Here is a 144,179-nt window from a genome sequence, read left to right as displayed (position 1 = left end):
CCTTTATTTCACCGGCTAACAGTATCCTCCTCTTACGGGGTCGGCCTGGAGGGCGTCTGGTTGCAGGGAAAAGATTTCCACCGCACTTAACCAACCATCGTCATGATGTTCTCTATCTAAACCTGTGTCACATATCGGGAAAATAACATCTCTATACGCTGTAAGACGGTCCAAACTGTAGACCTCAGATACAAGAGATTCGACACTTATCATTTCTTTGATATCTGTGGCAATCGCATGTGAGCAAGGTATCATTAGCGTCTAGAAGGAGAAACAACTGCAACACTTTTTGGACAGGTTGACATGGAAAGACGCACCATTCCTGTCCTTCAGTTCGAACTCTAAAGTGTTGATGGCGTTAACTTGAAACCAACCACTTTGTTCGAAATTGGCCTCCACTACCTCAACCACCCGTGGGGTTATCTTGCAACTGCGATGCTTCACAACATCTCGACGGTCTGCAAACCAATTCATTATCTTCGACCTAATATACTCGATCAGTGGCAATATAGGGTACGCCCTTGCTTCTCGGAGAACAGCATTCCATGACTCAGCTATATTGCTAGTCATAATGCTGTACCGATTTCCCGAAAAATGAGCTCTTGTCCAATGCTCTAACCCAATACGGAGTAGATAGTCTGCACAATCTTGATTAATCATTTTAATTTCATTTAACATTGTATAATACTCTTCAAAAGTATAAGCCCTTGCAGCCTTTCCCACTAAGTAACTCGGATGCTTGTTCTCGAAATACGTCCGTATGATGCGTTTAAGATGCAAAACACATGCACAATGTTTAGCATCTGGGTATACCTACACAAAAGGTTTTTTTACACCGTTAGGTTTGAGTATATACAATATTGAGCATAACCATTCAATTTTGTTACAAACCTTAGAGATTCCATGGTAAATTGAAGAGTGCATGTTAGATATAACTGGGAAAACATTTTGATAAACCACTCCCATACGCTATCATTTTCACCATCAACGATGCCGATCGCGAGGGGAAAAACCTGTTAATTACCATCTTGTGCTGACGCCGTCAATAAGCACCCCGCATATTTACTGCTCAAATGTATTCCATCGATTATGACGACAGGACGCATATGTTGATATCCAGAAATTGAAGCACCCATGGCGACAAACATATATTTAAATCTATGACCAACCCCATCATCATAGACAGTATGCAATTCGGTAACCGTTCCTAGATTGGCAATAACAAGTCTATTAAGATAATCTGGAAGCATTCTGTACGATGCGCCAGATGAACCTTTTGCATGTTCTTGAGCAACTTCTCTGAACCGCCATACTTTCCAATAAGATATGCTTACTTTGTAATCACCTCGCATGACTTGGGCGATCTCGTTTGGTCGTGGCTCATTACCATTTCCAACGAAACGGGACTTTATCATTTCTCCGATGACATTATGGGTTGATGTTGTTCGTAACCTGCAGGTCAAGACGGGACTTTCTCATTTTGTACAATGACATTAGAATATTACATTCAAATGACTTATTAGTTACCGTATCATATTACCGTATTGAAAATCGTATTATTTTCCAAAGTTTAATACATAATGAAAGCAGAGGCAAGCTATCAGTTAAGCAAATATTAGTATTTAACAATCCGAACTTTTAAGTTACGTTTTGATTTGTGTTTATGATGTTTGTTATTACATGCGCGTTCATCCACCGAACAAGTATGTTCCAAATACAGCCTTCGTATTTTATACTTTTCAACGTTCTTTATTTTGATGGTATAAACCCTTCAATTGCAAGAACGACTCATACACGTAAGGACCATTCCATCTGGTGAAGATCGTGCATTTCTAAACCTGAATTTATTTTCCAATGCGTATATTGCCATATGTTGTTTGAAAGCTACCCTACTCTTAAACACATTTCCTTCGTATAGATCATCATTTTTGTTGCGGATGTTGCCTACAATTGTTTAGTTGTTTCGGTTGATTAGTATGGGAAGATAATTTTAGAAGCATAAACATATTTTACATTGCTATTTTACTTTACATTATCGTCGCATACATAGCATATTAAGCATCCTTGGGTTGGAGATACACAAAAAGAAACATGCCGTTCCTTATCTTACACAAAATATCACGGCATTATTTATTTGAGTTGATATTTTAAAAGAGGGGACCTAACCCACCAGTAACATCTTCTGCTTCAGAAGAAGAGTCGGATATGTAGACCACAGTCTCAGCTGGATTTATGGTTTGTCCGTTTCCAATTCCAAGGGTGAGATCAAGACTTGGTTCAGTGACGGTGGCAGTAACAATTGTAGTTCCAATGACGGGGAGTTGAGGAGTAACCGGATTTGCTTCTGTCTCCACCACGTTAGAGGTTCGTCCTATACCATCATAAGAGCATTATGTATAGTATGATACGTACAATTTGGTTCATGTTTATGTTAATAAAGTTGCCAAAAAATTTACAGTTGCCAATTGGAGCATCATTGTTTGACTGTCATGTAGTAACCATCGGCATTAGAACAGCTGGATTCAAAGTTATGATGTTGTCATTATCGTTGATGCCATCAGATGAACCAGTGTGTGATGCATCGTCGTCATCCTGAATAACAATGACATGTGGCGGTGGTTCTGCAGAGATTCTCCTATTAGGGCCAATTGGAAGGCTTGTTACACCATGAAGGGGAGGTTGTGGAGGGTTAACGTAAACTTCGTAGCTGACATCTTCATTCAACAAACCATTCCAATAGGCTTCTTCCTCATCCATGTCTTCAAACGTAGGGGGAACGCGTGGATAATCTCCGTTAGTTTGATGGCCACCATTGGTTGGGAGGTTAATGTTTGACGGTTCTTGAGAATTAGGAAATGCTTTCTCTAACTCATCATGATTCATCGGCTCGCCATATAAGACTGCACATCAACATATAGTTAGTTAACCCATAACCGAAAAATATAGTATTAATAGAGAAGACTTATATCGTCTACATTATCTTATACTATGCTCCCTAAAAATTTATTCCAACGACATGAACCTAATCCATATACTAAGTCCGAAAGCTTAAATTTGAGCAATAACAGTGTCAAGTCATTTGTAACCATTATTAACTATTTTTCGAAAACAACAATATTTTACTGGATTCAGAACATCATCCTATCTGGTTGAAAATATTTTTTTAATTATATACCTTCATCTTCATATGGGTCGAAATTGGATGGATCTTCAGGATAAATGGTGACACCTTGGCCCATGTCAATACGTCATCGACGGTTAATCGAGGAAACTAATCTCCATCATCACCGGTGTTAGCATACACCATTTCTATTTCGAGAGCAACACGGAAGCCAATGAGAAGTTGTGGTTCATTGAACATAACTTCCAACATGTGCTTGCTACAAACTATTGGATGTCCACCAACCAACTCTATGCCATGAATAACAATAACAAAACGTTTAGATCAGCATAATGGTTGCAAAATTAATATATGAAATTATATAGTAAACAAGAAGTGAACCTTTTATATCCTCCCGATGTTGCTCCTCCGTAACACCTTCTTAGAGAAAGTTCTTCTCGCCGACGGTGAAAGGGTAGCGACGTTGGAATTGATATTTTGCAACATGTTCAGGACCACTAGTCACATACAGAAAGGCCTCTGTCATGTAGTCTCTCACGCTAGTCATTGTTTCCACATCTTTGTCACACAACAGAGTGGTGGGAGGCGTCTGTGGACCGTCAGGAAGTAGCATCCACTCAAGTAGTTGATAAGTCAAAACCACCGGCATCAGAATGCCAAGATTCGTTGTTATGCGTATCCGCTCTATGAGTCATTCGAAACAGTCAGTCCTGTTGATTATCAATGATTCACGTTGATAATCGGGAATTTCTTCGAAACTCCAGTCGCTGTTATCAGCTTTCGTCCACAGCCCTTGCACGAGCCAGAATAATCGGCCCATCTGCAATAACAGTAAATAATTTTCACTATTAGGGTTTGAAAACCATATCATATCCATGAACAAAACCTAAATGTATCTTCTGATAACCGCAAACTGAAATAAATGCCATAACGAGGGAATTATATAGGAAAGAGAGAGATGATAACCTCTCAGGTTATTTCCCCAACTGATTTCTGAAACCTAGAAGACCAATCTGGATTTTCTTGGGTTGTCTTCTTGCCAATCTTTGTAGCTGGGACTATCAACTTATAGCAGAAAGCTGAAGAGTTAACCCGAGTTACTTCAACTCATATCCAGTTAACGCAAGCATTTAATGCTGCCACCTAGCTAGTTTAGGTCTCATGATTCCCTATTGTTAGTCCGAAAATATCTCTGACATCTTTAGGTTTATTAGTTAATTTAATCGTAGGTTCACACGGGTAAAAAAGGATTTAAACCGATAACTTATCGAACTTAACAGTCGGTTATTTCTTAACCGGTCTGGTTCCCTGTGTCGCTATCAAAACTGACGTGTTTGTTTCTTCTCCATATTTTTTCAGTATCGCCCAATGATGTGGACCTTTGAGAGCCACATGTTTCCTTTTTAAATTCGATTAGCTGAGATCTTCACATTCATTTTGATCTGTTCTATCTCAAATTCAATGTCGTCAAGTGAGATTTCGTCTTACGCTTCAATAGTTGCTAACTCAAACAAGGAAGCTCCATTGTGTCACTGTTCACAATGGACGCACAAGTGCATTTCCTGGTCCGATGACAACCCAGGCAGACGCTATTTCAATTGCGAGGACCATGGGTTTGTAGTTTGGTATGATAAGGCACCGCCTTGTCTGTGGCAAAAGCAAAGTCTTATTGAATCTCGTGACAAGATCAGGCGCCAAACCCATGAAATCAAGGCTTTGCATGATGCAATTGGTCATATCAGTGCTGAGTTATCTTCCCTACAACTGATTTGTTGAAGGCGATCGAAGATCTAGTGAAAAGCCAAAATGTTGAGTCTGAGAAGAGATATCATCGTTTTGTTGTTTCTACCTGGAGAGGTTTCGTTGTCGCAGCGGCAGTGATCGTTTACATGCTTAAAAATTAAGATATTAGCTCATGCTTGTTGTTGTTATGGTTATGTTGTTCTAATCTTTATTTTGTTACGACAGTGTGTTCTAAGCCGAGCTTTATGATCTATGATGCTTTCGTATTATGTATTCCCTGCTTTTATTATAAATCAACTATTTTGTTATGTTGAATAATGTATTCGCAGTCACATAAGTCCGCTGCATTTCTCCTTCGGTTTCTGCTTTCAAAATTTCTGAAATCCGGGTTAATACCTAATTGCAATGGTTTAAAGTAAACCAGTTACATTTCTCTCTGTGCTATATCTCAAGATAACCACGTAACAGTGTACAGACGACATATTAGTTTAACAGCTGAGATTGGCAACTATGGGCGATTTCACGCGCGAGGATGACGAGTGTCGAGCAACAGTGTAAACTGCAAGTGGGAAACTAAATAAGACAAAACGTCTCTTTCCAGTCTGAACCTGGCAGGTGTATGTCGAAGATATGTCTATTATAGATTTGTGTAGGCCCTGCTTCCTATATACTCTGCATCGATATAGAGGGGGAGAAGTTGGTAAATTCCCTTTGCCTCATATATCCGATTACCTAAATAAGAAAGTTTTTGTATTGTTACCTAAATAACTTTGTATTCATGGTTTTCTACCCAGATAACTCTAGTTTATATAAGTTTAATAAAGTATTGTATTGTTTTTTAATATTCACAGTAAATTTTATTTTTGCCTTTTCTTAAAATTTCATAATATTTGATAATATTTAATAAAATTATCTCTAAAACACGCATTTTAATTGTATGATATATATATCATATATATTAATAATATAATAAAACTGATATGAAAGATAAATTTATAAAATTTAATGATCATAAAAGGTGAAATCAACCATTTTTCTTATTATAAAAATGTATTCCAAAAATAGAATATAAAAATAAAACTTTTATAAATTAATACTCTATAAATTAATAAAATACTATAGTAAGAGTAATGTGACATAAATATATACTATTTTCTATATTTTTAAACTAGTTAGTTGAAATCTAATACTTAAAGAAAAATAGCTACAAAATATAACAAATTTGATTGGTAAAAAACGATTGATGACAAAAATAGTTTAATCATTATATATGTATAAATGAGTCATATTAAAATGGTGAAATATGCTTGAAATAATTCTTAATTAGTTTATTTTGACTAAAAATATATTTAGCACAAGAATTTTAATCAATGTATTATGAAAATTTTAAGAACAAATATGTTATACCATATACATCATCTAGAATTAAATAATATATTACTTGTAAATGTAACTTTCTAGAGACTTTTAACTAAAAGGAGAAAATCAAATAAAAATTTATATTTATACATTTTTGAAATTTAACATTTTGTATTAATCATATTTTAGCATGCATATACTATTCAGTGTATGATCAATAAAAAATATAAAAAAAATTGGGGAAATATATATTAATTTTAACTGAAATAATATATATTATAGTTTTAAAATATGTTGTAAATATAATACTCTTACCTATTGATTAACATATTCTCAAATAATAAATAAATTAGGTGTTGTACCCGCATATACGGGTATAACCATCTTAAAATATTTAGACATACATTATTTATTCGAAATCAACACATATTTCAATTATATTGCCTCCAACTATATGTTAGGTGAAATCTCCTAAAAATCTTCATCAATGACGTTAATTTTATCACCAATTTCTTTTTGTCACATGTAAGTATATCATTTGTAGAAACATCTTTTACTCATAATGAAAGTATATGATAAAATATATATTTTGTCTAAACATTTTTACACTAAAAATGATAATGATTATTATTAACAACTACAATTGGTTAATAATTCTATTTTATTTATATTAACTTGATAAATATATATAAATATATATATATATATGCATATATATATATATCCATTTTTATTAATTTTGGATAATAAGATATTAATTAATATTTTAGATAATGATAATAAATAGTTAAATTTTCTTTTACTTGATTATTATTTATGCAAGTTACCTTTTATTTTTAAGTGATTTTTATTATTGTATATAAATAAATATAGTTATTTAATTATTAAATATAATAAATAAAGATAATATATATACTTTTATTTGTGAAATAATTTTTTGCATTCGTGCTCTCACGTTAATAGTTAGATCGTTTATACCCTTAATGAATAAAATACATAAATTAGTCATAAAATAAAACTAAATTTTAACTATTTATTATATAAATGATTTAAATTAACAATTATAAGAAGTATCCAAAATCTAAAATATATTTTAAAATAAAAAGAAAAAGAAAATATATACCGTGTTGTTGTCAGAAATTTAAATATTTAAACAAAACGAAAAAATACATATCTAAATATTAATCAAGTAAAATTATTAATTTTATAATTGAAAAGAGAATATTGAGTGATTTTTAAGTTTTATTTCTATATCATGTATATAGTATACAAAGAAATTTCAAAGTTTGTAATACATAAGAATTATCGAATGAAAACATAAATAATAAGTGATAACCTGCACCTTGTGCGGGATGAATTTATAAAAACAGCTATATTTGGTGATTATAAATTCTACTATACATTTTTCTGCATTCTAATAATAGTTAACAAATAAATACATGCCGAATAATAACCATTTATATCTATCTAGTTCGGAATGAACGTTGTATATACAATATACAAATTATTTTATTTTACGTTCTTTTACATTATGTAATAACAAATTATAAATATATTTTGAATAATTGAGAAAGATTAATTATTAAGTATATAATTAAATTTGTGCAAGCACATAAATCAGACAAATCACTTTTATTTATTTACTATCATTTTATGGTAAGTAAATCTAAATAATCACCTTTATCTATTTTGTATATAATTTAATTTAAATGATACTAACATAGATATATAGTATATTTTAATATGGTTATATATTAAATGAGACTTCATAATCATACGTTTTATGATCATTCATATCTTTTTATAACAAAATTTTTAAATCATTGATAACAAATTTTTCAATGTGGGACTTTTAATAAGTTTATAATTTATCAATTTTCTTGAAAATTCATTGCAAATTTTGATATAAAAATATTTTTTTATTTTTGTTATAATAAGAAAGTTAAACCATTGATCCTAAAATTTTTGACATAAGAATTTTAACACTTTAAGTAGTTTATAGTCATTTTAAAAAAAAAATATAACCTATTCAAAAAAAATCTAAATTTATATTTTATATTTAATTTGATTATTTAATTTATCAAATATTTGTTATTAAAATAATTAATTATTATACAAAATAATAATGGAGGAGACACAAATTGTTATAAAATCTTTATTATTAAAATCATTAATTGTCATATATTTATATATTAGTCATATTTGGTAATTATGTACTTTTTATTTAAGGAAATAAAGGAATTTTACACTTTTAATTAATTATATGATTAGTTTAATGAAAAGTATAATATATATTTAGATAGACCAATATATTTTTCTAAGAATTCTGAAAATTATTATGGTGATGACACGTGGTTACACTCAAATGTTATAATGCTCTTCAATTAATATATAAGGGACTATAGTCTTGTAATTAGTAATACACTTATTATTACGTATTTTTAAAATTTAAACACCTAGTCTATACTAATAAAAATAACTATTTGAGGCTCCCGGAAGTGTCTACATCGGCATAAAATCATTCTTCCAAAAGAAGCTACATGTCTCATTAAATCAAGAAAATTATAATAAGTAAATATAAAATATAAGAAATGGTAATATTACATTAAAGAAAAAACCAAGAAAAATATAATAAGTAAATTTACAATATAAAAAATATTGATACATTAAACATAATATCTAAAATAATGTATAGTTTTGTATTTTTATTATTTTCAAATATCAACCCAAATAATATTACAGTTTTATATGAAGAGACGGCTTATTTCCTTCTCAGAATCATGGTAATAAAATCATTTTCCTAGCAATAGTGGGCTTATACTTCCCATTATATCACAGGGAACTTACGTTACATGGAATCGTCGGTTAAGCTACGATTCTCGCTCTGGAATCGGAAGCGGAAACAGAAGCGTCTGGAATCGTCCAGAATCGTGATTCCTAAAAAGAGGAGTTTGGAATCGATGTGGAAACGCACGGTTCAAAGTTGGAATCGTGTTGTTTATAGATCGGAAACGCTTATTTCATCGCCGGTGGTTTTACAGTGAAAATGATGAAGAAGTCTTTGTTTTGTTTTGTTCCCGTAAGTTTTCTATAACTTGGTCCAAATTGTTTTCAAATTATAAGCCCACTTTGATATAATATATACATTACGACTTGATAATATGAAGATTATGTTTTTTTTTTGTTAAAATACAATAAGCTCAAACGTACAACCGAAAGAAAATTTCAAATTGATCAACCTAAGTTTCTTATCTATAGTTTTATCTTTGTCAAATCACTTGTTCAGATTCAGTTATACTGTATACTAGATTGAGACCCGTGCTTAGCACGGGATAAATTTACGTTAAAATCACAATAAAAGATGATTTCATTTTCATATGTAATTTGCATAGTTAAAATTAAAGATTACATGTAGATGAATTAGATAATGTAAAATACATGTTCAAAAAAAATTATGTTCAAAAAAAATTATGTTCAAAAAAATGTAAAATACAAAGAACATAAATAATCAAAAGATAAATCTTATGATTGGTATGGACCAAAAATGGGTTAGGTGTATATTTGATGGGCTCTAAACATGTTCAATAAAGACATTTGATATGTAAACACTATTATATTGAAGCGAATGTACAGTACGTGGAGAATATTGACTTCTCCCTCTGTTACGCCTAATAAAACTGCAACAGTCGATAATGATAATTTTTACTTGATGCACACACAAAGTTTAACATTAAAAGACTTTCCTATTTGACATGATTTCATATTTTCAAAAGTTTCAATATATAACTTTTGAAAGGATCAAATCTTTTCGTAAAATTCACTCACCATAAATATTTATACGTTAAACAAATCAATTATGAGTGATTGTCTTCATCTTCCTTTTAACTTTTTGGTACATCAAGTTTTTATTTTTCCTTTAGCGGTGAATACAGTAAAACTTAGACAATTGCATAATATAATCCCTTACATTTCTTACATAGACGGTAAATACATTGCCACATAACTAACATAATTTCACAATATTTGTCTCGTATTGGTTTCGTTTTTAATAAATCTAAACAGTCTCCAAATTCATATTGATGTAACTCATTGAACATGTAGTATACTGTAGTATACGTATGCTCTGTTTTGGCTTTTGGTACATATATAAACACCAAGCTTGCTTGAGTGTAGTTCGTAAGAATCTGTAACATGAGTGTATCCTTAAGGCAATCTTGACTGAAATACAATGGAGATGAACCAGACTGTGAATAACCCGTTAGTGTTACTCCAAATGCCAAAATAGAAACGGAACTGAAATTACAACATATCCTCTGTTATGATATCCTGAACAGCAAGATTGCTTACCAGTAGTCCATACGAATCTGTCAATTACCGTATCCATGTATACATTAAGATGCAACTTGGAAGAAATAATAGAGCATAAAGGAACATTTGAAAATTTGGGTTTTATAAGAATCCTACGTAACTTTTAAAAAGAGATGTCATATGTGTATGCATTTTATCAATCAAAATATAATATAAGCTTACTAATGGCATTTGTTGTAATTTCTCTAGTAATTGATGGTCCATTAAAAATGAAAGCTGAGAAAGTCTATAGTGTTGACACATCAGCCAAAATGGCAAACTTGTGATTTAAGTACTAAACAAAGGTTATTTTTAAAAAATGCTTCTCTATTAATAAGAAAGGGAAGGGATTGAATCCATGGGAAGGTTACATAGTTAAAGAAAGCAAAATAAATATTTTAATTTTTTAAAGATTTGTTAGTTTAGATAGTGTTTTTAGCATTTTGTTTCATGATATATATGTTAATATATATATTTTTTGGTGACACTATATATATATATAAATATATATTATATGCTTCCTATTCGTTTCCGCTTCCTAATTTTATACAAAAATTCGCTTCCACGCTTCTAAACATTTCCGCTATCCGCTCCCGTTTCCATGTAACATAGCAGGGAACACGAGCAAATAGTGATGGCATCAATAAGTCAATCATGTAGGAACCTTATTTTACTACCATAGGACAGCTGATATTTGTAAAGAATAATAAGAACATAAATTAAAATTACAATGCCGAAATATAAGAATAAAAAAGAATTGCAGAGTCGAGATGGTTAATCTCTTTCCTTAAATCTTTAAACGTCCGTAGTGTGACGGTTTCATAGCGCTCAGATTCTCAGGATACAACTGCAGCATTGTTTCTGTTTACCATCACCGCAAAACAGAATCTATCGAACCTAATTTTGTGTTGTACTCTCAGACTCAAAATAAAAAAAAATACTAGCATAACTATTATGAGTGGGAGAATTGTTTCTTGATTGTATGAATCTGTGTTCTTTTCTATAATGCTAGCAAGCCCTTTTATAAAAAAAATAATGAGAAGCACAAGTTTCATTTTTCAACACAAAAAATGAAACCTCCATGGTGCACTTATGGAGTTTTTAATTTTTGTTAATTATTATGTGAATTTTTTCCACATTTTGACCAAAAAATTAAAGAGAAAAATTATTATTGTTTGACCAATTCAAACTAAATAATATACTTTTAAATGGATTTTTTTTATATTTTATCAATATAAAAGATCAACATATATTTGGTTTATAAGATTAAGTTAATGAGCATGAAGTCTAACTAACAAATAAAAAAACTCAAATCCAAGATCAAATATCCAATGTATGTATTTGCTATTTTATACAAGTTTTTTCAAATCACACACATTAGACTTCCATTTCTCATTCAAATAAAACTTCATTTTTGACATATGAATACACTATTCACAATGTTCAAAAAATATTTCAACAATCCTCCACATGAATAGAAATGACTCTAGACACTAGACCACTCGACATACTTGACCTCCTAGACAAGACTCAACTAAGGACTTTCGAGAGTACAAACGAGAAATTCACTGCATGATGAGTTGGTAGCAATTTTTCAGCCTTGAACCAGTCATTGTTATTAGCTATCGGATTTACTCGGCCAGGAGGTGGCCATGATGTCTTGAACCTCCCGGGCTTTGATGTAAACCTAGACAATAGCTATAACACAGCTTCATTCTCTCACATAACTAGGTTCTCTATTGTGTTCATTTTGGCCGTGAACAGTCCTAGTTAATCATGAGTGCACTTGGAGAATATAGCATTTCCTTCATTCTCCTAGAAACGGCTCCATTTCACACTCACAATGTGATTTGCCATTAGTTTTGTTTAGAGGAGTATCATGTACTACTCCATTCATATCTCAAAACAATGGACACAAATCATTAAAAGCTAATGCGTATCCTCTATTTCTTACATGTAGAAATGTTTAATCATCATAGGAACTGGGTATAGACCGAAGTCTTACAGTGCTTTGGGCAGATTTAGTTTGACTTAGTTGTCTCCTTGAACCTATTTCTTGGGATCTCCAGTCAGTAGGTAGAGTTACCGCCAAACTTCATCTTAATTTACAGGCTACCCATTCATTTAGATGATATAACAACTTGATCTCATGACACACCTTTAATAAAATGATCCTAGGTTGTCATCACGGTGAACATAATCTCATGAGATTAGTCGAGATCAATTGTCCAATGATTTTTGTCTTTTTTTTTGAAGATACAATTAACCATTATACACAAAATTCAGTGTATGACACTAATTTTTTTTTCTTTTGAAAAATCATATTGTGATAATGATCACTAAGTTGATTTGGCCTCTTGCCAACAACTTTATATGGTAAGCAAAGCTTTCCCCACATTTTTTGAGATAGCTCAAAAACATGCATATTTAATTTTACCATCACATAAGAGTTTAGAAAGTTAATCTACAACTCCTTTAGATTTAAATAAATAAAAAGCAATTTTTCGAAAATGATTATAATTTTCTTATAAAATGTATTTCAATCTTAGAAATTCACATTTTACATACAATTATTTTTCGTAATTCTCTCAAGTTGATTAATAAATCTAACTTGTATGTTTTGGATTTTTCCAAACACATACTTTGTTTTTTAACAAATATACATATCATTACAAGATATTATTTGTGCCATCAAAACCACCATTCTATATGATTATTCTCAACTATATTGAGTTTAGAAACTACAATACACATATTAATTTCAGTCAATATTGGTCTGAAATTTTGTATTTTCTTTTTCATGTAATCAAAATAATCGAGGTCATCGATTTTCTGTCATTAGTCCTATGCATATAGCACTAGGCACTAACATAACAATCTGATAAACATCAGAATTTGGTACAATCAGACGTGGCAGACCACTACCAAAATAAATTTGGTGCGTCTACTCACTAGACTTGTAACCAATAATACTTATGTGTTAATACAATATAGACATTTCAATAAACATAAAAATTCCAGTCTATATAACACACGAGATTGTAAGTGGCAGGCTATTCTCAAATTGAGATGTCGACTCACCATACATACCCGTTCTCTCAAATGTTCAACATATACATATGTTCAGTTTAACCGTTACGTACAAGCGATTGCATGCAGTCAATCTAAATTAATATTAACCAGCTCATATAAAATTAATAAATTAACTATGCAGTTAATAAAAATGACTAAACAACCAAAAAAACCGACCATATGAACCAGAACCTTGAAATCAGTAAAGCAAGTCAAAGCATTAACATGCACTATGACTAGTAACGTTTTCTTAATCACCTTCAAGAGGTAGTATTATTTTTGCAAAAAAGGAATGCATTTTTTTTTCAGAAAACATTTTTACGAGTTGAAAACAGTATAAACTAAACCGATGCTTTAAACAAGTCAAACCAAAATCAAATACTTAAACCGACATACTTGTTTTTTTTTTTTTTTAATTTTATTAAGTTCTGCAATTTAATAAAATCAAATTAAAACACTCAACAAACCCATAGTATGATTCGGATCAGAGCAGTCAACAACTAGCGGTCCATGATCATAACTCTCTCTCCTTCTGAATACCTGTATTTTCGTAGTACTTCTAACAAATATCAGAATGAGTAAGAGGAGTTGATTTTAAAGTATTTTAACTCAGAAACAATTCTAAAAAATAGAGAATAATCTGATGGAATCGAATGATTTTCCATCATAACTATTTCTTCAATTCTGATCCAGCACCTTTTTGTTGATATTGATGGATTTGTTCTTAAAAAAAAACTTTTAACAAATATCAGTATTGTTAGTGCAAAAGCATAACCAATATTTAAAGATTTAAGAATGTAGGAACCTTATTTTATTACCATAGAACAACTGATATTTGTAAAGAATAATAAGAACATAAATTAAATACACCAAAAACATACAAACTTTATAGACAACAAGGACAACCAAGAGGAGATTGTGGCTGTTGAGAAATGCTTTATGATGCAGCCTGCCAGAAATCCACTCCATCAAATCGCAAAGGAAGCATATGTGTTGTATAATGGTTCCAAGACAAATGTCGACTATTTAACTGAAACAACAATCATCACACCCCGAAACGAAACAGTCGAGGAGATAAATAAGTATATGTTATCTCAAACCCTTGGATAATCTAAAGAATATTTTAGCTACGACAGCATAGCAAATGCATATACAATCAGGCTTCACTATTAAACAATGTATCCCCCAGAGTACTTGAACTGCTTAGAATTTCAAGGCTTGCCCAAACATAAGCTTGTCTTAAAAGTAGGCATCCCAGTTATGCCGCTGAAAAACATCAACCAAAAAGAAGGTCTATGCAATGGGACAAGAGTAATCGTGACTTATATAACAGAATGAATTATCAAAGGTGAAATAGTCACATGTACACATGTTGGTAAAACGGTTTCACTCCCAGGATAATTTCCAATAAGAGTATGCTATGCAATGACCGTAAACAAAAGCTAAAGACAAAGCTTGAAATCAGTTTTTCTATATTTGCCTAAACCAATTTTCATTCATGGCCAGCTATATGTTTCTCTCTCAAGAGTAACATCACCTGAAGGTTTAAACATTTTCAAGAAGAAAAAGACTCAGCGACTAGACTGAATAACATTGTGTATTAAGAAATCTTCAACAACATCCCCCAATAGTAAGGTTCGCAAATCATAAACAAATCTATTTATATATATATATATATATATATATATATATATACATAAAAACATTATATATGTCTATTCACTATACATGTTCTTAAATATGACGAGTAAAGAGGAAAATCACACAGACATACATCTACATGTAATAGTTTAAAAAATACAAGCACTTGAATACATATTTTCTTCATATTCGAGAAGAGACTTTGTTATTCAAAAAACAAGGCATGATTCACTCACAAACTTACTATTTACTCCCAAATAATACAAGGAACATAAGACCACACAACTGGATGATCGTGGCGGAACACATAACTCGGCATATTTAGATTTCTGAATGATATATGAACACCTCTGTTTTACGGATATATTACAAATGAATTGGAATTTCAGAAAACTTCATATTTTTAAAATTATAATTATAATTATGAAAAATGTATTACATATAAAAAAATTAAATATCAAATTTATTTGAAAAATAAGTATCGACAGTGTCAGTGGGTGCAAGGGCTCCAGCTCGATGGTCTCGGCGTAGGGTGAAGCACAACAAAAGTGTAGGTGTAAGGTGTGATGGTGGAGTGAACGGCAACATCGTGAAGGAGTAGTGAAGGTTATGGTGTGAGGAGGTGCTAGGTGGTTGTTAAGGAGTGGCGGCTGCGGCGGTAAAAAATAACTGCGGTGGTCGAGATAGTGTTGACCGTTCAAGAATTTGAAGTGGTGATGAATTTTTAAAAATATCTAAAAGAAACATACAGAAAGAGAGGAAATAATGAAGAAAAGATGAGAAAAAGAAAATGAAACAATGATGAAAATTAATAGGAAGAAAAGAAATGATCTTTTAGTTGAAGGAGATATGTGAAAGATAAAGAATGAGTAAAAGCAATATAAGGATAATAAAAAATATATATACATATCAAATAAAGTATGGGAATTCGGCCAAAAAAAACCTCAACTTTACACGAATTGCCAAAACAAACATGAACTTTGGGGCTGGCCAAAAAAACACCAAACTTTCATTGACTTTAGAATTAATTAACAATGTTTTCGCTGACTTGCCAATTTAGCACGCCGTCAACAAATTTAACAGAAATATTTGACGTCGTTTATTGTTGACGTTAAGTGAAACGATGTCGTTTTCAAATGAGATGAAACGACGTCGTTTTACACGATTTAAAATTTAAAATACGTAAACCCCTGGATTCGAACCCAGGTTGGTTGGTCAAATGAGAAGGTATTTTACCACTGGGCAACTGGCACTTTCAATGTACTTACTAACATGTTTACTTTTATTTGGTACATATTAAATATAAAAAATTCTCTAAAAACTTAATAAGATCTTTAAAATTCCAAAAAAATTAAAAAATAAAGAAGATTTTTATAAAATTATTTTAGAAATTAAAATTAATAATAAAATTTTATTTTTCTTTTTAAAAAATAAAAACTCTTCCAAAATTTTCTAAAAACTTAAAAAGATCTTTAAAATTCCAAAAAATTGAAAAAATAAAGAAATTTTTTATAAAATTAATTTTGAAATTAAAATAGAAAATAAAATTTTATTTTTTCTTTTCAAAAAAATAAAAAATCTTCCAAAATTTTCAATTTTTTAATACATTTGCTAAAAGTTGAAATTAATTATACACACATAAAAAGTTGATAATTCTAACTTTAATTTTTTGCATTTTATTATAATTTTTAAAAATTTGGATTTTTAAAAAAAAAATGAAAATTCTGGATTTTTTTTGATTTTTTAAAGAAAAACAAATATTTAATTTTAATTCAAAATTAATTTTATGAAATTTTTGGAAGATTTTTTTTTTAATAAAAATAATTTTTTTTTTTAAAGAAAAATAAAATTTTATTTTCAATTTTAATTTCAAAATTTATGTTATAAAAAATTTCTTTATTTTTTCAATTTTTTGGAATTTAAAGTTCGTTTTAATTTTTTAGAAAATTTTGGAAGAATTTTTATTTTTTAAAAAGAAAAATAAAATTTATTTTCAATTTTCATTTCAAAATTAATTTTATAAAAATCTTCTTTATTTTTTTAATTTTTTGGAATTTTAAAGATCTTATTAAGTTTTTAGAGAATTTTTTATATTTAATATGTAGCAAATAAAAATAAACATGTTAGTAAGTACATTAAAAGTGCCAGTAGCCTAGTGGTAAAATACCTTCCCGTTTGACCAACAACCTGGGTTCGAATCCAGGGGTTTACATATTTTTAATTTCAAATCGTGTAAAACGACGTTGTTTCATCTCATTTGAAAACGACGTCGTGCTAAATTGGCAAGTCAGCGAAAACATTGTTAATGAATTCTAAAGTCAATGAAAGTTTGGTGTTTTTTTGGCCAGCCCCAAAGTTCATGTTTGTTTTGACAATTCGTGTAAAGTTGAGGTTTTTTTTGGCCGAATTCTCAATAAAATATTAATTCTATACATATTTCTCGAGGCATGCAACAAATGTAGACACCATAAAGATTAAAAATTCAAACATCACAAAAAAATGCTTACATCAACATTAACCTAAAAAAATATCAAAACTCTCTATTACGCATACCATAAATATAAATTACTCATGTATTCATATAATTAACTCTTAGTTATTCATTAAAGGGCTAATTTGCCTAATAGCCATATATGGTGTGTAAATTAGGTAACTAGCATTGATTTTGACATAATTTAATGTCAGACGTTTATACCACTTCCCAACCGGTTTTACCCCTTCCCTTAACAAGTTTTCAGTCAACATGTGTGATAAGAGATGACGTTTCAAGTTGCGAGAGTAAGAACATATGATTAAGAGTAGATCTCTAATATTCCATATAAAAGAAAGAAGAATCATCCACATTATACATTAATTGACCATATATATATGCAACGATTATTCTATTCCATATCATCAAAGTATTATATGATTATGATCTCACCCAAAACCTCTAATACTAAACATTATCCATCTCCTACCCATAAATTAATACTGAACCTAAATCCCAACTTCAACCCAAATCCACCCCAACCCCTAAATACTAAACTTTAAATTTTAATCAATAAATCATAAACCCAAATATAAACCATAAATCAAATAATAAACTCAAAACCAAAATAAAATGGACCAAAAATAAATAACATAGTACATATTGGTTAAATTATTAAATATCAATGATTGCATGGGATAAGTTAATGCTGACCCCAATCAAACTCCCTCACGTTCTAAATACTAAGCCCTAAACTCTGATCACTAAACCCTCATCCAAAACACTAAACCCAAATATAAACCCTTAATCGAAATAGAATGTAAAAAAATAAATAACATAGAACATATTGGTGGAACTCAAATGGAATAGAACACAATAACAAAAAACTGTTCATCTTCTTCCACATGCGACATGAATACTAAACTCTAAACTTTAATCACTAAACCCTCATCCAAATATAAACCCTAAACCCAAATATAAACCTTAAACCCAAATATAAACCATAAACCCAAATAGAATGTAAAAAAATAAATAACATAGAACATATTGGTGGAACTCAAATGGAATAGAACACAATAACAAAATATTGTTCATCTTCTTCCACACTCGACATGAATTTACTTCAAATTCATATACATACATGTGTTTGCCGTCCTCGTGACTGTTGCTTTTAGAATCCGAGAAGCCTCTTCTTTTCGTCACTGATTAAACCTCTTAAACCGGCCTTCTCCTCCACGAAACTTCTCCGGGAACACAGACCGTAACGTCTTCATCGTTCAAATCTGCAGAAGAATCTATTCACTTTTCCAAATATTAGCAATGAGAAATATATCGAGTGAAAGTGTGTGAGCAACAAATGGCCACGTTTTATTTTGCATAGTCAATAATTGCAGTTTAAATTATTTGTCTCTTTGCAGGTTGTACCGGTTGTTTTCAAGGGTAAAATAGCATTATTACATAAAATGGATTGGATGTATCGAAAAGTTAGGTCAAATAGTCAAATAGTCATCTAGTAAATTATGTTTTTTTTTTTTTTTTTTGCGTTATACACCCCAATTTCCCTTCATTAAATGCAGAATGACTCTAAATACTCTAGAAAAAAACATAACAAACCACCAAAGCAAAATAATACGGGCACACACACCAAAACAAAACTTTGAACTACGAACAACTCAATTAGGTAAAAAGCACACAAAATATCTGAACAAACATAAATCAGAGTAACGACAACCAAACAAACAGAATTTAGATTTTACGAATAACAACCTAACAAATACACATACTACAACAAAACCTGATTAAAGTGGAATACTATACATCACTTTAATCACTCAACCTTCTCGTGATTAGAGCAAATTTGCAGGAGATTGGACGACCTCTTCTACGTCTTTTACGCTCTTTAATTTAATAATTTGGGATCTTCTTCTTCCTATTCTTGTTCCTGGACAAACCGAATCCCGAAGTCCAAAATTCAAATAACAAAATAGTAATGCTGCAAACTAAAAGAAACTCAGTCAAAAAACATAAGAGAAAACAATTATATTTATCTATGACAATAGAATCCCTCTTTTATCTCCATAGCCACTAAAAAATAACAGGATATAAGGTTCAATATGAACAAAACCTGAAAGAATCACATCAGATAACAGAAGCAATAGGAAGTCAGCCAATATGATATAAACTAAACTAAAATCTAAACAGATGGGAGATGAATATGGTTTATATTAAAACGAACCTTAGCCTTTCAGATAACCTAAATAAGAAAATATTTAGACGATGGAGAAGTTTCAAAACTGATGTGAGCAAAAATATAATAATTGGTTAAATATATATTATAAGCTAGCAACATTATTGAACATATGTGTTTAAAATTTCTTGAACGTGTTAGTTCATATGTTATATATTATGTTGTTAATATGAAATTCCTTTTAAATTATAGATGAATTATATATAACTATTTATTAGATAACATAGACTTTAACTGCTCTAACTTTTAACGTGAGAACTCGAATGCGAAAAATCACTTCTCAAATAATAGTATAGATATAGATTGACAATTTTTTTAAAAGTTACAAATACAAATTAATCAATCTATACTCTTGTTTGCGAAGTAATTTTTCGCAACAGAGCTCTCACGTTAAAAATTAGACCGGTTAAAGTCTCTACAACCCTTTATAAGATAATTCTTATATATTGTGTTGTTATCTTGAAATAATATTGGAGGGTTTCATGTTTACCACTTTCATGATACTATCATTCATCTTTATCACCAATAAATGGACATTTTTAAAAATATCTTCTTCATTAAGTGGCAAAAGACTCTTATACCCATGTTTTCTATATATACAATAAATAATTATTTAAATAAAAATAATAAAAATAATTCATTTTTATATTTCCGAATTATACTTTTTAGAATTTTTTTCTTTCAAAATTTCTTTTTAAAAATCGAAAATTATGTTTGAAACTATTTTTAAATTTTTTTAAAAAAGTTTCATATTCCAAAAAATTTTTAAGTATTTATTTATATACTTATTAGAATCCTAAATTTCATATTCCAAAAACCTTATCTCACCTCTCAACTCTTAACCCTAAGTCTAGATTAGTTAACCCTAGAGGTAGAAATATCTTTTACCCTTTATTAAAAGTGAGGGTAAAAGTGGTTAGTATAAACATGAAAAGTGGTACTATGAATGTGGTATTTGTGGCAATTTTCAATAATATTTTCTGTTATAAAGTTTAAAAAATTAAGATATAAAACAATTAATAATTAAATATTAATCAAAAAATGTTTTATAAATATATTTTCAAAAATTATTTCTAATATGTGAATGTTTTTATAATTAAAAGACAATAATAAGTATATATATTTTAATAAAAAACTTTATCATATATAAATAATTTAATGTTAGATTAACTTTTTGAAGACATAAGTAATTATTTATCGGGCTGATTTTGACTTAACAAAACATAAAATAATAAATATTCATAAGAATAAGGGCAAAATACCTAATTTGAGATTAAATCACTAAAATTAAAGGTAAAGGTATAAAACATATTAAAAATTATTGTAAAAACCAAGAACCTATATTTTATTTATTTATAGTTCCACATAACGTGCATATTATTTTCTGTTAGTATATTTTTAATATCTAAAGTGGAATAGGAGTACTCACAGTAGACAAAATTTCTAGGATAACCTTTTTAAGTTTTTGTCACAAAAATAATCTTTAATGAGGAAAATAACCAAAATAGTTTTATTTAAGGATAAAAATACATTTATATCATAGGGTTAACTAATATAGACTTAGGGATTAGAGTTACGGGATGGGGTTTTGAAAATAGTATTTCAAATTTAAAAAAATAAAAAATATATATTAAAATTTTCAAAATAAAAAAAAAGTTATTTTAATCATTTTCCTTATTGATGGCTAATTTTGTGACAAAAACTTTAAAAACATCTATGACTATTTGAGAGAATTGTCCAACAGTATAATACTTCAGTTTGTAATACATCACAAATTAGCCCATTCTATATCATCAAAACTCCAAATTGTTTCACTAATTTTTTGTTGGGAAGTTTAATATGGGCCGAGTGTAATGTAGAGAAATAAAGCCTAACTGAATTCAAATCATTAACTCAAACAATGGGAAGGAGAAGGGATTGCCGGAGTTGGAAGAGACGGCGGCAGATCAGATGCCTTCGATCAGGTGGAATGATGGAGATGAGAGAACACATTGTACGTGAGAGTGGATTTATATCGAGAAGGCTAAGATCATGCGCGAGAAGGTCAAACAATGCTATCGCATGAAGGCGTTAAGCACTACCAAAATTGTCGCCATCTTGTCAAGAAGTATCTCGACGCTACTCTGGGCGTCGTATGGGGCAAAGATCACCGTCTTTTTTCTCTTCATAGTAAGCTTTTTTCATGACGTTCTTTGTCGGGTGAATGAACTATATATGTAACAACTAACACATAGTGTAACCAAAGTTGACAAAAGGCAAGGATGGCTGAGTTGGTCTAAGGCGCCAGCTGAACAGGTGCTGGTCCGAAAGGGCATGGTTCAAACCCCATTCTTGACAATACATTTTAGTGTTTTTCTTTTAATCTTCTTACCACCTTTTATTACAGACACTTTTCACTTTTTTTTTTGTTTTTTATCCACCTTTAATTATAAACTAGTAATAATTAGGTTGAATTCTTCTGTAAACCAGGTCCCAAGCCAGAGGCTGTTGTCAAAGTTATGGTTTGTATCGCTGTTAGCAGTTAATCAAATAGCTTATTGATGTCAATCTGCTTGGCATCAGAGAGAGTCAGAGAGCTTAAACTTTATTCTGAATTTTCATATTGGTGATTTAAGAGATGGGACATGTTTAAACATGAAGTGATAGATCATGTTGTGACTCGGTTGTAGAACCTACTGGGGACAGACGGTTGATTTACAGATACCAATCTGCTTTGCAGTCGTGTCCTTTTCTACTTTGCAACAAGAGTTAAACCTAGTCACGGATTATCATTGATGAGGTAAAGAGATGGGACATGTTTTGGACTGGATTGGGTATATAAGCATTTAGGTTTTGATTAATGAGATAGAAAACTAAATTTTCACTGCTTATACGTAGATTCTCTCAGTTCAATTTCTATTTTTTTGTTTCTCTAAGTTCATTTTTAATTTGGATATTGATGATGTTATTTGGTTTTAAAAGGTTTCTTCTTGCTCCAATGGAATAAGGTGAGTTGACTGACAGCTTTGAAGCTAATGGCTCCTAGAAGGTCATTAGATGAACTAGGTGCTGAGACCCCGCGCAAGCGCGGGGCTGGTTACTTTAGTTATCAGTGGGGTGGTATGATTTACGGGATGTTGGTGTTGTTTAGGATTTGTGCAAATTAAAGAATAAAATTTATCGGAAGTAAGACAACAAAATTGATCTTAGCTTTTGACGATTAACTCAAGTTAGAGACATCTCCCAAAACAGAAGGAAAATTCAAAAAGTATAATTAAGGTAAAATATAGAGAATGTAAAAAGGGCCTAAACATGAAACAGTGAGCGTGGAACAACGGAAAGAGAAAGAGAAGAAGATGAAGAAGCTTACGTCATGTATATGAAATTAAAAAGACAGATATTGTGACAGCGCAACACCAACTTATTTGGGGGTCCATATCAAGTTATCAACTCTGTATATATCCGTTGTTTGAATAAATACTCAAAGTTTCAAACTACTTGCATTACAAAATTATTTTGTTTTTTCAAAATACACATTATTTGCTAGTACTTGTTAGGGAGCTCAAGGACCGTAGTAGCATATATTAAAGCTACACTAATCTTCATCGCTAAGATCACACATTGTCTACATCCTCAACGTTAGGATATTCTAAGTAACACTTCTCCTCGTCTTCCTCGTCACGGGTTCCATCTTCATCTTGTAAACTCCAAGTAACCAACTTCCAAAACGCAGCACTCCACTTCTCTTCCCTCTTCAAGCTTAGCGGTGGTCTTTGATAAAATTCAGCCGTTGGATTGAAACAGAGCTCTTATATTGGCTTTGTGGTTCATAAGAGTTTCAAGAATGGTGAAACTGGAAGCATCGTGGCGAGTGGCTCCCCTTCTAAGGAGATCTGCCCCCTGTGTGAAATAGTTTAACAAAACATAAAGATTAAAATAGTTTAACAAAATATAAACGACGGTTGACGTTTTTACATTATTAAAAAGTAATTGTGGTTTTAAAATGTTTGGGCTCAAATTATGTTGAGCTCTATGTCTAAAACATGACTTGAACTTAAAAACTGAAAAAAAAAAAAACGTTAGGTTATCTTTCTTTTTTTGTTTCTCCGTCGTCGGGACAGCATCACCTGTGGGATCCCTGGCATGATTAGAGCTTAAGTTTGTGAGATTGGGGAGCGATAATAGTGTGATGCGTTATTGAAGAGGAGTTTACTTACATCAGTTAGGCTTCGTCCGCATCATTCCATTGTCGTTGGTCCTCGGGTGCTTCGTCGTCGTTGGAATCTGTAAAAGAAAAGGTTTTAATTTGTTAAGTAAGATGTCTTTTATTTCTTTTAGATTCGGTTGCTAAAAACATAATTCATTCAGTTTTTCTGTTTTGTTTGGAGATTGCAGGGATGAAACCGTAGATCACAGAATCCTGTTCATCGAGGAGGAGAATGGTGATGCCCATAAACTCTCCATTCTTGTTAATGTTCCTGGAATCCTAGAATCGGATGAGCCGACCAACAATGGACTGAGTGGACCTTCCAAAGCGGAGAGAGTTGAGGGTGGAGTAGGGAACGGCGGCTGAAGCGGCTGGAGCAGCTGGATAAGTCATTTTCGTGACGGATGTGAGAAAGTAAAGCGATCGGAAAACTGAGAAAGAAAAGTTCGAGACAAGATGAAGCTTTTACCTCGAGCGATTCTATATATATGAGAGCTCTGAAGGTGTTAGAGGAGAAACTAAGCGTTTGGTAGGCACAAAACGTGCGTAGAGCCTTAAAGATCGACAATAATAGCTGATTTCCGAAAGGGGAATCGCAAGCGACGAAGGAGATGGTGAAGATGGCGGCTTCCCTAATCTTCTTAGCTTTGTCCGTATCACCACTTTGGGCAGATACAAAGTCTAATAAACAGAAAATCAATAAGCCCAAAGCCCACTTTTTGTCGAAGTCCATTCGTTACCCATCAATTAAAAAAAAAGAGGTGGAATCCATAATGTTATATTAGTTTCCAACCTTTATAATATATATTAGTTTCGACCATCAATGTACAAAGTATCCTTTAGTGCAATGGTATAGTTGTGGGTGTTTATATCTCAATAACCCGGGTTCGAGCCACATATTTGACATTTTTTCACACTTTTAAAAAATGGGACCCACAGACCGTATTAGTTTCCAACCTTTATAATATATATTAGTTTCGACCATCAATGTACAAAGTATCCTTTAGTGCAATGGTATAGTTGTGGGTGTTTATATCTCAATAACCCGGGTTCGAGCCACATATTTGACATTTTTTCACACTTTTAAAAAGTGGGACCCACAGACCGCTGATGTGTCGCCTCAGGAGGAGAGAAACTCCCTCATTATATAATAGATTGTTCTTTATTTTCATAAGTCATCTTTAATTACTAATCTCGGACCAACTTCTTCGAATTACTTAAGTTATGCCTCATTATCAAATAAATTTCATGTTTTTTTCTGTTGTACATTTGAGTCCATGTGTTCTCCAAAATAATGATTCTCAAAGTACCTTTTAGTAAGCACTAAGCAGTATCTTCTTTTTCTTACTTTGATTTATGTGACATGATACTGTGACCTGTACTTACTACACAAAAGAGTCAATTACTTGCACAAAGAGTAATTGTAATAATTAGTCCACAAAACATCTTTTGTATTGCCTTCAATCGAAAAGCTTTAAAACAAGTCATTAGAGTTTTTCTCCTTATTCTCTTACTTAAGCTTTAAAACAATTCATTAAAACTTCCTCAATATCTTAGTAGTACAAAAACTTTGATGATATATGTTATCATATGTTAAATGGTGATAAAGACCTGTACAGGACCACAGACAATGAGTCAGAAAACAAAAGACAAACAAACAAAAAGATAAAACTTAAAGAATGGGTAAGAATAAAGAACCCATAAAACACCCAAGAACATAATCCAAGTCTGACCAATAAGATCGCACATATGTGGATCAACTTCGGCATGTGAAGCCAAGTCATCAGTACAGTGTCTTTTCCCTTCGTACAACCCAACAAAAATAGGTATGGCCACACACTTCAATAATACACCAAGTCTTTTACCTCCTCAATCACACTAGCTTTAACCATAACCCCTCTATATATTAACTACTTTCAAGATTAACCTACTCAGTATAAGTAAGTTAATTAAGTATCAAAAATATTCTGTATTAGAACAAGACCTAAGAAAGCCATGTCTCTTTTACTGACATAAGTAAGTACAAAGATGTAGTTAAGCTAAAAGTCATGTCTCCATACTCACATAAGAAAAAAACTGTCAAAAAGGAAAAATCTTTCCTAAAGGAGATGTCTTCGTCTATTCCCAGCGAAAAATATTATTATATAAACTTAAGAAGACTCCTTTGTCAGTGCCCATTATTCTTCATGCTTCTTAGCCTTTGTCTTCATCACTGTCCCCTTTTTCTTGCTTTTAAGATCTTTTTGTTGTTCGGTCTTGACAAGTCACACGAATATAAGTATGAAACAGCTACTGTGTGTGTTTTCACTCTATAAAGCGTAGCGCATTTTTTTGTCAAGTCTCTACTTCTGATCTGATTTCTTCTCTTAACTCTTTGTCACGTCTTGCGCAAAAGTTATGATTCCAGAGCGTCAAGAAGATGTCAAGCGGCCACGAGACTGTGAACTGTGTCTCAACAAACACGCGGTTTGGTATTGTGCATCCGATGATGCTTTCTTGTGCCATGTTTGTGATGAATCAGTGCATCGTGCAAACCAAGTGGCGACAAAACACGACAGAGTTTGCCTTAAAACAAATGAGATATCTAATGGCGTGCTTCAAGGAACGGCACGAAAGCCGGTTTGGCACAGCTGGTTCAGAAGAAAACCAAGAACACCTAGAGTCCGTTGCGAGAGAAAGCCACAAGGGAAGGTAGATGATGAGAGAAGAAGAGAAGGCCCTCATGTTCCCGAGATTGGAGGCGAAACCAATGAAGAAGATGAGAATCTAACTTCTCTTGTGCCAGAGTTTCAGGGATTTATAGAGATGGAATTCTTCTTGAGCAACCATGATGGTTCTGAAGAAACAATGAGACAATTCAACGTTGACCATGAAACTGATGAAATGGAAGATCTATGTTACATTGAAGAAGAAGGTAAAACCAATGGAGATGAAGCATGTCATGAACAATCTTTGACGAGCTGCAAGAATGAGTACGACATTAATCCCACCCTGGTTACAACAACGACAGAAGAAAATGCAAAGCAGAGGAACTTGTTACTTAGACTTAACTACGAAAGTGTTATAGCGGCATGGGATAAACAAGAATCCCCAACAACAGCAACATGGAACCAAAATGAGTTTAGCAACACAAGTAACTTCCAGCTAGTTCCTCCAGTAAGCTTTTTCTAATCTCATTTTTCTTGTTATGAGAAAAAATGTTATCATAGTTTCAAAATATCAAATCCACCCCCAAAACTACAAAATGAACATATAAATATTTTGATGGCAGGGGATAGAGGAGGAGAAAGTAAGCAACAGAAGTGAGAGAGAAGCAAGAGTATGGAGGTACAGAGATAAACGCAAGAATCGTTTGTTTGAGAAGAAGATAAGGTACGAAGTTAGAAAGGTTAACGCAGACAAAAGGCCGAGGATAAAAGGTCGATTTGTCCGGAGATCTTTAACCAACGACTTCTAGGAATGGATTCTCAGATTCTTCTTTGACCGAGTTCTTGTCACATAATATCAAAGTAGAATAAACAAGAATTCGGATACTAACGAATTCTAGTCACACATATTATCAAAGTAAAATAAACAAGTAACTAGATTCTGACCCGCGCGGCTGCGCGAAATTATTTTTGTTTGGTTCCGGTTTACTTATGAATTTTGATTTTCGGTTCAATAAATATAGTAATAGTTTGGCAATTTATGAATTTGGGTTTGGTTAGGATTTTGTTATTGGTTTGGTTCAAATAATAATGTTATAATTGTAGGTTGGTTTAATTTAAGTATATTGGTTACGATATAAAATTGGATGGAGTATCTATATTCTAAAAAAAAAAATCACTCTTAATAATTTAAGCATCTATATCAATAACATTTTATCACTTTTAAATTATTACATTAAGCTTTGAAACACAGATTATGTTTCATTTATGTTATTTCATTTAAAAAAATATATTGATTCATCTAATCTACTAAAAAATGTTTGGTTATTAGAATTTGTGCTGTAATATATATGCTATGTTGAAAACCAATTTTATTTGTTTGTTTATATTAAATTTATTAGCTATGTTATTTAATGTTATTTTTATGTTGTGTATTTATAAAACAAATTTTAACTTAAATTATTAGATAGTATATTTTATTATTTGAAATTATGTTTTGTAAATATTTTAAATATTTGGTAATTTTTACTTCCTTTATATTAGGAATATCTACATGATATATTGATATAGTATTTGAAACTTTTTAATTAAAACAGGATATTTTAATTTAATATTAGTTCCAGGAACTGCTAGCTTATTAACTGTATTGCTAATATTATGGAATATTTTAAATTTAAACGTGTGACATATGATTAGGAATAGATTGTATTGTTGACCAAATAATATTGAATGTTTTAATTATTTCTAATGATGTGTGAATAGGTCCAAATTTAAATGATAATTTTTTAAGTAGATAAAAAATAGGACCTTAAATTAATAGAATAGATTATCTTCTAATTTTCGAGAATTATTTGACAAGAAAGGATTCAAAGGTAAATTTTAACTAGTAAAAGGATTTCTTGTAGGCAAAATTAAACACATTTTCAAGGGATATATTTTCATCTCATTTTTAGCCAAGAATGACTAATGCAATAATAAACTGATAATAGGCCTGGTCGTTTAATAAACGCCTGCTACAGCGGCAGCGGTTCAAAATAAAATCTCTGATCACGGCAAATACATCACAGTCGCGGCAAAAAAGATTTTTTTTTTTTCAGTCGCTACAGCCAATAATAACCGGCAGATGCAACACTAGAAATAACAGCAGCAGCAACTCCGATTTCCTGTCTCTAATCGATCTTTGGCGACTGACGCGACGGCTGACATAATGTAAAATTACTTCCGTCGTAACTTTATTTATTGTCACTGACGTCAGTTGCTGCTGCTTTAAAACGAACATGCCTAATATCGCCAATATACTCAGAATATCATATATATTATAAATACTAGGTGGCTCTCATGTACATATATAATATTTACAAAATATATAAACGATCATAATTGTTTGATATTTCATTTTCAATTTTATAATTTTTAATTCATTTTAATGTAATTTATTTTTATAAAGTTAAAGAAGATATTTTATATATATATATATATGTATAATTTGTATAAAGTTAAAGAATACATTTTATATATATGCAATTAGATCATACTTGTTTCATGATTCTAAATAGGCTAAAATCAGATTAATGTTTTACCTTTCATTTAGTTTGATTTGGTATTTTGATTTATAATGTATTTTCGTTAGATTATGTATAGTTTGCTATATGTTAATTTCGAAAACATAGTGAACATAACTGGGAATATTTTAAAATTTCCTGTACGTATATAAATATTAAAATATAACTAAATAGTAATAGATTATTAATATATGGTTTTCACTTATTCATTAGTTTTGAGTTATTTGTAATTTATATGCATGAAAGTATATACAAATATTCTAAATAATAATATGTTACTAATTTAACTAGACCTCTGTTTTTAGTATAAGAATTTGGATCCATTCAGTTACTCATTACTTGGGATATTTTAATTTAAGATATATTCATTTGAAATGAACCATAACTATTTTTGTTCTAGTTTAACTATAAACTAATTATTTTGTCATTTTGTTTGGTTCTTGTTTGTAGATTTGAAAATATCTCTCTCTTTTTTTTTTAATTTCTTACAATTTGATAAATGCTATTTTGTAAAAAAAAAATTCTTGAAAAGTTATATTGGATATCTGCAAGAAAATCTCAGTTGTATGGTACACTTTTTGATTTAGGGTTTCAAGACATATCTTTAAGATTAATCATCTGCCTGATATAATATTCTTCATCAAATCCAACCCTCATAGATGCTCCAACTTAATGGAAATACTGCATAAGTATGAGTCAGCCTAATGACAAATAATCAATGCTTCAACTATATATTTCTTAGCCAAAACACCTGCTGAGGTGAGAGCTCGGGTAAATATTCATCTTGGAATTGAGAAAGAAGGAGATGTATGTAAATATCTATGTTTACCTGAACATTTTGACAGAAAGAAGAAAGACTTGTTTGCATATACAGTGGATAGAATAAAGCAAAGATCCATCAATTGGTATATGGCATGGAAGGCTAATATGTTGCAATCTTTGTCATGTTTTCAACTACATGTATGTCTGTGCAAGAAAATACAGTCAATACTTACTAGTTTCTGGTGAAACTCAAAAGAAGGAACTAAAAAGATTTGATGGGTCTCTTGGGACCCTCTTACCAAACCCAAGATCTTAGGAGGTTTGTGATTTTGTGACATCCAGATTTTCAACCATGCCCTCGTGGCAAAGATTGTGCGGAGGTTAACTACAAGCTCTAATTGCTTACTTTCCTGCATCTTTTTAGAGAAATATTGCCACAGTCCCTCTTTTCTTAACATCTCCATAACCTCCTTTCTCACATGGATGGAAAGACATATTCCTAGGACAAGAAATCATACTCAGCCATCTAGGAAAGCCATCGGAAATGGCAAATCTAAGAATGTCTAGACGGACACTTGGATTCTCCCAACCACCAATCTCAAACCTATTGGACCAATTCAAATCAAAGATCATGACATTATAGTCTCAGAAATTTTATCAAGAGAAACCAGAGAGTGGAGTTCACCTCGTATAAATAAACTGTTCCCGATACTGCCGGCCCAACACATTCTTCTGAGCATTTGTCGCAGTTTGTTAGGATCAGAGGAAGTTATAACATCCCGGTTTATGAAAAGGTTTAAAAAGATTTATTTGGCTACCTATGTCACTAAAACTCTAGAGTTTAGCATGCTTGAGCCGAGATGTGATTCGCGGTATCGTGCAAGTGAGGCCAAAAAATGGGGAAACGTCACGTGATGATTGCAGGGTTAGTAAACAAGATTTGAACCTTCGAAAAACTAACGCACCGTCTGTCGCACATAATGTGTCCCACGGCCGAGTGAGCGGGTGTGGGAGGCTCATTAGCCGTGGGCGATCGGAGCTTTAGAAATTGTATCAGAACCAAACCCAACCGAATGTGGAGTCCTGTGAGGGCTCACACTAACATGGGTAACAATCTTGAAGTGCAACGAAGACATTGCATTCTTTGAGAGGGGGTGAATTGTAACATCCTAGTTTGTGGAAAAGTTTAAAGAATTGATTTGGGTACCTATGGCACCAAAGTGCATTTATCTTTTTCCAGCACACATTCATTTAGAACTCCATAGTTAAGCATGCTTGAGCTAGAGTAGTAGAAAAATAGGTGAACTATCGGGCAGTGAATCGCGATATCGTAAAAGTAATACCAAAACACGGGGAAATGTCATGTGGTGATTTCAAGGTTAGTAAACAAGACGTTTGAGCCTTCAAAACATTAACACACCACCCGTCGCACGGAATGTGGCCCACATGCCGAATGAACGGGTGTGGAAGGATCATCAGCCATGGATGGTCAGGGCTTTACAAAAGTATTTATATGGGTTCTGCAGAAATCATTCAAAATCTTATTACTACTCCCTCAACTTAGAAAAGACCCGACCAATGAGCTCACTCTCGGGAATGAAACCCACCAATGACCTCACTCTCGGGAATGCAACCCTTAGATTGGAAGAAACTATTCGGTCTCCTATCTCATGTCTAAGATAAATTATTCCAATGGAAAGTGACACAAGATTCTCTACCCACTGGTGATAGTCTACACATAGAGGTATTCTCTCACTAATACGAACGATTGCAGATGTGGTGCACATGAAGCTCTGCTAGATCTCCTTGTTCAGTGTGCCTTTGCACAAGAGGTTTGGAACCTAGGTCAGTGGTCTTCACCGTTCCTTTTGAACCAGTGTCTCTCCTTCAGACTTCACTTCTAGCATCGCTCAGTCACATCGACTTGACACAGCTTAGTCTGTCCACCAATATCTTTTAGTAGATATACTGGGCCATTTAGTGTGCTCATAACCAACTTCTTCTCCAAGAAGAGCCTCTTCCCCTCGGTACATCTTCCCCAAAGAAGAACATGCAGCTAGAGAGTGGGAAAGGGTCCAACTCAATCAATCACAGCCTGTCATGCGATCAATTCCATCCCCACCATCTCAACATGATCCTTCGATCTCCATCATAGGCAACATGGATTCGGCCTGAAAGCGAATTCTTCTTCAGCAGGCATTCGATGGATCTTCTCTAATACCCATTCATCTGAGATAAATTGAGGTTCCATCTACCAGTTGCATGCATCGTCTCCCCCTCGGCGGAGGCTCTCGCGGTTAGATGTGCCTTACTGCATGAACTGTCTCTCAACCTCACATGTAGCTGGTGCCAATCATATTCTCAAGTGCTCGTTTGTGTTATCAACCAGAACCAAGGATCATCGGAACCTTTTGGAGTTCTCTTGTATATCTTCTATTTAGTTTCATCCTTCTCGACTTATCGGGTTTTGTGTATTCCTAGATCTCTTAACGAGCCTGCAGATCAATTAGCAAGGCTTTCCTCTGTAATAAGACTATTTTTTGGATTATTCTTCTTGAACCCTATCTAATTAAGAGAAATTGCAACTTATAACCTCTAAAATACTATAATGAGTAAATGGCCATAGCAACTTAAATGATATGATATGTAATATAGTATATAGAAAATGGACATCATATATGTCGCATCAGAAGATTGTACTAAACAAAATATGAGTAATTGAGAAGAAACTGAAGCAACGAAGGCTCAAACAATGGTGATGGTAGGCGGAGAGCGGCGGGGGTTTCGTTTATGTCGATCGCGTGAAGGTCAGTGGTGGATTCATTTATGTCGTTTGCATCCCACAATGATCAATACATGAGGCTGATTATCAAACTGTTCATCTAGTTTGACTGATACTGGAATGTGAACATTTAGAGAACATGAACACTTACATTATGATGTACTATTCTATTTTATTAGGAAAACATTTTTTTTTTGTTCACAATATTAGGAAAACATAGAATGAAAAATTAATTATGTTTCTTCTCTTTTGAATTTTTTTTTGGGTTCTATTCTATTAGCTAAACATTCTAATGGTTAACAATTTGACGATTCATCAAGCTACAATGAAGATGTGATCCCGAATTTAGGAAATATGGACAATGATTTGCATGAAGTATGTTTTATTCAGTTTGGGAAACATATACTATAAATGAATCTATATTCTCTCTCTCTCTCTCTCTCTCTCTCTCTCTCTCTCTCTCTCTATCTCTCTCTCTAGTATAATATTTTACATTGTATTGATAAGCTCACGCACGGGAAAAGAGAAAGCTGTCCACTTTTATACCGGATGATCACACATATCAATATATAGCTATTTTTTTTAATTTTTTTTATTCATGTACATTTCACTAACTCGTCCTATAATTAATAAAAACATTTTTGTTTCAAAAAATAAAGGTCAAATTAAAAGTTAACTCCAAGTATATTAAAAACTTATTCAATCAAGTAATTTAATGTTTTGGCAAAAACATTTGAATTGACTAACGTAAGAGCATCTCCAAAAAGACTCTATATTTTGAAGTTTGTTAAACTCTATATTTGAAGTTTCAAGGTGTTCTTCTCCAAAAACAAAAGTTCAAACTGAACTTCAAAATTATTTATATTTTACACTATGGTATTTATATTTGTCAAAACTTCAAACTGAACTTCGGACTATTCGTGTTTTTGTAATATTTAAATTTGTGTAATAATTATATCTTTATGTATATTTTAAAAAAGTTCTTTTTATTAAGTTTCTTTTGTAATACTCTTGCTGTCTAATTCTATTTTATTTATTTAATTTTATGTGTCAAAATTGAATTTATAAAAACATATTTGAAATATTTATGATGTATAAATTTTTTAAGAAATAAAACGATAAACGAAAAATACTTAATAATAATAAGTGATGTGTAATTAATTGTAAGGATCAAATTGCAAATAAAAAGATAAAAATTCAAATTTAAAGTTTTGAGTAGTGATATTTAAAGTTTCACTTCTCAAAACTCTAAATTTGAACTTTTTAATTTTCATTTTGGAGAAGAAAAAACTCTATATTTGAATTTATAGAACTTTTTTGAGATGCTATATAAATATCAGTGAATCATTTAAAACGGTTTCAGACTACAAATCAATAAAAAACATAGCAAAATGACAACTCTTAAAGACTTAAACACTCACCACTCCGCTACTATTTAAACATATACAGCTTTATTCTCAACGGAAAGTTAAAAAAAAAAACTTTCTTAAAGTTTTGTTAAAGTCAACTACATATTTTATTATTTTAAGTTGAAGAAATGAACACATTTTCAATTCATATCTGATAGATAAACTCGTTTATATAATACTTAGTTACAAAAGAATATCCAGAACTGAATTATCACACATATCAATATATAACTATACTCTTATTTTTTTCTACTATGTACATTTCACTACTTCATCCTCTAATTAATGAAAGTATTTGTGTTTCAATGAAATATCAAATTAGAAATCTACTCTAAGTAGATTAAAACTTATTCAGATAACTAATTTACTGTTTTGGCCAAAAATATTTTGAATTGACTGACGTAAATGCGATAAATATCTGTGAAACATTTAAAACGATTTTAGACTACAAAATAGAAAAAGCATAGCAAAATGACAACTCTTCAAGACTTAAACACTCACCTCTCCACTAATATTTAAACATAACCCAGTTTTTTACAGCTCTATTCTCAACGGAAAGTTTAAAAAAAAAAAAAAATTCAATCTAGTAACAACTTTTTTGTCGTCAATGGTAAAGACAACTACTATGTACATTTCACTAATTCACCCTCTAGTTAATGAAAACATTTGTGTTTCAAAAAGAAAGGTCAAATTAGAAGTTAATTCCAAGTAGATTAAAAACTTATCCAAATAAGTAATTTAATGTTTTGGTGAAAAACATATGAATTGATTGACGTAAATTAAATGTGAAAAGTATAAGTGACACCTTTAAATTGGTTTCAGACTACATATCAAGAAAAAACATAGCATAATGACAATTCTTAAAGACTTAAACACTTACCTGTCCACTTTTATTTAAACATAACTCAATATGTTTACAACTTTATTCTCAACTGAAAGTTAAAAAAAAAAAACTTTATTCTTAATGATTTATTAAAAATTTCAATCTAGTAAAAACTTTTTTGTCGACAACGTTAAAGGCAACTACATATTTTTATTTTAAGTTATTAAAGCGATGAACACATTTTCAGTTGATATCTGATAGATAACCTCTTTTTATAATACTTTGTTACAAAAATATATCCATCAGAACCGAATTATCACACATCAATATATAAATAACTATACTCTTAATTTTTCTCTACTATGAATATTTCAATATATAAATAACTATACTTTTGGCTCGATCTAGTTCTAGATTCAGCTCTTCATCGATTTGCGTGTCTCTTCAAGTTTGTCATTAAATCTCTTCTTTTGTTTCTGTCGAGCTAGTAGTAGAGAATTTCACAGCTCGGGCCTCGGGTTATCTAGTGAAATGAGTTTGCTGTATCGTCCTCTTCTTTAGGGAGATTCATGGCATTACTTGTGGTATCTTGGTGGGGTTCCTAAGTTCTTCTTGTGCATCTTGCATCGTACTTGTCCTCTAAGTCATTCTCTTCTTCTAAAACATTTATTACTTATATTTTAATTTAAAACATTAGGAAAGAAAATCCTTTATTTACCATTTTTATTGGTTACCAAGTGTCATTAGGATTTAACAATTTCAATAACAAATAGATTAACATAAGACCACATCATGGGAAGAAATATGCATTCATATACTTTCATACACATAATATTTCTAATAACTAGGAGAAGATGAACCTTGTGCAGAACTTCATGGAAGAAGAAGCTAGAGTCTGGTATCAGTTCTCAGCCCAACAAAGAATTTGAATTTTGGATTTTGGCGCATTGTATGTGAGAACAAGTTTAAGCTAAGATTTGTGGTGAGTTTTTTTGGAGAAGCAGATATTGAAGTGGCTCACACAAGATTCACAACACTACCACCGTGGTTGCTATGCAGTTTACAACAAATTCACTACCAGTGGAGGAAGCAAAGAAAAATCAAATCCCAGCACGTCAAGTACAGACATCATAAACTTGAACAGTAACAAAGTGTTATGCAACACTAGGTAAGTCACTGCAAAAGCAGGACTTCCGAGTAATGCAGAAACGTATAGGTGTCGTTGTGAAATACTCTGTTAAGCACAAATGGAAGTCTAAGTCACAGCAAAACCTGTTGGCATTTTATAGACATGATGTCAATCTTGTTCTGCAGCAAAATCCTTTTCCAGTGATGCGTGGCTTGAGGACTTTTGTGTGGTTGTTGGCCGTGATAGCAAACCTTCAGCATTTGGACTCAATTTTTATAGCTCAAGCTTGGGGATACGCTTGGTCATGCTCTGGTCGAAGGAGGAAGTGAGATAATGATGACGTAGAGTTTGAGAGAGGCAAAGACTCTGATTGGAATGAAGGGTTTGCTGTTAAAAGAAGCTGAAGCTTTAAATATTATCTATCGTTCTCTTTCATGGTTTATGCATTTAGAACTGGAGATTAGTGTGAGATCTTGAGGCGGGTCTCTCATGGGAGATTCGTATTGAGAAGTTGATCGGATAATCTGATATCTTTTTGAGACTACTCTGGTTGTAGTTGTATCTTTGATCAGTAATACGAGATTAGAGCCTTTGGAGAATACGTTGAGGTTGAGTATATAGGGCTGTTCGTTTGGTTGCCGCAGGTACCGACGGCAGCGGCAGCATCAACATTCTGCGTCAACTCTTGTTCGTTTCGTTGACGCAGGAAACTGTGTCTGACGCCGCGTCCGAACGCCGCGTCCTGCGGCTGACACCGATAAAATCTGCGGTCGCGATATAATATACGGCAGCGTCAGCGGTAGCGTCAACGAAACGAACAATAACTGTCCTCATTGACGCTGCCGCTGACGCTGTCGCTGACGCCGAACCTGCGGCAACCAAACGAATAGGGCTATAGGTATCAATCTTAACAGTGCAAGACACGTCATGAAGAAAGCTATACAATAGTGGTGACTTAATTTAACTTCGCAGGGTCGTTATAAAAAGTAAAAATTGTAAATCAATTTAGCCAAAGGCTCAAAGTACATAATTGAATTAGATACAGATCAAAACATGAGTAATCTTTTCTTTCCTATGTTACAACATTACACCTACTACATACACTATATATCAAACACTCGCTTGGTGTCGGGATGTAATAAGAATTATGGATGTTCCTCAACCTTGAAAGAAAGGTACATTGAAAATCAGAATCACGAGGCCGAACGCAGTCTGATCTCATCCATCCGATTCTCCGCTTTACATTGTCGTACACGATCAGGTGTCCACGCATCGACACGTCTACAGAAAACAAAAACAAAAGATATTTCAATGTTCGATTATTACGAGATTCAGATTCATATAACCTATGTCTTTTGATTTTACCTCCAAGAATAATGGTGGATCCATCATGAACACTGCTTCCATCTAATATCCCAAGACATACGTTTCCTTTGTTCTGCATCAAAAGTGTGTACGAAACTCAAATAAACAAAAGCCAAATCATAATCGTGAGAGCATTAACTAAAACGCTTACGCTTATGATCAAGTAATCCTCTGGCTGAAGCACAAGTTTTCTTGATATGATCCACCATTTGCTCCCTATTTGCAGAGTTATTGGTCTAAAGAACCGTTTAACATCCGACAAGGAACTGCATATCAAAACACCAACAGTTAACCTTAAAAGATATGAAATTGGATATTTTTTCTTAAAATAAGTTCTGAAAACTACCTGATCAGGAAGTCAGCTCGCCAACAGATAGGCAGTGTTTTGTCTGATTCGTCAAGTGTTAGTCCCAACCCAGAAACTTCTTTAAGCTTTTCACCAACGAACACAATAACAAAATCATTGACCAGAAGAAGAGTTTAATCTAAAAAGTGTTTATTGGTTTCATAATGTGATAGCTTACTGATTTAACCAGGTGGGAGTAAGCCTTGTTAGGAAAGTATGTATAAGAGCTTCCTGTGTCAAATAAGACTTTGCCTACTCTACCGTCTGAGCTAAGCATACCATTCCCGTAGCTCACTTTTGAAACTTGCATCTGATAAACTTCCCTGAAAGCTTGCAAATATTGATTGTTTGACTATGTGAATGATTGAAAACTTTTGGGAATTATACTTACAAGTGAGAATGGTGAAGCATAGGGACCCATGTGAATCCATGCGAGGGAACCAAATCACTTCCCATGATGATATACCCTTCACCGTTTAGATCAGAGGGAAGGCAGTGGCCAATCACATTGCTGATGATACCTCGGCTTGCAAGTTGAGAAGGCAAGCTAATTTGAGCTCTGCTTAGACCGAGGATCCCGTCTGTTTTAACCAGAGTGTTTAACAGCAGCCCTTGCTGATCATATCCACACCTTAAAGTTCCAGTCACAAAAATGATATTTCCGTAAGAAAGTCACAAATAGTTTTAGAAAAAAAAGGGGAGTAAATGGTTACCCGAAAACAATATCCAAGTCGGCAACAGAGCCGTTGTGGAGATTGATATGAAACTCATCTTTGGTGAGAACTCCAAGGGAAGAGCTAAGATCAGCATAGTCAATCTCGTAGTCACATTGCTCACAATCCTCACAATGTTGTGTCATTTGATTCTTTTGAACTTCTACACATAAGGACTCCGCGGATCTCACTAACATACCTTTTCTTGGTGTATACAGTTGATTTGCTCCCTAAATACCCACCAAATCCAGAATGTTCATCGGCACTTTCGCACAAATCTTTTTTAAACAATGAATCTTTCTTTACCTTAGCGCAACTCCTACAAGGAGCGTCACACTGGACCCAAGTCAAGTCACTTCCAGTATCGATGTCAAGATAGAAGTTGTGTTTTCCAACAAGAATCCGTGTGAAGTAGAGCCTGCAATAAAATAAAATTAAAATAAAAAGAAAAAAGCTTTCAGTTACTTGGGCTGTAAGTAACAAAACAACATTTTACATTTCAATACAATACAATGAATGCTGTATTACCCATTAGGATAGACATCTCCAGCAACGGGAAGAATCGTAGTGGAGGAGTCAAAAGAAGCATCGTTGACTTTCACAAGGATTCCACTTTTTACTACATCCACAACTTCCGCTAACTTCCGGTCAGGGATCGCGCGGGCACCCAGTTTGTGGTACACGGGGAAGACAAACGACGACGTTTCGCGGCGATTGGCATCATCGTCACGATCCCTCTCATCATCATAAACCCTAAACATCTGAAGGGTGTTGGGGAAAACAGAGGCGTAGAAAGCAACCGCGAGAAGCGAAATAGCGATAAGGCTCAGCACTAGCCTCGGCGAGCCCGTGGAGAGATCCGAGAGCCAGAATCCGGGATCCGAGTTTTGGTGAAGTGGGCCGGGTTGAAAAGTCGGGTTTGGGGTTTCGGGTGGGTCAGTGAGGGTGAAGGCGGAGATAGTTTTGCCTTGGGAAGGATCATCGGAAGGTGGGAGAGTGATTATGACTACGGCATGGGCTCGCTGGTCGTCACGTTGTGGCTCCATTCTCCGATCGAAATCACTCAAATTGATTTTAGGGAGATTTCGATCGAGAATTGAGTAGGAGGGATGTGGTCAAGAGTCAAGAGGCGTTGTCAACAAGCCTATGCGAAGTTGCGAGGAAGGAGAGAGAGAGAGGTCTGCTGTTTTTTACTAATATTTGAAAATTATTAAATCCTATTTGATCTTCTTTTCCTTTTGTCAACACTTAAACCATATTTGAAAGATACCAATTACGTCAAAAAATATTGGTATAATTTACTTTAAGATTTGGAGAAAATTGAGTTCTTTTTAATCTTATAAATTACAGATTTAACAGACTATACTCTCCCTCATTTTATATATAATTAAGAACGTTTTAATAAATATATATTCATTTAAACAAAATATAAGTATTTAACTGGGCCTCGTGGTCTGGTGGTAAAGAAACCTCGGATGAGGTGTCCGCCATCACGAGTTCGAGCCTCCGCCACAGCGGATTTAACATGGTTTCCGTTTGGCCTCCAGGACCTTCCTCGCCAGTTCCGGTTGGACGCGGTGGGATAGTCGGACTAAGTGAGAGGTCCGGATACCTGGATTATCAAAAAAAAAAATATAAGTATTTTATGATAAAACAATATGTTAATTTTTGTAAATAAACATGTTTGGTCACAATCCTCATCGAGTTTGTCCCTGCAACCGTCAAGAGAGCAAAATATTTAAGAGTTCGTTTCACCTTCTCCGGTGTCCGGCAAGCTTTGTCGGCGCCGTGAGAGGATCTATAGAGTCGCCTAGTAGGTTTATTAAGTTAAGATGAGGTTCTTCGGTAGCTGAGATTCCTGAGATGGTGTCTGAGAATGTCTTTGTATTTTGGTTCGTTTGGGATACTTGAACAGATCTGAGACTATTTTCTAGTAAGCAGTGCTGGAATATGTCGGCATTGATGTGGGACATTACTTCTTTCATCGGATCTGTTGAAATGGGTTCTAAGTGATTCTTGGATGGTTAATTGATCGGGTCATATTTCCTCCATATCCTTGTTATTTTGTTGAATGGTCTCTCAGTCTTTGTTGGCTGTTTAGTTCTTTCACCTTGTGTTGCCATGTTTTCAATTCTCTAGATTAGCGAATTCAGTTCTTTGTTTTTGCTCTGTCTACATTCTTGTTGGACCTTTTTGTTTCACATCTCCTTCCTCCTTTGTTATTCATGGGTAAGCTTTTATGAGCATCATGTTTTGCAAAGGGTTTGGGTTTATAGCTTGATTTTGTAGTTATGGTTGTTAGGGAAATCCTACTAGACTTTGTCTCACCCAACAGCAATCACTTGCTAGTTATGATACACCTTGTTAGGTTTACCCATACACCTAACTTCCCTACTCTTTGAGTGTTAAACCTTTGGATCTTTGTGATGAACAACAGAGACTTAAAGATACACGATTTTTAACCCAGTTTCCTTGCGGTACCTCTGGGGTGGGATCCTTCTCCCACGACTTCCACTATCAAGCAAAGTTTACAAGTTCCTCTCACTTCTAACAAGCTTGAGAATGACAAAGGAGATTACAAAAGGAGAGATACCAACGCACTCTAAGAACACAAAGACTTGAACTTTGTTTCTTCTCTTGTCTATGGTAGCTTCTCACTCTCTGACTACTTCTCTCTTGTCTCATTTTTGCCCTTTGCTCAGCCTGCAGTTCCTCCTTGGCTGCCTTTGAACCTTTTGCTTGTCTCCCTCTTGAGACCTTGTGGAATTTCCCCCTTTGTTGTCTCTTTTTCTCTAGATCTTGTAGAGCTTCTCTATTTTTTATTTTTTCTTGATTAGGAGGCACAAATTAGGTTAAGGAGTTTATATATGGTCTTCCAAAACCCTTACACGAAATGGGTTTTAGCCACTAAAACCCAAACATAACTTGGAATGAGGCATCCACAGAAACGCATCCACGGAACTGCATCTGTTTCCAATTTCACATAACCAAACCCATCCATGAAATTGCATCCATGGAAATAGCATCCATGACCAAATGCACATTTCCAACAGTGGTGATGTCTCCTTGCAGCTTTTGGTTCTTTAGCTCTCTCTCATTTCCTTTGGTTGTGGAATCTGCATCCGGTTGACTGTTGATCATGTTATGCATTCAATGGTTCCGCTTTGGTATTTGAAGTGTGTCATTGCGAAGTTGTTCTAATTCTCTCTAATAATTGTCGGTTTGTTCATGGGGCTTTTGTTTTAGCCTAGTGGTTTGGAGCTCTTCAGTTAGCTCTTATCAAGCAACATTTTGTGATTCAAGGACGGCATCTCTTGTGCTCGTCATTATGGTTGTGTTACTAGGTTCCGGCCGATATATGTGTTCACAAAATAGGCTTATTTGTTCTTTAGCTTCTATGGGGGAAGTGATTTTCGGTAAGAAAGTCTTGAGCATTGGTGAAAGTTAGTTTTTAATTTCTATGGTTTAGTATTGTTGTATTTGCTTCATGTGTTGTTCGGCTTGTGGCTACGAGTTTATCCGGTTTATGTCTATGATGTGTTTTGGATAATTGTGTTGTGTTGAACATCCCATTTAAGTTTGTGATGGAATGATTTGATAAAAGATAATAAAAGTACGGTTCATCTTCAAACATGTATCATATCCTAAATATGATGAAATACGATGAAATGAGGCAGTTATTTTGTAAATTCAATTAAAAGTACATACATGTAAAATTCTGATATTTATTGAAAACATGTATCCCACTAACATTTTACTTCTGCGAATAAAAGTACTATCGTATTGAAAATTGCCAAAATTAATTTAATTGTAGTTACATTTTTTTTTGTTGAGAAAGTAGTTACAAACTTACATATTTCTTGCAGAAAAGAGAGAATCAATTCATTCAAAGGTATTGAATTGTTGCAAAAAAAAAAAAGCAATTGAATTTGTATATGATGTTATTACTTAAGGTCAAAAAATAATACTCCCTCCGTTTTTCAGTATAAGTCGTTTTAGAACTATGCACACAGATTAAGAAAGCATTAATTTTTTATATTTTTTAAACAAAACCATCACTAATTATTTACGTAACCACAAATCAACCAATAATAAAATAGAATGTATATTTTATTGGTCATATAACATTAAGTGTTAATAAATTTTACATAGAAAACCGAAAACGTCATATAATTTGGAACATAAAAATTTCTTTAAAATGACTTATATAAAAAACGTAGCGAGTATAAAATATAAAAAAAATAATATTATTATTTTTGGAATAAAAAATACAAAATAGGTTCACGTCCCAGTGATATGTTTCAGAAATTATAGCAAAAAGTTCACATCGCAGCATAAGATCAGTTCATGCCCAATTGCCCACCTACGAAAAGTCAAAAACGAAGCCTAGCTAAATCAATGGTTATGAATAAATAAATGACTAATAGATACAAAGAAGAAAAAAACATAAAGAAATAGAAATTATCTTATTAATTAAATCATATTCTGCAAAAATTGATGTAAGTCAACGCATCATCCGTTGACCCATGGGAGGAGCCATTATGTCTTGTTTCTGCCTTTGCACATTCCCAATCCATCCTATATAAACCAATATACTACCAAGTCAAACATTGACAAACAAACAAAATGTATTCAAGAGTTTGTGAGGAACAGTGTCGTCTTAGGTCTGGGCCATTGTCGGGTTTCGTAAGTGAATCAAGCGAAGACATATTGCGAGTACTGGGTTTCGAGATTCATTTAATCTCAGTCTGAAATGAGTCTGAGCTGGAAAACGCGAGTTTGTTACAAGTTTGGATCCCACATTCAGTTACAAAACGCGTGAGTCATCATCGTCTCTTGACGAAAATCAAAACAAGCGAGAGACAAGGAGTTTTACACAGAGAGAGAAAGGAGAGACTACGAATAAGCTGGAAGAGAGTGCTAGTCTAAGAACAGTTTAATAGTTTAATTCAAATTAAAATTGAATTAAATAATTCAAAATATTAAGATATTATTATTTTTTTTTGTTTTTTTTTAAAGTTCTGAACGATGGTCACCCTTTGTCCCTTTCTATAAACAAAATTTTAATTCCAAGTTTTTTTTACTTTACAAAAAGGAAAATAAAACGAAGAAATGTGAAAACTATATTCTCAAACCCTAATTTGTTCTTTTTTCTTTACAAATGGGTCAACCAAATCAAAGTCCGAGTCTGAGGATAAACAATAACTTCAACCCAACCACCGGTTTACGAAAAGCAAATGGTTGAAACCGATCAGAAATACCCCAGCAATGGTGGAATGGTTAACCAACCAAGCGTAGTACCCACTATGGGTATACCGGCTTAGTATATAAATCCCAGTGGAATGGGTAACCAACCTTATGTTGCACAAATTGCCCTGCGGTGATTATTAACCAACCAATATCAAACTGGACTTCAGGGCTTTGTGATTGCATGAACGATGTCGAAAATGGTTAGAAACTATTTTTTTTTAATTATTCATTTTGTTGCGTTTTTTACATAATGATTTTGATCTCTTTAATTGTTGTGTATTTTGGATCAGCAATCATTCTATGCAGCTTTCCGTTCGTTACATTCGGGCAGATCGCATAAGTTACCGATGAAGGCACAACAAGTAAGTATATATATACAAATGTAAATCGATTTATCATGCATATACGTAGATTATGATTGTTAAGACTCGAGATTAAGGAATAAAAAACAAGTTATTACTAATCACATATATTTGCGATGGCGGTTCACGTTAATGATCTTATTATAATATATATACCTTGTGTTTATGTAGGTTGTGTAGGTTGTGTAATGAGTAGAATGCTGTACGTATTGATATGTTGTCAGTTTTGGACACCGTGTGTTTACTCATGCACATTCCGGGCCAAGATCCGAAGTAAATTTGGGTTACCAGATGCTCCAGCTCCAGATTGGATAACCCATTGTTTCTGTGAGTATTGTGCACTTTGCCAAGAATATCGTGAGCTCAAGAACCGTGGCCTTGATCCTTCCATTGGTAAATTGTCAACCGTCTATGAGTTTCAGTCCCAAATAATCTATCAATCAACACTGTTAAGGTATCGATCCAAGTCTTAGGTCGTAGACTCAACTTAGATTACTGCTTGATCAAGTTGACTAATCGATCTCGATCTTGACAAGTGAAACGCGAAACTAAAACAGATCAACACACAGGTTTTTCACGCGGTGTTCACCGCACCTCCCCGACGTGTAGAAGCTGCTATACTCACGGAGCTAGCTCAGCTAGCAACTCACTTATATAATCGTTGTGATTACAAGTGATTGATATCTAGATCCTGATATCGTTTGTTCTTCTTTCAGCTGTTACAAGCGTATACACAAGGAATTAACCGGAGAGGATTACATCAGCGACTACGACGGAGATGACAGTCTTTCAACCTTTGATTCCTCCGATGAAGACAAAGGCTCATAGCTTTAACCAGAGAATGCTTGGGGACTTCAAGAGCTGCGATCAACTGCTGAATCTTTTCTCTTCTTAGTCTAGCACTCTCTTCCAGCTTCTTCGTAATCTCTCATTTCTCTCTCTGTGCAAAACTCCATTTCTCTCGCTTGCTCTGTTTTCGTCAGGAAGACGATGATGACTCACGCGTTTTGTAACTGAATGTGGGATCCAATCTTGTAACAAACTTGCACCTTCCAGCTCAGGCTCATTTCGGGCTGAGACTAAATAAATCTCAAGGCCCACTACTCTCAATATGCCTTTGCTTGATTTACTTACGAACCCAACAACGGCCCAGACCTAAGACGACAGCGTTCCTCACAAATCTCCACCTTGTCGATTAGGTCATTCAAACCCAATTCTTTCCACCGAACACTGTTCATCCCCTGAAACGTCAAACCATGTCGGAATCTCCTCGGAACAGTCGTACCGGCTCAAACAGCTACTGCGAATAAAATGACACTCCATTTCTGATTCCCCAAGAACCTATCAGAAGTCCTAACCCTTTTTCTTTAACTCTCACTCTTCCACCCGACTTCAAACTTCGTGAGACGCCTCCAGCACCTCCACAAGTCGAACCAGAAGAACAAACAGCTCTAATTCAGTCAGAACCAACTGAAGCTCCACCTCAAAGACAAACCAACCTTGAATACTGTAAGTTTTCTTCCTTACACAACTCGAATCTCCCTTTAGAACAAGAACTGATTAACTCGTTTCCTTTCTTTCAGTTAACGAGCATCTGAACATCTTTGGAGAGACTCCAGTAACTCTTGCCTAAGTGATTTCAGCTATTCTTTGTTAGTTAAACTCGTTGTTTGACCAAGAACAAATTACTAACAAAATCTGTTTTTTTGTTGAAACATGTACTCCTTCCTTATAAGACGACCAAACAACATTATCACCTCGGAGTACTTCGACACATGATCAGACGGTGACCCTCAGTGTTACGAGGCACTTCTCGAACGCGCTTCCAGGTAAACACTTGGTCAACATATCTGCTGGGTTTAGAGTATTGTGAATCTTTAGGATCTTAACCAACCCGAAATTAATAATGTCTCTGATGAAATGAATCTTGTTAGCAATGTGCTTAGTCCGGTCATGATGTACTGAGTTTTTAGCTAGGCAAATAACACTTTGTGAATCACAATGCAGCTTAAAATACTTTGTATTGAATCCCAACTCACTTTAAAACTCTCTCAACCATAACCCTTCCTTTGTAGCCTCTGACAAAGCAATGTACTCAGCCTCTGTTGTTGATAACGCAACAACATGCTGCAGTGATGATCTCCAGCTAACGGTGTTACCACCCACTTGAAAAACATATCCAGTTACTGATATTCGTTTATCGAGATCAGTTGAGTAGTCTAAATCACTGAAACCTTCGATCTCAAAATGTCCTGATTTTGAGAAGTTTAAACAGACCTCTGTAGCTCCATGTAGATATCTCAATAGCCACATAACTGCTCCCCAGTGCTCACGACTTGGCTTTGATTTAAATCTGCTCACCAAACCAACTACAAAGGCCAACTCTGGTATTGATCTTACCATCGCGTACATCAAGCTTCCAACCGCATTCGCATACAAAACATCATCCATAAGCTTCGCCTCTGTAAGCCACTTTTATCAGTCAAACTCTTCAGCTTGAATTGACAGTTTGTAGGGGTTACGACTGGCTTACAGAATTCCATACCACACGTTCTCAAAATCTGTTTCACATACTTTTTGAGTCAGTTTCAGCTCTCCCTTCTTTCAATCTCTGATGATATTCATTCCAAGTATTCTAGCCGTTAGTCCAAGATCCTTCATTTCAAACTCAGACTTCAAATCTTCTTTAAGTCTAGATTTATTTCTTACTCCTTGTTGCTATGAGCATGTCATCAACATAAAGAAGATATAGACATTGTATCCTGATCTGTTCTTCTTTGAATATACACACGGGTCCTTCACACACCTCGTAAAACCAATAGCCTTCATAAAAGAATTGAACCTCAAGTTCCATTGTCAGGGTGATTGTTTCAACCCATATAGCAATTTTTTTCGGAAGACACACCTTGCCTTCATCTCCTTTCTTGATGAAACTCTCTGGTTGTTCCATATAGATAGTCTCATCTAAGTTCACGTGAAGAAACGCCGTTTTCACATCCATTTGTTCCAACTCAGCATCAAAGTTGACAACATACGACATAATGATCCGAATGGAAACATGCTTTAGGACTGGTGAAAATATTTCATTGAAGTCAACACCTTCAACCTGAGTATAACCTTTACCCACAAGACGTGTGTTGTATCTAGGATCTTCCACTCTTGGTATACCTTTTATACTTATAAATCTATTTGCAACCAATGATTCTTTGTCTCAGAGGTCTCTCAACAACGTCCCATGTATCATTCTTGTCAAGCGAGTCCTACTCTTCACCCATAGAAGCATTCCACTTTTACTAGTTCTTACTCTTTCTAGCTTATGCATAACTCTGAGGTTCATTTACCTCAATATCCGCAGCACTGGTTAAAGCATATGCAACAAAGTCTCCACTTTCAAAGGTAGCTGAGGTTTAATCTGCCTCCTCGCCCGATCTCTTGCCAGAAGATAATCATTCAATGAAGCTTTGGTGTTCTCAGGCTCTTGTTCTGTCTCTTCTCCCTCGTCTTCAGAATCTGAGTTTCTTTCTTTGTTCAAAGATGATCCACCTTCACCAGTGTTTCCTGTTCCTGAAGTCGTTCCAATTTCAAAAGAAGAACCTCCTCTAGTAGGACCTTGAATTAGATCAGCCTTGAATGTCACTCACTTTGTTTTAGGAGAAACATCAACTTCTTTTCCCTTGTACTTTATGTACAGACTGTCTTCATTGAACACCACATTCCTACTTATTGTAGTCTTTACATCCTTTGGTAACCAGACTCAATAACCAGACTCGATAGCCTTTTATTCCTTGTGGATAACCCATAAAGATACCTTTTATAGCTCTAGGACTTATCTTGTCTTGAACCGTGCGCACGTAAGCAACACAACCAAATCTTCTAAGATGACTGAACTCCACCTTCACACTAGACCAGACTTCTTCTGGAATCTTAAACGCGAAGTAAGCGTTTGGAGTTTTGTTAATCAGATAGATGACCGTAGAAGCAGCTTCAGCCCAAAACTTCTTTTCCAAACCAGATCATCCAACATACATCGAATCTTATCAGCAATGGTTCTGTTCATCCTTTCTGCAACTATGTTATGCTGTGGAGTATAAGTACAAGTCTTGTGTCTTTTGATTCCAGCTTCTTTACACATCTTGTCCATAAAGTTGTTACAAAACTCGAGCCCATTATCTGTTCTAAGACACTTAACCTTCTTTCCGGTTTCCACTCTGATATGTTCTCGTAAGCCTCATTCTTAGATCGTAGAAACCTGATCAAAACTCCCTTTGAGAAGTCATCAATCAGCATGAGAAAATACTTACAACATGGAAAGATTTCTTCATTAGACATAGAATCCCACAGATCACTATGATCATAGCCAAGAATCTCTTTAGTCACATGTTTAGCACTAGGAAACGACAACTTATGAGCTTACCAAGAACACACTTCACAGAAATCCAAAGTATGTACCTCCTCGTTCAGATAACCATTCTTCACCAGAACATTCATGTTCTTCAAGCTCATATGACCAAGTCATGAGTGCCAATGGTTTGTGAGATTCACATCAGCTCTAGACAAATTAGCTTCGGCTTTAACTACAGATCCTTGTAAGTAATACAAGCCGTCTTTATAATCTCCTGAAAACACCTTCTTGCCATCTTTGAAGAAAGTAACCTTGTAGTCTTCACAAGTGTACTTACAACCATTCTTCTCCATTTTACCATACGAAATCAAGTTTCTCCCCATTGAAGGCATGTACCTTACACCAGTCAGCACCACAGTAGACTGATCGGGATTTACAATCTTCAGTTTACCAATTCTTTTCACCTTGCTGATAGTATTGTTTCCCATTAGTACTTTACCTCTTTCAAACTCTTCTAGATCAAATAGAACTTCTTTGTCCGGGGTGATGTGGAAGGTGCATCCTGAATCAAAAATCCATTCTTCTTTTGTATCTTGCATGCTCACTGTTAAGATCATTGGAAATTCTTTTTCTTAGAGCCACATTTGCGGAGTTTGAAGATCTTTGTTCCTTTCGTTCAGAACAGTCACGTTTGAAATGACCTTCCTTCCACACACCCAACACTCTCTAGCTTTAGCTTGAGACTTTCCTCTTGACTTTGAACGAAAGCCTTTACTCTTTGATCTATACTTTCCTTGATTTTAACATCTCTTGTCTGTCCTTCCCCTTGAGACCACAAAACCTTCAGCATTAGACTTAGGACGCTTTCCTAAGCCTTTCTCCCTGAGCTATGCTTCCTTTGCATAAGCTAAGGTTGTCACTTCTTTGACAGTTAGTGTCTCCTTGCCATTTCCATACTTCAGAGTATGAACCAATGAATCGTATTGTGGAGGTAGACTGGCTTTATTGCTTGATCCTCATCTGACACATTTATGTTAAGACTAGCAAGATCATCCACCAGCTTTAGAAACTTATCAAGATTCTCTTCAATACTCTTGTTCTCATCCATCTTGTAACTCGCAAAGCTTTGCTTTAGATAGATCCGGTTAGGAATGTCTTTGTTTGATAGTCTCCTTCTAAAGCTCTCCACACTTCAATGGATGTAGTTTCCTTCGTAACCTTTCTCAAGTGATTGATATCTAGATACTGATATTGTTTGTTCTTCTTTCAGCTATTACAAGCGTATACACAAGGAATTAACCGGAAAGGATTACGTCAGTGACTACGACGGAGATGACAGTCTTTCAACCTCTGACATCCTCTGATGAAGACGAAAGCGCGTACCTTGAACCAGAGAATACGTGGCGACTTCAAGAGCTGCGATCAACTGCCGGATATTTTAATAACAATATCTTAATATTTTAAATTATTTAATTCAATTTTAATTTTAATTAAACTATTTAACCATTTATATGATGATAAGTGGAAAGATCGGTTGTGAGTTTCTTAAGCATTTTCACAAGAATCTCTCAAAAATAAGAAAAAATAGAAAGTACAAGAGACAAGGAAAGAAAGTAGAGAAAAATTAATGTCTATATTTTTGGCATGATTTTAAATATTAATATTTGATTATAAATAAAATTATATACAAAAGTTATAATAAAGTTTGTTTTTTAACTTTGTAGTATTCCAGGCATATGGAAAAACTCATATTAATTTCCAAAAAAGTGGTATGGTGCACGAATAGACCATCACATCGGATATTCAAATGAAGTATAAAGCATAGCCTCGTATCCACTTGGTTACAAGGTGAAGTGGAGTGCCTTCGCTTAGCACCTTGGAACCTGCCTATCGCTTGAGCACCACCTTGTGTTTCATATAATAAAGTTGAGAAATAGTGGTGGAATTTTTTTTAGATAAATATATTTTATAAACTCTCAAATGAAAACTGATTCCCACCATCGTTCTAATTTTTATATTATTTTTTATTTATTTTAAACACTTACTAAGAAATTACATTAGAGATGTTTTAGTGTGGGGAAATTACACAAACAACAAGTTTGCACCGTGCAGTGAAATATACGATTGTGTTCCCCCTTATTTGTGTGAAGCCTATTAGGAAAATACTTGGATAATAGCAAATATAACATAAGCATAAACTTAAGTGAGGCTAACACCATTTACTGGAAAACTTCCACAATGTGAGAAGGAAAAGCTATGGGACAGTGTTCACTGAAAAATTTGATCAAAAAATGGGTATGATCAGTATATTCACGGCCTCTCGGTTAAACTCGAGAAAAAAATCCAGAGACTATAATTACAAAGAGGTATTTGCAACACAAGATACAACAACAAGAGAGCAACTCAAAAGCTTTAAAAATAGGCAGCAACAACATATATATAACGAAGAATCGTCAGATGTTAATATCAATGAAAGTGTCCAAGGGGGTCAATTCTCGATGTTGAGCAAAAAATATTAAGTATAGGCCAAGACTTTCTATTCAAAGCCGGTCTAACTTGTTCACTACTTCAAGCACTGACACTATTCAACCCGGTTCTATACTTAAGGATAAGAAGCCTCATGTCCCAGCGTTAAAGAGATTGATGGCGATGAATAAACCAGAATATGAAAAAAACGTTGTATGATTGCTTAAGTGCTGCTTCAGATGGAGGCATACAACCAATTTACGCATATGATTCTGGATCAATGGTGTCAGTTCCTAACGAGTCATAACGAGATCACGGAGAGAACAAGGATCTAGGGTGTTGTTATTTTCAGTCTAGCTATGTAACATAGCCTATGTTCTCCTCGTTCTTGATATTATCATTCAACATTATAGCTTTTTTTTTTTTTTTGAACAAACATTATAGCTTTGTTTACATGTTAAACAAACCGACAAAATAAAACTATAAATTACGAACATCAGAACATACGATTAAAGCGGGAGAAAATAATTGCAAGATGTGAATACCACGAATGGAACTTGTCCATCAACGCCTTAGCAAAAATCAACCAAAATATTATTGTTGACTTTTTGCATTACAAGATACATTCATCTATTTCTATTCAAATATATGGTCAATATCACGTTCATCAAACGGCTAACAATAAATACACGTGGCAACTCAATGTTGGTTCAGCTTCTGCACAAAAGTCTTAAAAGTACAACGTGAGAAGCTCTAACAAAACGTGAAGGCCATAACTATTATCAAACACGCACAAAACACACACGAACACAAGTAAGACAAAGACAATGATTATTCAGGCAAAACTATGTACCTATTTGATTCTCTACATTCCTCTCTCTCACCAAAGTCACAGACAAAACATCTCTCTCTCTATTTATATACACTTACTCACATCACAATTCTGAACAGAGAACATTTATTGGGAGAGAGAAGTTAACCTAAAGTAACATTGATCCAGAGAAATGAGTAAGTTTGGTGGGTCTTTGTTCGGCTTAAGCCTTTTACTGACCGTTCTCCTCGGGGCAGCCACCGCAGCAGCGGAGTATTACAATTATGGAAATGCCCTTGACAAGACATTCTTGTTCTTTGAGGCTCAACGGTCAGGGAAGTTGCCAGCTGCCCAACGTGTCAAATGGCGTAGCCATTCTGGTCTCGCGGATGGTCTTGCTCAAGGCGTAAGTCCATATATAACATACACTTAATTCGTATATTATGTAGTTGGACATACACCTAATATATATATATCAAAATATGATTTATTTCCGTGAGATGGTCATTGCAAACTAATTATCGAAATTAGCATTTGTTGAAACGTAAGAATAGTGAGTTGTATTTCTAATGATGATGCTAATACTATTTGTATATAATGATATTGACGTTGGTATTATATATATATGATTGAACAGGTGAGTTTGGAGGGAGGATATTATGATGCAGGAGACCATGTGAAATTCGGTTTACCAATGGCTTTCGCAGTAACAATGCTATCGTGGGCTGCGGTTGATAACCAGAAGGAGCTATCCGGTTCGAACCAAATGCAACAGACATTGTGGTCAATCAGATGGGGTACTGATTATTTCATCAAGGCTCATCCTCAGCCTAATGTTCTATGGGGTCAAGTGGGAGATGGAAAATCTGATCACTACTGTTGGGAGCGAGCGGAGGACATGACCACTTCAAGAACAGCTTATAAGCTTGACCAGTACCATCCTGGCTCAGACTTGGCTGGTGAAACCGCTGCTGCTTTAGCCGCTGCTTCTTTAGCTTTCAAGCCGTATAACTCCTCTTATTCTGCTATCCTCTTGACTCATGCCAAAGAGGTTTGTTCGCCTTTTCTTAATTTTGGTTTGGTTATCTGTTTTAATTTCGGTTTGGTTTATATTGGTTTGGTTAGTGATCATGGTTTTGCGTATGTTGGGTATTTAGTTATTTGGTTCTGATTGGTTTGGAAATTTTGGTTTTCTAATGGAGTTGATACGGTAAGACAATTATTTTAGGTTTATTTGATTCGGTCACAAATTCTGGTTCGGTTTTGATTTTAAATCCGGTTCAGCTTATATTCATCGCTACTCTTATGTTAAGGATCCGTTTCTGCTTAGATTCTGAACATTTTGAAAACCTGTTGTTGTGTTTCAGCTCTTCTCATTTGCTGACAAATACAGAGGATTATACACTGATTCAATCCCAAATGCAAAAGCTTTCTACATGTCATCTGGTTACTCGGTATAATCCCGTTTGATTTGATCTCTCAAAATCTTTACTTCCAGTTCTCTCTTTCCATTGAATATTGTTTCAGTACAATAAATAATGTCTATATTGTGTTAATGTTTTGAAGGATGAGCTTCTTTGGGCTGCGGCTTGGCTACACCGTGCCACCGGGGACGAGTATTACTTGAAGTATGCTGTAAATAATGCTGGTTACATGGGTGGAACCGGCTGGGGAATGAAAGAATTCTCTTGGGATAACAAATACGCCGGTGTTCAAGTTCTTCTCTCCAAGGTAAACCAACTGGTTTCTTCAAGAATGTTGTTTTCTTGAAGTTTCAAGAAGACTAATCTTGATCCATGTTTGATTTCTGTATGTTTGCATAGATCTTGTTAGAAGGTAAAGGTGGTGCATATACTTCGACCTTAAAGCACTATCAGATGAAAGCTGATTACTTCGCTTGTGCTTGTCTCAAGAAGAATGGTGGCTACAATATTCAAACAACTCCTGGTAAGTTAACTCCTATAACTTAAAAATATTACACAAATCTAACTTCAAGTCCAAGTAACGAAAGTTTAATGGTCTAATCGAAATCCTTATTCCCGGGTCGATTTACAAATTTCAATTTATTTTTAAGAAATACTAAGTTATGAAAGTTAAATGGTGTTGTTAATTCAGGTGGTTTGATGTATGTTAGAGAGTGGAACAATCTGCAATATGCATCTGCGGCTGCATTTCTTCTTGCGATTTATTCGGATTATCTATCTGCAGCAAACGCTAAACTCAACTGTCCTGATGGTTCAGTGCCGCCTCAAGCACTTCTAGACTTTTCAAGATCTCAGGTAACCAAATCTTTCACGAACACAAAACCATTTCTCAAGTGATTTTAAATGTGTTGACCGAGTTTTTCTCATGCAGGCTGATTATATTCTTGGAAAGAACCGTCAAGGGATGAGTTACTTAGTTGGATATGGACCAAAATATCCAATCCGAGTTCACCATAGAGGCGCTTCAATCCCTTCAATCTTTGTTCAACGGTCTTCTGTGAACTGTGTACAAGGATTTGATTCTTGGTATAGAAGGGCTCAAGCTGATCCGAATGTTATCTATGGTGCTCTTGTTGGTGGACCAGACCAGAATGATTACTATTCCGATGACCGGACAAACTACGAGCAGTCAGAACCAACATTGTCTGGAACAGCTCCACTCATTGGTCTATTCGCTAAACTCTCTGGAAAATTAGGTAAACCTTGTGCTCAAATAACTCTTTGTTCAATGGATCATCAACTAATGTTTTGGAATTTTGTAGGATCTTATGGAGGAGGATATTCTAAACCTTACCAAACACCAAAACCACCAGGTTGATATCTTTTACTTGCAGCTTCTTTTGTAACTTTTCTGCAGTGTCTGATTCTCATTTTCGCTGACACTCATCCACAGCTTCAGCTTACAAAGCTACACCAACAACATACACTCCAAAGCAATCAGGTGCACCAATCGAGTTTCTTCATTCAATAACTGCAAATTGGATGGCCTGGAACACGAGGTACTACAGACACAAAGTGATCATCAAGAACAATTCTCAGAAACCGATATCAGGCCTCAAGCTTAAGATAGAAGAGCTCACAGGACCTATATGGGGACTTAACCCAACAGGGCAAAAGAATACTTACCAGCTTCCTCAGTGGCAAAAGACTTTGAAAGCAGGGCAAGCTTACGATTTTGTCTATGTGCAAGGTGGTCCTCAAGCTAAGGTCTCTGTCCTAAGTTACTACTAATCCTTTTCTTTTAATTAAGATCCCATTTTCCTTTTCTTTTTTTTTGTTTATGCATTGTGTGAGATTTGAAAATGTAAATTTGTGTCCCATGAGAGATAATTATTTTTGCCAACCTAGTGAAGGAATCGAAGAAAGAAAATGATATAACACCAAAAGAACTCAAGATTGAGCTTGATTTAACACTCAAACAAAAATTGAAGGTTCGGACAAAAACATAACTAGAACAGAAACAAAACTGAAACAATAGAAAGGAAGTGAAGTATCATAAGTTAAAAACATAAGAAGAGCATTTTCTTCTACATATAAGCTTCTAGTAGTCGTTAAAGGTGGTCTTCTTACCTGCCAAAATAAACCATGAATTAGTGAGAAGCTAGTTACTTAACATCAAGATTCAAGAAAACAAGATCAAGTTACCTGAGAAACTAGGTTTGTTGAATCCACGGCCACCATCTCTTCCTCTGCCACCGCCCCTTCCACGACCACGGCCACCATCTCTTCCTCTGCCACCGCCCCTTCCACTACCAAAACGACCACCACCGCTCCTTCCGCCACCACCGAATCCACCACTACTCTTCTCCCTCGGTTGATCAACAACAATACTCCATCCTCCCATGTCACTACCATTAAGCTCAAACGCCTTGTCTGTGCCGTCTTTAAAATCAAGGTAAGCAATTCTGTAAAAAAAAAAAAACAGTCTGTTTCATTAGCATATGAGAGAACATATTCACAAACTGGTAATAAAGTTGGAGAGCAGTTAATCACAAACCCTTTGGAAGCTCCAGTTTCACGGTCACAGGGAACAGAAACCCTCGTGATCTCTCCACATGAAGCAAAGTGCGCACTCAATGCGCTCTTGATGTCTTCTTCAGGGAGAGAAGAGTCGAATCCCTTAACAAAAACCGATTGACCTCCACCACCACCGCTTCTGAAGTTACCACCGGCACTGCAAAAATTTGCCAAAGAGAATACTATAAACACAAGAACATAATACACAATCCAAGACATGAATAGAAAATATCAATATACCCGCTCTGTGGAGTGTATGCGGGTCTCTCTCCCCTCTCTTGAGCAACATCAAGACGAATATCACGACCAAGCATGGATGTGCCGTGAAGTTCCAGTGCCTAGGAAGGAACAAACGATTTAATAATCAGCAATCAACCTTTCAAATGACTAATTTTAAATCCTTCATCATAAAAGCCAAAACAAGCGCCTCACCTTCTGTGCTTGTTCAGCAGTAGCAAACTCAACATGGCCAAAACCTCTGAAACTGCCATCGTCTTTTGACATGGCAAATCTGACATCAACAACTTCGCCAACATCTTTGAAGAAATTCTCACTGTATGTGGAGGATGAAAATTAAGCAAGGTCATGAACAAATGAACAACTAGACAAGAGAAAGAGATATAGTTAAAACGATGCAACTTACACATCTGATCTTTCAACATTGAATGAGAGATTGGCCACAAAGAGTGTCTTTGATCCTCCTGTAGCAGGAGTCGATGGGGTCTTAGGCTGAAAGACAAAAAGCACATTCAATACACAGCAAAGACACTAAAGCAACTACAATGGGATTCTTACCTGTTTCTGCTCAGCATTCACCATTTCAACATCAGAGTTCTGTTTTTATAAAACAGAATGGAGTAACTTTAAATCAGCAAACAGTAATACAGCTTCTGTTCAAAATAATGGAAAGTAAACATTGCTCTCACCTTTTTCTTTGGGGTTTCTTTCTCATCCTCACTCTCTGATTCATCAGAATCAGAATCATCACTACTGCTATCCTTTTTAGCTGCAGGTTTTTCATCTTCACTTTCCTGCAAAATGTTAAACACATGGTCAATGAATCAAATATAATACATCAAAAGCTGCTTGATGATCTCGTTAAAGTACAGAAGCTAACCTCATCAGAATCTTCCTCGGATGAATCAGCCTTGGTAGTAGCAGGAGCTGCCTTCTTAGCAGCAGGTTTCTATATCAATACTTAAGTAATTAGTCACCATTTTGGAATATATATATATATGCAGAATAAACAAATAGAAAAATGAAGATATGAGAATAAACTTGTCACCTCAGGTTCATCATCTGATTCATCAGAAGAGTCCTCCTCCTCAGAGGAGCTCTCTGCCTTGGCTTTCACTGAGCCATTTTTAGCAACTGCAGCAACTTCTTCCTAAAAATAGATTGTGTATCAGCAAATATCCAAGAATAGCAGACTAAACTTGCATAGTTAATAGAAAGTTGACCTCGTCTGAAGATTCTTCTTCCTCGATATCAGAAGAGTCAGAGTTCTCAACTTTTTTAGGCACCTTCTTCTCAGCTTTCTCCTTCTGAACAGCAGCAATCACATCTTTCTTCTGCTTCTTTAGGTTCACTTTGGTGTCCAAATCATCCTCAGGATCTCTCTTACCTGAAGAATAGGAGCATACAAAGTTAAAACCAACCCTTCAACACAATAGGATATATATATATCGAGACTAAACAGTCAATGTACTTCAAATAGTCCAAAATAAGCAGGGGCATTGTTAAAAATTAAATACGAACTAAATCAGAAAAGCATACAAAGTTAAAACCCCTTCAACATAAAACGAACTGTATCAACAAAGGAGCTCAAATGTCAAGATTATAAAGTACATATAAGCAAGTATATTATATCCTATGACAGACACATTCCAAAACAAATGAACAAGGTATCTAATAAGGAGACGGGTAAACTAAATTAAAGAACTTTATCCATCAAAATGTACAAGTAGGAGCAATATATAAACGAAAAAGCTCAAGGTTCATACCTTTCTTCAAAGGCTTGGTGGCCTTAATGGCAGCAGGTGCTGCGTCAACCTGAACAAGCAATGTGTCATTACAATCTTAAGAGAGCTAATTAGAAAACCCAGAAGGAGAAGAAGCTGCTTACCTTGGTGGCGGATTTTTTACCCATGGCGAATTTGAGAAGAGAGACTGCTAGGTTTAAGAGTGAAGGCAGAGAGGCAAAAACCCTAGACAGCTGCTTGATGATATTTTTCAGTTTAGGGTTTTACGGTATGTATTTATAATCTTTTTGGTTTTGGTTTCGGGGTAAAGTTGTCTTTTCGAGTTTTCCATCTAACGGCTGTCTACTCGCGCGTGTTATTTGGTTTTCTCCGTCCACTTGAAGTGAAATCGCCTTTTTTTTTATGGAAATATATCAATTTTTAAATAGTGACAACGGTTGGAAAATAACTAGGTCAAAACGGAGTACCACATCCCTCTCTAAGATGGGCTGAGTTTTAGTGGGCTTCGGTAGGCTGGGCTTTAAGGGATTTTGGTCTTATTCTCCTCGGCCTTGTGACAATAAAAAGAAAAACTTATTTTTTTCATGTGTAATTTTTTTACATCCATCTTCACTAGATGATTCATGTAATATATATTAGAGAACACAATGAAAAATTTGTTTGAATAATAGAATAGTTTTTCGATGTAAAAAAAACATTTGTATTATTATGTATATCGTCTCTTATATTACCAACACATACATACTATTTGATTTTATGTGTTTTTATCCTTAACATTAGACCATCCACTATAAAGAACATACAAAAATTTTGTTTTTCAGTATCCTTCAGGGGCGGACCCCTATACAAATGGGGTGTGGCAAGTGCCACATACTAATAATATCAAATCCCTTCTGCAAATTCATAAACGTATATAAAAGTTTAGCTCTTTGGCTTAAAATGCTCAATTGTGCCACACCTAATTCAAGTTCGAGTGCTTGAACAAAAACTGTGACCCTTGCAGCGGCCTTGCTTGAACAAACAATATGCATTTGTTCATTCAACTATCTTTATTTACACATGACTGATCACCTTTCTTTTTTTTTAATAGTTTTAATCTATACTATTAAAAGGGAAGGAGTTTTAAAAATATACCTATGAAAAGTTGTTGGACCTTTTCATTAGACTTAACTATTTTTTGGGTCTCACTTTATATTTTTTTAACTATGCAATAGTCAATTACCTTATATTTCTCTAACTATACAATAATCATTTACCTTATATTTCTCTAATTTAGTTTAACAATATATTCTAAATATATATTCTAAATATATTGTTATGATGATTTTTGATAAGAATATATTATAGATGCGATTGAAAATTTATATTATTAAAAGAAAATATTTATAAAAGAATTTATAACATCTGTATAAAACTCTTTATTTTTTATCCTACCATTAACTACAATAACAATAAATAATTTAAATAAATCCTATTATTATTCCTCATTTTGTATGATACACTTCTCTAATTATTTTTCTTATTATCATCCAATGTTATTGTTGTTATTCAATAACGTTATATACATCATATATTACGCTCAAAGATGGATATATAATATTTAGATATCAATTATTAAAATGAAAGCATATATCATACAGCATATTATATCATGTCATCTAACATTATAAAATTCTAAATATTTACAAAATCAAATTTAATAAAAAAACACTTTAGCAAATCATTTGTTAAAACAAAATTATATATATTTATGTTAAATTGTTTTTTATTACACTAATATATTAGAAGTTTCATTCATCTCTTAAAATATTATTGAAGATTATTTTTTTCCTACCATGTAAACCAAATGCCGGGTCACACTTGATTGCATGTTTTTTTGAAGTTTGCATGCTTTACATTAACGAGTTTTCATTAAATCTAAACCAGCTTATGCACAAGTCATCGTGTTTACTGGTTCGATGACGGGTCCAAACTTGATATAAAAATATTGTTCTCATCTAACTGAACATAATTTATTTTAAAATAATAGACGCACTGAGTCTGATCAACCCATATAATTTTTTTTGGAAAAAGTAATCAAACGATTTAAAATATAATTACATAATAATAATTTTTTTTGACATAATAAAATTTTGTAACATAATAATGTATAACAAGACTAAAATACTAATTCATATCATATATTTTTATCAACTGAAAAATAACCCGCGCTTTTAAGCACGGGTCAAAATCTAGTTTGGTACTTAAAACTATTTTTATATAACTGCTTTCTTTTCATTTTTTTAATAGTAGTTTTTGACAAAATAAAATTATAGTTATTCATATTTTACTCTAAAAATTTGTTTTATTATATTTATTTTAAAATATGTCGATTAAAAATAAAAACTAAAATGAACAATTTTTTATAATGACATTCTCATGCGCAGTATGTAATTTTATAATATTACTTAAATTAATATTTAAAATTATAAAAAAAATATTTCTTTGGTTTGGCCTATTTTATAATAATATAAGATGTAAATTTTAATAACTACAAAATATATTCTAATTTATTTAATATATTAATATTTATATATTTAGTGCCCCATATTAAAAAAAATTCTGGGTCCGCCCCTGGTATCCTTAGTTGTATGTTAAACCATCCACTACAAAATTCTCCAGTATCCTTAACAACAGATATACAAATCTTTAGAAAATAGTCATTGTTTCAAGTTTTAGAAAATTCTTAGACGTGTGGTCATTGTTCTTCATATCTTAGTTGCATTTATATAAATCCTTAGAAATAGCCATTTTAAAAAATTTGCTCATGTCATATCTAATTCATTTTTGTTTTTATTGTTAGCTTGCACAAGTCATTACTGATGATCTCTCTTTGCAAATAATGGTTACAATATGAAGTGGGAGAAGATGAAGATGAGCTAGCCCATTATTAAAAGTTTTACAAGATGGATTTATTATGTTAGAGATATGAAATATATTCATTGTTTACCTTAAACAATATTTGTCTACTTTCAAAATTTTGAAGTACTTCCACAAATTTCGTGATGCCAACCATATTTGTTTGTTAGCATTGAGTTAGTGTCCATAAAATCTTGCCAATTAGTTAGCTATTTCGTGCATCATATATTGACAAGGCTATTAAATTATTATCAAACCGTAAAACTTATTGTGAAATCTGAAAAGTTAGTTAGGAAAAAAATTTAGTTGTTTTTACGCCAAAAAAACATAGAAGATGGGTTTATTTATTGCATATGTTTTAATTTGCTTTAGTTTTAAAACATGAGTGTACTCTCGAAAACACATGAACGCTCAGCACATCAGCAAGGTCCTCCCTTCTCATATGCTCAAGCGGATTGGTGGCATGGGTGGTGTGCAAAGTCTCATGAAACAGATGTGTTCGGCTAAGGACATGATGGAAATGTTTGGTGGCAAAGACAATAGTTTATTTCTTTCTTACACACCAGAAACTAACACCTTGCTCGTTTGTCTTTTTTATTTTTTATTCTCTTTCTTTTCTCTATTTGTAAAATATCTACTCTTGATGTCTCTATTTTACTCAAAAATGATCTTCTGTCTTTGATCAATTTATTGCATCTAGAACTAGAAGCATTGTTTATGGTTAAGCCCTATCCAAATGAAATATAAGTATCAAGCAAATCATTAAATCGGATAATGTACTATTAAAATAGAAGTCACAACTTCTTTTCATGTGTGATTTTTTTAAATGGACCTTTACTAGATGAATCATGTAATATATATTAGGAACACAATGAAACATTTGTATCTATCTATCTATATTAATAAAATTGAGCAGAAAGGCTCCTCTTGCGTCCACGTCAGCGTACCCTTCTTTTTTTCGTGACACGTGGCTAGCATTCCTCAAACTTCTTATTCTTACTCACGGTGGAAGCTATGGGCTTATGGTCTATTTGATCCCATCAAGGTATCACCCTTCTTCTCCTTCCTCCTTTGAGCCGCAATCTGAAGGTTTATGCAATCGAAAAGTAACATTCAGTTTTAATGCCTTTCGATCATCAAATCCCACTATCTCCTCTCACTGCAGCATTAAATCATCGTTCACCAGCTCTATGCAGTGTATATATACACCTCCAGTGTAGCCTCTCGAAATCCTCTACTTTCGGACGACAGATTTGCGCCGAAATTCTTAGATAACTCAGCTTCATCAAAGGTTCTTCAATTGACATGTCAAACACGGTTAAAATATATTTTTTAAACATAACATGTAAATATAGATGATCTTAAACAAATTTTTTCTATAATATAAATAGGAAAAATCCCACGAAAAACCTTCAAAGTGTCAAGTACTTCCACTTTAAACCTCCAAATACTATGTTTCCATAATAAACCATAAAATTGACAACATTCTTAACAAAAACTGTAAAAGTGGTTTACGTGTTTTGTCTTATATTAGAATGGACAAAATTATAAACTTGTTAACGTCGTAACTGACTCCGTCTCCTTTGATAAAACATGTGCCTTGTTTTAATTACTTATATTTTAATAGAACCATCGTATATGTATTGAAAATAATAAAATATTTTAAAGAGAAAACAATAGGACGACGACGACGAAGGAGATGGCTTCTCTGAAATCTCCATTTTATATGATCATCCTCTTCGCCTACGGTGTTGCAATTTCATCATCGTTCCTTGCCAGAGCACATGAACAGAAACGAAGAGACGAGAAGCGTTGCGTAGGTTCCTTCTAGGTTTCAAAGAAACTTCGAAGGGAAGCAACGTCACCTTCGAATGCTCTCCTTCAGGTCCTTGTATTTCTTGCAATTTCTCTGAAAGGAGAAAAGAGAAGTATCGTTGCAGTGAAACGGGTTATAGAATTCCTTTTAAATGCAGAGAGGTGAGAGGAGAAGAAGCTTCACACAAGAAAGATGCAAAAGAGACTCAACAAAGGGATCAATCTAATGTCAATGATGAGGGTGACGAAGATGTTGTTGATGCATTTGTGAAACAGAGGAATCTGCGTGATGACTCTTCACCGAAAGCCTAGAAGTCTCAGTCTTAAAAAACTTATAGAAGCTGTTTTCCTCCTGCGAATGAGGAGAGAGTATCAGTTCTTGGTTTTGAGGCGTTTATGCCAGGACTGTTACTTGTAAGCGGATCAGCTGTATACTACAGAAAGAAACAGACAGTACGGATGGCTGGAGTATCCACTGGAAGAACACAGAGCTTTTGAGAGCACTCCTTTTTTGATATGTAAAAGCTTTCAAGTGCTCACTAAGTAACAGATTCAACGTTTTTCATTGAAACAGAGATATTGCTCGAGTGTATAGAACAAGCTTTTAGGGGATTTCATATAATTGGAGACTACTTGTTTCGTATAAATGACAAATTGCTGAAAAATAGAAAACCATAAAGTAATAAAAATCTACCCAGAGACAAAATAGAGTAAGAATAGTTTAATATTTTGATCTTGTGATTCAAATTTACGAGGCCTTCGTATGTTAAAAAGAAAAGAAAAAATTAAATTCAACTACTCCATTGTATTTCTTACGATAGCAATCGAAATAAAATAAGAGTCACCAAAAAAGGAGAAACAACATCACAGCTATTCAAAGTTTTTTATTCTGGAGGTTGTGAATCAGTGATAGACCTAACAAAGTTTTCTTCTCAATTTGTAATCAGTTTTTTATTCAAAGCATCACATGTTTGGCTGGTTGGTTGGAGGGGACAGATTGCTGAGGAGCACTAGAAGCAGCAGGAAATGCATAACTTGATTGAGCTGTTTGTAACGGCTGAGAGCTTGATCCAACTGATGGACTGCTTTTATTTTTTCTTGGTTTTAGTTGACTTTTTGGGTGAATCTGAATCATGAAAATCAAGTCAAAAATCTGTTACACACCAACCAGTTGAGCTGCATATCGAAACAGAGGAATAAAATAGATATATGATTTGTTAAAAATATAAGTAATTACAATAACGCACATGTTTTATCAAAAAGAAACGGAGTTAGTTACGACGTTAACAGAGTTTATAATTCTGTCTATCCAAATATAAGACAAAACACGTAAGCCACTTTTACAGTTTTTGTTAAGAATGCTGTCAGTTTTAGGGTTTATTATGGAAACATAGTATTTGGAGGTTTAAAGTGGAAGTACTTGACACTTTGAAGGTTTTTTGTGGGATTTTCCCAATATAAATAAATAAATTTTAAAATATATTATAGCAAAATGTATAAGTTAAAGAACAAACATATTTTGAAAGAGATTATGTATTTGATTATTTCATATTGTTATTTATTGTACCTAAATTGAAAATATATTAGTAAGTAATAAAAACTAGGTGATAACCCGCGCCATGCGCAGAGTGAGTAGATTTAAGAGTTTAGTAATTTGAAGTAATCTATATTATAAAGGTACACTACAAAAAAATGGTAAATATTCAAAAATAAAATGTTAGTCAAAATTACGCGTTTCACTAACAAATTAATATTTTTTTTTAAACTTGTTTATATTTTAGATTATTTCTCCTATAAGTAATGGAAGAGAGTTAATAAGAGTGATAAGAGTAAACAAAAAACTAATATAAATAAATTATGAATTAAAGATAAAAAGCAACATAAGCAATAATAATAAAACCCTGCAGAATCAAAATATAATTTAAAAAAAAAATTGAGGAAACATGACTGTTGTGATTGTTTGAATGCAGTGTGGTAAAGTAGTATTGAGAAGGAGATAATTGTGAGGATGTAGCTATGAGGCCAAGTATATATATATGCAAGGTGCCTAGGTCTAGGATAAACTCGACGCAATTAATAGCCACATTAAAATTAAAATTATTATTATTCAAAATCGAGATCACAATATATTTGTTGCAAGGTTCCAAAAATTACACGATATGTATGTTGTATTTTAGGAAACAAACCTAGTACATGGATTCTAAATTAATATTTGAAAACAATCAGTGATTATGTCACATGTGTCTTTCAAAATTTGAGTCGCTTAGATTTTTAGTTTCCATTTTTTTTTGTATGATTCTACTACTATGGTTTCCTAATATCATAAAAGCATTTTATTTGATACAAATATAAACAAATTATAGTCATTTACGCATTTAGATTCCTAATGTGTGATAAATTGAAGAAATTGTCAATTAAAAACCACCAAGTAATCCGTGATTGACAGAGAATTTGATGTATTTTAAATAAATTTAGCGTATCAATAGAATAATTAAGGGAATCACACCCATATTGCAGGTTTCAACTATAACTACAATTATAAATTATAAATTATAAATGACATAATCAACGTATGAAGATCACGTAAATCATGTGGGTTGTGATGCAAGTAAATCGTGATTGAGAATTCATATTTGATGTTTTAGGAAAATACATCAAGCGAATCAATGTCCAAATTATTGTGTTTGATTTTTTTCATATATTTAATATATTTATACATGCGTAATACATAAATAGACATAGTCTATTATATGGTTTTTAATATTTCAATATGTTTATATATGCGTAATACACAAATCGACATAGTCTATTTTGTCTTAACCCAAAATTTTATATGGATTCTTATCAAATAAATTAACATCAAACTTGACTAACTTAAAACCAGTTCAAACGATCACTTCAATTTAGATTATAGTTTTCAATATTATATAAAGTAAAGTGATCGTTTGATGTTATCAAGCCAAATATATTTAATTGTATTTTTCTCTAAATATATAAAATACAATATGATTCGAAGTCTCAGATCTTTTTGATTTAATAAGATAGATGTCGAATGCTACATGATTAATATAAATAATAAATGTATATAGATTTTTAAACTTTCGATGAGTAAATCAAATGTTACATTTGCTATATTCCGTGTAATAAAACATGGAAAGTATTAATGCACAAACATAATCGTGCACATTTTATATTGTAATGACCAATGGCATATGTTGTAATAAGTCTAGTTAACCAAGAGTTTTTGAATATAGGTTGTGAGAGTGTTTGTGAAGCTGACACGTAGGAAATGACACTCTTGTAAATCACACATGAACTAAAAGTTATTTATTTTTAATGTTCCTCAAATAATATATAAGGGATTATTAACAAAGCAAAATGTATTAAACAAATCACTATATATTAATAATGTCGAATAAAAAATATAAACAATAATATTATAAAGTTACATAGTATATAACATTAAATTAAGATTATATATTTAAAACATGTGTATTAATATCATATATATTTGATTAAATGAAAAAAAATATCAGCACGGACTGCGTGTTAAAATCTAGTAGTATCTATTAAATTTATCGCAAATGCAATGTCTATGTTCACTTGACGGGGTAACTAAGTAGGGGTTATTGGTTGTTGTATTTCTATGGATTTGAAAATCCAAACTAAATCTAGTGTTATTGGTTCTGTGATTTTCAAATCTGTATTAAAATCATGTGTTATTGGTTTAATGATTCATAAATTCTATATCAAATCAAAGTGTTATTCAATCGCACGGATTTACTAATATATTTGATTTTATAATGGATTTGAATGGATTTGCTTGGATTTTTCTGTTAAAAATACAAAGACTCAAATCCGAGGGAAAACCTCCGGATTTGTATATTTTACTTGGATTTATAAATACTATATGGATTTCTAAATCAATCAAAATATATAAACAAATTATGATGGTGCTAAAAAACATAATTTGTAATTTTTATTGGCTGAGATTTTTGTTTATAGGTTGCAATTATCTCTAAAGTTGGAAAATAAACGAGAACCGAAGATAACCAAAACCTATCATGGTTTGATTCTGTTCGGTTTCAGAATTGATTCAGTTTTGAGATTTGAACAAAAAGAAAATATATTTTAATGGGTTTGGTAGTTTGGTTCATGTCGTCTGGGTTAGTGTTGGTAGGTGGAGGATTGGATTTGCAGAGGGAAGAAGACCACAAAAAAGGCCATTACAACAATACTTTCGACTAGGCATTAGCCACCAACCCACCCACCCCCTCACCAACTCCATTTCTCCTCCTTTTAACCTTTCTCTCTCTCTCATTCGTCTTTCTTCTGCCTCGATCTTCATCATGGCGTCTTCTCTCACCTCCAAATCCATTCTCGGATCCACCAAACCCGGTTCTTCTCCGGACCTCCGTCGTCTCTCCTCTCCCGCGGTTCAGATCTCAATCCGAACCCAACCCAAGAAGAACCTCCGTGAGTTTTCTCTATCTACCAACCTCCGTCGAGACTCGAGACTTGCCTGTATTGTTGAAGTTTGAACCTTTAGGGAAACCCACGTTGCTTTTAGTTTATTTTTTACTTTTTTTTTAAATTGATTCACATTCCATTAGAAGAACAAGGAGAGATGTAAAGTAATAAGCTTTATGAGTTTTGGCTTTGTCTAAATTGGCAGAGATACAAGCTACTGGAAGCTCATACGGGACTCACTTTCGAGTTTCCACCTTTGGAGAATCACATGGAGGAGGCGTTGGCTGTATAATCGACGGATGTCCTCCTCGGATTCCACTCTCTGAATCCGATTTGCAATTCGATCTTGATAGGAGGTAGGTTACTTTCTTTTTTTGTTCTTTCCCCATCTATGTTTCTGGAACTGATCCATTTGGTTTTGCTTTATCAGGAGACCCGGTCAGAGCCGGATCACGACTCCTAGAAAAGAGACTGATACTTGCCGGATATCTTCTGGAGTCTCCGAAGGTTTGCTTTTCACTGATTCACTTTGATTTTTGGTTTCTTCTTACTCCTGGCATCCGTAAAAATGCAGGGATGACGACAGGAACACCTATCCATGTCTTTGTGCCAAACACTGATCAGAGAGGACTTGTAAGCTTCTCACTTCTCTATGCATGCATATATATTGGCGTTAGGAAAGACAGTACACTGCTTGTTTGTACTTATGTTAGTGCCTAAAGCAGAATCAAATAGGAGTTTTTTCTTCTTCTGTAGATTATAAGACTCATTGAATTTTCAGGATTACAGTGAGATGTCAGTTGCCTATAGGCCATCTCATGCTGATGCTACTTATGACATGAAGTATGGTGTCAGATCTGTACAGGTACCTTTGATTTCAATTTTCTTGTGTTACCTTTTTGGTAAAGTTTTTAATGTAGTTTGAAGGCAGCACTCGGCTCAACTGACTTTTAACTGTCCTTTTTAAGGGTGGTGGGAGATCATCAGCGAGAGAAACCATAGGAAGAGTTGCTCCTGGAGCTTTAGCCAAGAAAATCTTGAAGCAATTTGCAGGAACTGAGGTGTGTTTACTTTCTGAAGCATTTCCTTCGAACAATCATTTCCTATCAAACTCTTTAAACCCTAGGGACATTTGGTTTCTCCTTGCATCTTAGCATATCTTTCTTTTGCTTTTCCAGATTCTTGCCTATGTCTCGCAAGTCCACCAAGTTGTACTTCCAGAGGATTTGGTAGACCATGAGAATCTGACACTCGAACAGGTGCGACTTTCATACACTTAACACCATCATTTTCCTAAGGTTCTTCTAGTAACTTTATTACCTCATTTTGTTTGTCTTGCAGATAGAAAATAACATTGTCAGGTGCCCCAATCCAGAGTATGCAGAAAAGATGATAGCTGCGATTGATGCTGTCAGGACTAAAGGGAACTCTGTTGGTGGTGTTGTGACCTGCATCGTCCGGAATGCTCCACGTGTAGGAACTCGCTGTTCCGTTTTTAATCTATGCGTTTGATGTCATGAACGCAAGCGAATGATTACTAAAACTATTATGTGCAGGGGCTTGGTACGCCGGTGTTCGATAAACTTGAAGCAGAACTGGCAAAAGCTTGTATGTCCTTACCTGCAACAAAGGGCTTTGAGTTTGGTAGTGGCTTCTCAGGTATATATATATAAAGTTAAACTTTGCTCTTATTCAGTTAGTGAAAAAACCCTTGTCGAGCAGTAATGAATCATACGCAATGAACCCGTAGGTACCTTTCTGACTGGCCTTGAACACAATGATGAGTTCTATACCGATGAAAACGGAAGAATAAGAACAAAAACAAACCGATCCGGTGGAATTCAGGTTCGTTGTTGCGTCTTGTGTGTTTTATATGTCAGTGAACTACTTGTCTCTTGAGAGATTTTGCTGGTATGATTTGCGTAGGGAGGGATATCAAACGGTGAGATAATAAACATGAGAGTAGCCTTCAAACCAACATCTACAATTGGAGTAAGTTTGTGATGAAAACCGTTATGAACATAATAACATGTTTGTTTGTTTGATGATCATTAATTATTTAACACACTGGCCTTCTCCTTCCATTGTGCAGAGAAAGCAGAACACTGTGACCAGAGATAAGCAAGAAACAGAGATGATTGCGCGTGGACGTCACGATCCCTGCGTTGTTCCACGAGGTTACTATATAAACCTGAAACCATTGAATGGATTTTACGTTGATCACTCAGTATTATTGATTTTGGTTTTATTCTTGCAGCTGTACCGATGGTGGAAGCGATGGTGGCTTTAGTTCTTGTGGATCAATTGATGGCGCAATACGCACAGTGCCATTTGTTTCCAATAAATCCAGAGCTGCAGGAACCTCTTCGGACAGCTTCTCCTGTTGAGCTTGAGCAGCCGCAAAATGCTGCTGCTTTGTAAGCATAACTCGAGAAGATTTAGAGTGATGAGACAGACAAAGAGACGCTTCACTTTTGTTGTGTGATTATTACTACGAATAAAATGGTTAATTTTGCAAGATGATTTTACCACTGTTTAGTACTTTCTCTATAATATTTACATCACACTATTAAACGAAACACTTTTCTACACAGTTGATTCGTCTACTTGGTTTTCTTGTTATCATCTTTGTTCTGTTGTTCGAGAATCACAGGAGCGGCAGGAATGCTGAACCACCACTCTCTAAGCCGCCGCATCAGTCTCTCTGTGCTTTCTCTCCGCGGAGGTGAATATCTTGTGAACAGCTCAAGAAACACCACCATGATTAAGCTGTTCCAAGACAACAGTACCATCATAGTCGTAGCGACCACTATAGCAACCGCAAACTTCTCACTTGCCTGGGGGAAAAGAGAGAGTAGTAAAGCTCGGAGCTTGAGGAGAACAATGTTTGCATCCTGGACTAACTGTTCTAGCTGGGAAATAGCGTTTTGAACTGCTAAAAGCTGTTCCATGGTGTTCATAGGAGGAGGCGCCATAACTTTCAGCTCGATCATTACTTTCTCTCTTTTGCTGAAACATCTTGTGAGAAGTATGAAACCCGCTATGAAGAGAGACGCAAACGCAAAAGCATAGCCAACCCATCCCCTAAACAATACTACATTTCAGAGACTTGTAACTAGACTAACAAAAAAAAACCAGAATTAAAAGTATGTTACCTATATATTATGAACGTTGAGAAGAGACAGAAGACAAAAGACTTCAATGGATCGTCCCAATACGCTAACGACAAAAGCCAGTTCCCCATTTCCATTACTGGAAGTAGCAACTCCTGCCAGAAAAAAAAAACACAGTCTCAAGAGTCTGTTGAGGATATGCAAAATGTTAGAATCTCTTTGTTTTATACCTTCATCACAGCTAAATTGGTGTCGATTCCATCAACTTTAACTCCATTAACCGTCTCTTGCGCTAAAACTACTTTCTCATAGTTCTTTCTTGATTGCTTAACTGCTTTCTCCAATGGATTCACATCTCCAACCACAACTTCGCCTACCACAAGACTACTACTCCTTGGGCTTGTTCCAAACATTAAACCCAATTGCGAAACCATATCCGAGGCCGAGATAGAGTACAGTGTCCCTGTTAAAAAAAACAAGAATTATCAACATACAATTCTCTGTAAGATTACAGTTTGCATAAGATGTAATTAACGTTACCTTCTTTGGCCTTGTTTGTCCGGTCAAGCACTCTGGAGCTCGACATCTCTGCAAGCGTCTGAAGAATATGATCTCCACCAGGAAGCTGATCACAGAGATTGAAGGGGAGCAGGTTCTCGTAACGCACTGGGGTTGTTAAACCGAGTTCTTGAATGGCTTGCACGCGCAAAATGCCAAGCACTGCTTTAGAGATGGCTTCATCTTTTGCCACACCGGTGACGATCTTGAACTTGTTCATGTACCGGTGAACATACAACACCTCTCTGATTATGGCGAGCCAGTAATCTCTTCGTGTGTGGCCCTTGAGCTCCGGGAACTCCATCACTACTGGTTCTGGTCTATAAAAACAAGAGCCATCGAAAGCATGTAACTGAGTCAGTCAACTAAGAAACTGATACACAACAGAGCCTTCTTTGTGATGAGTCATTCCTTACAGGGAAATAGATTTGTAAGAGACTGCCTTGTCGAAAAGCCGAGTCCCCCAAGGACCGGTTAATTCGGGTTTAATAACTTGTTTCAGATCTTCAGATAAGCTATAACTCTTTGGTGCGTCGAAAGAGACAACTTTTATAGCCTCAAAATAGAGAGCATGGTCAGTCAGAATCAAGCGACCTGCATTTAACAGTACCCAAGTTCAATACTCGTTAAGGTAAGCTGCACACATTGACGCATACCTGGCCATGTAGACATTCCAATATGTTCAAGAACTGGCTGTGTAGTAACTGTCCCATCGATCTCAAGAATCTTTTCTCCTTTTGATCGAACATAAGAAAGAAGAGATGACTCGGACTGGCTCTTCATCTTCTTTATTGCTCTACACATTGCTCCCGGATTTGAAAAAACTAACTTTTTTTCCCATGATAAATGTTGCCTAAAGATGGAAGCTTTCATTTACCTTTCAAGTCCGTACAAGTACTTGTCATAAACAGAGAAATGAAGCCGAAGACCATTTGATGAAGAAGCCAGCACCCCAAACAAGTTTTCGCATATGATGACATCAGCTATTACCGGAACAGCTGGAGCAATCCGGGAAAAGGCTTCTAATCCGACGGTTGGATCCCCATCAACCTGCTTCCATGACGATCATCAGATCAGGTCTTGTCTAAACCAGATCGCAAAAAGGAAGAGATCAAAAGTGGCTTACACTGAGTAATGACTGGCTAGCAGCGGAAGGGACCTCCCAAGCAACCATCATGTCGAAAGTTAAACGCCGAAACGTCTTATCACTTAGATGACCTGTCACTCCCACAGAGAGAGCAAGTGCCCTGAAACAGCAGTACTCTAGAAAGTTCCGCGGAAACATTGAAGGCTGCTTCACAGATCCAGACGCCTCTTCTTTGAAACTATCTTGCAACTCGTTTACAGAGACGCCAAGTATTCTGCAACAAACACACAAATGTCTCCTCCCATCACTATACAGAAACCAAACCAAAAGGTTCTTTTCTAACATTAACAACAAAACCAAAAATGATCTTACTTTGAACACCTGCGGATAACCACGTTTGCTACTGGAGAAAGCTCAGGTATCCAGTTCGATCCAGCGGAAGGAGAATTCTCAATCTCCTCGATTTCATCATCCAGAGAAGTTTGCTTCCCAAGCAACCATTTGAGCGAAGTATCTTTAACCAGACCTTCTAGGACATCCCGTGGTGTTTTGCTCGACATACTTAATCACAAGATTTCCTCACCCAGTTTTGTCTAAACACCTACAAACAATTACGCAAATGTTATTTCTGATCCTTCTTTCATCAACATCAACGCTTTACTTGGAACTTGAACACAGAATCTTAGTGAAGTGAAACCGAGAAGAAGAAGGTGTTTTCTCAACGAACCCACCTAGAAATGAGCTAACTTCAAGCTTCAGATCGTTCTTCTAGAATCTATAATCGTTTCGTTTCTATAATTATTATTCAGACTTTAGGGTTTTTGAGCTCTTTTTTTTCTTTCTGGATATTCTGCCTTGATTTGGGGTTTATCAGACAAAAGAAGAGGAGAAAGTGGGACGGTAAGAATCTCTCCCAATCGGTTCTTGTCTCTTCTGTTCGAGGAAATGATAAGAAGATACGTCGACCACTACCACGTCAGCATTACGTGGTCTCATTGTTATAAAGCCACGTTTGTTACATTTGTACGGCTCTGATTAGATCAAACGACCTTCACCAGCCAACAATCCTATGCGTTCTTAGAATTCTACCCGTTAGATCATCTCATACGGAAAATTGCACTTTACAGCGTAAAAAAATTCATCGTCTAGCGTTTTGACCTACTTACAACATATAGGGTGTGATTGAAAGGTCAACTTAAAGTAAATACTAGATTTTGACCCGCACTTGGAAAGCGCGGGATTGTTTGATTATATTATAGTACAAAATTTTATTATATCGAAAAACATAATTTTTAACAGCTATATAATCTACAAATTAGTTTATTTGAAATTTTATATGTACACTTTTACGTAAGTTTATTTTCGACATGAGAATTATATCCGGATCAAAAAAACAAACTGAACCGACCCAAAATTATAGGTTTAGTTCAGGTCCAGAGAAGATAACCTATTAGGGTTTTTTTGACCTGCAGGTCTTTGTTTGAGTTCGGGTCCTACCCTAGATCCGATCATAAATATGTGTTTATTAGGTATATTTGGATATTCTGAATATGTTTCCGGTATTATGGATATTGTTTTTAAGTTTTTGGTTTATGATTAGAGTTTTGATTTTAGGTAAATTTTTCAAATTAAAAAAAAATTGGATATTTGGATAAAATTTTGAGTATTTTTCAGTTCATCGTGTCAGATTTTGAATAAGATTTTAAATCTTTAGGAATTTGAATTTTTTTGGTATTTGTTTGGAGTTTCAAATACTTTTCGTGTTTCGGATATTTTCAGATTTTTCATATATTTCAAATTCTTTTAGGATCTTAAATACCCAAACAGATGTGGACCCATTACGTCCATATTAGGTTCAACAACCTTTTGATATAGATTTTTAACGTTATTGTACAAAAACATGGTTGATGAAATATTTTTCTGAGTAAAGGTATCATAAGAAATAATATTAAGATCTGTTAAAAATATATAAAATATTGTATGTTTAGAATGATTAATGTATTATCAGAAAAATAATAAATAGTTATACATAACTCCAACAACTTTTTTATATTAGATTTTTTAAAACTCTTTCCTTTTTAATAGTATTGATTCGTTTTAAGTGAAAAGTATATAAAAGTATAATATCTAAACAAATAATTTTCAAAATCTTGAATAATCAATACTGATATCGTGAAGTCAGGTTAGCTTTAATAGAACCAATGAATTTCTTTATTTTTGTGAAGGTAACATGAATATTCAGAAAAATCCTTTTTAAATATGAAAATATTATCAAACTATAGACGGTTGAAAGTTTAGTATATGATATGATATTTTAGTGGGAAAGTTTATATATGATATGATTACTTTATTATAAACGAAAGAGGAAGTTAGAATGTACACATATATGTCTTGTAATTTATCTTGCTTTAAATCATATATTATATGATAAAAGTGATAATATAAAACATTAGTTTCAATGTTTTTACAATTAAAAATCAAAATGATAAATATAGTAATAGTAATGATTATGATTTAGAAGTGGGATTTAAATAAATAAAAGAATTGACTAAATTATTGTTAGAGAAATATATGGTAACATATTGGTAATATAAATTTAAGGTAAAACCAAAAAATAATGAGTAAATAAAAGGGTCCAAACAACTTTTATAGGTAGATTTTTTTAGACTTCTTCCCTTTTAATAGTATTGATGTGAGAGTAAAATATTTTTCAGCTGTGTTACGCTTTTCTATAACCAATCAAGTAAAAAATAAAAGAAAATATTTTATTATTGGTTGCGTTAGAGTTGTTTTTCTTTTTTTAACAACAAAAGACTATAAAACTAAGAAGATTCCTGGTCCAAGAGTCCGCTCGGGGGAATTAAGTCAACATAAACCATAGCAGATGGCGAAGTCCTACCACCTCGTGCCAACTTGTCCACCAGAATATTTTGCGCATTTGGTATATGTTGGATAGTAAAGTTACATCGCAGAAACTCCTCCATGTGTGTAGTGAACGCGAGCCATTCTGTCGGTGTAGACACCATCTTCACCAATTGAGAATAGTCTGTTGCAAACACCACCTCTGAGACTTGTAGGGTCTTCATGCACTCCATCGCCCATATCAAAGCTTCACATTCAGCATGTAAAGGTGAAAGACTCCTGCGAATAGACATTGCACCCATCATAGTATCAGTTGATCCATCTTTTTTGTTTTTAGAGTTGAAAGACTCCTGCGTTAGAGTTGTTTGTCTTTTAAAGAGTAAACATTTACTCCATCTTTATCATGTGAAATCCGTGCACCAACTTTTTGTTATTATTTATTCTAATTTACATTTTTCTTTTCCGTTCTATTACTCCACTTTACTCTGTCTCTTTTACTTCATTGAGTTACCAATCACAACCATATTTTCCATAATAATACAATGGTACCTTTTTAAACAAACGACGAAACCTCCAACAAAAAAAATTTAAAAATAATAATTAATTGATGTAAGAGATAAACCGTGGCTCATTTTTATTCACATATCATCTTAAGTTAACTTTGGATAGATTAAAGAGGGAAAGGTGGATATGTATTATCTAAGATGTACAGGATCCAGGACGCAAACCGGTTGGGTTCACGGCGGTGAGAGAAGAAGACAGAGTTCCAAGTCTTGTGCGGTGAGAGAAGGAGGAAGTTTCTGGTACTCTGAAACTGAGAGGCGGGAGTAAGACGACACCACATTGACTGCAAGGCGAAGTCACGATTCCCGATTCACATTTGTATTCAAGAAGAGAATTTCAACCAATAATTTTTTGTTGGTGGTTAGGAATAACAATGCTGGACCGGTGAGTGCATGCCACCATGTCTAAAAAAAGAACAAGATAAAAGAGAAATTTGAAGACGTATACATAACATACTAGGAAATTAAGTTTATATCCATAACATAGCTTAGGCTATGATATTATATATATTGTCATGCAGTTTTCCCAAAATAACCTCAGATGTGTGTGAAAAGGCAACATGTTGCGTTTTTTCTTTAACCCGGAAACTAAAAGATTATTTTTCATTTTTCAAAAACGCATGCAACAAAAAAAAATAGATTTGGAAAGCAAGAACTTTTGTTTGTCTGTGTTTAGGAAGAGAAAATGTACTTCGTCGGTTATACCGATAATTGTAAGAGTCAAGAAAAAGTTAGGATCACAGAGGCCAGGCAAAAATTGATGGATGTGTGAGCGATTGCAGAGCCCAAAGGGCACGAATCGAGATAAGTCTGTCTGGTTTAAATAACACTACGGAAAATATAATCTTCTTCATAGCAATCTCGATCTGGGTTGTCGGCAAATAAATCAATCTGAGGTAAATTTTGCAGAACAGGTGGAGGGTTTAACGGCGGCGGAGAACAAAAGTAATGGCTATGAGGTTTATTGTTTCCTCCTCAAAACGAGAATTGGCTATATATCTGTCTGTTTTTCGCTTCGTCTGTTGGCCCATATAAGCGTTTCTGGGTTTCGATGTGGGTAGAAACTTAATAAATTTATTAAAAAATTTTATGCTTATACTATATAAGAGACATAAATCCCCTATATATTAAAGGAGAAGCATTTTTTAAGACTTTCCTTAATTATCTCTTAGTTATTTTTTCAAGAATGCATGAGAAGGCTCCATTCTCTTTTTTGCTTACGTGTCGCGCTCACATCGATTCTCACAAAATCATTTAATGTGAAACCATTAAATGTTTCCTTATTTGATGATTTTTTTTTTTGCAAACTCCTTTTCCATGTCCTTAAGCAGTCGGCGTTTTTTTATTTTTGCCAGACCGACTACAGAGTCCTTGAGCAGTCGACGTTCCATGTCCTTGATACTAGGCGCATCGATGGGTATCGAAAGCATAGAAGAAGACGATATGAGGGTGATCGACGTTCTTTACTAAGGTTATAAAGAAAGAGATTTTGTAAAGCAGGCGCATCGATGATCTGAATCCCCATCGAAAAGAAAAAAAGAGAAGAAATGGAAGGTTTGATTCCATTTTTTTACAAAGCCATGGTCATGTATAAAAGAGAAGGAAGCTTTTCGTCAGTTTTTCTCAGCGATCATCATTTTCATCAACTTCCGGTTACTACAGGAGACTTCATGGCAACTCCTCCGGTATATTTCGAACGTCAGACCTCAGGCGATTTCGGACCGACCGTCTTGGATTGCTTAAAACGACGCCTTCTTCACTATCTCGCTTGCCCACTAGGAACATCACGAAACGTACGTAAGGAGTGTTCTTGAAAATACTATTTACATAAAGTGATACGAATCTTTCTTGACGTGTCCTCTTATCCTAAGGTATATTTCTTATGAATAACTACCCAAGGACTTAATAGAGTGATTTTATATTATGATCTTGATTTTTAATTTGATATTATTAGGGACGTTCAAATACGTTCTACCCAGATTTTCCAATTGTTCTGAAGACTCAGAGGTAATATATTTATTGACTATTAGAAATTTTGTTTTAAGTTGTAGACCTTTTATTATCTACATAACAATTCGTGTGTTTCAGGGTTCTGTTCTGATAGCTGGTAGTTCTGTGCATGGCTCTAAGTCTAATCTGAAGACAGCTGCTAAACGTGAAGGATCTCATATCGAAAGTTTAGAGGCAGCTATCTACGAGGGAACTGTTAACAAATATCGATATTCGGATTCGATTAAGAAAGTGAAGACTGAAAATAGTGGCTGAAGAATTATTGGAAACCTGTCTACGATGAAGATAGGTTTTTCTCTTTTATTGTTATAAGTATTTTAATTATTTTAATCTTCGTATTATGCTTGGTTTTTGGGTTCTGTTTAACAATTTTGGAAGTCTGAAGTGTTTTATTTTTTAACCCTTTTACGTACTCTAAGCATATGTTGGTCGTTTTTAATATAATCCCTCTTATCATATTTTTTCTGATCGGGTCGATTGGTTGAAGTTATCTAATATATTTGGGCAATATAAAATACCTTAAAAAGAGTCATTATTTCTGTAAAGTTTATTTTCCATGGATATAGTGTATAGCTTTGTAAATATGAATATATCCCTTTTATAAAATATCCTATACAAATTGTTATAGCACATACTATATACAAGTACAATAAACAGAAGAGAGCAAATATATTTTGTCCTTTTTAAAATCGAATATAATATTATTGTACGTGCATTTTATTTGATCCTCAGATTCCTCAAATAAAGAATTATTTTTTAATCAATGTGAGTATAAAATTATTTTAAATTTGATATAGTTACTATATGTTAACATATATGATTTTTTTTTTTACTTTCAGGATTCAATTCCGTGCATTTTGATTAAACTTCAAAAAAAATTTAGACTATAATTTCTTATTGTATCAATTAATTATGTTATTTTGGTTTTTATATTAAAACAAATTATGTCTTTTAAAGAGTGGAATCACATTCAATTTCTTTTCTCTTAAATTTTTTTATATAATAAAAATAACTATATTTTATTTATTTAAGGTAGTTATAGTATTATTTTTCAAATGTTATTGTTCCACTAAAAAACCAGAAATTCCGGTGTTTTTCACTTTCTCTTCAAATATATATTTATGTCTTACAAAATCATAGTATATAACTTAAAATAATGATACATATGCTTCATCCCGCGCAAGGCGCGGGTTACTACCTAGTAGTATAGTAACCCAACAGCACTTGAACTAGATAACCTAATTTAGTGTATTGCGAGCTACATACATATTTATTTGCATTTTTTGTATGACGTGAAGGCCGTCAATATAATATATGGAAACCATTAGTAGTTTCTGTTTTTAAACGTTTTATGTTTTTGTCTGTCTTGCTTTGTATTGTGACTATTGTCCCACAAGGCCACAAATGTTTCTGGGTTTGGACGTGGTGAGAAACTGAGTAATGTTTGTAACAATATGCTATGCAATTTCTGCCAATTGTTTACATGAACTTGAAGTGTGGCATTTAGACATGAGTTTTATAGTTTCATCCTCAAAATAAGAATTTCCCATGACTGCTTTTGTGTGTTGTTTCGTCACTTGTCCTACACATTTTTCTAGGTTTGGTCGTTCGATAGCAACTGAAAAATGATATAAAATATATGATTGTACTGTATGAGAAAGGTAAATAGTATAGTGACCCGACTGTACTTGCATTAGCTATGACTAAACTATACGAGAAATAAAAATAGTATAGTTACACGGCCAAAATTGTAGTACTTCTCCTATTTTTGAGTCCATGTCAGTGTCTGTCTGATGCTTTCTTTCCATTGATAGGATGGAAGAGTTACACGGTTACACGGTAGCCCTCACACATTTTCTTTCCATTGATAAGATGGAAGAGTTGGGTTTGTCGACACACTTGTTTCATAGGGTGCATGAACCAGCCGGGCGCACTTGCGGTGGATAGAGGTTATACAAGTAGCTTTTTTCAGATGCTCAACAACAGCAGGAGCTGTTGGCAGAAATTCAATCTAAACAAGTTATGGTAATGGGGGCACATACATTTTCAGAAATGCTTGCCTCCAGTTGGTGCCACAACAGTTGGTTACCCATAAGATGTATGAATTATGGTGCATGCTTCAGTGTTCCAGCTTGCCAGAAGATGCACTAGGAACTGCAGCTAAGACATGCAGTTGAAGTGTTCTCGACATTCCACCTCGACCAAGTCTTGTAATAATCTGCTTTCTCTGGGGCTATATGTTTTTCGTTACTCTGTTGCAACGTATTAGTTCTCACTTTGAACTTATGTTGTCTTCTCATCTGTTATAGTAGTTGGAAAGGTATTTTTCAGGTTAATACTACTGACTTATTTATTGGGTTGTGTTACGTGTACCATATATTGTATTTATTTTCAGGTTCTATCTACATTGTATTTGTAATATCAACACATATATATGAAAATGTTGAAGTTTAGTATATGTAGCAACTTCTGCACGTTAAAACCCATACTAATACGTTGCTAATATAGTATAGTTTTGAAATACCAACATACTCAGCAGTTTGTTATTCTTCTAAATAAAATTACTTCAGCAGGTTCCATTGTGTATCCAGTTTAATTTTACACAACCCAGACTGTAACACCCCCGAACCGTCCTAAGCATAGGTCGACCCATCGGCCAACAACCAAACAAGAATATGACCGACGGACGACCCACACCAAGGGTTGGAGATGAAAGGCCAACCGGCCAGCCAATAATCAAACAAGAACATGACTGACCGTCCAACCCAACACCATGGTCCGGAAGCGCTACGTGACGGGCTAGAGACGATCCGGTCAGAGTCACAAAATTTACTTCACGACCTCGACCAGTTCATCCACTAACTCGTCCCACTGCGTCAAGGCATAAGACTTTGCAACCCGGCCAAGAGTTAGCGTTTTCCGTTAGATCGAGGCCTAAGGCTTTTCAACCCGTACTATGACCTAACGTTGTGTTAGACCGTATTAGTCAAATATAAGAGTACTCATGAAGCGCATATAAAACATTTACTTTATTGATTCGAGAAATATCCATACATTGATATAATTCAAGACCGGTCCCGGCCTAATGCCAAATCGAGTCAACTAAACACAAATCCACAATACCGTTAACAAAAGGCATGAAAATTTACACCGGCGGTCCTAACGTCCAGCACCCAGCTATCCGATCATCCTTACCTAAGCTACCTGCAAAAAGGACAACGGAGTTGGATGAGTAACCTAATGTTACTCAGTGAATTATGATCCCCAACTAACAAATACAACCCCTCGCTATCCCAGCCCAAACAATCTAAAGCGAGAGGTTCACCTAACAACAAAGCAATCCAATAGATAAGCAATATCAGAAATACGCAGCAGATAATAATAACTAGATAATTAACGATATGAAATCATAACCGCTAATGACTAGCTAACCATTTAAACTCAAACTCAACTCAATCTAGGGTTCAACAACCCTCTACAGTATCTACACTATAACTAGGGCCCTTTGTGACTTAGTGTTCCTCCTCTATCCTCGGCAATATCCTATCTCCCTACCACAAAGGCCAGAAGAAGGAACTTTTAACCGAACGCGGCCCACAGTACAGTCGGGTCACCGCGCGACAGCCCCAGTACAGTCGGGCCACTGCTGGTTGTTACACGACGATCGCGGCCCACAGTACGGTCGGGTCACCACGAGACAGCCCCAATACAGTCGGGTCACTGCCGGTCACTACCCCGTTCCTTAAACCCACTGGGTACGAGGTCGAGGAAACACTAATCCACCTCAAACATGCCTAGCATGGTGGGTTTCACACAAGCTATATGGCATCACACTCTAACTCTACAACACTAACCACAATATCATCACTAAACAACTCAACCAGTTAGTCACTCCCTTACCAAGAGCTGACTAACCTTAATCAACAAGCATTAATTAACAATCAAGCATTCAGCATTCGCTAACTAACCAATAAACCTAACCATTAGCATGCTACTATGATTCCCAAGCAATAACTATGCATGCTATCAACTCAATCAACTAATACTCAACTATTAACTGATAAAACCGTTACTCAGTTAGACCCGGCCTCCTGCCATGATCTAGCTTCAAGTAACGGGAACCTGCATGAAAACAAGTCAGCAATCAATTGACCATAACTCACAGTGTTCTTTGCTGATAAGCAGATGGTTGATCGGAGAAGACTTGGCCAAAACCCAATGGACGACTTGACTGGACTGGACTGGACTGATCTCGACTTGGACAGAACCTTGGCTTGATCATGTAGACACTGAGAGGTCTGGACGGACTGATCTGGACAGAACCTCCTTTAGCTCCTGGACAGTTCTTCGGACTTCCTGGCGGAGAATCAAGCAGAACTCCGACTGATCTGAAACCGTGGAACTTAACTAATCTTGGACAGAACCTCTGTAATAACCCTCACGAGCAGATACAATTCTGGTCGAGTGTTAATTATTATTGTCGATTTTTATTCATGCTGGGCGAGTTTATTCAGAGCAGGACGAGATTCGAATGATGAAAAATATTTAGTCGAAACAATCCGAAAAATATCGACAAAACTCTGAAAATTATTTCTGAACAGTCACATGCCTTGCACCTTCTAGTCTACTTGCTTTCTCAGTAATTAGGTCACATGACATGCACCTACTTGCTTACCTGTTTGCTCATTAGAAGTTACATGCTGGTCACAAGCTGTTGGCTTCAGCTGCTTGCAGCTTTCTTCTTGTAAGGGAAAGGTGAGCTGCTTGTGCTGAAGCTGGTTGCCACATGTTTCTCCAAACTACCACTTTGTGTAAAGAGAAAACCCTGAGCTGAAGCAACCCCATATGGTATAAAACATCTTCTTCTCTCCTCTGGACGTCCTGTTACTACAAGAAAAACCAGAGAAAATTCAGAGAGAAAGAGAGAAAGAAAAGAGAAAAATCTGTGAGAAACATTTGTTGAAAAATTCAGAAAAAAAATCAGGGAAGAGAAGTGAGCTTGGACGATCCTTTTTCACCATCCTGTGACCTTAATCAGTGTGTTCTAGTGTGGTTAAGATCTGAAGGTTTGGTGTTCAAGAGTTTAGAATCACCCAAGTTCTTTAGCCTTGGATTTTATCGGTAAGAACATATGGGTTTGATGAGATCAGTTTTGCTTGAGCTTTAGTTCTTGTTAGGTAACCAAAATGATTTGGTCTGTTTCTGATCTTGAACCTATCATGGGTATCTTGTCCTGATCAGGTTAGACGTGTGTTCAAATTAAAGTTTATATCAACCAAGTTCATCTTAAAGCTTGAGGAAATCGGTAAGCCATAGCTATTAGTTCAGAGAAGTTTTGTTTGGAACAAGTGGAATGATTTGTTAAGCTTCCTGTCCAGATTAGTTTTTAAACCTGTGTGTGGATTGATCTTGGTTCAGTTATGTCCCTTAGATATTTTTTTAAAGGCTTAGCTGAACTGAATTATCCTTCAACCGAACTGAACTGCTTTGAACTAGGCTGAGTAGAGTTTTTGTTGGAATCAACCTGACTGATCTTGTATCCACACATTCTGAATCAGGAGTGAAATGGAGTGTTATTAGTTGAGCTCGAGTCTAGTCTTCCCTAGCCAATCTCATGGAATCAAAGATGAGTCTAGATAGATGATTGATGTGTAGTGAATGAATATTTCTTGATTGAATGCACTGATTGTAGATGATTGATAGGCTTTGTCTCTTGATCAATATTGAATTGGTAAGGTGTTTACTTAGTGTAAACACTTATTAAATATTTATGAATGATCATAGAGGTTTATTCTAAACCTTAGTACTTGTTCTCAAGTACTAATACATATGTATAGTATTAAATATAATTAAGTATGGAAGTATTAATCATGTGAGGTTTTATTATAAACTTGTCTTCCAAAATATTCTCGTATGAATGATGATTACCGTGAATTGGTCCTGCGATATGGAACAAGGTCACGAAGACACGATGATGGGGTCGCACCCTGGAGGCCGTGTAACTGCATGCAGCGTAGATGTTCAATTTTTGAATATTTGATGGGGATGATGGTGATGCTAACTCGCTAGACTCGTTTAGCCTTTGTGGTTTCTAGGGTCTGGTATATATATATATATATAAATATGATTATATTAATGATATGAGAGACGGAAATAGGAAGTGAGGTATATGATTAGATTCACAATGATGGAAGAATATTCCTTATATATAAATATCCAGATATGGAATATATTTCCACTGCATACAAATGAAGTTGATTGCTTGAGATATTATTAATATATGTTGGGGTGCGGAACTAGGCTCTCTGAGTAAACTAGTTACTCATGATTCATTTGTGATGCAGGTAACCAATAGGCGGGAGACCTTACTCTAGGACGGAAAGGAACATCATTAGCCAGCGGTAGTTTTATTAGCCTTGCAAAGTCATTTTGATATATCTTATGTATAAGATTTGTTGACCGAAAACCTCGAGGTTAATTTATAACAAATTTTGTAAGATGCTTTTAAATGATATATAAAGAATGTTTTCAAAGTACGGGTTCCATATGATATTAGTCCTTGTCCGGACGAACTAACTATCAGATATTGCTTTTTCGGGTTGAAAAGCCTAGAGTTATATCCGATATGAGCGTTGGTGTTCTTTGGTTGTTGGTCTAAGGCGATCGGAAGTATTTTGAGAACCTCATATCGACTATCGAGGAACATCAACCGTGTCATTTCCGGTCATCTACGATCGGGAGTGTCATAACCTCCACTTTATTGTAGGAGAATATGACTGTCTTGGACGGACTGATTTGGACAGAGCTTCCTCCTCACAATCGTATAGAATCATCGATTGGACGGAGCTGGCCGTCTCGGTGGAGTATCGGTCTTTAGAATTGACCATACTCTACATCGACCACTTTGTTTCTTTCTATCTCTTTAGCCACGTTGACTTCCCATCTGAACTGATCTTGACTTGATTGATCTTCAGTTGGACAGAACTTTCCTTAGGCGCTGACTCGAAATCAGTAGAGAACTGATCTCGAAAACTCTCTAAAACTCTCGAAATAGCTCGGAATTACTTGCTTTCTTTTTCTACTTTTCTCTCACATTTTTAACTGCCTTTGGACAGGTCTGGGTGTGAAGAAATGAGCAGGGGTCGTGGGGGTATTTATAGAAGACAGCAGCCAATCAGGTTCAGGTTGGTGGTCGCCCGTGTGTCGCTCCGCATGGCCCGGACGCATGCACGGCGGCACCTCGTGCTCTACATGGTTGGCTGCATGTCCAGGATACATTCAGGACGCCACCACTCCTCCCAGATGTCGGGCTGCATGACTGGAGCTCATGCAAGGCGCCACACATCCTCACACATGTCGATCAGCATGCTTCGGTTGCATGCGTCGCGACATCTCGTGCTTGGCCGATCCACCTCGTGCTTCTACATGTCAAGCTGCATGTGCAGCTTCCATGCACGGCGACACCTCGAGCTTCTGTAGAAACTCAGCTTGCTGGACAGTTGACACCACGTTCTGAACCCATGCAACGAGCCACCTCGAGCTTCTTGGTCCATTGGCCTGATTTCGGTCCTTCCGGCAAATTTCTGACCCGCGATTAACCCCAAATATTTTTCTTCTCCCGTTCAGATGAGTTTAATATTTTTAATAAACTCCAATCTGAAGTCTGACCTTGGCGGTAAATATTTCCCGATCCTGCGGCTTCATCGAAGACTTGCATAATACCGAAATTAGGGTTTTCGTCTAATTTTCCCGTCGTGCTTCGATCCCGTCGTGCTTGCTTCCCGTCGTGCTTGCTTCCCGTCGTTCTTAATTCCTGTCGTGCTTAATTCCCGTTCTGCTTCCAATGTCTTCAAAATAATATTTCGCTGATACGAAGTTTCGCGGAAAACTTCGTGGTGAAGAAACGTCATTCTTCCAAAACGTCGAGTTTCTAAACCGCCGTGCTTCCAAAAATGTTATGCTTTCAAAACGTCCGTCTCATCAATCTAAGACATCTTCTAACTATGGTCGAGCAACTTATTCGACTCATAGTTAACTCACGATCACTTCTTCGTCCGCTTCGTACTTCAAAACTTCTCGATCCATCCTTATCGCCCGCGACTCGACCACCATAAAGATACTCGATCATTCTTTTTTTTTATGGGGTTCTACACAGACACTTCATGATGCAGGAGCATCTACTCTTTTGGCGGTAACCTAGTTACTTGACATTCACGTTTTCTTTTTTCTATTAGGATTGGGCTTTTTATATGTTTTCTCTAAATAGGAAGTTTTAATAATTATGTTCCTTTTCACATCACCTACCAGCTCACATCGCCTCATAGAGCTCGTCTCATCGCCTGGCAGTGCATCACATCGGCAAACAGGCTCACATCACCTCTCACGACTCCTCACATTGCCAGACATGCTCACATCGCCTCACACGGCTCCTCACATCGCCATATAGGCCCACATCGCCTCACACCGCTCCTCATCTCGCCAGACAGGCTCACATTGCCTCGAATGGCTCCTCACATCGCCTCACACGGCTCCTCACATTGCCTCACAAGCTCACATCACCTCGTGGGGGTCTTCACATAGACACACAGCTCTTCTCATCGTCCCAGAAGGCTCTCATCATGTTCTTCTTTGAATCTTTATCGAAATGTTTTTTTTTTCGTCTCAATCGGAGTTTCCGTTGAGATTTTACGAAAAAACAAGCATGACATTGTTTTCTCGTAAGAGTTCAAGTCAAACATCATGATGATATATGTTAACTTAATACCATCATATCATCGATTTAATGAATTGATTTGGTTCGGTTTGTAAGACCAATGTCATAGAAAACGAACATCGGAAAAATTGACGATTTCTCTGAGAATAATCGTTTTAAAAACGCATAAGCCGTGAATGCCCGAAGAGGCCTAAAACATGTCTAAGGCCATTTATGGTTTAGAATGAGAACATGCCTGAATGCATTGACGGTTTACTCGACTTGGGTGAGAAAAAATTGAAGAAGAAGAAGATAAATGTGTTGTTTCCAAGATAAACATGAACTTTGAAGAGATAAGGAAAGATTGCCGACTCTAGAGATGCATATAAGAACATCCGAGGCAGAGAAGAAGAGTGACGGTTTTTTGACTTAGAACTCTTTGCACTTAGAAACCTTAAGCATTATTCATGACATGCATGGTTTCTATGACTTGTACTCGCTTACTAGACGAACTAGCACATGCAGTTTGATCTCTTGTTCCATTCTTTTTAAGTGAACTATGTTTGGCCTGATCTTTGAAAGGGTTACGTAAGCAACCTTATATAAGGTTCAGTCCGAAATCAATCAAAACTTTTTTTGTATTTTTTTTTGTCTTTTGTTATCGAGTTGTGACTCAACTAGGTTTAAGGTTGTAGGTAAAAATCACTACGCTCTTACAGGAATCTGAAATAAAAATATCATATATAACCTTGTGATTTTCAAAATCCATGTGATATAAATTTTCACAATCTACATAACTTTTAAAATCTATCAACTCTTAAAATTCACCAATTCTATACAAATTCATCTTCCAATAAGCCCCTCGTCACAATTTTTTTCTTATGTTTTTTTTAAAGGCTATATTGGTTTTCCTTGGCATGCATTTGATCGGCTCAAATCTTGCTTCTGTTGAAAAGCCCTTGAATCTGATGAATTCATGCCTCCTTCCGAGATCTGATCACTAAGCACTTCACCCACGAGAATCAATCTGATGGACAACCTGTTCCAGCGAAGCCTCGAGGATCTGATCAAAGGCTTTCGTCTCCAACTCCTCGGCGAATCATCTTTCATCTCCCGAGCCTTAGAAGAAATCCGCCGCGAGGTTAAAGCCACAGATCTCTCCACTAAATCCACCGCCCTTCACAAGCTCTCTTACCTCGCCGCCATCCACGGCGTTGACATGTCGTGGGCGGCTTTCCACGCCCTCGAAGTCGTCTCCTCTTCTCGATTCCACCACAAGAGGATCGGTTATCAAGCGATTACTCAATCCTTTCACGACCAGACATCGGTTCTGCTTCTGATTACGAACCAGTTGCGGAAGGATCTGAACAGTGTCAACGAGTACGAGGTAAGTCTAGCTCTGGAGTGTTTGTCTAGGATTGGAACTCGTGACTTAGCTAGGGATTTGTCTCCTGAGGTGTTTACTCTCTTGGGTAGTAGCAAGTCTTTCGTCAGGAAGAAAGCGACTGGTGTGGTTTTGAGAGTGTTCGACAAGTATCCTGACGCTGTTAAGGTGTGTTTCAAGCGTCTTGTCGAGAATCTTGAAACCTCTGATCCGCAGATTCTCTCTGCCGTCGTTGGAGTGTTCTGTGAGCTCGCCAGTAAAGATCCTACCTCTTGTCTTCCACTAGCTCCTGAGTTCTTTAAGATACTGGTTGACTCTAGGAACAACTGGGTTCTGATTAAACTTCTTAAAATATTTTCTAAGTTGGCCTCGGTTGAGCCGAGGTTGGGTAGGAAAGTGGCTGAGCCGATCTGTGAACATATGAAGAGGACAGTTGCGAAGTCTCTGGTTTTTGAGTGTGTTAGGACCGTGGTGAGTAGCTTGAGCGACCACGAAGCAGCTGTGGAACTTGCTGTTGCAAAGATCCGGGAGTTTCTAGTGGAGGATGATCCGAATCTTAAGTATCTCGGTCTACATGCCTTGTCTATTGCTGCTCCAAAGCACCTGTGGGCGGTTTTGGAGAACAAAGAGGCTGTCGTTAAGGCTCTGAGCGATGAGGATCCGAATGTTAAACTGGAGGCCTTGCATCTTTTAATGGCAATGGTGACTGAGGATAACGTGTCGGAGATCTCCAGGATTCTTATGAACTATGCACTCAAATCAGACCCTTTGTTCTGCAACGAGATTATTATTTCTGTCTTGTCTGTCTGCTCGAGGAATGCATATGAGATCATAGTTGACTTTGATTGGTATGTGTCTCTTCTTGGTGAAATGGCTAGAATCCCACATTGTCAAAGAGGAGAAGAGATTGAGCATCAGTTGATTGATATTGGCATGAGGGTCAGAGATGCTAGACCGCAGCTAGTTCGTGTTTCTTGGGCACTTCTGATTGATCCTGCATTGCTCGGTAACATGTTCCTGCACCCGATATTATCCGCAGCTTCGTGGGTTTCAGGTGAATACGTTGAGTTCTCTAAGAATCCATATGAACTCGTGGAGGCGCTTGTACAACCACGCACTGATCTCTTGCCTCCTTACATAAGAGCTATATACATACACTCGGTTTTCAAAGTTCTCGTCTTCTGTCTCGGGTCTTACTTCTCCGCCCAGGAATCTAGTTCCGGCTCTTCATCAACGGTTTATGAATCTATATTGAATTTAGTGAATGTTATTGAGATTGGTGTATGGCCGTTATCTGGAGCCTATGATGTCGAAGTGCAGGAGAGAGCTAAGAACGTTTTAGGATTCATTGGTATGGCAAAGCAAGATATAGCTAAGAACGTAAACCTTCAAGACAACGACGCAGAAGCTTGTAGAGTCACAGCATTCATGGAAGATATGTTCTCAGAAGAGCTCGGCCCCATTTCTGCAAATGCACAGGAAAAAGTATGTGTACCGGATGGGTTAGAGCTGGAAGAGAATCTTGGGGACCTGGAAGAGATCTGTGGGAAATTTCTTAAACCAGTGGAATCGGATTCGGTTTCATGCACGGACAAGATCAGCTTCTCTGTCTCCAAGCTCAGAATCAGAGATCAACAAGAAGCCTCGTCATCATCGACATCTCTTCCAGCTAAAGCATCTTCATCTCTGCTAGCTGAACACCGCAAACGGCATGGCATGTACTACCTTACTTCTGAAAAGAACGATCCGGATAGCAACGGCACACCAAAAGATTACCCTCCGGCTAATGATTTAGCAAGCGAAATATTGCTGGATCCATTGGATCCAAAGAGAAAGGCGAAACACCGTAAATCGAGGCCTGTAGTGGTGAAACTGGACGAGGGAGGTGAATCAAGAATCACTACTTCCCAAGCGAAAACGAAACAGGAGAGTGTAACTGACGATGAATCTCTGTCTCGAGCTATTCAGAGCGCTCTTCTGGTGAATAAAAAGGGAAAAGAGAGGGAGAAGTGCGAAGGGAATTCAAATCTAGTAGTGCAGGAGGAAGAGACCTCGAGGATAGAAAAACCGCAGAACTCAGAGAAGAAGAAAAAGAAAAAGAAAAAGAAGAATGGGGAGAGAACTAGCGGGAAGCATCGATCACGACGGCGAAGTGAAGTAGCTTCTTCTTCTGAACAAGTTGAAATCCCAGATCTGCTCTTGTGAATGCGATAAGTAATTTGTGTGTTTGTATGTTTAAAAGTGATATTTCGTTGTCTCTGTTCTTGCACAAAACCAAGCAAAAGTTGTGTAATTCTTTTGTGTATATCAGTTTATGTTTTGGTTTCTTGTGTGTTATTATTTGTATTTTTTTTCTCATACATGGATTTAATTTCTGTTTTCTTTTAGCAATTTTGTATTTCTCTACCTGTTTTAAAAATGTATTGTTTTCAAGGTTTTTAAACTTATAGATTACTATGTTACTAGAAAATGAAATCCGCAAAGCTAAGAGAACTGAAGAATCTCTAAACCTCTGTTTTGGAATTGCGAGAAGAAATGTCAAGGATCCTTGCTCTTTGTTATTTCTTGTTCTCTAGAGATTAGGTTGTACAACAAGGATCGTTTGACGCTCTTATGGATTTTTTCATCTCCCTGGATTCTTCTATAGTTCAATACAGGATACCTAGTTGCATCAACTCTTCAAGTTCCTGAAAACAGAGTTCTTGCTCGGGTTTTCAGCGGCAAATACATTTCTTTCGACTCATAATTTATATGCTTTGTCTTTTTACAAATTAGGTTTCTCATTATCATTACTTAAGTAACTTTATAAGTTATTAATACCAGGCTCCAAAGTCTTTTTTTTTAACAACTCCAAGCTTCAAAGTGTTAAATTTATGGACTGAGAGGAACAAGAGACTACATGGAGACCTCACACCTCTGCTGGGAACCTTCACAAGATTACTGACAAGAGTATCAGAAATCGTCTATGTCTTCTTTGTTGTTCAGACAACAAGAGATATGAAGGGTTGCTGCGATTGTGGTTTAGCACGAGGTTGTAAGTAGAAAGCTTATATCTAAGACTGAATTTGATTTAAGTTGCACTTGATGTTTTTTGATGAATATAATTTAACATTCATTCAAATTTAAAAAAAAATAAAAAATAAATGTATAGAATAAAAAGAGAAATTAAACTTCAAAAGTAAAACCTTGCTAAATTTATTATATGAATAAAAAAAAACCACTAAACACCTGGTACGAGGTCAAACATCATTTAGTCCTAGAAAAGACAATGGACCCACAAAAGTTCAAGGTTCATCCCAAACTCAAGAGGCGGCTCATGGTGAGGCGGACCTATGTTAGTCAATGGGGTGTCAGGTGACACACCTTTTATTTTTAAAAAAAAAATTAATATATATGCACATTCTGTAATATTGAACTAGATTTTGATCCGCACGCCCGTGCGGGTGTATTTTTTTAAAAAATATGATGCTATTTGCTTTTTATGTCACTATTTAGGGTTGGGCAAAAAAACTCGAATTCGAAGAATCGAACCTATCCCAATCCAAATAAGTAGTACTAAATCCGAACCAGAATTGATTAAATATCCGAATTATTCAAAATTTTGGTATTTGAAGAATTAAAACCTAATCCGATCTGAACCGAATTATTTTTAATATATATAAAAACATTCAGAATATATATGATACTTTTAAGTTCGCATAAATGCTTGAAAATATATACAAATAATTAAACGTAAATATCTTAAATAGTTAAAAAATACTCAAAACTTCAAAAATACTTAAATAATTATTAATTCTCTATCCAAATATTTAAATCAAACCTATTTAAATTGGTTATCCAAATCAGAACCAAATCCTCGAAGATCTGAACTGAACACGAAATCCCAAAAAGACCCGAAAACGAACCCGAACGCCCACCCATAATCACTATATATACATTATATCCATATATGTGTTATCATATGTTATAAAATATGTGTTATCATATAATTAATCGTATTTTATATGTACCATGAAATAAGTTTTTTTTTATAATTAATAATATTTTATACGTACAATCATATAAATAATCACATATATTATATTTTAAAACTTAATGTGAAATATAAAAACCATAATTTAAGTTGGTGTTTGAAATTGGGCTTTGTATTGTATTTTTATTATATATATTGAAAACATTTTTATAATAGTTACTGGAAAATATGTTAGTAAAAATCAAATTTTGAATATATGTATATTTTTGAATGAATTTTTGATATAAATCAATTTTAAATTATTATTTTGATTTGAATATATATACCAAGTAACATAGACCCATTACTTTTTAATATAATGTAATGGACTTTCAATTTTTTTAGTAGCATAAGTCCATTATTTTTTTTTTCTAACTTACTACTATCTATGTTTCCAAACAATACTATTTTTTAACTACTATCCATATTGCCAAACAATCTCATTTTGTACTTGAGTTTTAATAAGATAGATGATTGAACCACGTTTAATATAATTTTGACACATCTTTGATCTCTAACCCACTAACTCTCTTATTATTTAATTACAGAAAATTCTACTACAAGCCTAGTAAGTTACTTTAAACTTAAAAGCCCAAATAAATTTAGGTTAGAAAATTGTACCTTTTACTCTGTAATCGAAAACGTTTGTCATCTTCTTTAAAAAAATATCAAGCAAACCAGACTATCAATCGTCATCAAAACAGGCAAGCCTCTTTTGATCTTTAAAAAAAAATCTAATTTGCTTTTAGTGATCTAGTTATCTAATTAATTTATTTTAGTAGTAATATTTTCTACTTTATAATTAGATGAAGTTTTGAATATTGTATAGGCTATAAGTTTTTCTTAGTACGTAACTTTTGAATGTTGTATATTATTCAATTATTAATTGTATTATATTTTGTATATTTCTATTGATTTTTTAACAGTTGGTTTGTCGTTCCTTTTTTCAGTTGAAGATATGGAGAAATTTTTGATAAATTTGAAAAGAAAAGCTCCATCATCACCTCCTCCATCATCACCTCCCCCATCATCATCTCAGAGTGATTTAGATGATCTAAATAATTTACCATGGGATCCTGCTGATCGGAAAAGAATATTAGAATATAATGCGAATCAAAAGAATGAGGTAATCAGCAAATATTTGATGAGAGGTCCTTATCAACCTCGTGGTCATATTTTCAAACAATCAATGAAAGGAGGCGTGCTAAGACGCTTTAATCCTGCTTGGTTTGATCAGTTTCCAAATTGGTTAGAATACAGTGTGAAGAAAGATGCAGCTTTTTGTCTATATTGTTACTTGTTCAGAGATAATGTTGGTAAAGGTGGAAGAAATGATGCATGGACCATTGACGGTTTTTCTAGCTGGAATAAAGCTAAAAATATTTCAGAGCATGTAGGAGCTGTTAACAGTTTTCACAACAATGCAGCAATGAAGTGTGAAAACTTGATGAAGCAAGGTCAGTCTATCAAGCATGCTTTGCATAAACAAGATGATAGCACGAAAAATGAGTATCGCATTCGATTAAATGCTTCTATTGATGCTTCAAGATTCTTGTTGCGCCAAGGGTTACCTTTTCGTGGGCATGAAGAGAAAGACGAAACTGCTAATAATGGTAACTTTGTTGAACTCTTGAAATACACTGCCGAGCAAAATGAAGATGTGAGTAAGGTTGTTTTAAGAAATGCTCCTGGAAACAATCAGATGACTTCTCCAAAGATTCAGAAAGATATTGCCCAGTGTTTTGCAGTGTTTTGAAGAGCTAATCAAAAGCATTATTGATGAAATTGATCATGATGTATTTGGTTTGTTGGTGGATGAGTCTGCTGATGTTTCTTATAAAGAACAAATGGCAGTTGTGTTTTGGTATGTGGACAAGAGTGGGATAGTCAAAGAGAGATTCATAAGTCTTACTCATGTAAGTGATACATCTTCATCATCTTTGAAATCTGGAATTGATTCTTTGTTTGCTAAGTATGGATTAAGCATTACAAAGGTGAGAGGGCAAGGTTATGATGGTGCAAGTAACATGAAGGGTGAGTTCAATGGGCTAAGGTCATTAATCTCAAAGGAAAGCACATCAGCATATTATGTTCATTGCTTTGCTCATCAGCTTCAATTAGTTGTTGTGGCAGTTGCCAAAAAGCATTTTGATGTTGGAAACTTCTTTGATATGATTTCTCTGCTACTGAATGTGGTGGGAGCTTCATGTAAGAGGAAAGATGCGTTCAGAGAGAATCACAAAGAAACGATTGAGAAAGAAGTTAATGATGGAGAACGCAAAACTGGAAAAGGGTTAAATCAAGATGTTTCTGTTCAAAGACCAGGGATGACTCGTTGGGGCTCTCACTATAGAACTTTGCTACGTGTGGTTGAGTGTTTTTCTTCTATCGTTAAAGTGCTTGCATGTGTTGAGAAGGATGGCGCAGATGACTCAAAAAGACGTCAAGCATATGGTCTCCTCAGTTATGTGGATAGCTTTGATTTTGTGTTCTATTTGCAAGTGATGGTTCACCTCTTAGGAGTCACAAATAGTTTGTCATTGGCCCTTCAAAACAGAGATCAAGATATTTTGAACGCAATGTCCTTAGTAGCATCAACGAAAAGACAGTTGCAGAAGTTTAAAGATGATGGATGGAATGCTCTTATGCTTAAAGTTTCTTCTTTCTCTAAGAAGCATGGTATTGAAGAGCTTGATATGAAGGAAGATTTCCTTGACACAAGGAGGCCAAGGAAAAAAACAGGAGTGACAAATGAACATCACTATAAGGTTAATTGCTTATATGCAATTTTGGATTTGCCGCTTCAAGAGTTCAACAACCGCTTTAATGAGGTGAACACTGAACTACTTATTTGTGCTGCTTCATTATCTCCCATCGATTTGTTCTCTCAGTTTGACCATTCAAAACTGATGAGATTATCGACTTTCTACCCATCTGACTTTAGTCAGGGAGAGTGCATATCTCTTGATCAACAGTTAGATGTCTATATTGATAACATTCGAAGTGATGAAAGGTTTACTCAGTTAGAAGATCTTGGAGAACTTGCTCGTACTTTGGTGGAAACACGGAAACATTTGTCATTCCCTTTGGTTTATAGGCTTCTGAAGTTGATTTTGATTTTGCCGGTTGCCACTGCAACTGTTGAGAGAAGTTTTTCAGCCATGAAGATCGTGAAGACAGATCGACGAAATCGGATTGGAGATCAGTTTCTGAATGATTGCTTAATTTGTTTTATCGAGAAAGATGTATTTGAAAAAATAACGAATGTGACTGTGATGAAAAGATTTCAGGATAAGAAAGATCGCAGAGTGGTTTTATAAAATATTTTTTTTATCTTTTTGAATATTTTTTTTTAATTATATACTGACACATGTTAAAAAAATTCCTGGGTCCGTCAGAGCCGTGCTCACCCATATTAAAAAAAATGCGATGGCCTCAGGCTCCTCATTTTCTCACTAAACTTAGGGCCCCTTTTTTGCAAAAAATATACTTAATTAACTATATCTTCTAAAGATATTGTTAAAACTATTTATTATAATCCTTAAAAATAATCTTCTTCTTTCTTGACGTTTATATAACAAAAAAACGTTAGTCTTCTTTTTCACAGTCTTGATATTTTAATGATTATGATTTATGTTTTCTATATCATATTCTTAACTAACTACTTTAAACTTGTTCAATATAATAGCTACAGAGAAGTATAAACTGTGATAAATTTATATGTATATTTAAGTAAATAAAATAAAGTTTTCATCAGAAAAAAAAACATGATATATAATGTTTGTTAAAACTTTATTTTGTAATAATAGTTTAAACACTAAGAACATCAGAAACTATTTTGTCATATTCTTAAGCAAAAAAAAAAAATTATTTCGTCATATTTATAGTTTATCTTTTCAGAATTTTTTCAAAAATATGATGTTTGCTAAAACATTTAAATTTCGCCTCAGGCCCCTGGAAACGTATGCACGGCACTGATGGTGAGGTGACATATTCAAACTATAACGTAACGAAGGTTTAAGGCATAATGGCTTTGAGGAATATCACTTGTGACGGTAGAGAAGAGTATTTCACAGGAATGAACCTCAACATTTACAAATGTATTTGTTATGCACAAGTTAAATGATCTAAGAATTTCTATACAAGATACACAGAAGATACTTAAAATTGTAACTACAATGATTGCTGTTCTTTCATGCCTTTGTTCTTGAACAGAAACAAAATAAATGTGTGTATAGCATTGCCATATATTGGTTTATGTTATAATTTGTAATAGAGATCCGATGAAACATTTATTTAAAAAGACAGTTTTCTTTTACCAAATATATTTCATGTTTTTACTTGGGGTCTTAAGTATATTTCATGTTTTATAAGACAGAAACATAGATAATATTCAAACATGATGATGATGATCATCACTCATTATTATATTAAACAGTAGTGAAAGAGGACCAGACCCACTTTAACTTGTAACTTAACACTCATAATCAGCTACACTTGTCACTTATTAATCATTATTAACAGTTTGGGGAAGCAACCTTGCAACTGTCGGAGACTTTTTTAGCGTTTGGGGAGGTAACATATTGGCGGAGGCTAGGGTTCCTCATGTACCCACAAAGGCATGGCTTCTGCTCTCTCAGCTTGGCACAGCACGACGCCGACGGTTGCGAAGATGACATAAACGCCGTCAAACATGGAGACAATTCCGTCACCGAGCACGTCACTCCTTCGGCCACCGGAATTTTTTCCACCGTCACCAGGAGAAGCGCTGCCACGAGAGCTAAAACGGAAACCCACATCACCTTCACCATTTTCAGCTTCTTTGATTGTTTGTGCTTTGTGGTTGTTCTGTTTTCAGTAATCAGTATGCTATATATCTATTAACAGTCCCTTCTATTTATAGAGAAGGAAAGTATGATTAGTGATCTCAATTTTATTTAAAACAAAAAAGCAATTGTTGCCTTGTTTATCTGAAAAGCAGAATTAAATGTGGAGCATTAGCTAATTTCTTTTAATAGTTAAATAAAGTTAGGGGTGTTCAATCCGGATATCGGTTCGGTTTCGGTTCGGTTTTTTTCGGTTTTCGGTATTTCGGTTAGTAAAATATAACTACCATTCTAAATCCATATTTACTTCGGTTCGGTTCGGTTTATATACCGTCGGTTTTCGGTTTATTCGGTTTTATACCAAAAAACATAATTATTTAGTTTGAGATCATATTATATGAATTTTAGAGTCATATTGTCAACATAGTCATTTATTAAAAATATATTACATGTTCAAATAAATGAACAAAAAAAGTAAAAATGCTTCTACCATCAAATAAAATAATCAAATCTATAACTAAAATCAAAGCTTGAAATTTTGAAAATAAAAATATGAAACAAAACAGAAATATGAAAGAAAAGTTTTTTCACTCTTCCCTATTTATTGTTCATTAAAGTCATGTTTTTTCAATTGAACACGAAACTTTGTTTGTTTACAGATAAGAAAAAAGTTGTAAAAAATTTCCATTAATTATTATCCATCAAATTTATAATCTTCATATTAATTTATTGAAGACTAAAATAAAGCAAAAAGATCAAAAGAAGACTTAGAAAATTAAATGTCTGAATTGCGATGTATTGTTATTTAATTATAGTTCAAGTATTTTACAAATTAAGGCTCTTTATTACTATAAAATTATAGTAATAGTTATTAACACAAATTTAACTTATGTAACAAATAGATTTTCATGTATTGTTATAAAATAGATACATATTTACGTGTTTCTATTTTTAATCGGTTTTGTTCGGTTTATTCGGTTTAATCAGTTATATACCAAACCATATCCAAATCCTACGGTTTTTATAAAATTATATCCATTCGGTTTATATGGTATATACCAAAACCAAACCATATTGTCTATTTCGGTTCGGTTCGGTTCGGTAAGGTTCGGTTTTACCATATTGAACAGCCAATAAACCTTAGTTCACTTCATTGTAAGTTTTAGTTAATACTGTTTAATCAAATTTGGTGGATTGACCGAAATATGAATTAAAAAAAAAAGAATTTGGATACTGTTTAGATCATTTTAAATTGCTTACCATATTTTTTTCTTCAAAATAGAATAACTCTATAAAAGCACATTTAATGGGAGTATCTAACCAAAAATTCTTAAAATATTAGAAGATACAAATATTATAAATTATAAAGGAATACTAGATTTTGATCCGCGTTTGGAAAGCGTGGGTTTGTTTTCGAAATTAAATATAAATTTTTGATGAATTTCTATATAAGAGTATAAGTTTAAGTACATATATTCGAAATCTCAAATCGAATTGTATCAAACTGAAAAAAAGAACTGAGCAGATCATATATCTTTAGAACCCAAAATTAAAATCAAACCAAAAACTGAATGGGTACCGAAATATTTAAAGTACAAATTATATATTCACAAATATTAATGATGATGACTAATAGGGCATCAATACCATTTAAATGGTGAGAAGAAATTTCTTTTTAAAAATTATTGAACTCTTTTTAGTGGAGTACATACATGATTTATAAACGAATTAAGATATAAGAAATGTTTTTATATTCGATCCAGATCTGTGATTGAACTGGTAAATATAGTGGTCGTATATAATCCGGACTGGTATATGTTTTTCATGTAGCATTCTGTCAGATTTTTTACAAACTCATATGTTTCCACAAAATTTGTATTCAATGAAAACTTATTAATTAAAATCCAATAAAACCAAAAAATTCGCTATTAATCCGTGGACCGACACCGATTAAGCTGGTAAAACCATAATTTTAATACCTTTTAAACATTTCATATACTTTACAATACTACAAAAAACTGAATAAACTATTTTATTTGTCATATAAATAAATTTATTGTATTTATGTTATGCATTTTAATTTATAATTTTTGTATTGATCAATACTATTACAATTTAAATGTATATTGTTTATTTATTTTGTTTAGAAGCACACAATGGGTTTACACCTATTAATAAAATTAAAATTAAGATTGATACAATGAGAAATTTTTAATAGATCATGAATGCAAAGAATTAAATTAATTAATGGGTATGTATAGTCTTTATCCCAAAACCCAAAATACCAAATTTTTATCAATGAGAATTAATTTTTTTTTTGTAATTTTAAGAACATTTTGTAAAATAGTCATTTTCATTAGAAGAAGAAAAATAATATTATAGGTATTATTTGTTAGTGTTTCAAAAGGTATTATTTGTTAACTTCTATTTTTGTAGTTGTTAGTATATTTAAGAGTCATTAGATTTGGTAATCATAGTTGGATTAAATATGATTGATCTTGTTTAATATTGTATTCTCGTATAGTTTAAGAAGTCGCTACATATTCTTTTGATTTCTTTATCACAATAATCGTGATCCCACTATATTAGGGTTTTAATTTTTTTATGATAACAGAAAAAAATAAATATGCATAGTTAGTTATTAATCGCATATAGTTAGAATAATTAATTGTATAACTAAAAATATAATAACTTGTTATAGATAGGTCCAACAACCTTATATATAAGGGAAGACCAAAATATAATAAAAGGAAAAAGTCCAAACAACTTTCATAGGTAAATTTTTCAAGACTGCTTCCCTTTTAATAGAATAGATTTTAGAATTCTTGGAAACTCAACCGATAATATTTTTTTTTATCCTCAATATACAGATTCAACTGACTATGTAAACCAGGAAGGAAGCTCTGTAACTATGTGAATGATGAAAGATGATTGTTTTCTAGTATTGTGTGCGATTATATGTCCTTAAATTCTTCGTCCGAGATACATAAATGATCTCCAAGCTAAGGAAGCATTCTTTCAAAAAATTAATGTCTTCAAGATAACACCCAAACGCTGGCCATTATTCTTGTTCTGAAACCATCTTCACCAATTGAGAATAATATGTTTCAAACGTAACAAATAATATTTCATTTGACATATTATTGGTTGGGTTTCCAAATATTTTACAATACATTTAATATAGTAATAATTATTACATATATACGCTGGTATGTAAGCTGAGAATTCCATAGTAAAAAACTCTCATTGAAATTGTTCTAAATTTGGATTCTACTCAAATATTACTCTATTTTTGATCGAAAAATATAGTGATAAACAAAATATAAATGGATTTCTCTATTTATAAAGTAAACTAATATTTTATTTTATTATAAAAAATAGAATACCATTAGAACATTTTTACTTTAAGAACTTTATTTCAGAGTTAAAAATAAAGTGGAGTTGAATATGCTCTTGAAATTTTTTCATGTCACATCAGACATTTTAAGCTTTATTTTCTTCAACAGTTTTGAGTTTTGTAAGATAATTATGCTTATTAAACCGTATGTAGATAGCTGGATGTTGGGGTCAAAATCGGTCACGACAGAATCAATGTCTGAAAGTCCGTAAAAATCAGCATGAACGTTTTTACGAAGATACTCATCGTAAAAAGAATCTCTACAAGGAATCGCGCGATAAAATCTTGTTCAAATCACGATTGAATCGAATACCGGCTGTCCCAAGGCAACATACACATATCTAAACCAGCCACAGTTCTTGAGAAAATCGAAAACCTTGCAACGATCGGACCACAGACAAGCCAAGCACGATCCCTACGCAGCGACCAAGCATGCACACTTCTCAGTCGCTACGTAGCGACCGAGCTCGAGCCAAGCTCGGTCGCTATGTTTCGATCGTTACAAAGCAATCGAGCTTCCCCGAAAGGTCGTTATGACACGAATCCATGCATTCTCGTCTACTCTTTAATAATATCGCCCGAAGACCGTAGCAAACCCATTTCATGTTTCTCGTCATCTGAAGTCATCAATCGAACTTTACGATAAAAACCGAGGAAAGTTTGTTTTTATCAAACGAAGCCGTAATAAACGTTTCGAGTCAAAAGACGGCCCAAAGAGACCTAAGACGTGACTCGAAGCCCACTTACGATTTCTTAACCAAAAGCCCGTAAACCGTATGATGGTTTATGCTTGGTTCGCAAGGAAAGATAAATGTCAAGTTTTCGCGGATAAATACAAAGTTTTGAAAGATAATTACGAAGATTGGGAAAATAGAATATCTCTATTTTTAAGCTATGACAGCTTAAGTGCAGAAAGGGAAAAGCGTAAACCGACTTAGGAGCAAGTATATAAGGAGTCCTAGGCGAGAGGCACCAGGAAAAAGCTTTTTTTCAGAGCAAACTTAGCACTTAGAACGATTCTAGGTAATTTTTCCTTTTTGTTATTCGAGCTGCAACTCAGTTAGGTTTTTACCGTCTTAGGGTTTTTAGAATTAGGAATCTCGCCGACAGCTCTCGTAGCCCAGGCACTTACCGTGTTGTAAACGCTCAAACGAAGATTCGGAAAAAGAACTATCTTGCTCTCTTTTTCGATTTCTTATTTTATTAATGTTCTCGTTTCGTGTTCTGATTGTTTGGCATGTGGTATTAGCAGATATCCGGGACCTCTGGAAAACTAGGGTTCTCCTACTTTCCTAATTTAAATGGAAATCGAGAGTGCAAATTTTAGTTCCCACAGTTTGGCGCTAGAAGGAGGGGAGATACGGATCAATCTAACTCTCAGCCACAAAACGCTTGATCAAAACAATGTCTGGAAATACGAAAGACAAAATCGCAGTTCGCAATAACGCTGGTAAGACAACCCCATCTGCCACTGCGCCTATGGCCAACGCCTATGCAAACGCCACAGTTCTTGAGAAAATCGAAAACCTTGCTGCGACTTTTCGCCACAGGAAGTGCAATGAAACAAGCTCGCGATTTCTCTTTCTAAACATAAAGGGAAACGATAAATCTTATCAAACCCCGTAAGTTTGGCTCATTACCGAACAAAAGAAATCTCAATGCGTAAGGATTTTACCAAAACACGTTTTCCGAAAACATTCCGGAAGGATACAACTGGTTCTCCCAAAAACCGCAGAAACCCCCTAGGTTAATCGCGGAAAAAGGAAGCACAAAAAATCGATTACATAGCTTGGTCGTTACGTAGCGACCGAACACGCACACGGCTCGGTCGCTAGCTCAAGCCAAGCTCGGTTGCTACGTACCGACCGAGCACACACACAGCTCAGTCGCTACGTATCGACTGAGCACACACACAGCTAGGTCGCTACGTAGAAACCGAGCAAGTACACAGCTCGGTCGTTAGGTAGCAACCGAGCTCACACACAGCTCGGTCGCTACGTAGCGACCGAGCACGCACACGGCTCGGTCGCTATGTAGCGACCGAGCTCATGCCAACTCTCCACTCGCTACGTAGCGACCTGTAAGGCCTCAGAAAGGTCCTCCTTTGCAGTCTCTTTTGAATCCTCATTAAAACACTTTTCGTTTAGTCTCAATCGGAGTTTCCGTTGAGATTTTACGACGAAAACAAGTAGGACTCTTCTTGGTTTGCTTCTACTCACTATGTAGGGACCTGTCAGACCTCCACTCGCTACATAGAGACCTGTCAGGCCTCCAAAAGGTCCTCCTTTGCGTTCTCTTTTGAATCCTCATGAAAACGTTTTTCGTTTCGTCTCAATCGGAGTTTCCGTTGAGATTTTACGACAAAACCAAGTAGGACTCTTCTTGGCTTACTTCTACTCACTACATAACGACCTGTCAGACCTCCAGCTCGCTACATAGCGACCTGTAAGGCCTCAAAATTCTCCTCCTTTGTGTTCTCTTTTGAATCCCGATCGGAACGCTTTTCGTTTCGTCTCAATCGGAGTTTTCGTTGAGATTTTACAACGAAAACAAGTTAGACTCGTCTAAACTCCTTGGCTTGCTCGCCCTTACCTCCATCTTTGCGTTCTCCTTCGAATCTCGATCGAAACATCTCTTCTGTTGTATCGATTGGAGTTACCATTGAAACTTTACGGTGAAAAAAAAACGCAAAGACTTGTTTTCTCGCATGGATTCAAATTATTCGTATAAACGGCAATGGTAAACTCCACAACTTAGCTGCCTCAACTATACGATTACATTGAACCTTTTTTTAATAAAAATCGACGTCGTATCTGAGGAGAAGATAACAGTCTAGTTCGGAAGATATATGTCAAGTTTCAAAGGATAAACAGCAATATCGAAAATGGCGAACATACACGAGAAAAGGAAGGGGAAATAAGTTAGCAAATCTGAGAAGAGACAAAACTGCATATTCGGGAGAACTAAGGTATTTTCGACTTGAAATTTTTGAAATCAGACTTGGAATTCTCGTAGGAAATTATTAAGAAATAAAAATGCCTTTGAGACTGCCATAGAACTTTAGGGAACGTAAAACCTAGGTGGATAGTTTAGCGAACTAAGTCTTAGGCGATTTTTCCTCTCTCGATATATCGTTTCATAACTGTTCAGCCAGATCTTGCAAACCGATCTAAACTTTCCGAAAATCGAGAAACGATCGCCACACATATCAAGCTCGCTTCCTAAAGAGCGAAAAAAATTAGAGACATGAACGTCGTCTTAAAACCGATTCGTTACTAGCAATTTTCTCGAAACTGACATATTCCAAGTCGTCAACGTGGGAACAACCAAATCACAGTCCAAGCGTCGTCTTTAAATCGTCTCGGATTATCGATCATTCCAAACCGAAGAAGAAGAAACGTACACAACCCTTCAAAGTATCGGTTCAACTGTTTTCTTTCGTAAAAAAAAGGGGAGTAGATATGTATACTATACTCATATACTCCCAAACTTCAAAAACTCTTGCAAATCTTCAAGAAAACGATTTCGTCAAAACAAATCATCCCAAATAGGCAAACGACAATCTAAAATTCTTCTAAACGCTAGCAACATATCCAGACGATCATGAACATAATCTCAAAGACTATACATCATTTCTTGTCGCAATCATGCGTACAGAAAACATTTACCAATATCAAACTGATACTCGACGATTAGCCAAATTATTGAAGCCTTTTCCGGCTTTAGAAAGCTAATTTTGTTTAAAAATTTATACGAGAAATCTTCAATCACCAAAGCATTTCTTTCAGTTTCCGTTGTACCAAGTGAGTCATGAAAAAGCATCGAAAACATTTGCGACGAAGAAAACACGAGAATAGATGTAGCATCGTGCACGTTAAAAGGAGCACTTTCCTCCTGATGGTTAGCTAGATCCAGAAACGAATGTGTCATGAGAATCCTCTCAAAAAACCTATGAAAAATGTTATGCGACTGGATCGTATTGAAATAAACTTCGGTAACACTCAATAAGTAACTCCAAGCAACTTTCACCTAAGATCGATGTGACCAGACGGGCTTTCTGCGGGCTTTGATGTCGATCGATGTCAAGATATGAACATCAATCGATTATTCCTCTCCAATATCGACCGATGGTCGAGTTCGATGGTCATTTCGGATGCTTTCTCCAAATATCTTCAAAATATTCCAAAATCATCACTTATACCCAAATCACTCATGGTCTTATAAATATATTAAATAAAATTTATAATATAATAATTATTAGTAAAAACACCTATAAATCATGGATGAAAATGGGTCAAATCTATGGTCTATCAATAACTTTCTCCACTAAAGTCGACTGATGGCCGGCAAGAGATACGAATCTCCATATTGCACTAATAAGATTACCCACTATTACCGACTAAAGTTTTCTTTAGTGCCATCTCTTCATCACACAGAGAGAAATAACTTATTTATGATATCTTGAAACAATGTGATATATGGCACTAATAAGATTACCCACTATCATGGTGTGCTGCACTCTAATCATATTCATACACCTAAAAACTGTGCCCGTATACATTGTCATAAGCACTTAAGATCATCCCTCCGGCTGAGTGGTGAGTCTTCTAACATTTACCAGTCCGTTATTGTTGGGCATAAAATAACTAAAATAAATAAATCTATTGCTTAAGAGTACAACACCAGCCTCCTGCATTAGGCTTTTGATTATTGGGTCAGACAATGTTCTCCTCTTTACTAATAAAATATATTTTTTTCTAAAACTAAAGAAATGAATTTAGATAAGAACGAATTTTCCTACATCTAAATAAAAAATGAAGTAATATAATATCTAAAATTAACGGAAAAAATTCTAATATCCAAATATGTAGAAATCAAAGTTTTCACTGACGAAATTTGTTCTAGAAGAAAGGGTAACTTTTTCTGAAGGTCCAAATTCTCTGTCTAACTACACAACACACAAAAAAGCCAAAAAGACGAAAAGAGATGTGAAATAATGATTTCAGACTGATCCCTATGAAAGCCTGCCTATTTACCCCTTAAAAGGATCAAGCCAGACGTAATTCAATTTACAAAGAGTTGAACAAGAGATCAAACTGCTTTTGCAACGTTCGTTTAGTAATCAGGTACAACCAATAGAAAACAAATAAAAGTGAAAGTAAATACTAAAGTTTCTAAGTGTATAGAGTTTTGCGAAAACTTCTCCTTTTCTTCTTTGTCTCAGCCTTGTTTATATAGTTTCTCAAAGTCGGCTGAGTTCCTTTCCGTACAGATCTGTGTCTTCCATTTTCTTCTATCTTTCCTTATTTTTCGGGATAGGAGTGTATCCTTCCCGAAAATATTCAATTATCATGTTTTCTTCCAGTATCCTCTCCAATCAAGATAAATTGTCATTGACATTGGCCTGCTTCTTTTCCTAAGTTGTAAGTAGGCTGTGTCGGACAGAATTTACATGAGAACATGATGAAAAGAGGAATGAGCGATGCGAAACAGTGAGTCATGGGCGATGCAAAAGAGTGACATGCATGGTTGATGAGGAAGAGTGAGAGGCATGATAGCGATGAGGATTTGACGATGAGTGATAGGCCATGGATTTTATCCACTTTTAGCTACAGTTTATAATGGTTTTAATAACTAATATTATGTTTTAGAGGTTATTTTGCATATTTATAAGATCAAGAGTGATTTAGAAGAAAGTGATGATTTTGGAGATAATTGGAGAGAGCATCCGAGCTGACCATCGAGCAAGACCAATGGTCGATATTTAGAGACAATAATCGATCGATGCACACCTTGTGACATCGATCGACAGCGATGCTCGCAGAAGCCCGTTTGGTTCTAGCCGACATAGAGCCCAAGACTTCACTAATTTACAAGATTACCTGACGAGTTTTTAACCTAATATTTATACTTTGCCAAAGTGTTTTAGGCAAAGTGTGCTTTCTTGTTTTCTAGTTTTCACACCAAAAGATTTTCTAGGATTTTAGTAGAATTGGAGAGAAGATCCAAGCAGATTTGTGATTGGAACTCCATTATTATCTATTTAATATCTATGCAATTTTTATACATCATTGTTGTTATGAATTGCTTAGTTATGTATGAGTAGTTCTTCTGTTAGATTTAGGATTATACCTATAGAATGGGAAAAGCTATTGGAGAATTACCTATGGAGGAGGAACGAAGGCGTCACTGATATTGAAAGATACGCAGAGAGGTTCAGACAATCAGTTGATGCATGATTAGCTCTTCCTTTCGAATATAGTAACTTAGGAAGAGAAAACGGTACCATAAACCTCGTCATTAAAAAAAGAAGATGAAAAAAGAAAATTTTGACCTTTCAATTGGTTTGATAGCCATGGATGTAACTATTCAGAGTAGGTTATAGCTCTTTATATAGGAAGAGGATCAAGGGGAAGAGGAACGGAACCTTCAAAAAAAAAATTAAAGATCATCATTAATTGATAAGAAGTGGCTCAAAGTAACTGAAAATTCAGAGAATAGAACAAAGAGGACGAAGTGGAAGAGTCCTGAAAGATGGACTCAAAGCTTCAGAGGAAAAAGAAAGGTTTGTCGACATCGTCTTCCTCCAGTTAAGTTTTCTATTTTCATTGTAAAATGAAATTAGTTGTTTCAGTTTTTTTCTTTCCAGAAATGTATATTTATTCATAATTTAAATTATTTTATCTATCTTTTGAGATACGTCAAGCTACATCTTTGATGGTGGTGTAAAGGTGAGTATAAGACGGTGACGTCAACGACAGAGATCGCTTCAACAAAAGAGACTCTGGCTTCTCTCGATGTCCTCTGCTTCTTCTCCGAAAACGCCAGCCAACCTCAGCCAAGCTCGATTTCCAAGCCGCCACATTTATCTCCTTCGTGGTGTCTTATGGTGATTGAATCCGGTTTGTCGGGTTCTCAGCTTGATTCAATCCTCTGCATTGTGTCTCAGCTCAAGCTTCCTCGTTGTGATTCTTGTCAGAGAAAAAATTGCTAACTTTGACATTTTTCATATCTGGTTCCTCAACTTTTGTATCATTTTGAATTTGATCCCAATACTATTTAAACGTGCTGATTGCTCCTCAATTTTGTCACCAATATTCCAAATTTGTATTTTAGCCCATGTGATATGCAAATGAATACACGAATAACATATATCCAGCTAAATGCAACAAGACACTTCAAATCATTAAAATCATAGAGTCTTGAATCACTTACTTTTCACTTGAATCCCAAATGAATCACTCGTGTTTATGCTAGAAAATTTCAGTTGATATTAGACGATATTAGTCGTTCAAATATTCAAACTTGCAAATGTATGTTAAAACCTATTCGGTGTACAAATGACCTGTGTACATGTGAGTTTTCATGACACATTGTACATGTTGACAGTGAAATATATGTGTACACGTTGATAATAACGACCGTAATAATATTTAAACTTGAAAATGTATGTAAAAATATATTCCGGGTACATTGAATCGTTGTACAAGTGAACTGGTGTGCATGTGAGTCAATCTCCAAGTTGGTAGTAAAAAAAATTGGTTTTGATTAAAAAACAAATTTCACAATTTTGCCTACAATTTTAATTTGGACAGTTTTAGCTATAAATTTGCTAATATAGTTACATAATTAGTTGTCAAATTTTTTATAAAAAAAATTACCTATCACAACAAACTGATGTTACGGTTTGAGAATGTTTAAGAAGTAGACGTAAAACATTTTAGTTGGAAAACATGATTTTAGCGATTTGATGGAAAATGTGATTTAAAATTTTTGGCGAAAATGTGATTTTGTGGTTTTACCAGAAAAAATTTAATTTAATAGATTTTGACAAGAAAATTTGTGTTTGGTTTTGACTTCAAAACGTGATTTTGGATTTTTAACCAGACATTTAAGTTGGCAGAGACAGAATCTTTACTTTGGACAGAGGCACATGTTTCAACCACACAAAGGACAGTTGCACATAGGGAGGGGGAGGCTACTACACTGCCTACCATTCTGGCAAGATGGTATTTTACAGATGGATCAAGGAAGGATAAGGAAATTCTTTCGGGGCAAGATTGGTATAATATATTGGAAGGTTTTGATTGATTGATGGGGGCCAGAAATACTTGAGCTAGTTTGTCACCTCTTCATTCAGAAGTGGAAGCACTCATATGAGGAATGTAATGTATGAGGAGTTTACATCAGTTTCAAGTCACATTTGCAATAGGTTGTTCTCAATTGGTGAAGATGGTTTTGGAACCAGAAGAATTGCCAGCATTTGCAAGCTATTTGGAAGATATCAAGATCCTAAAAGGAAGTTTCTACAAGTCAAACATCATTCATATACCCGGACACAGAATTCAAAGGCGGACAGTCTCGCACAGAGTTCAAGGATACAACCGTCGTTTGTAGTCCACATGGATGCGGAGTTTCAAGCTTGGCTGTAGAGTCTTCATGAATCTGTTATGTTGATGACAAAAAAAAGAAAAAAGAATGTGATTTACGGTTTTAGTGAAAAACATGATTTTCTGTATATTGCTTTAATAATATACATTCTAGACAAATGAGACTGTGCATATGTACACATATAAACATATACACATGTACATATGATCAATTATAATTCTTTATTATAATGTCATATAATTATTATTTTTGAATAATTAATCTATTACAATTTCTCATTGTAAAATTTGGCGAATTCGAATTATAAAAGTTTAAACTAATCCCTTTTTCTTCCAAATTTTGGGTCATATCGAACTGATTTCAGTCTTCAGCTAGACATGAAGGATATCGTGTTACATTGTCAATTTTTGCAGCAATACTTTTGGAGATAAACGCAAGACTAAGTTTGATAACGATCACATGTCCTAATCCTATAATAACTTGTGTTGATCTCTCATATAGTTTAGCGAACAACATCTAAGCTTGCTCATGTTGTACACATGTACGCGTATTTTTGTCTATACCCTAACAAATTTGTTGTTTTTGATTGTTGATATTTCACTATTTTAATAAGTTTTAAAACCTGTTTTTAATTCAATTTAGTCATATAGATTGCATATTAGGTGTATACATTGCATTTGTATATCTATTTGCATTTGATGGGTTTGGAGTCCACAATTGAAAGTTTGGGATTAAATTAAGAGGCTATCCCTGCAATTTGCAAAGTTAAGAACCGAACAGAAAACATCCAGAAGTTCAAAAACACGTTCGTGTAATCATGGCGAAAAGAGAGCCAAAGGTTGCGTCTTCAGGTGATGATGCAGGAGCACATCGTGGCTTGCACAGAAAGACGGAGGAAGAAGCGCATCGTGTCTTGCAAAGAAAGACGGAGGAAGAAGCTTCACGGCGGAGAATAGGCATTCGCGGATTGTGTGTGAATCAAGAGGAAGAGAAACGTGGAGTTGTTGCAGTGGCGTAGGAGAACAAGAAACGCCGTGATAGAGCAGATTCATTGGCTTGGAATGGTGAACACAAATTTCAAAACACGAGTTGCAAATTTTAAGAAAAAAAATTCTTCATCGAGAAAGATGAAGAAGTAAGATCTGTTCTAATTTTTTTTAAATTTTTTTTAATTGATAACAAATATAAAAAGAAACCAAACAAATTGTCTCTAGTTTTAATTTGGTCATAGAAAACTAACTTAGTAGCCATAACTGATCCACATTGTAATAAAAACTTATAAAGTAGCCTAGAATGTAAATCATTTGATCTTATATTAATATTTTTCTTTTGTCACAAACGTATTTTCATTTTGAAGCCCATATACAGTATAGTAGTTAAGTAGTATAATCCGGCCATAAAATTGGGCCCCAGACTACTGAATCCGATCAAAACCCTAACTAAATCTTACACTATCAGAATATATAAGCCTCGTTTCTTGTTAGCTCCATTTTGTCGTCTCTTCTGAATAAACCCTAGAGAGAGATTCACTCCTCAAACCCTAAACCATGGCTGACGGACTCGTCTTGAAAGGCACCATGTGCGCCCACACCGATATGGTCACCGCTATCGCCACCCCCGTTGACAACTCAGACATGATCGTCACTTCTTCCCGCGACAAGTCGATCATCCTCTGGAAACTCAACAAGGACGAGAAATCCTACGGTGTTGCTCAGCGCCGCCTCACCGGTCACTCTCACTTCGCGGAGGACGTTGTTCTCTCCTCTGACGGACAATTCGCTCTCTCCGGCAGCTGGGATGGTGAGCTTCGTCTCTGGGATCTTGCCACCGGAGCGTCCACGCGTCGTTTCGTGGGACACACGAAAGACGTTCTATCTGTTGCTTTCTCCACTGATAACCGTCAGATCGTGTCGGCTTCCCGTGACGGGACGATCAAGCTGTGGAACACGCTTGGTGAGTGCAAGTACACGATCTCCGACCAAGGTGAGGGACACAAGCAATGGGTTAGTTGTGTTAGGTTTAGTCCTAACACGCTTGTGCCTACCATTGTATCTGCTTCTTGGGATCACACCGTGAAGGTCTGGAATCTCGCGAACTGTAAGCTTAGGAACACCCTCGCTGGCCATTCTGGTTATTTGAACACTGTGGCTGTGTCGCCTGATGGTTCGTTGTGTGCTAGTGGCGGGAAAGATGGTGCGATCTTGCTTTGGGATTTGGCTGAAGGGAAGAAGCTTTACTCTCTTGAGGCTGGCTCGATTATCCACTCTCTTTGCTTCAGTCCCAATAGGTACTGGTTGTGTGCGGCGACAGAGAATAGTATTAGGATATGGGATCTTGAGAGCAAGAGTGTTGTTGAAGATTTGAAGGTTGATCTTAAGGCTGAGGCTGAGAAGTCTGATGTTTCTGCTGGAACCGGAAACAAGACAAAGGTATATCAGTTGTCATATAACTCTCTTGTTATAGTCTGTTTCGGTAATGATTGATTCCAAGTTTTGTCATTGTTGAATAATCTTAACTCTGTGCATTCATTTCTATTAAATTAGACATTTCTCATGTGTAGATATGTCTGAATGTCATTCTTGTGAGGAACCTAACCAGTTAGCTCTTGTCTCTGATTTAGTAAGATTGCAATGTCTGAAAGTTACTTATTCCATCTGCATGGTTTTTTTAACTCTGTTGGTTACTCTGCGAATCTGATTTCAAATGTTTTTGGTATGAGATTTGACATAGTTGTGTATGTTTCTAATGTGGACGCAAAATGCAGGTGATCTACTGCACAAGCTTGAACTGGAGTGCAGATGGAAACACATTGTTCAGTGGTTACACAGATGGAGTCATCAGGGTTTGGGGTATTGGTCGTTATTAGAGAGAACACTGGAATCAATTTCCTATAAGTTATTTTTTATTCTCCTATTTCTCGATTGGCTCTTCTGTGTCGGTGTTTGAGATTAAATTTTTTCTCTTTTTTTCCCGAACCACTCACAAGTATATGATATTGATCCATTGATTCTCTTTTTCATGTTTGGTTTTTACACTTGCACCACATAGAAAATCTCAAAGGAATTAAAGATAGAGAAGTCTGAAAACATAAGACCATATCTATTACCTACGTGAAAAGACGTTCTTGCAAGTTACACGAAGCACAATGGACTATTAAGGCAATCATGTTCCACCTCTCCAACCAAATGTGACTCTGCTAAAACGTGTTCTTCCAGCGACTTGGTATTTTGTAGGCGGATGGACTGCTCCTGTGTTCCTATACTTCACTTTATCTTGTAAGCGGATGGACTGCTCCTGTGTTCATATACTTCACTTCATCCTCTGGCATGTGAAAAAGTTGGTCGCATTTAATAATAGAGAACGCATCACCTAGCCTGTTCTACTGGAAGTACACTCATTTCCCCATCTCTGAAACCAAGCCCTACCACCACATTTTCAAATCCTGTAACAAAAACAAGTCATGAATCAAGAAATCCCAGCTGTTCGCTTTCAGCTACAACAAGAGAGGAATTCCTGCTAAGTTACAAGGGAATTGACTCAAGTATTAAATCTGATTCGTGGTTGTTTGGAGCATGACTTTTATGTGTAACCACAGTTCAAAAGTTATGATTTATGAACTTCTTTATGCTTAAAGTCACCAAACGAGTCAATCAGGAATGACTCAATAATCGAAAATTGAATCATTATCGAATTTGCCGCTTCAAGTAAGAAACCAAGTTTCCTTACGCAGCTTTTAGGTTCATTAATCACTCAGCTGTACAGTGCAATGCTTCAATTGCTATGTAGTTGTTCACATTTCCAAGTCCAAGAATAGCTATGACAAGATCTGATGGCTCCACAAGCTAGAACTACTTGTCCCCTTCCATATCATGCTTGTTTTAATAGTCTGAATAATCCTCTTTTCTGGATTGTATTTAAGATCGGTGTATAATTTCATATTACATCTCAGGGTTTTAAAATTTACTTAAAAAATCATCTTCATAGTAGTTTGGGTTGCATTTTATCTTTACTCTTTTCATTTTCTTTCTCGATCTTGAACTCAGAAATAAATATTTTGTTTCATCATGATTTCTAATAGATAGTAGTGTATGTTGACACAAAATATAGATTTAATAACTCATACTCCCTCCGTTTTTAATATAAATCGTTTTAAAGCTATTCACATAGACTAAGAAAATTATTAATTTCTTATATTTTTGAAACAAAAACATTATTAATTATTTACCTAACCACAATTCAACCAATAGAAAAATAGAAGATATATTATCATTGGTCAGACAACATTAATTATTAATAAATATTACATAGAAAACCGAAAACGACATATAATTTGGAACAAAATTTTTTTCTCTAAAACAACTTATATTGAAAAACGGAAGGAGTATCACTGAAGTAAGCTTATCTTTTTATTTACGTCCCCAGAAAACACTTGAGTTAAACGTGATTGAATTGAAACATATATTAGATACTCCTAGAAACATATTCAATGGAGTAGTAGTGGGGTTTGTAGAGCAGAACATTAACCGCTTATATTTTTGGCAGTGAAGATGTAACATCCGCCCCTTCCCATTTCCAACCGGGGTTCCTGGATGCGGGATTAAGGACACACATGTCTACTTCCCGACATCTTCGTGTGTCTTGTTACTGGTCCCATGAATTTCAGGTGCATTTCCTTTGTTACCATCGTCGCATCCACTTAAGGTTCTGTAAAAAGGGAGGGGAAAAAGAAGGGTGAGTATGAATACTCAGTGAAGCGATTCTAGACCAGTCTCCCCAATGAGCCTCTATACAGCTCAATGCGAAACGAGAACTGACTTGCCACTACACTCAATTCGATGCAACTTACTTAACCAGTTACTACAGTTCCATTTCACGAAATCAAGCAACGTAATGAACTCAGTCATCACCCAATTCACATTATTAGATTTAAGACTTCAATCATTCTAGAACTCTATGAGGTACACAGCTCAAGCGGTCTAACCCACCCCTTTTTTGCTGCATTCCTGTGAAGCTGTCTGCCCTGGTACACTCAACATCTGGTTCCCTTGGATGCAGTCTACCCCTTGCAGTGTATTACGGCCCCTTCCCGCCAAGACTCGACGTGACTCAATCTTACCGACGCCTCTATTCTTATCCCACCGTTTTTGAACGCTACGGCCGCGCGTTTCCTGTCTACCCACCCTCTTCCCTGTGGCTTATAATTCATTCAATCATCTTTTCCTTTTTCTTATTCTTTCCTTTTTCTTATCCCTTACTCATTCATTCTTTCCTTTTAGACGCCACCCGTTCTCGGTGTCACACTCAATTCATTAAGCATCCATTCACAAAGGTCCTTCATTCATCTATCCAGACCCGTTAACGTTGACTAATATCCTACGTTTAATTCTTTCTAAGCATCCTAGCTCTCAACCACAATCAAGAATATAACATCGACCAATCAATCATTCGTCATCCAATCAGTACATACAGTTCATTTAAAGTCTTTAATCAGTATGAGCGTTCTTATGCAGTATGACCTAACAACCTAGCATCAATCAGGATCTACACAATTCTAGCTCCTCATTAAACAATATAAAATATCATGAACGAGATCTGGGTAAAACACCTCACCTTAGCCTAGACCTGGATCTGAAAATAGGAGGTAAGAGAAACGGGATCTGAACCAGGACACCACATGGCCACCACCACCACTTGCGGCTGCTCACGGCGAGGAGAGAGTGTCGGCCGGGAGAGAGAGATCACGCGAGGAGGGAGAGAGAGGCGCGGTGAAGAGAGAGAAAGAGGAGAGAGATTGCGCGAGGAAAGAGAGAGTGCTCGACGGCTAGGGCTTTATATCTCCGGGAATTCTCTGCAGGGCTTCGCTTCTAAACTTCTGATGAAGGAAAAGGGAGGTGGAGACTTGCTTTTATAAGGAGAAGCAAGGAAAAATCCTAGGGTTTTCTAGTTGGGCTATAGAGAAACCAATACCCTTTTAAAATTTTAGTTGGGCCAGTTTTGGGGTGTTACAATTCTCTCCCTGTTAATCGGAATTCGTCCCAAATACAAAACATCAGACTTCGAACTTAACATCCCAAAACCGGAGGTGAATTTTTAAACGCATTCAAGGGGAGCACACATAAGACATCCTACTTTGCTCAATATCATTTAAAACCAACAGTGAATTTCAATAAATGAAATGGAGTAGGATTACAATAGTTTAATAAAACTCAAGGCACCGCCCAAATCTGCGAATAACCTTATAACCAGAAATGAAAGCTAAAACCAAAACGTAAATAAAGAAGGTTGTGTCCTACTGGCTGACTCAGGAATCACAACTAGCCACTATGAGCTGGAGACTTTTGCCCCGCCTCCGGTTCAGGACCAACCACGCGGCCACTCCCAGTCGGCGACGCCGGGTCCTCTTCCCACTCTGAGTCTTCCGATGGATCTTCTTACACTTCCACTTCCTCCTCAGAGCTCGAGATGGCGACAACCGACGGGTAAGTGTCCGTTCGGCCTCCATTGCCTGACCGGGCATCTGGTTCACCAAGGCAAATTTCCATGGTTCCAACACACCAATCAGCTTACCCTGAATTTCCTCACGGAGTCCTGCCTTATACCACCGGCACCAATCCTCCACTGTCTTTGGCTTGCATCTTTTGGCTGTCTCCAGGAATTCTTCAGTGTACTCTCAGACTGAGCGCGGTCCTTACTTGGCCTGCATCAGTGTCCCACACCTGCATACCCCGGTTATGGTCCTTAGGCGGTCCGCATCAATACTGGGAATCTTCCTCGGGCGTCCATGCTTCCTTGTTGGCACACTGTCCTCCATCCTAATCGGTCCAAGACCTTCCCCTATCAACCCCGACTTCCTTGGGCGTCCACAACTCCTCATGGGCGGTGTCATTTAAACTTCAGGTGCAAACTGGAAGGTCCCATTACCCTGGTACAACTGCCTATACTCAGCTGTCCGCTGGGAATGGGGCATCAGTATTCGATGCCTCACGGTCGTCTCCCGGATGTGGGCGTTCGGCTGCTCCAAGAACCCCATTTCCTCCTCGTCCGGGAAGAGGGCAGGTACCATGTTACTCCAAGCGTCACAGCAGGGCTTGCGGGCGTACGCCCTCGTCCCCTTTGGTCCATAGCGCAAGCGTCTTTCTCCGAACTTGTGATGCACTGGTGAAGACATCCTGCAGTGTAAAAAGATCTGCTCATAAACATAATAGCAGTCATGAATATATGGCCGTTCTCAATCATTTCTCAAGTCTATAGTGCTGCATGAGCATTGAATGAAATAATATCCCGGTGTAGTCCTTATAATCCTTTTTTCCTCCCGAAGATCCAATATCCCTATTAGTACTTCCCGTTTTGCCCCAACGTGATCCTCTATCATCTTTGTTAGCATCAACCTTTTTGCTCCATGGTGATCCCCCATCATCCTTTTTACCCCAAGACGATCCTTTTTACCCCACAATGGTCCTTACTACCATCAACCTTTTTACCCCATGAAGACCTAATATCCTTATTAGTATATCCCATTTCGCTCCAAAGCGATCCTCCATCGTCTTTACTAGTATCAACATTTTTGCTCCATGATGATCCTCCATCATCCTTTTTACCCAAGATGATCCTTAGCTTAGCCACCACCATCTGAAATCGGTTTTCTCCTTTTGTCCAGCCCCCCCCCCCTCCCCATTGGCCGCCCTCGGTTTCGCTTCTTCCCTTGCTGATGGGGCCCACGCCAATGTGGTGGGGCCCGCGTCCATGTCTCTTTTTTTTATATGGGAACGAGTCTGACTGTAATATCATAATGACACATCGCTATTTTCCTGCAGAGATATCTATTTCGTGGAGCTATCCACGCCTCGGTCTTGCGTTTGGCCCTAGTCCCCTGGCCTTTCCGGGCTAGCGTGGGGTGGTGCTGCCGGCAAGACATATCACCTCAAGCTCGTATGTCCAACCTTCCATTCCTCCTTAGCCTGTCGTGCTAGGCAACTGATCCCACTGTATACTTGTCTTACAACTCTTTGCTAATCCCTTCATGAACCTCTAAAACTCCACTACACCGCGGTTCGAATACTTTTTGTTGTTCCAATCTTGGCGAAGCCTCTGAGCTGATCGATTTCTCTTTCAATATTGACTACAACAAGTCCAACAGAACCATATGGGAATAATGAACAATGGCGGAAACGTTGATCCCTTAAGTTAGTATTAAGGGACTTTAACCTGGCTCTGATACCAATTGTAGCACCCGCCCCTTCCCCATTTCCAACCGGGGTTCCTGGGCGCGAGGTTAAGGACACACATGTCTACTTTCCGACATCTCTGTGTGTTCTGTTACTGGTCCCATTAGTTTCAGGTGTGTTTCCTTTGTTACCATCGTCGCATCCACTTAAGGTTCTGCAAAAAAAGAGGGAAAAAAGAGGGGTGAGTATAAATACTCAGTGAAGCGATTCTAGACCAGTCTAGAAATTTCAATATCTGTCAACTATTAGGTAATTATTTGAATATTGTGTCCTTAATTTTATTCATAAACCAATATATATACATTTTGGATTAAACATATACTAGATTTTGACATGTGCATTAAATCAAGAAATTTTTTTTCTGTTAATAAAAATATTAATTTGTTTATTAGTTCATAATAGAAATGACACATCTATTTGTTCATCTATAATTGATAAATATTTTGTGACCCGTATCAATAAACCAAAGAAAATTTAACATATAGTTACGTAATGTTAGTTGTTGTTATAAATGTATTCAAGTAAAATTATTGTGTGCTATAATATTAAAGTAAACAAAGTCATCATGTATTGTTTACATGATTGAATTATATAACAACAAATTATTAAATGGTTCCGTTGGAATATATGAATCATGTTATATTTAGGTAAATATTAATTGCTATAGTAGAGACAAAATCATAATTAGGTTGTTCAAAAAAAAAATTCAAAATAATTAATATTGTTAGGCATAAATATAGGAATGACATGTCATTGTAAATAACTTCAAAAAGTAAGAGCAGAATGAGGGATTTTGCTTAAGCTTTTTTTTTTTTTAATAATTTGGTGTGATCGCAAAAACTTTCTAGACCCAATGACTAATCATCAAAAGATCCATAGAAGGGGAATCGAACACAGAGCGGAAACTCTACCCGGAACCCCTTTACCACTCGGCCAAGATCAATTGGTTGGATTTTGCTTTAGTAGTATAGATATAAAATGAAGATGTAATCGACGATTGCAGACTACGAAGTTGGCTACAAAAAAAAGGATGTGAAGTGTTAGACAAAAAAAAGGATTGAAGTAGAGGAAATCAAATCAAGAGAAGAAACTGTAATCTTTGGATTCAAGGATGATTTGCCGTAATCCTCCGATTGATGATAGGATCATCAAAATAAATCCAGGTACTATGCATATCTGTTACATACAGAGTTGTCCAATATCATTGTTACAACTTTTGTTTGTCTCAATTAACAATTTGGAGAACAAATAATATATTAACCAATTCGTCTGCCACGACAAGCCAAACCTCTTTGGCTTATAGATAACTAACCATATTATGCAAGGAAGCTGCAGAACAAGTCATATATCATCTGAGGAGTAAGTTTTACAATATCTATAAATGAAAACTTCATCTGCAAAAGAATTTGAAAGAGATTTAATAATTAATATATGTACACTTACAAAATAAGTTGTTGGAGCAAATGCGAATCCTCCAAAGAAAGCGAGTAGGCCGCCAAAGAAGGGTATTATTATTGCAATGAACCTCGTTAATGATGTCCTTGCAGTTCATAGAAATTTACAAAAATTATTAATAAATATATAATGTAGCATTCTAATTCAATTACTATGTTTTAATGTTTTTCAATTACAGATCTACGTAATCATATGCATGACTGAGAGAATAAGATAAATTTAGATAAAAAATTTCTCTGTAAGAGATTTTATATAAGATAAGATCCAGATTCTAGATTAACGTACTTACCAACATACACATTCCGTACGATGAAACGAAGAATTGAAGAGGTTGAAATTGAGTTTCTTAACTAGGAATGTCTCCACCATGTCAAAAACCGGCATTGCGAATATCTGAAGTTGAATTTTTTTTTTGTTTTGAATCAGATTTCTTGCGACAAAGTTAGTCGGAAGCAATGGAATACCAAAAACCGACTGGGTTTTCATATCAGAAACCGGTACTCTACGGCTTGATACGATCGATCAGAGAAAAGTCATGCATGAACTGATGTAAAAGTTATTGGACTGACCTGGTAACTGCCAATGACATGCATAACCACGAACAAGTTAGCTAGTGACTGGGTTTTCATATCAGAAACCGGTACTCTACGGCTTGATACGATCGATCAGAGAAAAGTCATGCATGAACTGATGTAAAAGTTATTGGACTGACCTGGTAACTGCCAATGACATGCATAACCACAAACAAGTTAGCTAGTGTGATGGCCCAAACTGGTGTTTTGAGCGATATTAATATGTTATCCGAGACATCATTTCCAAAAATGCCATAACCAACCAAAGCAAGGGGGAAGTAACACAAAGCCACAGCCACGTAAGCGACCATGACCCCTTTCCACATAGGATCTTTAGAAGGATTACTTGTTGTAGAAGGTAACGTTGCTTGGATCTCAAGCACCACACTATGACCTGCATAAGAAAATGCAATGCCCCCAAGCCCCGTAAAGAAGTTTAACACCGTGTCAGCGGTTGTTCCTGCTTTGTCGCCGTACTGAACATCTTCCTGAACGCCCTTTGTGGCTGTAGCGGTCCAAGCAATTGTTGAATAACTAAAAAGACAAATAATGAATGATGTAACATTTTCATGTGTTTACATTCCACTACTTCGTTTATCGTTAGTTTATGCATTTTTGAAAACAATAATTCATCTAACTATTCGTACTGCTTCATTACTATCACGTAAAAATAGTGTCAAGATTTGGTCTAAAGAACAATTTTCCCTTTTAAATTTCGTTATACATGCTTCCCTCCCCCCGGTAATGCTTATGCATATATATGATGATGGTGATAAGTATATATATACCTAAGAGACACGACGGCGGCAACAAGAGAGATAAGGGAGATGGAATTGAAGTTTGGGAGATGAGACAAAACGAAATGAGAAGACGCAAATATCATTATGAAGACAGGAAGTCTAATTGTTGACCAATCTTGACAGACAAGTTCATGGAACTTCTTCAACGATTGTCCACCAGTCACCATATAAACAATGCACACTCCAACCTTAATTTGTTAAACCAATTATAATATCAAGACTTGTATAAGAAACTGATGGGACAGTTACGAATCAGTAATTGTGTTTCGTCTAGCTTACTTCGACAATTATTTGCTGAGGGACGATAATATAGAGACCAAAACGTTCACCGAACGCAAATTGGCCATGTTCGTGATAGCGGTGAAAGCGTTTTCCAGGAACCATCTCGTGCATCTCTACCATTTTGCACAACGTGTTAGAGTGTTATTATCCATGATAGTATCATTATTGTCACGCCCGGGCCCCTGACATATATAATAAGATCATGTAACATTTCAAACATTTTTCAATTAAAAAAAAACATTTCAAACATTTGGTTATATAGATCGCGATAACATATAACCAATATATGCAGATCTCTTTCAAGTCTCAAAATAACTGGTCGGCATGTACAACATCAAATCAAATGTAAATGTAGTGACGTTAAGTTTTGTGTAAGTATTACGTTTGCGCTCAAAAGTTCCATATATTTGGTGAAAAATAAATATATTATATGGAACGTATAAGCCGGAAAACCGGACTGACATAAACGATAAAATAAGAAACGATGTTAAGGAAATATACGAATGTAAAGACGAATACAAGAACGATAAGAAATCGTATTCGCAAAGAGACATGGAGTCGAGATATGATCTCTTTCCTTAACTCAAAATATTCGCTCCGTTAGTGAGAATGAACTGTACGAATATAGAGTCCCAGGATAAAACCATGGCAGACGAATCACGCCTCACTCGTGATCACCCTATCGAACTATAAACTCTACGAAGCACTCTCGCAATATAGACTTACGCAGAGGGATTTTTGCTGTTGGATTTTGATAGGGAAAAAGTTAAGAAATGAAGGAAGAGGAGAGACGATATTTAAAGAGACGGAGACGACCCACTTCCCGCAATAGCTGCTGCACGTGGGCGAGAATCTCGCGGAGATCGAGGGAAGTTGAGTTCTGAAACTTCTTCCTCAAGACTCTCTCTTATCTCGTTTTAAATTTTCGAGAAGATAACATGCATGACGTTTTTAATTTTTAGACAAACTACTTGTCGTTTTAAATAAAATTGTATGCTGTTTTTTCCCGAAATAAATGGCAAAATGTTGAGCTTAACTTGGTCCAAAAAGAATAGTTCTTATCGGGCCAAAGGCCACCCAAGCCTAAGCCCAAGCCCAGCCGGACGGACGGCGGCGCGCGCGTGGGGAGCCGTCCTCTCTCCTAGACTCGTTTGAACACTGATGATACATGCACATATATATACATCACGACTCCTCTCCTTTTACACGATGTGGGACTCTGTCCCTTCTCATTCATTTAACTTCTTAAGGCTACTGAATGGCCCAATTCTATTCACATATTCCTCAATTATTTATAAAGCCATGGGCTTATAAATATTTGATCCAACAATCATGTACCATCCGATCTGGGCCATGGAGTAAGGGAGACCAAGAACGCCGGCCCCGACCATGGCGGTCACATTGTGAAACGCAGAGTACCACCATTTTGCGTTTCTCGATGAAGTAATCGGAAGCCAATCGTCGATCTCTTTCTGCCTCTCAAGCCATTCAACCTATACATAACAAAGAAAATAATAATAAAAAGTTCAAGATTAAAACTACGTATATCAAGACCAAAAGGATTGAGAATGATATAGTGATCAGACTGACTCGGTGATCAAAAGAAGTTTGCTCAGGCGTTGGGGGAGGAACTCTGTTTGTCATCTGAATGTACATTTTCCCCGACAACCTGCGACAAATCTCGAACGCTTCCTGGTTCTGTATGTAATCTCATAGTAAATTACAAGTGTTATAAATCATAAAAGTCAACCTTATTTTCCGTTTACTTGTGTGCAAGTCGCAAATGCAATGGAGGGATCGTGGACGCATTAAATGTTACATATTTGACATATAAAAATATAATAAATTGCTTTAGTTATTTTCTAATTAAGGCTCCGATTGGTGACGGTGAAATTAGTATCAAAAGCGGTGCAGAATTAAAGTGCGGGACGGTCCAACTGCGGTTGGTGCGTTTTGCGGGATAAGTGCGGTTTTGATAAAATTAGCGGTGCAGAATTGTTTTGATTGGTGAAAATATATAGTTTGCGGAATTTAAAAATTAAAAAATGGTAAAAATGTTATACATATGAATCAATATAATTGAAAATTAAATACCAAATTCATATGAATTAAACATTTAAATTACATATATAAAACAAAAACTAAGTAAAAATACAATAAAAAAATCATCTATTATTTTGATTTTCCCACAACATATTTGCAATATTATCTTTTATTTATGTCATTTCTTCTCCTTGTGCCGCATCAAATTCTTCTAGATCAACATAGTCAGATTCTGAATCTCTGTTGTTCAGTCTCGTATCTGGTATTATATTTGCAAAATCTTCATCTGCGTAGTTTGAAATCTATCCTATACTAAAAGGAAGATATAATCAAAGGAGAGTGTGTCCACGTAGGCATTTTAATTCCATCCAATTAGAAACTTCCGTTTCTCCACGTCACTTCAGCTCTCCGTAATACCTTTGCGTAGAAGAAGCCCATTTAATTTTCCACATAGGCCCAGTTTTTGGTTTGCACGCCTCCAACCCTGATACGGCATAATCGATGAACTGAAATTCTTCTCTCCTCTGCGTGTGATGGAGTTTTGGTGACCTTTGCGCTTCGTCTCACTATCTGAAACGGTCTGAGTTATGGCTTCGTGTTTAATCCCCTTGATTCTCGCCCATGGTGAGGCTTTGAATGTGCTGTCTAGATCTAAAAGCCTGTGTGTGTTGGGTATAAATATAGGTGAGTATTGCTCTTCTTGAACTCATCTATTCTCATATCTCTTATATAGCATACTAATTCACGGCTTAATCGCTAACTCAAGGGTGTTCTTCTCCAATCTGAAGTTCGGCAAGTGTTCCTCCGCTAGGCTGTTGTGGATCTGGGAATTTGATGGCCTAAACCAGCATGATTACAGATGCATTTAATACCCCCTTTCGATTGAGCTCATCACTACGATAAGAAAGTGTTTGGTTTCATCCAAGGATATGAGCGTGTCTTGGATACTGGTACGTCATTGTTCCATTTACTTTTTCTTTTGTTAATTTATACTTCACAGTGATTTATTAATTCTTTGTTTTGATGTGATTCCCTAGCTTGCTTTGATCACAGAGGTAAACCAGAACATCCGGACTTTACACTCGAGAAAGATGGAGCCATATGCGTAAGTAGACATTCTAAAGTATCTGTATGATGCAAGGATCTCAGAGTCTGTTTGTGAGGCCTGCTGCATTTTGTTTCTGTCGCAGACCAGAAGAAGAACGTTTGGCAATGGAGGTGTGTTTATGCATCAAATAACTAAAGTATCTCTCTTTCACGGCTCTCTGACTCCGTAAGCTCCTAATCTGACCCTTGGGTTATCATGATATGAGATTCTCAATTACTGTTTGGAGTCTTTATCTTTTTCAAAGTTGTGCGTAGTCTTGAGGTGTTAAAGGTATGATTGTATTTACTTTTTCCTCCTGCTATTGAGTAGTACTAAATAATAAGATTTTATTTTGTTGTTTTAGTTTCTCTGTGAATATAACATTGTAAATGTCTTCACTTGGTATCAAGGTCATCGAGAAAGAGAGAGTGTACCAATTGTAAATTTATTGTGCAAAAACATTTATTTATTTATTTTTATACAATTTTTTAGTAATTAACAATTGTTTTCATATTTTTTAGTTTCCTGAAAAATACATGTTTTCATTGGTCTAATATGTTACTTAACTCATAGAGATGCTAATGATTTTATATATATAAAAGATGCCTTAGGCCAGTGCTTCACTTTTTTCTCACGTAAACACGGTACTGTGCAATACAAGACCAGATACAAACCGTTGAGAATCACGTAAAATATTTTAAATATATTTAAAAATTCATCATCCCAAATTAACAAAATTATTGGAGTTCAACGACAAACAAGAAAAAAATATATTTCTATCTATCTTCATTATATGTATTGTTAATTGATAAATTTTTGGTTTCATACAATTTAACTTTATTTTCAAATATAAAAAAATAACTACATTGAACAAAAAAACATTTAAAACAATATTATGCACTTACAAAATACTACAAAACATTAAATTAACAAATAGAAAATTAAAAAATAAAAACAAACCATTTACACAATCCTAAACAAATATATCTGAGTTTCAAAGGCATAGATTATTTACGTCATCTCCAACCCAACTGCAAAATACTATTTTTTACACTAAAACACTCTCCAACCCAACACTAAAAATCACACCATTTTAGTGTAACACTATAATTTTACACCAAATTTGGTGTGACACTATTCACCACACTAAAATACTATTCACTCCACTAAAACACTATTCACTTATTTTATTAATAAATTATATTATTAAAAACGAAAATTTAAATAAATTATATAAATATAATATTATAAAATAGCTTTTAGTGTGAAGTTTAGTGTTGTGGTTGGAGGTGAATTTGTTTTTAGTGTTGAAACTACACTAAAATAGTGTGGTTTTGACACTAAAATAGTGTTATGGGTTGGAGATGCTCTTATGCGTTAACAATATCATCTTTGATAGTAAACAAATCTTAAATAATTAAAATAAAATCTCTTAAGCCACATAGTGTTAATATATACTTTATCCATTTCATATAAAATGTCATTTTATGTTTAAAGTTTATTTCATTATAAGTGTTGTTTTCCTTTTCCAATGCATATATTAATCAAAAAAATTCAGTTTTTACCATTATTTTTAATTTATTAATTACCAAAGCAATGTTTTAAATATGGACACATATATAAAGTTTAATAGATAAACTGAAAAGAAGTGTGAAATTATTTTTACTTCGTTTTAGCTTCTGTTGTGATTAACTAATGTCATAGTGGATTTTGTTCGGTTTGGTATTGAAAATGGATTCAAACCAGAATTTAACTTTGAAATAACATTACAATTCAAATTCTCTCTTTATATAAAAAAAATATAATTTGTATTTGTATATTATGTTCGTTAAATTTATTAAATTAAAATAAATAATATTTTTATTAAATCCGGTTTAGTATGGTTCCACTACACTAGCAAATGCCGTAACAGAAAGCTTTTTTTTGAAACACATTTTTTTTGTTTGAAACACTGCCGTAACAGAAGCGAAGTCTACAATAAAATCAACATACACAGTACACACACTAATGATCAACGTAAGTTTTTTGATGAATAAAATATTATAACATTTAAACTGCTGAGTTTTGGAAAACAATATTAAGAAAGGTTGTAGATTTAAAGGGGGAGGATCCATTGAATTACTTGGTAGTTAGAAACAAAAATTAGAAAAAATTATAAGTGAAAGCTTTTTTTTTTAAACACATTTTTTTGTTTGAAACACTGCCGTAACAGAAGCTAAGTCTACAATATAATCAACATACACAGTACACACACTAATGATCAACTCATTCATGTAATATGGTCCAGATAATTAATGCTCCGTAAGTTTTTTGATGAAGAAAATATTATAACATTTAAACTGCTGAGTTTTGGAAAACAATATAAAGTAAGGTTGTAGATTTAAAGGGGGATGATCCATTAAATTACTTGGTAGTTGGAAACAAAAATTAGAAAAAATTATAAGTGAAATAAAATACATCTATAGTCCAACAAATTAAACACCATAACTAAAATTTAATTAATTTTTGTTCATTTTGTTTATCACCTTATATATATATATATTCCAATAACAAAAAAAAAATTGGATGCTGAAATTAAAAATTCGTAAGACAAGAAACAATGATTTTTTTTTAAAAAAATTATAATAATATATCTATTTTTAATAGATTATACTATTTTATATTAAATACAAAATATATAATCAAAATTAAAATTTAAACAAAAAAAACCCGGGCGTAGCCCGGACCGACCCTAGTTTTGATAAAGTTATGTAATCCCATTGTAGCCATTATCACTCTTTTTTGGGTGCGTATTTTGTATCTTGGAAAATCAGATAGAATCCTCCATTTTTTCTTCCAAACTCCAAATGTTCTTTTGATAACTGAACGCAAAGACGCATGATATCGGTTGAATAGTTCTTGTTTATTTCTCGGAGCAGGACAAGAGTTGAACTGAGACATATGATATCTCACAACTCCATTCCGTGATGATCTATATGGGACTAAAAATCCTTGCTTGTTCGGATAGCCTGAATCAACGAGATAATATTTATCTCGTAGAGGCAAAGGGAACTCAGAATCGTTTTGTTGTGCCATTGCCAAAACAGCAGTATCGTGACATGATCATGGTGCTCCATTCCATATATATGTGAACAACATATTCAAATCACATATTGCCATGATGTTCAAAGAAGCATTATCATGTTGATTCCAATACATTCCTTTTAACTCATGTTCCACTTTTACGCATACATGAGTTCCATCCATAACTCCCACAAATCCACTGAAAAAATAATAATATCTTCAATCTGAGTGAAGTCTTTCGGGAATTCGCATTAGTTCTTGTCTTGTTGGAGTTCTAATATAATCACATGCCATTATTTCTGTCGCCGTAAGAACTTCCATAAATTTTCTGTGAATCGTCTCTTGATTTCGGCCGAATCTTAAACCGACATCTCTTTGAACTTCATTATGTCCACATATTTGTAGAAACATAGCCACGCTTTCTTCAATACTTACATTGAGTGTTGGTTGTAGACCATAGTCTGTTTGTAGTGTATTACACAATAAGCAGAAACACGGTAGTGACATTCGTAATAACTGAAGACAAGCCGCATCATCTTCTTGTATTCGTCGCCAAATATTTCTCCATCCTAAACCTCTATCCGTTTGCATTGGTCCCCTTTGAAAATAGCGATGATAGTAAGTCAATGTTGGATTGATTATTAACTTTGCAAACTGCTCATTTTCCAAATTCCAAATTTTAATTCTTTCTTCGTAACTTAGATTATGTATGCCTTGTGCTCGTAACTGACATATACGAAAAGCCTGAAATTTTAAACATGAAATATAATAAGCCATCAGTAAATATAAACTATATTAACAACATAAAAATGATTAAAAGACTAAATATATCAATATTTTACAACAAAAGCTAGAATACAAAAACACAACTATCAAAAAAACTAATCTTCATCTTCTGAGTAATTTTGGTGACTTTCATTTATATTTATAGATGTTCCCCATATGTTGAATAAAGCTCCTGGTCTAGGTGTATGTGAAATATGGTCAGTGTTATCATTTGGTGAAGTTTCTACAGCTGCATTTTCTTGTTGAGTATTCTTCACACTTTCTTCTTCGCTTCCAACTGAAAATCCATAATGAACATTTGTTGGATTCGTCCTCGATGGCCCGCCTAGCTGAAAGTTTGATGAAAGCCCCCACCCTGGAGGTGTGCCCCATTGTTGAGAATTTGGTGGTGTACCCCATTGTTGTGAATTTGGTGTTGGTCCCCATGGTTGGGTTGGTTGGGGTCAATTACATTGTTGTGCATAAGGTGGTGTCCCCCATCGTGAAACATTTGGCTGTGTGCCCCATTGTTGAGAATTTGGTGGGGTGTTCCATTGTTGAGCAAACGGTGGGGTACTCCATTGTTGAGCAGTTGGCGGTGTTCCCCCACTGTTGAGCAGTTGGCGGTGTGCCCCACTGTTGAGCATATGAACTTCCAAATGATTGCTCTGCCCCTAACTGTTTTGGCACATCTTCGTTGTTCCGTGAAACACCGGTCATACCTTCCAATAGTTGTAACTTATCTTCATTGATGCTTCCATCTATATCAAGAAAATATTTTTGCCAAAATACTAACTCTTTAAGAGTATTAAGACATGTCCAGTAAAATCTTCCTTTTGGAATGTTTAGAGCAAAAAATATTTCTTATGCTTTTTTCCATTCATCATAATTTTCTTGGTCAAAAGCACCTGTACGAAGTTGTTGTAAACTTTGACGTTGGAACTCCGTATATCCAGATATAGTGTCTTGTATAGTTATTTCAAAAGATTGTCTTCTTGTACCTCCACGTGAAACCCTCCTTATAGGAAGCCGTGAGTTGTCTCCAGATCTTTGGGAATTGCTTTCACGCCTAATACTTGATTGTGAATTTTTTCTTCCTCGTTGATGACTTCTGCGGCCAGTATGTTGTACCGTTTCATTGGTGTTTTCATTCAAAAGATGTGTATCATCATCAATTAAAACACGATACACATCTTCTTCTTCTTGTGTTTGTGGGATGTCACCACTATCAGTGTCAGATTCATCAACACCACGTCTATTAATTAGCTCTTCTCTTCTTAGACGTGCAAAATGTTGAGATTGTGATTGTACATCGTGTAGTGCGAGACATCGTACCATCACATTCCAAAACTCTGGCGGTTTTCTATTCAGACTTTTTGTTAATTTACATCTCTAAAATTTAAAAATCATCATATTAATTTGAACCTAAAAATATTGATATATATATATATATATATGTATATTTTCATGAATGTAACGATTATATGTACTTACATTATCACGTTCTTTCCACCATGTGTCAGATGCATATATCATAGATGTATCAGGATCAACCGATATACAAGTATAATTCATAAGAGTCTTCCATCTCTTATAATTTTTTTGAATTCATCGAGCTTGTTTTTAAAAAATGCATAAGTTATATTCATGTGGAAGGCTCGGTTGAACTTATCTACCATATACTCTCTCCCACTGGCACTTGGATTTTTAAGAGTATAATTATCCCTCGAAAGTGCTTCATCGAATAACTGAATTAAAGTTTTTTCTTGTATATATGACCATCCGTATTTGTCTTTGGTCTACATATTTTAAAATTATAATATTAGTTAATTTATAGAATTTAAAATCTACAACTATTAAAATTTTGAAAATATAGTTAAAACTTACTCTTAAAGTTGTTTCCGTAGGAGGAGTTGATGCTTCTGTAGGACGATTTGAATTTGTTGTTCCTCCAGAATTTGTATTCGTTCGCCGGTTAGATGCCATACTACATTTCATAAAATTACAGTTAATTTTAAATATACAAGTATATAACGTATTTCAAATTTACTATTTTTAAAAATAATATAAATAGTTATTATAAGAAATTAAATTTAATTTAAGATACGTATGGTATCAAATATATTTGTAATTATGACCAACATAAAAAGGTTGAGTAGGTAATTTAATTTCACGTAAAGGTTACCAACTTTTAAGCTGCATTACAATCAAATTTCAAATAGTTAATTAATAAGCTGTTCAAAAAATGAACTAATATAAAAATTCAGTGAGCTTATCTCATTCTCTTAGGTTTGGAACCACTTTATTTTTAAAGAATGCTTATGTTCGTTGGTATCATTTAGTTTGATTCATTGGTTAGTTCTTATATTTTAATTATGATGAGAATAAAGTGTTAACATACATAAAAGAAGTAATGCGCTTTATTTGAAATTTATCTAGAACAGAAAAAGAAACAGATATGGAGATTTATGAAAAAGAAGGAAAACTGATATTTTAAAAATTGACAAGAACTTGAATTAAATATATAGATACGGTCCTGATTATTTAATATACTCAGAATGAACTATGGTTTCTATAAATATTATGTTATCCAACAAATTATTACTTTAGCAATTTTCTTAAATTAAACTAACAATAGTTTTAGAATTTGGATTTTTTATAAACAAAACTATTACTTTAGCAATTCAGTTAAATTAAACTAACAATACCCATTTTGGTAATTTATATTAAATAACCTATAATTTTAAACACTATATTATAAGTAAATATCATTTCTTTGTTAACCTTTAATTAATTGGATAACAAAATACTAATTAGTTTATAGTTATTTTATTTTAAGATTTATTATGTGGATTAATTAATTATTTTAAATATAACATAATAAATCAACAAACGTGTGATTATAAATTAAATCAACAAACTTACATATTTTGTGATTATAAATAACTCACTTCTTCCCTTTTGAATACTGTGTGAATGAATGTTTCACAGACAAGTGAACTCACGTCCTTTTTTTTCTCTTGATATAATGAAATTGTACACTGATTTAGTAGATATATATAACAGTTTTTATTATTAAAATATATAAATCTGGGTGCATTTTTTATTGGACCGCATGGTCTCGGGAGTGGTCGATTTTGAAGTGCGTATTTCATCCTGACTGTTGTTATTATTGTCTTGGAAAGTGTGTGTGGTTTTTTTTTTAATACGCCTTTTCAAAAAGAATTAATTGATTGGTAACTATGTGTGGTTTTTATTGCGTTTTTTCTAAATTCACCAATCACTACCTAAGTTCCAAACTACCAAATAAAAAATTGTTTTCTTTAACCCAAAATAAATAAAAAATTCAACCATGATTCTAACAAAAAGAAATGCAAAACTTATAACACAAACAAAAGTTGTAATTATGCTATCTATGGTGGTGTTGGGAATGAATAATTTAGGAAGGTATTACTCCTGTTTTCGAGCCTTCAGATTCTTGCCTAGAGAATTATCGGTTCAAACCCGGCTCCAATCCTGTCTCTGGGTAAAGTGAAAAAATTTCTAATAAAGAGGATTCTAACATATTTCTGAATATGGAAGTTTCTAATATAATTTCCAACTACGAACAGCCTATATAAAGGGATACAAACCCTAGAACATGGGATCGACTTTCAATACACAAATCTTAGAGCTAGGCGGTTAGAACTAGGATTCATACACCAAACATGTAGTTTTGGCTCTAAAGATCAATAAAAATTATAGTTGAGCTCTTTTCCTACTTGTTATCTTGCTTTACGTTTCTGTAGTGCCAACAAAATACCTACACGAATTTACCCTAACAGTTTGGCGATAGAAATATGAGGGTAATCAAGACTACAAGATGATGACAGAAAGTGAGCATAACAAAACCTTTGTTTTAAATCGAATTGGGGCTCAGATTGCAGCCTTGCAAAGTTAAGTCACCAAGTTACACACAGCTCGAGAGAATAACACCTTTGCAGATAATCTTGATCATCTCTCAGATGGTTCAAGTCTTGAAAAACACGATGAATGAGCACTACAAGCTGTTGGAGCAAAGAGAGGACAAACTTTCACAGCTCTAGGCTGAAAACGTAGTTCTTTGAGAAGAAAACTCAGCTCTCCACTCGATGAGCAAGAAACGACACCGGTTCCAAATCCGCGTTCGACCTATGCAACACCTCAAAACTTTGTCTGAGGGAGGCAACACCACCCAACGGGCACCACCACTGAAAGGAGAACCGACTGATGAGACTGACACTATAGGGAAATCAAGCAAACCATGCATAAGGCGACGACTCTGATTCAGATTCCTATGAAGAGATGCAAGAAGCGGCCACATCAAAAAAATCCACAAGGATGGACTACCTCAAGCCGGTATTCTCCTAAAAGTTTGAAGTTGTTCAATCAATGATTGATAGACTCCACGTGTCGCTCCTCCAATCCGAAGAAGCGCTCCTGATTCATATGAAGTTACTTTTCTCTCACTCACACGGTATAAGTTCACCTTTTTTGCTCTCTAAATTCTTTGAATATGAAGAAAAAAAATTGCTTAAATTGTTAATCTTTTCTCATGTCTTTCTCACAATATTTTCTTAGGTCCTATCATTCATAGTTTTCATCTTTTCCTCTAAAAATATAAGTTTTAGATCTATAAATTTTAAATGTTTATTTTTTTTTTATATTCAAATAAAGTTATAGATTCAAACTATGTGCATTTACTTTACTGCTATTTATCTTATAAATTCTATTTTTGAAATTTTTTAATATTTAAAGCTAATTTTCACATTTTTAAATGTACAGATTTTTTTCAGACCTGAAAATTAGCTGATAGAGTAAACTTGTAATGAAGTCTACTTATAAGTTAAAGCTAGTATTTGCAGATATTCTCTTCCAAAGTTTACAAATCATCTTTCCAAAAATGTAAGATTTGCATCTATTCATTTTAAATATGTATTTTGTGTTTATATTGTACTAAATTTATAGATTCAAACTCTATGTTTTTGCTTTGCTACTATTTTAGGTTAAAAAACAGTTTTGAAATATTTTTCAGAATAAACTATTTTCTATATGTACATTTTTAGATCTTAAAATTTGTCGTTAGTGTAGAATTCTAATAAAGTTTACTAAAGAATTAAGGCTAGTAGACTTCAACCAAAGTCTACTAAACCATATAAGTAGCAGCGAGCACAACATTTGGGTAGTTTAAATATACAAACAATATTGTAAGATAATGCATAAATATCTAGAAAAAAATATGAAATCAATGGAGATCATTCAGAATTAATGATATTTTTATTGGTACAAGTTTTTAATTATAAACAAAAAAAATTAATAGTTAAGAGATAAGAGATTTTAAAAGTGTTGAGAGAATTTATAAATTTGCTACTTGTTATTAATTTAATATTTGTAAAACTTTAAATAATATTATATTTGAGCTACTTTATTAATAGACTATATTAATAAAGATGTTCTATGAGAGAGTTGGAAGGAAATAATTTGTGTATTGATGACTTGTCTTACAAAAATGCAAATGTAATTTTAAATGAAAAATAAGTCAAATGTTATGATATTCATATTTTAAAATCATTTGATCTTTTGTTAAATGTAAAGTCAAGATTGGCATTATTTTATACTTACATAATTTACATTTTTGAAAAATAAATATATATTAAAATTGGTAAAGTACCAAGTTATATGAAAATATAGGACGGAATTTATTTAAACTATAACAATATTTTATATTAAAATATAAAATAAAATAATATTAATAAAATTTAAAACATAAAATGAAAAAATGTTAACATTTTTTTAAATGAAATATATTAATTTTATAAGAAATAATATCTTTAAACTTCAATAATAAATTTAATTCAAAAAAATGTAAAGCCATAAAATTATAATTTTTTATGAATATTAATTAATATATTTATAAAAATTTATCAGTCAAAAATATTTTTAACCAGAAACATAAATTTGTTTATATGTAATTTAATACGGTTTAATAGTTGCAGAAAAAAAAAGAGTTCAAAGAAACACAAAACTCAAATTTTATATTACAAAGAGCACACGTCATCGATCCGTGTCGTAAAACGGCACCAAAAGACACTTTCAACGGTTAGATTTCAATCACTCACTCACTCTCCCGATCATATCGTTTGCATCTCTCTGCAACCTTCACCTTTTTATCTCTTCCTTGCACAATAATTTAATTTAGTTGAAATTAAAAGAGAAAAAGAAAAACGAAAAAACAAATTTCTCTAAAGAATCATCACCTTCTTCTTCTTCTTCTTCCTCCTCTGTTTTCTCTCTCTAAATCCATGGATCCTTCTCTGCCTCCTCCTCCGTTCACTGCTTTTCCTCCCTTCACCAACTCCAACTCGAACCCTTTCCCCCCTCCCCAACACCCCTTCTCCTCGGCCGTCGCGCAGCCTAACAACAACCAGTTCTTTCAACCATCGCCGCCAGTTCCTTCTCATCCATCCGTTAACCACCCTCATTACTCCGAAGTAAGCTTTGAGTTGGCTAGGGTTATCTTTTCAGTGACTGAATGTGTGTTCTTTCTGTCTGTAGATGATTTGCAGTGCGATCTCTGCTTTGAACGAACCAGACGGGTCAAGCAAGCAAGCGATTTCGAGGTACATCGAGAGATTCTACACGGGGATACCTCCTGCTCATGGCTCTTTGCTGACTCACCATCTCAGGACTCTCAAGAACAGTGGTGTTCTCGTCATGGTGAAGAAATCTTACAAACTCGCAGCTGCTGCTCTTGAACCTCCCAGATCTGATGTCAACGAGACCCAACAGTTACCTGATCCGGCCGCGACTTCTGCTCCCCAAACTCAAACTCAAACTCAGAAGCGTGGTCGTGGTCGACCTCCAAAGGCAAAACCCACCTTGGAACAGAACCAGTTAGTTGTTTCTGAGCAGATGCAGGCTCAGCCGCCGCCAGTTAAGAGACCACCAGGTCGTCCTAGGAAAGATGGAGCTTTGCCGACAGTGAAGGCTTCCGTTTCCGGCGGTGAGGAAATTGCGAAGCGAAGAGGTCGGCCACCAAGTGGAAGAGCGGCGGGGAGGGAGAGAAAGCCAGCGGTGGTGCCGGCTCCGGTTTCGGTGTTTCCTTACGTTGCTAACGGTGGTGTTAGACGCAGAGGGAGACCGAAGAGACTTGACGCAGGTGCTTCTTCTGTTGCACCACCACCTAAGGCAGAGGGTGGGGGAGAGCAGGTTGCCAAGAGAGGACGAGGACGGCCTCCTAAGATCGGAGGTGTGATCAGGAAGGCGATGAAGCCAAAGAGAGGCTATTTTCGTACTGGAAGACCCGTAGGAAGACCCAGAAAGGTAAACAATCTTACTATTATAGATCTTGATGTTTAAGTTTGAAGTTTGAACTTTTGGTCTTGTGAATAAATGTCACTTTCCACTCTGAATGTCACGTTCGTATCTCTCCTTGTTTGTTTGTTTTTTGGTGTTCTATTTATTATTTTAAGATTTCTCTCTGTTTGGTTATCAGGGGCTCGCTTTTGCTTGTAATAATTGTTTAGAATTACTTAGGAAAATGCATTGTTATTTAATCAAAGTTCAAGACTTTTGTGTGTTTCAAACTCTTTAGTATTGGTGACTATCCTCTAGAATTTGTTTATGTATTATGTATAGATGAGTTATCTTAATTATCTTGCATTTTGCAAACACAGAATGCTGCTTCAAAGGGTGCTTCCGGACAACAAGATATTAGCTTTGGTGAACTCAAGAAGAAGTTTGAATTGTTTGTAAGTCCTGTGTGATCCTTATCCTGGTTTCATTTCCTTATAATTTTCCATGCTTAGGCTGCTTCTGGTCTTCTCTTGTTTATGCAGCAAGAGAAAGCTAAGGAAATTGTTAATGTGTTGAAAGCTGAGGTCGGAGGAAGTGATAATCAAGCTGTGGTTCAAGCTATACATGACTTGGAAGAGCTAACGGTAACAAAAAGGGAGACAACAGAGGAGCCACGCCACATGGAAGACGTGCAGCCAGATGAACTATACTTTGAAAATGAACCCCAGCCCGACGGACATGGACATGGGCAGGTGCAGACAGAAACAGAGGCTATGCAAGAAGCTCTGTTCTGAAAAGAGCCGCCTTGGCACAACTTTGTAAAAGCTAGCAAGTGGTGGTGAGTTTGTTCGTCGTGTGTTCCATGGATTTTTTTAATCTTAAGGGTGTTTGGAGGAGAGAAAACAGAGAAAAATGATGATGACTGTGTCTCTAACCAAACAACAAGGAGAGGTAGGGTAATGTCTGTAAAGTGATTAGGATGTTGCCATTGTTCATGTACCATCTCTCTGTTTTTCCAGGGTCCGTATCTGTGTAGGCTTTTGCTTTGTTCCCTCATGTTTCTTAGACTCTGTTTTGCTTATTTTATTTGGTCTCTTAGCCTTGTAGGAGTTCATGTTTCTAATAAACGTTACGTAATTTTTATCTTCACTTCTCCACTTCTACGATTGTTCTTGCGTCTCTTTATGTCTCAATACTATCTCATAAGTCATTAAGTTTAATATTGCTTATGTCGGTTGCTTTGTTTAGACTCCAAAATTCGAAATCCGGTTTTAAGTAATTACTGCAAAATTAGGGAGGAGGCAAACGATATACTCTTCCCTCACAACCTTTTGAACCATTAAACAACCATTTTTTTCCTCCAAAATTTTTTGAATTTGAAAAAATGGGTATTTTACAGTTTTACTTATTCAGTTTTCTTAAAAAAAAAAGCAAAAAAGAAATCACAAAATTCTGAATTATTATGTAAAACATTGCTATTTAAAAAGTGAAGTTGTAACTAGGACTTATAAGTACTTATTTTGAACAATAAAAAATATATAATATCATTATGGGGATTTATTTGGTAAATTCTGTTTGACCATTTTTCATTACCTAAAAATCTGTAAAATTAATTCGGTAAAATTAATTTCAAAAAAAAAAAAACAAGATTTGTTGATAACATAAAAAAAAGAAAAATTGCACACTATATACATGAAAAAAAAAAATACACTAACTAACCAAAATCCCCTTCTCTCTCCTACTTTTTCTTCCTATTTCTCTCTACTCTCTCTTCCAAAATCTAATTTTTCATTTTTTTTTGTTATTTGGCAAATAAGCCCTAAAAAGAAAGACTCCAGGTGGACCCAACCCAACAGATTCAGAATCTCAGGGTCGTTCGTTTTGCTCTCCAAGCTCGAGCCATAGTGTGGCTACCTTGTAACCGTCACACGTCATCTCTACTCTTTCTTCTTCGCCAAGCGTTCTTCAGTATCACTCACTCGCAGACCTGCGTCCTTAGGTGAAACAAACAAGGTACGTGCATTGAGCTTTACTTACTGTTCTTCATCCCTGGATCTTTAAGAGTTCTTCAAGGTTTTTAAGCGGAATCGAGTTTGTATTGTTTATTAGTTTAGTATTCTTTGAAGTCCGCTTCCGTTGACCCGCTTTTTCTCTGATTCGAATCTTAGATTCCTCATGGCGAAAACAGCTAGAACTCCTTCCGCGTCTCTCGGAACTGGTCCCGAAGCTCCAAGATCCGATGCCGCCGGCTCACCCGCTGCTACTGATTCTCAGAAACGCGGCCGTGGACGACCGCCGAAGTCCAAATCCGACTCTCAGGACGGTGCCGTTTCAGCAGCTCAGCCGGCTAGGAAACCAAGCGGTCGCCCGAAAAGAAACCTAGCTACAGCAGCTGTTGCGACTGCGCCTGCGGCAGCAGGTAGGCCCAGGAGGTCCAACACTGTCCGTGCGACGGAGCCTCAGGTCGCTGGATCTAGGAAGCGTGGGAGGCCAAAGAAAGATGATGTGGCAGCTCCAGCTAAGAAACAACGTGGACGGAAACCTAAATCTGAACCTGTTGCTAAGAAGACTGTGGGCAGGCCAAAGAATGTAACTTCTCTTCTACATCCTTGTCTTTATTAATTAATGCGTCCAACAAAAAAATGTGAGAGAAACTATTTACAATGCTTAGGTTCCTGGCAAAGAGGTGAAAACAATTTTGTATTTAACATTTTACCAAAAAAAAAAAATTAATGCGTCCAAATTGCTTAGAGAAAAGTCGTATATTACTAAGTTTTTGGTTATTTTGACTGTTTCTTTTAAGTGTGTAGTATAGAGACTTTGAAAAGATGTGCATATTTGGTTAGTGTAATCTTATTAGATTTCCTAAAGCTTTTTTTGTTTGTTGTATAATCTATCTGAAAATGCAAGTGCTTGGTATATTTGGCAAGTCGTTATTATCTCATATGAGTCATTGTATCTACAATCATTTAGTTTATGTACCATATTATTATGCTTATACAACTGTTTATATACTTATGTGTTATGTCAAAATCGGTTTTCCATGTATGAAGGCAACAGAAGGTGCTACTGGGCAGGGAGCATCAGACCCAAGAGAGCTCAAGAAGAAAGCCGCACTCTTAGTAAGTCAACCATCACCAGTTTGCTTCTATAGTGATATTGGTTTACAATACTGTATGCATTTTCATCAGTTTGGCTTACACATTATATGTTAGTGTGGGATCACAAAAGATAACTAGGAAACATATTTATCATGATTGTAGATTGTGTAGTTTCGCTTAGAAGATAAGATGGAGGGAAATGAATGATCATTTGACTAGTTGAAAAGGAAAGAAGAAAAACTGTGTCATGATAATTGTTTTGAATGAATGTATTCTTGCAGCAAAAGAAAGTGAAGCAGGCTGCAGATAAGCTGAAGATAGCAGTTTCAGCAATCGAGGAGGTCCAAGAGATAGCTGCAGGAATGTAGAAGCTGTGATGTGACACGTCCACAAAAATCTTAATGGTGTTAGGGAAACATTTGTTTGGAGAATTTAAGACTGATTGATTTGATGTTTGATTTCCAAATTTAGGTTTGTCTGTACGTTCGTAGGGAGTGGTACAAGAAGAGAAAACAGTTTTAGTGCTAATTGGTTTGTACTCTTTGATGATCTCTTGTGTAGCTGTTACATGGGGAATCTACCCTTGTGAGTTTAACTCTTTTGTTCTGAATTGAATGTTTTGTAGTGACTAAACTGTGTTATGCTCTGTCCATACATATTTCTGTGAAACGATTCATCTCTCAGTTTAGTGGTTAAACCTCGTCTTCCACAAGATGATATGACACCCTATACAAATGAAGATGAGTGCTTTAGCTGAAAGAAGATTGGTGATCATTGCTCCCTTCTCTGCAAACATAGGCAAGGTAAAAGATAGTGTATCGATTGTTAAAAAAAGAGAGAAAAAGACGTATAATGGAAAGGCAACCTTCATACAAGTCTCTGAACAAATTACCACCACAACATTAGAATTAGATTGTCGCAAAAACTAACTAAAATACTCAAACACCAACAGTATTTTATTTCTCTAAGACAAAACCGGAAGAAGTGTGTACATTCGTTTTGTTTCTAATAACATAGCCTGCAACTATTATAAGATAAAAATCACTAAACATAATTCGTTGGAAGACTGATCGAATTGCAATTAGATACGTAAGTCACATTGATGGGGTCAGCCAATCAGATAGATAGTATAAATTCATACAGAAAAGGGGCAACGAAGGAAGACTCACCTGCGGCGAAGGTGGGTGGACGGGAGAAAACCAAGACAGATTAATCCCCAAATCTGCATTTAATATAGCTTTGGGTATCTGAATGCAATCTGACACGTGGCAACACGTGACTAGTCTGGACCATTTATGTGGAGTTAAGATACCTATGTATAATTCAAAAAAAAAAATCTCAGCTTCGACAAATAAAAGTCCACAACGGCTATATTAAATCAAAAAATGGAAATTAACAGATCAATTGATACTTAAAAAAAAAAAAAAATTTATCGGATCATATAAACACATAAAAAGGAAATAACCAAAATCTATAAATAATAAATGAAACCCTGATCCTCCATAATCACTTTTTTTTATAAAGACTAATCACTTCTTCGTTAGTGAAACACTACAAGAAAACGTAAGTTTAACGAGGAGAATTAATGAGGAAAAACAATCTTCGTAAAAGTACGTTGATTTTGCGAAGAAAGTACGTGGAAAAAGAAAAGCATCGTTATTTTGTTGTAAGGTCACGACAAAACATTTTCGTCGTAAAGACGATGTAAATTGACGTGGCTTTTACGAGGAAACACTATTTCCTCGTAAATACGACGTAAACTTCGCGAGTTCTTTACGATGAAATATTTTACGTGTACTTAACGAGGAAATTTTGAATCCACCAACTTGGTAGGTGGCTCACGTTTTTTTTTTGACCATCCAATTAATTTTCGTCGTAATTTCATAGGAAAATTACAACTACCAGATTCGAAATTTCCTATAAATATGGATGTTTGAACATCATTTTAAACACACCAACAACAAAAAACGTGAAAGAAAAAAAAAATGGCTGGCTCTGGGACTATTTACGAGTTGCGGAATTGGATGTATATGCATAGAGATGCTAACGGGAGAGTGACGAAAGAATACCTTGCGGGGCTGGAGACATTTATGCATCAAGCAGATTCAACACCGCTCGCCCAAGAAAGTGGTAAGATGTTCTGTCCTTGTCGGAAATGCAACAATTTGAAATTGGCAAACCGTGAAAATGTTTGGAAGCATTTAATAAATAGAGGTTTCACGCTAAATTACTATATCTGGTTTCAACATGGGGAAGGTTTTAATTATGATCAGAATGAAGCTAGTAGTAGTAATAGCAATTTTCAGAAAGAACCGGTTAATCATCATTTGCATAATGAACATAGTTACCATCAGGAGGAGATGGTAGATTATGATAGGGTTCATGATATGGTAGCTGATGCATTCGTAGCTCATGGTTGTAGAGAAGGTCTCTCTAAATTATCGTTGACTGCTAGAATGATGAATATTAAAACTGATCACAATCTACCTGAAAGTTGCATGAACGAATGGGCAGACTTGTTTAAAGAGTATTTGCCGGAAGACAATGTGTCTGCTGATTCTTATTATGAGATTCAGAAATTGGTTTATAGTCTTGGGTTGCCTTTGGAGATGATAGATGTTTGCATCGACAACTGCATGATCTACTGGGGAGATGATGAGAAGCTAGAAGAATGTTGATTCTGCAAGAAGCCACGATTCAAGCCGCAAGGATGGGGACGTAATAGGGTACCTTACCAAAGATGTGGTACCTACCAATTACAGACAGTTGTCAAGCCGCAAAGGACGGGGATTCAGAAATTTGTTTTTTTCCAGGTTTGGGGTTGACAATTGTCTTGCATCGGACGTAACCGACACGATCAAAGGTTACTTCTCCATGGCGCATCCGAACTGGAGTAAGACGCCTCACTACGTCAGAAAGACGTGGTTCAAAATTTACGCTGTAAGTTTCTATTAATTAAATATATATATATATATATATATATATTTTAATTTTTTCATGATTTTTATAAATTTCTTTTTTAAAAACTAATTATTAATTTATATATTTTTTCCAACAGCAAAAATATCATTGGGCTTTGGAGATCACTGAGACGGTGAGGAAGAAGTTTGTCGCGAAGGCGAAAGTTCGCTTATTGGACACGGTCTCCAACTGGAAGGGTGACTGGATCGTGAAGGGGTATGAGCGTGGCAAACCCACTGAGCTCACTACAGATGTGTGGGATGGCCTCATCCGATATTGGCGTCTTCCTGATTCCATTAGAGTCGCCCAGTCTTGCTCTAACTCCCGTAACACGGTCGATGAGCACGGGAACGGGCCGATGCTTCACACTACGGGCCAAAAACCCCACGCCGGTGTCCATTTGGAAATGGTAATTAAATCTTTAATTAAATACAAAATTTTATATATATTTATAAATTTTAATATTCTAACTTTCTAAAATATTTTTTAGGCCAAAGAGACGGGACATTTCCCGTCTCTTGTGGAACTTTACGAGAAGACCCACAAGAACAAGGCGGGCGTATTTCTAGATGGCAAGTCCGAGCAAATCTACAACGACTTGGTTACTCGGGTTGAAGACCGCCAGACCCAGCTGACCCAGCAGTCCACCGATGGATTACCCGTCACCTTATCCACACCTGAAGTGGATAAGATTTACGAGGAGGTAAGTTTTCTAAAATTTTAAATTTTTTTATTATTTATTTAATTTTTAACTTTAAATTTTTACTAACAATATTTATTTTTTATTTTTAAGGTTGTCCCTAAAAAAAAGGGACGGACGTTGGGGATGGTTCCGTCAACGATGTTCCGAGAGCGACATCGTCTTATGGTCAGCGACGGGATGATGAAGTCTTTCAGCTGCATAGCGAGTCCGAAGAGCTGCGTAGAGAGTCCACTGAGCTGCGTCACGAGTTGACCACGACGCGATCTGCGTTCACAGCTCGTGTGGGTGGACTCGAGGGCTTCTTGGACGTTGTAGCGGCCACAAATCCGGACTGAGAGAACTTTTTGAGGAACATGCGACAACAAAATCCTATTCCAGGCGAGTCAACAACCGATGACACACATGCCGAGAAGGATGTAGCGAGGAGGAGTGATGAATTCTACCGGGCGATTCACGACGACTAGCTCTTAGTTCTTTTTTATTTGATCGACGGTTCTTGTATTATAAATTCAAAACTTATTTATATATAAAATATTTTAGTTTTGATTATTTTAGAATTTTAATTTTATTAATAATTTAAATAACTTTAATTAGTTTTTTAATTATAATTTTTTATATTTCTGTAAAATAACGAAACGAAGTAAATTCGTAGCTAATTTTGCGACTTCTTTACGTGGAAGCTTAACGAGGTTTTCACGAGGAAAAGTTTACAGGGAATTAACGTGGAAACTTAATGTGTTTTTTACGAGGAAAACTTTCAAGGTATTTACGTTTACTTACGAGTATTTACTTTCGAGTTATTTACGTGTGTTTTACGAGGAACACCTTTCGAGGTATTTACGAGGAAATATAGCGACGTCCTTACGTGGAAGCTTTACGTGGTCTTTACGACGAAATAATCTTCTTCCCTTTTACGACGAAATCATTTCCTCGCTACCTTACGATGAATTAGCGAGGATATATGCGTTACGACAAACGTATAACGACGAATCGGGTTTCCTCGCTAATTCTTCGTAACACTGCTTTTACGACGAAGTCACGAGGAAAGCCGTCCTCGTAAAACTTGTGTTTTCTTGTAGTGAAACTTCTCTCGTCCTTTTATTTTCTTTTAGTAAAAATGTTAAGATATTATTACCAATTTTCGTATCTTTGACAGAGTTACAAAGACAACAAGAAATAGAGAACATCAAAGAAAAATCTAAAGACATACACGATCTAAACGCAACGGAGACCAAACACATCAAACATGTCGCTATCCCGAGGCCTCAACTGATCCAAACCATCGCTTGCCGCAAAAAGAAGTGCCGCAGTTAAATCGAGAGATATAACCCAATAATTTTTGCCTCGTCGATGATCTACTCTATATGCATGGCTCGACCAAAAACAGCTGGAGAAGGACTTCCGAGCATCCGCCACCACGAACACACAGCCACGCCAGAGGCCAAGACCGCATCACACCGAGACCGAGCATTTATTGGATGCAAATGCCACCAAGGACGCACGCGCAAAAGACCTAAACAAAAGGGGATGAAGGCAACAACAACTCCACACCAGCATTCGGGATCCTCTGAGCAACTCGAAAGAGCCCATCCACCGAAGGCAGCACGCAAGAGACTGACTTCAGAACTGGAATGATGAGCTCAAACAACGCGGAATGGAGAGACTCGAACATGGATAGACCCTAAGAACCAGGGGTCTGACCGGTTTGCAAACGGAACAGAAGCAAACACGGTACATGAAGAGCAGCCGAAAGAGGATCCAAGTGCTTTTCGGATCGGTTCAAGAGACGCAAACCACCACCAACGCCAAGGTAGAGCGCCATGGAAAGGGGAGGACAAGTAGGAGCTCCACAAATACAGAGAGAATCGAAATGACATCTAAGTTGTGTGTGGCCAAAGGAGAGGCTAAGGGAATGCTACAAGACGAAGACGGAAAACAACTTAAGCACACCATTGAGGAAGAACCTCGCCGTACCTACTGCACAACGGACTCCGTGAACCCTGTTCGACGAAACGCCTAGTGTGAAGGAAGAAGCACACACCACCGTAGCACTCCGCCGGACAACAGAAGACATGAAACGCTGGTAGACGAGCAGATCCAGGTCGAAATAGTCTCCAACCAAAGCCACACGCCGCCAATCAACAAAAACGCCGGAGATCTGAAAAGAGGAAAATCGACTCCAAAAGATCCAGGTCGAAATAGTCTCCATCCAAAGCCACACGCCGCCAATCAACGAAAACGCCGGAGATCTGAAAAGAGGAAAATCGATTCCAAAAGCATCCCTACCCAAAACCCAACCCTAGCCTCCGACCCTCACTATGCCATCCTTCGCGGAAGATGCTATAAGAAAATCGCAAACCTGTTTACAGAAGAACTAAGAAACGTTTCGCAGATAAGCATATAGCAAATCGCAAACATCGTTATGAGATATAAGTAAGAAACGTTTCGCGGTAGGGCTAGAAAGCAAAACGCGAATCGTTATCAGGTAAGTAAGAAACGTTTCGCGGAAGTGCTAAAAGAAAATCGCAAACATCGTTCGAACAACCGTTTATAATCCTTGAATAAACCGTTTTATAAATCGTTTTTCAACTTGATTGAAGCTTTAGACATAATTCGAATAAGAGTTAAGATTGTTGAAGCCGGATTACTGGATCGATACATACGATGTAATAAAAGACGATGTTGAGGAAAATAGACGATTCTAAAACCGAAACAAAAAATGAAACAATGGACGAATCTCTTTCCTTAACTCTTATTATTCACTCCGTTAGTGCGACGGATCTGTACGAATATGAGTCCCAGGATAAAACTATTTTAGGTTATCACGCGGCACTCGTAAAGAACCTCTACGAACTATTATCTACGAAACACTCTCTAGACTTATGTTTGGAGATTTTTTGCTGTTGTTTACGGTGTGAATTTTTTTTTTAAATGAATGAAGAGAGTCGGGTTTACTTAAAGAGAAGAACGACAGGTTTATTTAAAGAGAAGAACGAGAGCCACTTCCCGCAACAGTTGCTGCACGTGGGCGGAAATCTTGCAAAGATCACGGGAAGTTGAGTTTCGAAAACTTATTCCTCAAGACTCACTTATCTCGTTTAAAAAATTTGAAAGGATAAAATATATGACATTTTTATTTTATAGACAAACTACTTGCGTTCTTATTGGGCCGGAGGCCTTCCACAAAGACCCAAGCCTAAGCCGGGCTGTCCGCGTCGGCGGCGCGCATGGGAAGCTTTCTCTTCCTGTGAGTCATTTAATCTAGTGTAAGTGTGTAGATTAATATATACTGTTCGTTTTTGCCTCATGTAACCGATGTGGGATGTTTCTAAATCCCTTCATTAAAGTCATTAAAGGCTTTTGTAATTACACCCCATGCCCATTTCTTTTCATCATTTGCCAATATTTATTAAAACCATTGAGCTTAATTAATTGGTCCAACAAGAACTGGATATCAATATCACTTATCTTTTTCTGATTTGATTGAATTTTACATAACACTAAGTAGACCTGCGCAAAAGTATAAATATAATTTTTCTACGGTAGTTCAAAGAAAAAATAATAATTTATTTACATTTTAGTTACCTTATAGTAATTATTAAATTTTGAGATTCCATTGTTATTGGTTTATGGATTTTTAAAATTTAATTAGAATTCATTGTTATTGGGATGATGACTTTTAAATTCTACTCAAAATCTTTTGTTATTGGAAAAGTTTAGTTTTCATTGATTTTAAGATTCTATTAAAATCTATTGTTATTGGGATGTAAGTTCTCTTTGTTTTTACTCAT

The 144,179-nt window shown here is 35.2% G+C and overlaps 11 protein-coding genes, 1 long non-coding RNA gene and 7 pseudogenes across 13 annotated transcripts; 12 read left to right on the top strand and 7 right to left on the bottom strand.

The window, feature by feature from the left end:
• The first annotated feature begins 26,346 nt into the window (after positions 1-26,346).
• On the top strand, positions 26,347-27,873 carry LOC111198500 (zinc finger protein CONSTANS-LIKE 8-like). The gene is made up of 2 exons (XM_022719453.2): positions 26,347-27,343; positions 27,459-27,873. The coding sequence occupies exons 1-2, from the start codon at positions 26,585-26,587 to the stop codon at positions 27,642-27,644; spliced, it is 945 nt and encodes a 314-aa protein (XP_022575174.1). The 5' UTR covers positions 26,347-26,584; the 3' UTR covers positions 27,645-27,873.
• A 9,405-nt stretch (positions 27,874-37,278) lies between these two features.
• Positions 37,279-39,939, bottom strand: LOC111198058 (annotated as a pseudogene).
• Positions 39,940-41,991: 2,052 nt separating this feature from the next.
• Positions 41,992-45,165, top strand: LOC111215891 (annotated as a pseudogene).
• Positions 45,166-46,377: 1,212 nt separating this feature from the next.
• On the bottom strand, positions 46,378-47,377 carry LOC125608593 (secreted RxLR effector protein 161-like). The gene is made up of 2 exons (XM_048779011.1): positions 47,243-47,377; positions 46,378-46,809 (listed from the first exon to the last, which is right to left on the bottom strand). The coding sequence occupies exons 1-2, from the start codon at positions 47,375-47,377 to the stop codon at positions 46,378-46,380; spliced, it is 567 nt and encodes a 188-aa protein (XP_048634968.1).
• Positions 47,378-52,044: 4,667 nt separating this feature from the next.
• On the top strand, positions 52,045-55,301 carry LOC106381056 (endoglucanase 5). Its single transcript, XM_013820917.3, has 9 exons — positions 52,045-52,362; positions 52,594-53,007; positions 53,324-53,410; positions 53,523-53,687; positions 53,780-53,903; positions 54,072-54,235; positions 54,312-54,636; positions 54,703-54,753; positions 54,834-55,301. Exons 1-9 carry the CDS (start codon positions 52,150-52,152, stop codon positions 55,169-55,171), a joined length of 1,881 nt encoding a protein of 626 aa, XP_013676371.2. The 5' UTR covers positions 52,045-52,149; the 3' UTR covers positions 55,172-55,301.
• A 14-nt stretch (positions 55,302-55,315) lies between these two features.
• On the bottom strand, positions 55,316-58,206 carry LOC111202893 (nucleolin 1). Its single transcript, XM_048780366.1, has 13 exons — positions 58,083-58,206; positions 57,961-58,009; positions 57,418-57,581; positions 57,243-57,344; positions 57,075-57,143; positions 56,884-56,988; positions 56,753-56,791; positions 56,601-56,686; positions 56,390-56,510; positions 56,198-56,295; positions 55,938-56,114; positions 55,586-55,845; positions 55,316-55,510 (listed from the first exon to the last, which is right to left on the bottom strand). The coding sequence occupies exons 1-13, from the start codon at positions 58,104-58,106 to the stop codon at positions 55,482-55,484; spliced, it is 1,323 nt and encodes a 440-aa protein (XP_048636323.1). The 5' UTR covers positions 58,107-58,206; the 3' UTR covers positions 55,316-55,481.
• Positions 58,207-62,536: 4,330 nt separating this feature from the next.
• Positions 62,537-63,350, top strand: LOC111215892 (annotated as a pseudogene).
• Positions 63,351-66,798: 3,448 nt separating this feature from the next.
• LOC111215631 (chorismate synthase, chloroplastic-like) lies at positions 66,799-69,715 on the top strand. Its single transcript, XM_022719457.2, has 13 exons — positions 66,799-67,128; positions 67,328-67,478; positions 67,553-67,629; positions 67,697-67,755; positions 67,904-67,987; positions 68,091-68,183; positions 68,301-68,381; positions 68,464-68,595; positions 68,679-68,781; positions 68,873-68,967; positions 69,049-69,114; positions 69,215-69,299; positions 69,380-69,715. The coding sequence occupies exons 1-13, from the start codon at positions 67,002-67,004 to the stop codon at positions 69,541-69,543; spliced, it is 1,317 nt and encodes a 438-aa protein (XP_022575178.1). The 5' UTR covers positions 66,799-67,001; the 3' UTR covers positions 69,544-69,715.
• Positions 69,583-72,811, bottom strand: LOC111198502. The gene is made up of 10 exons (XM_048780365.1): positions 72,612-72,811; positions 72,253-72,481; positions 71,920-72,154; positions 71,671-71,843; positions 71,450-71,589; positions 71,210-71,387; positions 70,776-71,113; positions 70,466-70,698; positions 70,278-70,390; positions 69,583-70,206 (listed from the first exon to the last, which is right to left on the bottom strand). Exons 2-10 carry the CDS (start codon positions 72,438-72,440, stop codon positions 69,726-69,728), a joined length of 2,079 nt encoding a protein of 692 aa, XP_048636322.1. The 5' UTR covers positions 72,441-72,481; positions 72,612-72,811; the 3' UTR covers positions 69,583-69,725.
• A 1,731-nt stretch (positions 72,812-74,542) lies between these two features.
• On the top strand, positions 74,543-77,822 carry LOC106352401 (annotated as a pseudogene).
• Positions 77,823-86,838: 9,016 nt separating this feature from the next.
• Positions 86,839-89,778, top strand: LOC111215632 (AP-3 complex subunit delta-like). The gene has a single exon (XM_022719458.2). The coding sequence runs from the start codon at positions 87,038-87,040 to the stop codon at positions 89,594-89,596; it is 2,559 nt and encodes an 852-aa protein (XP_022575179.1). The 5' UTR covers positions 86,839-87,037; the 3' UTR covers positions 89,597-89,778.
• Positions 89,779-91,756: 1,978 nt separating this feature from the next.
• LOC106364142 lies at positions 91,757-95,512 on the top strand (annotated as a pseudogene).
• Positions 95,513-95,678: 166 nt separating this feature from the next.
• On the bottom strand, positions 95,679-96,302 carry LOC125609224 (non-specific lipid-transfer protein 2-like). Its single transcript, XM_048780364.1, has one exon. The coding sequence runs from the start codon at positions 96,212-96,214 to the stop codon at positions 95,921-95,923; it is 294 nt and encodes a 97-aa protein (XP_048636321.1). The 5' UTR covers positions 96,215-96,302; the 3' UTR covers positions 95,679-95,920.
• A 13,181-nt stretch (positions 96,303-109,483) lies between these two features.
• LOC125609223 (receptor for activated C kinase 1B) lies at positions 109,484-111,052 on the top strand. Its single transcript, XM_048780363.1, has 2 exons — positions 109,484-110,446; positions 110,782-111,052. Exons 1-2 carry the CDS (start codon positions 109,565-109,567, stop codon positions 110,881-110,883), a joined length of 984 nt encoding a protein of 327 aa, XP_048636320.1. The 5' UTR covers positions 109,484-109,564; the 3' UTR covers positions 110,884-111,052.
• A 6,267-nt stretch (positions 111,053-117,319) lies between these two features.
• Positions 117,320-121,605, bottom strand: LOC111215633 (annotated as a pseudogene).
• A 363-nt stretch (positions 121,606-121,968) lies between these two features.
• On the top strand, positions 121,969-122,965 carry LOC125609222. Its single transcript, XR_007339639.1, has 2 exons — positions 121,969-122,344; positions 122,432-122,965. It is a non-coding gene; the product is annotated as an uncharacterized LOC125609222 (long non-coding RNA).
• Positions 122,966-125,408: 2,443 nt separating this feature from the next.
• Positions 125,409-130,203, bottom strand: LOC111216043 (annotated as a pseudogene).
• Positions 130,204-132,512: 2,309 nt separating this feature from the next.
• LOC111215894 (COPII coat assembly protein SEC16-like) lies at positions 132,513-134,772 on the top strand. Its single transcript, XM_048780362.1, has 4 exons — positions 132,513-132,818; positions 132,883-133,650; positions 134,004-134,078; positions 134,166-134,772. Exons 1-4 carry the CDS (start codon positions 132,630-132,632, stop codon positions 134,415-134,417), a joined length of 1,284 nt encoding a protein of 427 aa, XP_048636319.1. The 5' UTR covers positions 132,513-132,629; the 3' UTR covers positions 134,418-134,772.
• Positions 134,773-135,385: 613 nt separating this feature from the next.
• Positions 135,386-137,396, top strand: LOC111215634 (putative DNA-binding protein At1g48610). Of its 2 annotated transcripts, none has more exons than XM_022719461.2 (4): positions 135,386-135,636; positions 135,792-136,212; positions 136,701-136,745; positions 137,006-137,396. In XM_022719461.2, the coding sequence occupies exons 2-4, from the start codon at positions 135,799-135,801 to the stop codon at positions 137,090-137,092; spliced, it is 546 nt and encodes a 181-aa protein (XP_022575182.1). In that variant the 5' UTR covers positions 135,386-135,636; positions 135,792-135,798; the 3' UTR covers positions 137,093-137,396. The 2 variants fall into 2 exon arrangements, with proteins under 2 accessions (XP_022575182.1, XP_022575181.1); XM_022719460.2 differs by having other exon boundaries at positions 136,677-136,745.
• Positions 137,397-144,179: the final 6,783 nt, after the last annotated feature.

Source organism: Brassica napus, chromosome A5 (genome assembly GCF_020379485.1).
Source record: "Brassica napus cultivar Da-Ae chromosome A5, Da-Ae, whole genome shotgun sequence".
In the NCBI taxonomy this organism is placed as follows: domain Eukaryota; kingdom Viridiplantae; phylum Streptophyta; class Magnoliopsida; order Brassicales; family Brassicaceae; genus Brassica; species Brassica napus.
The sequence above is the reverse complement of the archived record's forward strand: the minus strand, read 5'-3'. Positions and strand labels throughout refer to the sequence as shown.

Excerpts from the sequence above, each read along its gene's own strand:
- LOC111198500 (XM_022719453.2), top strand. The coding sequence starts at position 26,585 with ATGATTCCAGAGCGTCAAGAAGATGTCAAGCGGCCACGAGACTGTGAA. Across the intron at positions 27,344-27,458 it reads ACTTCCAGCTAGTTCCTCCA|GGGATAGAGGAGGAGAAAGT; the intron begins GTAAGCTTTTTC and ends TTTTGATGGCAG.
- LOC125608593 (XM_048779011.1), bottom strand. The coding sequence starts at position 47,377 with ATGTCGTATGTTGTCAACTTTGATGCTGAGTTGGAACAAATGGATGTG. Across the intron at positions 46,810-47,242 it reads AGAAAGGAGATGAAGGCAAG|TGGCTTACAGAGGCGAAGCT; the intron begins GTGTGTCTTCCG and ends GACTGATAAAAG.
- LOC106381056 (XM_013820917.3), top strand. The coding sequence starts at position 52,150 with ATGAGTAAGTTTGGTGGGTCTTTGTTCGGCTTAAGCCTTTTACTGACC. Across the intron at positions 54,637-54,702 it reads TAAACTCTCTGGAAAATTAG|GATCTTATGGAGGAGGATAT; the intron begins GTAAACCTTGTG and ends GGAATTTTGTAG. Across the intron at positions 54,754-54,833 it reads CCAAACACCAAAACCACCAG|CTTCAGCTTACAAAGCTACA; the intron begins GTTGATATCTTT and ends ACTCATCCACAG.
- LOC111202893 (XM_048780366.1), bottom strand. The coding sequence starts at position 58,106 with ATGGGTAAAAAATCCGCCACCAAG. Across the intron at positions 58,010-58,082 it reads GTAAAAAATCCGCCACCAAG|GTTGACGCAGCACCTGCTGC; the intron begins GTAAGCAGCTTC and ends TTGCTTGTTCAG. Across the intron at positions 56,687-56,752 it reads TGAATGCTGAGCAGAAACAG|CCTAAGACCCCATCGACTCC; the intron begins GTAAGAATCCCA and ends TTTGTCTTTCAG.
- LOC111215631 (XM_022719457.2), top strand. The coding sequence starts at position 67,002 with ATGGCGTCTTCTCTCACCTCCAAATCCATTCTCGGATCCACCAAACCC. Across the intron at positions 67,756-67,903 it reads ACACTGATCAGAGAGGACTT|GATTACAGTGAGATGTCAGT; the intron begins GTAAGCTTCTCA and ends TTGAATTTTCAG. Across the intron at positions 68,382-68,463 it reads AGAATCTGACACTCGAACAG|ATAGAAAATAACATTGTCAG; the intron begins GTGCGACTTTCA and ends TTTGTCTTGCAG.
- LOC111198502 (XM_048780365.1), bottom strand. The coding sequence starts at position 72,440 with ATGTCGAGCAAAACACCACGGGATGTCCTAGAAGGTCTGGTTAAAGAT. Across the intron at positions 71,388-71,449 it reads TGGAATGTCTACATGGCCAG|GTCGCTTGATTCTGACTGAC; the intron begins GTATGCGTCAAT and ends TGTTAAATGCAG. Across the intron at positions 70,391-70,465 it reads CCAATTTAGCTGTGATGAAG|GAGTTGCTACTTCCAGTAAT; the intron begins GTATAAAACAAA and ends TTTTTCTGGCAG.
- LOC111215632 (XM_022719458.2), top strand. The coding sequence starts at position 87,038 with ATGGACAACCTGTTCCAGCGAAGCCTCGAGGATCTGATCAAAGGCTTT.
- LOC125609224 (XM_048780364.1), bottom strand. The coding sequence starts at position 96,214 with ATGGTGAAGGTGATGTGGGTTTCCGTTTTAGCTCTCGTGGCAGCGCTT.
- LOC125609223 (XM_048780363.1), top strand. The coding sequence starts at position 109,565 with ATGGCTGACGGACTCGTCTTGAAAGGCACCATGTGCGCCCACACCGAT. Across the intron at positions 110,447-110,781 it reads GAACCGGAAACAAGACAAAG|GTGATCTACTGCACAAGCTT; the intron begins GTATATCAGTTG and ends CGCAAAATGCAG.
- LOC111215894 (XM_048780362.1), top strand. The coding sequence starts at position 132,630 with ATGGATCCTTCTCTGCCTCCTCCTCCGTTCACTGCTTTTCCTCCCTTC. Across the intron at positions 132,819-132,882 it reads ACCACCCTCATTACTCCGAA|ATGATTTGCAGTGCGATCTC; the intron begins GTAAGCTTTGAG and ends TTCTGTCTGTAG. Across the intron at positions 133,651-134,003 it reads CCGTAGGAAGACCCAGAAAG|AATGCTGCTTCAAAGGGTGC; the intron begins GTAAACAATCTT and ends TTGCAAACACAG.
- LOC111215634 (XM_022719460.2), top strand. The coding sequence starts at position 135,799 with ATGGCGAAAACAGCTAGAACTCCTTCCGCGTCTCTCGGAACTGGTCCC. Across the intron at positions 136,213-136,676 it reads CTGTGGGCAGGCCAAAGAAT|GCAACAGAAGGTGCTACTGG; the intron begins GTAACTTCTCTT and ends CCATGTATGAAG. Across the intron at positions 136,746-137,005 it reads AGAAGAAAGCCGCACTCTTA|CAAAAGAAAGTGAAGCAGGC; the intron begins GTAAGTCAACCA and ends GTATTCTTGCAG.